This window comes from Tachypleus tridentatus, chromosome 4 (genome assembly GCF_004210375.1).
Source record: "Tachypleus tridentatus isolate NWPU-2018 chromosome 4, ASM421037v1, whole genome shotgun sequence".
NCBI classification, from domain to species: Eukaryota; Metazoa; Arthropoda; class Merostomata; order Xiphosura; family Limulidae; genus Tachypleus; species Tachypleus tridentatus.
The window spans coordinates 37,211,016-37,332,911 of NC_134828.1; the positions used below are offsets into that span (position 1 = coordinate 37,211,016).

The 121,896-nt window shown below is 33.9% G+C and overlaps 4 protein-coding genes and 2 long non-coding RNA genes across 19 annotated transcripts; 4 read left to right on the forward strand and 2 right to left on the reverse strand.

Moving 5' to 3' along the window:
* Positions 1-10,671: 10,671 nt before the first annotated feature.
* Positions 10,672-15,519, forward strand: LOC143248309 (serine/threonine-protein kinase PAK 1-like). Its single transcript, XM_076496696.1, has 5 exons — positions 10,672-10,715; positions 11,641-11,733; positions 13,512-13,611; positions 14,687-14,882; positions 15,382-15,519. The coding sequence occupies exons 2-4, from the start codon at positions 11,647-11,649 to the stop codon at positions 14,773-14,775; spliced, it is 276 nt and encodes a 91-aa protein (XP_076352811.1). The 5' UTR covers positions 10,672-10,715; positions 11,641-11,646; the 3' UTR covers positions 14,776-14,882; positions 15,382-15,519.
* A 1,427-nt stretch (positions 15,520-16,946) lies between these two features.
* Positions 16,947-23,135, forward strand: LOC143248857 (uncharacterized). Its single transcript, XR_013027227.1, has 3 exons — positions 16,947-17,186; positions 22,627-22,689; positions 22,874-23,135. It is a non-coding gene; the product is annotated as an uncharacterized LOC143248857 (long non-coding RNA).
* Positions 23,136-44,627: 21,492 nt separating this feature from the next.
* LOC143248858 (uncharacterized) lies at positions 44,628-81,817 on the forward strand. Of its 5 annotated transcripts, none has more exons than XM_076497707.1 (9): positions 44,628-44,808; positions 45,252-45,464; positions 52,546-52,717; positions 53,844-54,012; positions 56,208-56,497; positions 74,529-74,639; positions 75,417-75,511; positions 78,607-79,385; positions 80,908-81,007. In XM_076497707.1, exons 4-8 carry the CDS (start codon positions 53,979-53,981, stop codon positions 78,893-78,895), a joined length of 819 nt encoding a protein of 272 aa, XP_076353822.1. In that variant the 5' UTR covers positions 44,628-44,808; positions 45,252-45,464; positions 52,546-52,717; positions 53,844-53,978; the 3' UTR covers positions 78,896-79,385; positions 80,908-81,007. The 5 variants fall into 5 exon arrangements, with proteins under 5 accessions (XP_076353822.1, XP_076353819.1, XP_076353823.1 ...); XM_076497705.1 differs by lacking the exon at positions 52,546-52,717 and adding an exon at positions 81,685-81,817 and having other exon boundaries at positions 44,635-44,808; XM_076497704.1 differs by lacking the exon at positions 52,546-52,717 and having other exon boundaries at positions 44,633-44,808; positions 45,220-45,464.
* Positions 64,731-69,622, reverse strand: LOC143248862 (serine/threonine-protein kinase PAK 3-like). Its single transcript, XM_076497710.1, has 2 exons — positions 68,799-69,622; positions 64,731-65,015 (listed from the first exon to the last, which is right to left on the reverse strand). Exons 1-2 carry the CDS (start codon positions 68,975-68,977, stop codon positions 65,012-65,014), a joined length of 183 nt encoding a protein of 60 aa, XP_076353825.1. The 5' UTR covers positions 68,978-69,622; the 3' UTR covers positions 64,731-65,011.
* Positions 79,681-114,500, reverse strand: LOC143248859 (uncharacterized). 10 transcript variants are annotated; one of them, XR_013027236.1, is made up of 6 exons: positions 114,063-114,500; positions 104,951-105,032; positions 100,731-100,954; positions 96,686-96,870; positions 95,882-95,929; positions 94,125-95,632 (listed from the first exon to the last, which is right to left on the reverse strand). It is a non-coding gene; the product is annotated as an uncharacterized LOC143248859 (long non-coding RNA). The 10 variants fall into 10 exon arrangements; XR_013027235.1 differs by lacking the exon at positions 104,951-105,032 and adding an exon at positions 112,605-112,704; XR_013027234.1 differs by lacking the exon at positions 104,951-105,032 and adding an exon at positions 112,600-112,704.
* On the forward strand, positions 81,707-106,386 carry LOC143248101 (serine/threonine-protein kinase PAK 2-like). The gene is made up of 7 exons (XM_076496537.1): positions 81,707-81,816; positions 94,794-94,938; positions 95,839-96,140; positions 101,818-102,004; positions 102,955-103,047; positions 104,657-104,756; positions 105,916-106,386. The coding sequence occupies exons 1-7, from the start codon at positions 81,707-81,709 to the stop codon at positions 105,987-105,989; spliced, it is 1,011 nt and encodes a 336-aa protein (XP_076352652.1). The 3' UTR covers positions 105,990-106,386.
* Positions 114,501-121,896: the final 7,396 nt, after the last annotated feature.

Sequence of the window (121,896 nt, forward strand, 5' to 3'; positions counted from 1 at the left end):
TTCATGTTTATTTCATTATTGAAGATTTAAGTCGTGGAAAGTGTTACACACTTATAAGAAATGGTAGCGACGAGATAAGTATTTTGTGAATTTGGATCCTCTGATTGCTTGTTTAAATTCTCGCAAAACAATTCTTGGGGCAGAGCGTGACCAGGTAGTTGAGGCATTCGACTCGTAATCCGCGGGTTCGAATCCCCATTATACCAAACATGCTAGGGCGAGCTGCAAGCCGTCCATATTTCATCTGCAGATAGAAAGAGAGGAAGATAAGTAGTCTAAAGCATCCACAGTAACTTTTACCAAGGAATAGTGAGTTTTACCATCACAATATTTTTCTGTCACAGATGTTCGACGATGTGCCTCGATCCTATAACACATAGATTGTGAGTCTTTGCTGAGACAGTGAGTCCACATAAAACTTGACAGCATTTTTTTTGCTTGGAATTGAGCCCAAATATATACAATGGGCTGTCTGTGCTTTGCCCATCACGAATATCGAAACTGTTTTTAACGGTTTGAGTCAGACATACCACTGTGCCATAGGGAAGCATCTGAGAGCGAATTTGGATAAAATGCTTGAAGGAGACAAGAAAATGTAAAGAAAACTCATTATAATTTCAGAAATGCTTTATTTTCATTTTATTTACGCTTGCCAGTAAGTTAAAGAGAAGGCATAATTCACGATATAATCGAACATAAAATTTAGGTTCTAAATTAAAAAAAAAAATTAAATCACACTATATATTTAAATGTTTAATAATTAGCTCAAAGAGCTGTAGAAGAAATTATTATTTTGAAATGGTAATTAAATTATCTCTCTAGAGTTCTATTGCTTGTATAATTATATAACTGCACTTTTCAGGGTAGTTAATTCGAATAAACTGAAAATCATTTCTTTAGATGTCAGTGTTGGTTATACAGAAATAAATAAATAAATACAAACTGACTGCTCTATCTGGGGAGAAAATAAAACATATATTTTAATATGGGACAATAAATGTCTTAATGATGTTGACAATAATAATCTTAGGGAAACAGATAGGTTCAAGAAACCGGTTTAATACACAAATATGATACCCTATAACATAAGCGTTTTCAATATGAGGACATTTCTTCTTCAAGTACAAAAGTACAAACTTAGATTATTAGCCCTGAATAATAAAATTAACTATTTAACAATTGTATAAACAGTTAAAATTATTTCACTATGTAAACGACCCACAGAAACTAGAAAAGTAATAAAAAATATCTACACAGAATGGAAACAGGGTCTGGAAGGTAAAGAACCAAATATTTTAGCTACTACACCACATGATAACCTCAGTCACTTTCGAGAACTTTAAAAAAAAAAGAAAATATTATGTTTGTTTTTTTTTTTTTACTTGTAATTTTATACAAGAAGAATATCATAAGCATAAGCCAAACATTTTTAAAAAATCAGCCGATTTAAACTTCCAACTTATACATCAACCAAAAGAATACTCGTGGAATAGCCCTATTTATCGAAACAATCTCAAAATAATAACTATCCCCATATTAACATACCCTGTACCACTGAGATCATTATTTTCAAACATACTGTTTGTACAATAACTAACTCATACTGAAACACTTTAGAAACTCAGTAACCTAGCATTTATAAATTACGACACTATGAAACAATAAAAGACTCGCTACAGGTTTTAAATATGAGATAAAATTCAGTAAACTTATGAAAGTTATTGCCAGTTTGTTTTTTTGAATTTCGCGCAAAGCTACTCGAGAGCTATCTGCCTACATCAGAAATTGCAGTCTAACATTCAACCTCAACTCAACAAATTTAGTGAATACTGCCAAAAATATGGAATTAAAACAAACACAACAAGAGACACAGTTAATTTTGATGTTTTCAAAATCAACGAAACATCAGAAAGTACATACCCAGATTTACATGAACGGAGAGCTTCTCCAGACTGCTACATCTGCAAAATGTTAGGACTAACACATGATTCTAAACTTACCTGGATAAAACAATGTAAATAACATAAAAACTAAATTTGGCGAAGAATAAACTATGCTAGAAGTCTAACTGGTAAAATTATGGAACAGCACCTGAAAACATCATTAAAGTATATACAAAACATGTATAAGACCAGAACTAGATTTTGCAGCTCATGCATGGATAAACGTAAGTAAAACAACTGCAAACCAAACTACAAACATTACAGAATACATTAATAACAAAAGCATATAGAGTACCCAAAACCACTTCCTCAAGGTTCATGCACAAATACTTTTATACATAAACAATACCACATGGACTTCTGGATAGTACAATAAAATATTTCGATAAAAATTCGAAACAAAAAAAAGAGCTGTTATGCGAACTAGACGAATTGTGCATATATGATGAAGAGAGTCTTAAACACCTCTCCCCGATAAACTTATACATTAGATCATTAAGCTAAAATTAAGTTGAAAAATAATAATAAATAAAAATAGAGAAAGAAAAAATAAAATGAAAAGAAAAATATATGAAGTAATTAAAAAATAAAACTTAAGAAAAAAAGCTAGTGCTAAAATAAAACAGGCCACCTATGTTCTAGACTTATAAAAATACAAAACTGAAAAAAACAACATACGTGGACATTGCCCTGTAAAGGGCCTGACTTATGATTATCATTCTGTCCCTCTGTATTTACTTTAAATATATTAATAAGTCCACTAAAACAATGTAAGGGAAGGAGGAAGAGGTCTTGTGTACCTGACCTTCCTGGGTATACAAATTTATATACCCAAACAACTAGAGAGAGAGGGCTATCTACGCATTATTGCCAGTTAGCAAGGACTGTGTAAATGTAAAGAAATGAAGAATAATATTGCAAATGTATTACATTTGTACACTTCAGAATAAATTAATAAATGTTAGTTATTATATTTATACTCACATCAGTATCAGTATAAAAAATATACTAAAGTACTTATATCAAACACAAATTACAAAGCCGCTGATAGCAAATCAACGCTATCTTCATATCGTATTTTTCCCTTTAAGCCTCTCGGTAAGATGCGTGAAAACACTTTAAACGTTAACGACTTTAACCCAACATTAAACAAATCAATAACAACATACATTTTAGCGTAAATATTTCATCCAAATATCTCGTGCGATATTGACGCCTGCTAGTCAAAATCGCTATGACTTAGCATAACAACAAAAATACATACTATAATTCTTTATTTAAAATTAGGCATAAAAGCACACAGTGAGCTATATGTGTTCTGCCGACCACAAGGATTGAAAGACGGTGATTAACAATATGAGGCCATTGACATACTGGAGGGTTATGTACTAGAAATTGAAATAGCAGTGTATAAATTATAATGTTATAAAGCTTTGTTACTTTTAATCATACTCTGATTAAATCTGATATTGTTGTATTAACAAAAAGTATAGGACAGTTTCTAGGAACTACCAATCGTCATGGAGTAATAAAGCTTTTCCTACGTTTATAATACATCAACTAATTTCCAAATATCCCTCCCAAATTACCGTACTAGAATTATTTTTTACACGTATGTAAAAGGCATTGCTTTCGATGCTTGCTTAATTTGAAATTATATTTTGTTGAAAATATTAAATACAACCTTTCAGAAAAAGCTCATACGAAATAAGATGTTAGTCACTATTTTCTTTAGAACATTTATTTAATGAATATTTTTACACGAGTTTTTTTTATTCAAGTTTTAAAACTTTCTTTGCTGTCTTCAACTAAATAAGTTTGGTATAGTAGCACATATGGTTGTTCTTGCCATTAAAATAGAAAATTGCAGCAATATCCACCCCTCATAACAACAATTGACTCGTCTCGTTGCTATGAAACCAGTTCGAACTGCGTAAAACGGTCAAAGAGATTCAAAAAAACGTTCTGATAAAATGGATTTGCTTGCTTATGATATTTACGTTAGTCGTATAATTTTGATTTACTCTCCGTGGGTGGAAAAATTGCTACCACTCGAAAAAGTATTCCTACTTTTCGTATGTGGTATGTCAATAATGTTAACTACGATGTATTTAAGACTAATAAGATCAAATTTGTCGAAAGCCATCAAGCTTTTGCGATTTTCACTCTTCGTCATTATATCACTAATTATTGCTTCACTTGTCTTCCAAGTTCTGTTCTTAACATACATACAGAAAATAACCCACGAAAGAAATAACCATGGGTGGAAATTGAAAAGCTTTCTTATCTCAATCATGAACACCAAATATCTTGGTTATGGGTAAGTCATGAGATTCGATGACACCAGATTTTATCGTTTTATAAGTAAAAAATTTACTTGATTATTTCGTGTTAACAAAATTTGCGAAACATATCGGTCTAAAACAAAGATGATATCGTGTCTTTTTATTGGACTGAATGCGTCATCAATAAGTTGTCTCTTTAAACATGTTGTGGAATAATTAATGAATCAAATGAAGTCAAGTGTGTTAATTTTCATAGTTACCGTATATTTACAGAAATGTAATTGCAGTTGTTGGTCGTACGGTTTTTTGCAAAGATTTGTATCTATATTATCGATATGTATTTAAGACTAATGTTACATAAATTACAGTAGAACTACTTAACATTCTAAATTTACTTTCTATTATCAGTTATCCTGATTTTAGGAGATGTAACCAAGGTTGCTCAGTGGAAGGTTCATATTTACACAACCTAAGGAACCTTATAATCTACTTTGCGGTGTTTATTGCATTCGTAGGTCTTGGCTTATGCCATCTAATCCTTCGGGTATTAAAGGTGAGATTTTAACTCAAACACTCTAATGTATTATGTTTACTGAGAATCCCTTAGGCGATTAAACAAAACGATAGCAAAAACTTTCATTTGTACGAAATCAGACGATTATCTATTGCATTATTTATTGATGATTAAACATAAATGTCAATATTACTTGTCTGGGCTTTCTTATTTTATTGTCATAAAATGATTTATATTGCACCAACGTAATAAAACAAGAGGTGCTAGAATAAAAACACGAGAGGTTGATTCTTTGTCTGAATACGATATTCAACTTTGTAGGTAACTTTAATGGTGTAATTAATAACATTCTATACAAAAGTCGAGAGATAATAATTAATCTTTGTTGACAAAAGCATGTTCGTGTGATATTTTAGTAGTTGTTTTATAATACTTTATATTATTTACTTTCTGTTATGCGTATTGGTGTATAAAGACATTATTACGAGTAGTAAACAACTTTACAACTCCAAATCAATTTGTTTGAGCTTAAGTACAAAACTACAGGGTGGCCCGTAAGTCCTACACCCATGTAATTTTACATCTAATAAAATTATCAGTGGGCTCCCATTAAGATCATGGGCTTTGGGGCTGAGCCTTCTCTAACCTCTACCTAAATACGCATTTGATTACGTCAGAGTTGCAAAATTAATAACTACGTATCTTTACCAGTACGTAATATCTGTTGAAAAGGGAAGTCAAGAACTACTCACCACTTGGGAAAGATGTCATCATAATTAAGAAGACTGTGTCCACCAAATCTAATAACAAGGAAGTGACAGATGAAGAAACCATGGACAAGTTTAGAACTGCTGTTTCTTTGAAGGAGCCAAATAAAGACAGCAATGACAAGGAAGTGACAGATGAAGAAACCATGGAGAAGTTTAGAACTGCTGTTTCTTTGAAAGAGCAAATAAAGACAGCAATAAGATGTCAACCAAGGTAAATGAAAAAAGAATGACAGACGAGGAAATTATGACAGTGTTGAGAAGTATTGTTTCTGAGGGAGATCCCAATGAGAAATATACAAAGATGAAACAAATTGGCCAAGGGTGAGTTTGAAAGTCTTGTGTTCAAAAGAATGGTATAGTGGCTTAGAGGTAAATTTGTACTCAGTACTAAAATATTATAGACAAAAACTTCATTTGTTGGAACGTAGAACTAATTAATTAGAATGTATTATTTTACATTAATTATATCACTTCATCAGTCAGTTTTCTGTTTTTATAAGAAAATATGTTCCTTTTTGTTTAATTTTTGTTATACGTTCAGTAGCATTTAAAAATCTTTCCCTTATAGCTCCGCAGTTGTGACCATATCTTTGGGGTGAGTTATCAGCTTTGCATACTAATCCTTGATTTGGCCACTTGTGTTTTTTTATTGAATAGGTTTAGGATTCTCTCGACATTCCTCTGTTCTCAGGATACGTTTTCATTATTATATGGATGACTGGTTACTGATAGCTCATTTTCAACAGGAGTTTGCCTTTGATATTCTTAACGTTCTCCAGATGATAAGTCGAGTGGGCTGATTAATCATACCAGAGACGTCTTCCTTCAACATTCCTAATATCTGCCCCATTTGGGTGTTTTCAATGCCCATCTTAGTAAGGCCTAATGTTCTACTCACCGACTTCATTCAATGGACGCTTCATTTCACTGCATTCTTACTGGTCTCTCCATCTATTTTGCAGTTGTGGCCTGCCCCGACTGCTCTAATCCTTGTTATTGAGTTGATATTTGAGCTTTTCACAATTAGTAATCTTGCACAGGAACCTTTGCAGTCATCTATTGTTCTTCCTTCTACGATAAACAACGAACTGTTTTTGTAAATGGACAAAATCCACATAGTCAAGTTTATTCCAGTTTATCGTCTTCATTCGAATTTACTTGTTACATTCATGAATAGAAGGAAATGGTCGATCAACAGGGAGGCTTCGAGGTGTTGGTTTATAGCTGAGAAGTCTTATCATATCAACACTTTGGAAGCTTCTGGATTTAGGATAATTTACTCCATCTGATCAGACATCGTTTGTCATAAGTCAATCAACAGTTTTGCAGTGGTTGCGTATCCGAATCATCAAAGTGTCACCCTTTCTCAATATGTTTTATTTTGTTGGACTTTAGTTTCTTGGCCAACACGCAAGATATCCATATCACTGTGAGTCACGTTCTCGGAGTTTCAATCTAGCCGCAGATCATCTTTCTTGTCCAGACAAAAACTATCCAATGAAGTGGTCTCTTGGTCCTCTTGTTTTCTGGTGGCTTCAACTGCAGTGAAATACTCCTTATACTGATGTCCTTACCACATCCCTCAACCACCAACTACTTCTATTTTCACCTCCAGTCTCTTATCCTCTCGCCATGACTATTTGTGCTTCAGTTATAACTGGACCAACAAATATTTATCATATTTATCATCACATGCAAGTTTTTCATTGGATAATTTTTCATCCATACCACTCAATCTTCTCTTCTTCTCATTTCAGCCGTGATTTCCTTGACTTATCCAGCTTCCTCTTTCTCCGTCTATCTTCCTTCTTTTGTAACTCAATCATCAGTGCCTCATCTTGCTCTTCTTGTCCTTCATCTTCATCCTTCGTTTTTACCTGGTCCTTTGTAAGAATTTTTAAGCTTGTTAGAATATGCAGTTTTATTTCTGGAATGTTACATTTGCCCCTCCTCCATGGAATGTTAGTTAACTAAATGGAATGTTTTGTGACATTGGTCTCCGGGCCAGGAGTTTTCAGCCGATTGGACCATTGTTCATTGTATTTCTAAGATTATTACTTGGATTTTTTATTTGGAATACTCTATGGCCTTTGGTTTTCTGTTATCGGTTGGGTTTGTCCCACATTTTTCATTTTCTTTCAGTATCATAGGGTATTTACCTCTCACTCCATATTGATAAGTTTATTTCAGATTTGTCGTCCTCTGTGGTTTTTCTTAACTGATATTTTAATGTGGTTCTCCAATGCCTCAATCAGCCCCATTCAAACCACTTTCTACGTGTTCTTTGTTCCAACTTTTCTTAATATTTCTTTCATTATACCCTTAATCTTGACGTTGGTAGTCGGATTTATTTGCCAATGATATTTCATTTATTCTTTGTCATCTTACATATCTTCTTTTTTAGTTGAATTGCTCATTATTTTCCAAAACCTAAAAGACTAGGGAGAGTATATTCTACTTTTCTCTGATTGACCTTCCTTCCGTTTTTACTCTTATCCCATGTGTAAATCAGAAAGACTTTTTTTCTGTGCGTGCTCTTCAATGTTACATTGCCACATGGTTTCCATCTGTGATTTTCCTTCCTGCCTCTCTATCCCTTTGCAACCACACTCTGTTTGTGATATTTCTTTTTCTACATTTTACCGTCTATCTGCCTTTTTTTGCAACTGATATAGGGTTTTGGATATAGTTTGCTTGCTTATTCGTTTCTTTCGTTGTCCTCTCATAGTTTGTTCCAGATCTCTTTTTATCAAATTTGACACCTTACTTTTTCTCTGTCGTCTCATCTTTGTTATTCCCAAGAGGAACTTCTTCAGTCGGGCATTTAGACGATTACTAATACATTAATCTCCCACTATTTGCATGATATCAAATTTCTTCCTCTTTGGACTATCGTATTCCACACGCAGTCATTCTTCAAATTTCCATGTGACTTTGACTTGTTATTTTTTAATTCTTATTTAATTTTTTCAGGAACCTTATTTCCTTTTTCATGCTTATTCTTATTGTTTAGGTCTCATTTTATAGTGAATTGTACCCGACGAGTTTCTTTAACGTTTGAAATTCACACTGTTCAGCCATATTGACTTGCTTATTATGTTCCATGGCGATGCAGTGCATACTGCTGGATTGGTTTGGTTGTTTTGAATTTCGATTCCTTTTATACAGGGCTATCTGCGCTAGCCGTTCCTAATTTAGCAGTGTAAGACTATAGATGGGGAAGGCAGTTAGTCATCACCACCCACCGCCAACTCTTGGGCTACTCTTTTACCAATGAATAGTGGGATTAACTGTCACATTATAATGCCCCACAGCTGACAGAGTGAACATTTTTGGTGTGACGAGGGATTCGAGACTTTACGACCACCACAGCCATGCTGGGCCACGATACTGTTGGAAGATCACTTGAAGGTTTTCCTCACGATGGAATTTCTTTACAAATACGCTCGTCTCTGACCATACCACTTACGGCCTACATGGCTAAAGAACAATAGGATAGCTGTCCATCCCTACCATGTCTTGTATTGAGTAAGTCATCATGGTCTGCTTTTAAAATTTGGGTTTTTGTGGTCATCCATTGCACTGTTTTAGGTATTATTATTCCTTTAGACTCTCCACTGTGTTTTATGCGCCTCCCTTTTCTTCTAGTGGAGATTGGTAGTCACTACCTTCCATTTCCAAGCTGGTGGGGTGGTGGATTCTAGGGGCATACTTTTTAATGATTTAATGCCTTAAAATTCTACATAGAAATATCATTCACTGCAGAGTAGGGTGGTGGTGTTCTGCTGGTGTAGAAGGCATAATAACCTCTACATTAAAGCATACAAAACCAAAGTAAAGAAGTCAAATTTCAGTTGAACCCATAAATTTGGATCTCTCATCCTACCCAGACCTCGATGTCAGTTGCCAATGGTTGAGTTTTGAATTTAGAGTAAAACCAACCAACATAAGTCCTCATACGTGTACAGATGCCGATCTTTCACGCTCAATAAATACTCCATCTGTGTCGTGGGTCATAGTAGAGGTGCTGAGGAATGTTACAGTTCCTTATGTTCTGCTGTCATTGATGTATCTTATTCCGAGGATGTTGCTGCACCTGGGTTGGTTCTGGTCAGTTTGACTCTTGAGAGAGTTAATTTCTCTGTGGTAGACATTTTATGAAGACTGGATATTGGGTTCCCAGATTGATATATCATTTTGCATTCTTAAAATATGCTCTGTTCTGAAGTCGGGGTGGTTTGAGATCCTCTATGTCACTTAAACTTGAAGAAAGTATGATCATTATCCTCCCACAGTATGTATGTCGGCTCCCAGAAGTATAGGTTTCGGATATAATTCGCTTGCTTGGTGCTGTTTGTCACACTCTAGCCACTCTACACCCACTTGGATTATCTCCTTTGATTTACTACCATATCTATCACACCTTTCTTGGATGGTTGGAGAGTATACCTGGTTCAGACGTGGTACTGTCTCTCACATCAACATTTTGAATCTGACTCTTGTCTCCAGAAATGATCTTTGGATGATTTTGACGGATCCTTTTTTTCTCTCACACTGGATACTCTTGATAAACTGGCCACATGCATAGCAGAATGCGTCTGGAGAGTGCTTGCAGCTTCTTGATGCTAGCTTAGATAAAATCAGATAGGTCTATGTGTTCGCTTAGGCAGCTAGAACTAAACTGAAGTGGTTAGTGGTGAGCAACTGTATGTATATTTCCATGGAAAGTTCTAGAAAATTCCAAATGGTTTTTGTAAATTCTTGGAAGACATACCACATTCTAGAAAGTTCGAGAAAATTCTTTATTAGCTTCTTAGCACTGAATCTACATGGAATGTTCTGGAAAATGGGTAAATTTGAATATTTCATTACCCAGGTCACAAAAGTAAAGTTTGAAGAGAAAAATAGGTCTTTTTCATTTACATTAGGCATAAGCAATTGGGATATAACACTTTCTACCCAGGAACAAGAAAAAGTAAAAATTTTGTAATGTAGTGTACTTTCTCTTATTGTTTTAGTGGATCAGGAACTGTCTTTACTGCTGTAGCAACTGAGACTGGGTTGGAAGTTGCTGTTAAAAGATCAATGTAACGAAGCAACTTAGAAAAGACTTTATCATCACCGAACTTTTAATAATGAAGAAATATAAACATCAAACATAGTCAACTATTTGGATAGCTTTCTTGATGGTGATGAACTATGGGTAAGTGTTTTTTAATCTTACCTGTTATTATAGAGTGTAGGCTAACATACTGTTTTATTTAATTAATTGGTCATTCAAGCAACCCTACAAGTTTAAGAATATTTTTACATATCACCCTCAGAGGTCTGCTTTGTTTAAATTATAGTTATAAATAATACTTGATAGTTTTAGTGTGGGAGGTTGCAGCGACATTTGCTTCTGACACAATAACTTTCTATTTCCATCTCTGAGCTTCTATCAGTGTGTTATCTCTTACTAGCATTCTTAGTTTGTACTCTTGATTTATTCATCTTCCTTGTATGTTTCACATACTACAGTTTTACACGTGGTTATTGAAATTATTTTATTCAGGAAAGGTTAACTTGTTAAATTAGCATATTATACAATACCCTCAAATGCAGCATTATTTACAAAACTGTAAACATTGTTTGGTGTGTAATACAATAAATATTAAATTTTCAGTTTGCTCACACAAAATACAATCCAATTTAATATTTTATAAATGTTAGAATCAGATTACAGCTTTAGTTACCAATATATGAAAGAGCATATTTCATAAAATGTAAAAACATCTTTTGAGGTAGAAAAATAAAAGTTAGAATTGAAGAAGTAACAAAAGTCATTGAAAGAGTGGATCTTTGTTAATTCACGCTTCCTTAACACTTGAAATTGAGTTTATATTTTTTTTTTTGAACCACAAATCTTTCTAGACAATAAAAATCTCACACTTAAAAATGTTAAACAACTGATGTTACTTCAGTTCCTACTTCATGAACGATTGTTTGAAGAACTTTTCTGTTTTTATTAGATATATGATTACTGACAGAATCTTAAAATAGGAAAAATAAATTATTTTGTCTCATTGTTAGGTATAATTTTATTAACAAATAAAATGTAAGTGAAATTTTAAACTTTATTTATTTAGATAATAATGGAATATTTAGGAGTTGGCAGTATGGCTAGTGTTCTTTCCAAAACCCATCTTTATGAAAATGAAACAGCAGCAGTATGTAAAGAAGTAAGTTATATTGATTGTTGTTAGTAACTATTAAGAGGTTTTATAGATCTGATGATTGTAATTTATTTTAACGTTTGTTCAACAGTCATCGTACTTTCTTGCCAAAACTCTGTATACTTGAGAGATGACAAATTTTAAATAACATTTCAGAGAGTAATTATGAAGCTCCATCTAGTGTAAACTCTCTATAGTTCTTTCTAGAGTTACAGAAAGTTTCATTTCCAGTGTATTATATAGAGCACATCTTCAACAAGTGTACAAAAATTATTATTAATTTACTATTGGGAAATTTCAACTGCACTAAATATCACAAGAAACTTATATCTGTGGTATTAAATGCATAGCACCTTTTTAATCTTCTATCACACCAGCTGTTAATTTCAAAATAGAGTAACATTAAGAAAGAAGTGATAGTTAAAAAAAAATAGATACTGTGTAAACTTACAAAGTGGTTCGGTATGAAAATGGGTTACAAATTTACAATTATAGAATTGATTTTGTCCAAAATCACAAAACTAATTAAAGTTATCAAGAGTACACATTTAAAAACTACTGCAGGCAACAGTCTAGTCTTTCAAGATTACATGGAAACATGAAAAATCTACTATGTATGTCGTGCAAGCAATATTATGCTAAACATTGTTTATCTATAATAATAAAATGGTGTGTATCTTTGTGTATGTGTGGCAACCATAGTCTCCAAAAGGAAAGAACCTTGAAATGTGAAATTTTGCACCCTTACTAAGTGGATCTTGATGGTGTGCATCTCTGTGTTAGTACTTATACACCTGTGTATGCATTTTCTTGATGTGGAAAGGAAAGGTAGCAAAAAACCATGTAGAAAAGAAGTGGTACCTTGTATAACAACTTCACGTGTATAAAATGGTCAATATATTTTGGTAAAGATGTTTTCCAATAATGAGTTTTATGTCATGTTGCTGAGCAAGAAAACTATATAGGTTGTAGTTTTATAGTGAAATAGGCTCAGAATATCTACAATCACATACTCATGTAGCAGAGGTGGTCTGAGACCCTTTGGGGGGGGGGGGGGGCATGCCATCTCATTATGAGATGGGGCTCATACCATCCCACCAGTAATCAGAGTCATATGTAACCTATAAATTTCATACAAGGAAGCCCATGTGCCTTGGCACAATAGCCAGTCCACCTCCGTCACACGGAACATATCAACCTTAAAACATGACAGTTGCTGGGTACATTCGTTTGTTAAACATCTAATATATAGAGAAGCCAATGTGTTTTGGTAATCGTACTTACTTTTGTCATGTTGCTTAGCAACAAAAGTATCGCTTAATATTGTACTGTAAATATAAAATAAAATATATAAATAACAAAAATGGAAAATATTAAAAACTTCATTTTTCATTAAAAACATTGGTGACATAACAGCAAATACCTTAATTCAGAAATGATTTAATTTTAAAATTACCGAGGGTAGTCACTCAAGGTTTGGGTGTCAACCTACAGAGCCAACACTTCACTCATGGCCAGCTTGATGTTGGATGTTAGTGTTAGTAAGAATCTTTACCTGTTAACAACAGATGTTAAAACAACTAATATATCAACCTAATAACATGATGAAAGTACTTCTGGAAGTTATTAATGTGCAGAAACTTTGATATTTTTGTGTTGTTGTCTCCAGCTATCACAGTATATACATACATATATAAAATATTGAATACAATAAGCATACTGAATTAAAATTACACTTCTCTCTTAAAATATTTAACTTTGAAATAAATTCATATTTCATTTAGATACTCCAGGCAATACAGTTCCTTCATCAACACAATATAGTCCACAGAGATATCAAAAGCCACAACATTTTACTGGGAAAGGACTGGACCATAAAACTAGGTAAGTGTTTAAACATATAATGCCTTAGTGAACACAAGCATTTTAAGTATTTTAGCTTGTTTGTAACAGTTTCACGTTAACATAGATTACTTGACAATGTATATATATTATAATGCTGAAACATCACGTGATATCAGTGGGTTGCTTGATTATATAAAAAGTAACTTATTAATCAACATAAATTGCATACCTGTAAGTACAAATGTTTCCAGTTCTCACGTTCAGTACAAAATATGTACATTTTATAACTTGATACATCTTCTGAATGATTTCTAAGAGAATATATCCATGTTTTTATTTTATTATTTTAAATAGTTGCTGTTATATTTCATAGTTTCAATATTACACTTTGGTTTTTTATTTTTTTTGTTTTTACTTCAATATCAAATTTGAAAAATATTATTAAGAAATAACTCCCAACTAAAAATTGACTTTTTCTAACTGTATAAATCACTGAATACTTTTAAATCTTAATTCAATTTTTTTCTGTAAACTTAAAACATATAATGAAATAAATCCAGCTGTGTAACACAGCTACCTATTGTGCTGTTAATCAATAGGATTGTAACTTGACATAAAAGGAAGATTTTATGTGTACTTACTAGCAACAATACAATCTATGTCAAATGAACTATTAGCCCACATTGTTGCAAGAAATTATCATAAATTATTTTCTGATTTGATACCTAAACGTTTATAAATATATGATCCATATGAATAAAGAAAAGGAAATCTGTGGCAAATCGATTGCAAAAATGGAAATAATTTCATTTTCAGACTGTATTTTTAAGTGTTGGATTTAGGTATTTGGTAATTATAAAATTAACTAAATTGTATATTTAGTTGGATTTGACATTATTTAAGGGGATTTATATCTACTTTTCGCATGCTGACAAGTTTTATTTGTGCATTTGGATGATTAAATATTTCTATTTTACAGTCAAAATTTACGATAAGAGCAGAAGAAACCTAAATTAGAGTTAAGCTAGTTTTTTAAGGCTGACTACCAGTTATTTATGTTTTCTTTTTTTTCTCTCAAATGGTAACTTAATGTTTGTTTCTTTCCATCACATAGCTGATTTTGGAACAAGTGCTCAGCTCTCCCAGAACAAAAGAAGCGAACATCATTGGTTGGAACTCGTCACTGGATGGCTCCAGAATTAGTAAAACAGATAGAGTATGGACCTGAGGTTGACATTTGGTCCCTTGGCATAACAGCCATTGAAATGGTCAATGGTCTACCTCCTTATCATCAAGAAAGTGGTGACATGGTAAATGTTGGTACATTTACAACCACTACCCAAATTCTTAAAAGCTACATATTTGTACTTTAAAACCCAATTGTATGCTTTGTCAAGAATGTCTTTCACCAACTACGGAGAATAGCTATAAGAAAAAACAAAACAAAATAACACTGTTCATATTATTCAAACATGAAGATGTATTGAAGATAGTGATGACAGCAACAATGAACATTTGACAAGACTGTATACAGTAACAAACAGTTAATTATTGAATGTTGTGGAATGTACATGTTATATTATTATCTTTCAACTTCTTAAACTATATTTTCTGCAGTAGTATGACTACCATTTTGTTACCCCCTAAAAATAAACACTAAAACACTAGATAATTCACCCACATTATTTAACTACTATAAAGGTATACCTTTAGTGATATTTAGACATTATTAGGAAGGATTATCCAAAAATTTGTACATACTGTTAAGTTAGGTTATTGATTTAGTCATCAAGTCACACTCTTTTCCAGGTATTTGATTTAATATCAAAAAATGGAAGACCGAACATTGAAAATAAAGACAACCTGTCTCCAGTGTTTCAAGACTTCCTGGACAGGTGTCTAGAAGTGGACATCAATAAACGATACACTGCATCTGAACTCTTAGAGGTGTGGTATAAATTACTGTTATTTTACGAGGCTATGTTTGTTTGAGTTGAACCTATTATCCTCATAACACACACCAAAAAAAAGCAGTTTCATTAAATGTAGGAATTCATTGTTATTACTGGCTGTTCATCTTATGTTGTGAAAACTTCAGCTTACTATGGCACCATCTCATAGAGATAAATTTGATGGAGAGATCAACTAGTATCACATAAAGCTCTTATGCAAACTATCTGCTCTACTGACAATTCTTGGACATTTTGGTCTGTGGAATGACAAGATAACATTGTATATGTGTTATTACTGTTTTTATCAAGATTTATTTGTGGTTTGCTATTTAATTTATTCCTTCTAGTATATACTGGTACAAAATGCTAGCTTCTTTGTACACAGTTAATACATTGCATGCAGTACCATGACATTTATTTCAGGCCCTGAATTTTATCACTATATTCATTCAAACAGAACCCTTATGACATGTTCAAGGTACAAGTGTAGGGAATTCTAAAATAATAATAAGTAACACTATCCTGGCTCATTTAATTGTTAAAAGTGATCAGTGAATCACCACCATCACTACAGTCAGTAATAACATGGAAGAATTAGTCCCATAAAATAGAAAGAATGACAAAATATTCTTTTGTCCTAACACTTTCACACAGTACTGTATAAAAGACTAATTAACCAAACTGTATGTGATGTAGAATATGCACTTTTGTTAAACAAATGTTTTTCTTATTTTTCACACAGCATCCATTCATGGAAGTTGCTGATCAGTGAAGACAGCACAGGCAACAACAGTAATAACTATGTATATATTAAGAGCTCAAAAACCAGATATCCCAATATACATGTTGAAATATGGTGGCTATGAAGACTGGCATCATTCTAGGACAAGAACAGTAGCAAGAACAGTAGCAAGTTGAGTGGCATGATTTCCTATAATTCAGTTTCATAGATTTTGAAAATAATATTCATTTTCTCTACCGAATGTGTAGCTTTGTGCTTAATTCCAAACAAACAAACTAAATTATGGAAATTATTTTATTAATTAGTAAATTTAAACCATATTAAATGTTTCATAGTTTAAAACACAATGAATTTGAAACATAGATAAACCTTTTGCATGAAAAATCTTGGAATATGCTTTCATTGTTAAGGAACTTACCAAAGAGTGCCTTATTGTGGAAACCCAAGAGTGTCCTTTAATATCCGAAGATTTGTGTGTTTTATGTAATATTTATAAGTTAACAATAATAAATCAATTTAGAATACATAAAAATATATTTTTCATACATATATGCACATTATTTCAAGTTGCTCTCTACTATTTGTTTTCTATTCATTCCATATATCTGATGATTCTTTTGGGAAATATATTAACAAAGCAGCTCTTACAGAAAACTTATAAATACTATAACATATTTATCTATAATTTTCTTGTTTTATCAACTTTTTGATGTGTAGGATTTGGTTAAATATATAAGTTATAAATTATTCATTTCTTTAAGTTTCATGCCCTCCTGGAGAGTTCAGAAGTAAACAACAAGAAGAACGTGTCCCCTGTCCCAAGGACCGTCACAGTGGTTATTTTGGATCCTGCAAATGTTCGGCTTGTCCAGAAAGACGATTTACAAACCCTGGACCCTCTTTACGGGATGTATGTAAATGTAAGTTTTATCAGATACTTACCATGAACACTATGAACAACTTTATCTCAGTTAGATTTAGAAACTATATTGCTGCAAGTGCTCAACTCTCAAATAGCTTTAGAACTTCTAGTCAGTATCATTAACAAGTAATGTTATTTTTGTAGTTTAATATTATACACTTCTCTTACAGCAGAGTAAAGATATGAACTTTATACCAAGTTCAGGCAATTTACCTGTTTCTATTATTTAGACAAATTATTTTGCTATAATTTTATTCTTTGGTATCCATAATTTTTTTTGAAACAGAGGTTTCACTGGTTTTTTGTTTAGATGTTCGTTATCAGTTACCTTTAAGGTTTTATCTTCTCTTATTTTTTTGTTGGTCTTATTGTCACTTCTGTTATTTTTATTATCACCGTTTGTTCTCCGACCTTCCTGTTTGTTGTTTAAAAATACATTTGTCTTATCTAGCGACCTGAATTATACTTCTCACAATACAGAATGTAAAATACAGCAGAGTGTTGTTGTATTTGCAAGTTATGGCCATCTTATATCTGAATGTATACAAAAACGTTTCAAAATAAAAATATTCTTGTGTTATGGTTGACAACGACATAAAAGTGTCTTTTAAAAGTTTTGTTAAAGTTTTAATTTACTGGAGGACAGTATATTTTATACTTTTAACGACCATGAACTCCAGAAAAAATAAATAACAATCTGCTTAAAATTTCGTTTCTACCGTTCTTTTTTTCAGGAAATATCATTCAAGAGAAGAATATTCAATAACATGTGAAACATACATTTATTTATTGAAACAAGCCTCATTTGACAATTATTAAAATAATTTATTAGCATACGAATTAAATGAATTCAAATGTTTGTGATAAAAATTACATTTATCTCTAGATGTCACCTCCTCCCCCAACTCCCCCCTTAATCAAGGGATCGCGGATTCGAATCCCAGTCACATCAAACATTCTTGTTCTTTTAGCCATAATGGGGTTACAAAGTGACGGTCAATCCCACTATTCGTTGGTAAAAGAGTTGCCCAAGAGTTGGCGGTGGGTGGTGATGACTAGCTGCCTTCCCTCTAGTCGTACACTGCTAAATTAGGGATGGCTGCGCAGATAGCCCGAGTATAGCCTTGCGCGAAATTTAAAACAAAGAAATCTGACTTTTAGCATTATGCCTCTCAAAACATTTGACATCCTAAATAATGACCCTCTCTTAACGGCTTCACAGGAAAATAAGTAATATCCTTTTTCAGGGATATAATCGCCTGAAAACAGGTGCGGTAATTCAAAGCTCAAAGAGTGCCCAGAATGGTAATTGTTATGAAACATGTCTTCTCAGGCGGAATTAAAGCATATGCACACATTTTGTGTTATAGCATATGGTTCCCAGATGAATTGACAAGGAGGAAACACACGAGATCAGTCCCTCCCATATTTTAAATTTACTGGTACTTCCCCGAAATTCTTGCTAGGTTTATTAACATAGTTATTATAGTGCCTATCACTCGTAATCACACTGAATTAGAATTTTAAAATTCTGATATTAAATTATATACTTTTCACTCATTCTTTCAGTAAACTGATGTGCAAATTACAACTTTTGAATACAAAATTTGTATTCAAACAAAATAGGTTTGATCCATGTTGTTTGTATGTTAGTTTAATGAATTTATTTATTGTACAAAATAATTTGTTTTCATTGTGAAAACTAGAAGTTTTGATGAGGTGCAGAGTTCGCTCCTCAGTGGATTTATACACTGAAAACCCCGTATGTACAGAGCACAGCTAGCTTGTTATCTAACTTTGTACATAACTATAGAGAAACAAACGGAGGGAACGCTTATTTTTTATCAATATCCAAAGGAATTTCTATCTAGTTTTAGGTAGCCAGTGTTTCTTAACTTTATCATTGTAGTCTTATAATCGAAATGACAATAAACCAGTTTTGGGTTGACAACATTTAAAGTCAGTTAACACTTAACATTAAATAACTATGTTCATGGAGTTATTGTTTTAATGAAAGTCTCCTCGATGGGACAGCGGTAAGTCTATGGATTTACAACGCTGAGATCAGGAGTTCGATTGCCCTCGGTGGACACAGGAAATAGCCCGATGTGGTTTTGTTATAAAAAAACTATGTGTGTTTGATCATTCGAAAAACTTGTCATTCTCTACAGTTAATTAGAAAGTTAAGTTCTTGTTTTCTACTCTAAGTAAGTTGTCAAATCTATTAGACAAAAGTGAAAGAAGATTATCTCATACTTTCAGTTTGTGGTCCTTACATATAGTTTTCAGATTTTCATGTATTACACGTGGACTGATATTAATAAGTACAATAAGTACAGTTCTATGTAATAATTTGTCTAAACATTTTCAAGATATCTCTTATTGTAGCTGTATTAATATCAGTCCACGTGTAATAAATGAAAATCTGATAACTTTGCATTGGGACCTTAAACTCTAAGTGTGAGGTAATCTTTCACTTTTGTCCAACAGATTTGATAGCTTACTTAGAGTAGAAAGCGAGAACTGAACTTTCTATTTGCGGTCATAAACAGTGCTTGTACTGACTTAGCTAATTCCAATCTACTGTTTTCTATCGTAAAAGCTAACTACAGTCAATTATCCTGAATTGTGTCATTGAAAACTAACATCTCAGCTCTTGTTTTATATATTTTAATTTGTTTTTCTCTGATATGTATTGATATATTTGCGATACTTACCAATGATCTGAATACTTTTCTCATCATGGTATTCAGTTGGTTTTGTTAAATAATTCATATTATTCATTTGTTCACCTACAAAGTAAATAATTTCTCTCGAGATTTATCTCTGCTGATCGAACTGTTGTTACTGCACCAAATAAGAATTTTAAAACATTCCCATCTACGTTAATTAAACTGTGTTTTTATCGATTTCGTTCACAAAACGATACGTTATCTTATATATAATTTAATTCTAATGATAATTGAACTGTCTTATCTTGATATGATATTTTTTAACAACCGTCTAATACTAGCTGCGTTACGCTTAGTATTCTCAGAATATTTTATAAATTAAAAAATATTGTATATTAAAATTATCATCTTCAAATTATAATACATCGAACAAGATTTATTGATGTTTATTAATATAGATATAAAAGTGTTTCTTTATGTTGGTTTAACGTGTGTTTGCCCTTGTATTACAAGGAATTATTTGGTTTATCGTCTAATGATGTTGGATTCTCTGTTTGGAATTTAAAACTTACGTGTTGTATATTTATTTGAGTTTCAGTGTTCAATTTAAAAAGTGAGATTCTATTTTTTTGTGTTACATGAAAGTTGTTTTGAGTTTTGGGCTTGTTTCTCCGACATAAAATACGTGGAAGTTGCCATAGTGTATTTTATAAGTGACAGTATTGTATTTGCTTTATTTTAAAAAGAATTTAGGTATTTTGTTTATTGTATTTAGGGTTATTGACTAGGTGAGTATCGCGTTGTTGATTGAGGTTTCTCTATATCACCGTTATTTCAAATCTCCTTCGTAATCGCTTTATAACCTACAAACGTCGAATTATATATGAGTTTTGTAATAAAAAGGTTTAAATTACCCATTTATTATCAAAATTTATTAGCTTCAAGTGGATTCCTCAGAAATATAAATGCATAAAATAGATTATTACAATGAATTATTACTTTAGAGATAACATGAAATCAGTTTCTCTTAATTTTCATGAGAGGAAGTGTTAATGTTGAAGAATGGTATGAATAAGTATTGGTAAACATGTTGACATATTATTATTATTATAAATGTTACTATCAATGTTACACATTCTAAAGATAAACCCCAGGACCCTTTGTTTGTCCATATACTGGTCCAACTACTCCAGTAATGGGTGATATTGCCCAACTCCAAGGTGCTAAGTGGGTCGACATATTATTTGAAGATGTTGATATTGACAGCTGTAATATACTCTTGGATGATGCATCACATTCCATCAGTTGATGCTAAAGATGTCCTAAAAAGACCTATTTCAGGGCAGTGATGAAGACGAACTCGTAATCTTATCGGTACTCGTATTGTAAACATACACTATCAATGACAGGCTGCCACTGATGTTTATAACAGTAATACTTTACAGTTTATAGGGATTAGTAAGCCATACCAAAACAGTTTTGAAAAAGCAACCTGACAAATAATGTGACTCAATCTCATATAAAATAGCGGTAGAACAGAATTTATCAGAACTACTTTATGACACAGATTAACATTTCGTAAATGGTGTGATGCAACCGAAAATTGTTTGTTTTTAGGAAAGGTATGGAACAGATCTTTCCAATGTAAATATTTATATGCTCGAATCATTAAAAGATATTCAAATGAGAATATAAATTTTTTGAAACAAAGATATTTATTGTACTTGAGAGCATCGAAAAAATAATTTTGGTTCATCAGAACAATTTGGAAATAGACCTGCAACAAGCCATACGAACACAAATGTAAAAGATAAAAACCGCCTAAGTGTTCCAAGCTACAGTACGTAAAAAAAAATATCTCAGTATAGGAACGAGATAAACCGGTGAGCAATTAAATAGATATGCATGTTTTTGTACACAGACATACCATTCAAGTCACTGATGTAGTAACTATGGATTTCTATGTGATCACAGACTAGATGGATTATGGAAAACCTGTATAGAGAAGTGGTGAGGCTCCAAAGTTATTTTGATATAATGAACTCAACTTCTGTATACTGAAGAAAAATCTTATGAACTGTAAAGACACAAATCATATCTACAAAGTGTTTTAATAACGTATTATGAATAAACAATATTTAAAATTTACAGCGAAAGGTGTTATATCCCAATATTATTTATCTTGATAAATCTACAAAAAATGAAGTATTTGCTTTTATATTAACTTCAAATGAAAAATTTACTCGGAATGCATTTCATGCAACTTCTGCATTATATGGATATTATTTGATATTTTGTTGTTTGTAAGACACAATCATATACTGATCATTTTACCAACATAATATTCCCAAAAGAACCTGTACTTTCATAACTGATATAAACATAAACAGTGACAACAGTTTTACGTTTATCTGTTAGAAATAAGAATTTTGCAAGGGAAACACCAACAGAAATCAAATGTACCTATAGATATAACGTAATATATAAAAAGATCGTGTGTAATTTCATAAACTTCCAAGTTTGTGTGATTAGTTTCATTAGTTAACTTAATTATGAAGAACATAAAGAAACAAAAGTCTACTGTTAGGAAACTGTTTTGACACGTTTTATTTTTCTCACTAAAAGTAACATTTATGTTGTTATTTTTCAGAGTGAGTCATAATTAATATTATAACTAGTGCGTCGTGCTCATTGTGAAAACCTTAAAATTCAAACGGTGACACAAAACGTGCTAAAAAAATATTAACTCTCTGTTGTTTTCCCCAGTGTATGTTCCAGCTGAGAACCTCAACTGTACTCGAGGATACCGAAGAGATGCTGACGGGTGTTGTAAGTATATATGTCACTCAATTACTTTAAACTGTTCATATTAAACACAAATAGATGAAAGACTTTTATAAATATTGAATTTTAGTTCAGCAAATACGTTTTTTGATACTAAAGACTTTGTTAGAACAATAAAAATTAACACTGGGTAAATAAATGCTTACCTATGTACTTTTAACGCTTTCAGACCCATTTCCTCCTGGTCACTATGACAATGGATTCCAAACTTACTGCCTGCCGTGCCCAGGAGGGACTTACATGACATCTTTTGCTGCTAACACCTGAAGAAACATAAGGATAATAAATGTACTACTTTAAAAATTGTATTTCACAAACTAAAATAAAATGTATATAATTGTATTGTTTTGTTTGGCGCAGAGTAACACAATGGATTATATCTGTTATAAGCGTCCTCTAGCCAGAAATAAAGAAATTAAATGCACATAGAAGGCCTTGTAATTTCTAATTTACTGAGTTAATCAATATACAACAAATCGACTGAATTCATAATTTTTTAGTTCTACTGGTTCCACAAAGTACATCTTTATTTTCTGTGCATCTTATTACAACAAAACTAAGTTATATTGATGCATAGAAACAATTTGTTTGATTCAGAGCAAAACCATATTTGTTACTGATATGTCAATCGCGAGGAATCAAATTCCGAGCTGTTGCACTTTAAGTCTGTAAACTTACTGTTGTCCCACCAGATTATCGCAAAAAAATGTTGTTTTTATTAATAAAAGTAGGTTTGAGTGCAGGTTTACGACTGCTCTTAAGCCATAAATATTTAACTAAGTTCCATCAGCTTTTAAAAGAATGTTTCTGATCTATATAATTTGGTGACATTTGGTCAATTATTTACGCTGAAATAGTAGGACTTGAAATAAATATGGACTTCATCGGTAATAAACTGTATAAAAACATATCAGTAATCTGAAGGTTAATTATCTTTGTACGTCTTATCGCTTACTTCCTTAATACATGTGTTATTTCTTATTGAAAACAAACTATACTGCTCATAAAACGCCAATATAAGAAGAGTTCCAAGCAACTGTTATGATATTTTTTCAATGTCATAAATAGTGTAATATATCTTTATTAATATATCACGGTACTAGTATTACTTAGTGATGATTTTAAATTAAGTTTATGAATATTTATGTAATTTGACACGATTATAAAAAAAATTTAAACAGAACTTATGTGAATGTAGTGAAGCAAGCACGTGCTTCTCAGGTGGAACCGTAATCATGGCTGGGTGATCAGAGCAGTTGAGAGAAACGATGAATTCTCATGTTACTGTTCTGTGATATTAGCCATTTTCTATTTATAACTATACCTTACTTTGAGTGGGTAAAACATACAGCTTTCTTCTTAATTCTAACTGAAGTTCGCCTTAGAGAAGTTAACTTTCATTTTAAAACAATACACACCTCACTTCAGATATTTCAATATTGCGGTTTTAGGAGGATTTTGTGACAGTTTCACACTCTCCAAATCATCGATGCATGTGCTATTTACACGCAATTTTAGTTTGAACACAAATTTCACATATCATATTTAGTGGGAGTATTCGCGTACAGATGGCAGCAGCAGAGGCTATTTTTCGTTTTGTTTTTTCAGGAGTGAAGTTCAGTAAACCTACACAATGGGCTGTGTGTGTTCTGCCCCTCACAGGTATTGAAACCCAGTTTCTTTGCAATTGTAAGTATGCAGACATACTGCTGTACTTCTGGGGGTCGTTCAGAAAGTTCCAGAAGGAGTTTTTGTTATTATTGTAGCACGAAGGTTTACAATGCACTTTCTGTAATCTGCACTCTCAAGAAATTGAAACCCAGATATTTACACTGTAAATTCGTAAAGTAAGCGCTAACTGAAAGGTGAACATTGAAAGGAGAGCTAAGATTTATAGCAGATGTTCTGAATAATTTAGTTAATTAATCCATATATAGGTGTTAAGATATTTTGCTATTCTGGTTTAATATTTAAAAAAAAAAAATACATTGTTTAACTCAAATATATGACTGCAAATTAGAAACACAGTAATGTAGAAAAGACTTAATTAACATAAAAATACTTAATATGATAAAATACAACCATTTGTTCGTTTTTAGTCATGAGTACTAAACATATACTCTCTGCTTAGTGAATTTTGTGGAAAACTACTAGAGGGTTATTGCATTAGTTGTCCTTAATTTTATAGTGATAAATTATAGAGGACGGTAGGTGGTTAACACTATCCGTCACCAACTCTTAAGTTTCTCTTTATCATCAAATACCAAGATTAATCATCAGATTTCTACACTCCAGTGGCTGACAAAACGAAAGTTTTCGGGAACTGGGTTCGTTCCTACGACAGGTAGATAGGCTATGTCTCAAACGTTACTTTTATGACAAAAACATGAAACACGTTTAAAAATCTGTAACGCATCTCTCATCGAAACAAAGTATATCATGTAAAAGCAACAATCAATTCAGATTAACATGATTGTTTCAATATTTAGAAAAATACTTCTTACTTCCCTGGTCACTCTCTTAACAATGTTGCGTTACTTAAGATAGATGTAATTTTCAGATGAAGAAAATGACGAATAAACAAAACAGGCGCTTTGCAGGAGAACCACAAGAATATTACTCCAAATAAATTGTTTGTTTGTTTTGGAATTTCGCACAAAGCTACTCGTGAGCTATCTGTGCTAGCCGTCCCTAATTTAGCAGTGTAAGACTAGAGGGAAAGCAGCTAGTCATCACCACCCACCGCCAACTCTTGGGCTACTCTTTTACCAACGAATAGTGGGATTGACTGTCACATTATAACGCCCCCACGGCTGGGAGGGCGAGCATGTTTAGCGCGAACCCGCGACCCTCGGATTACGAGTCGCGCGCCTTACTCGCTTGGCCATGCCAGGCCCACACATAGAGCTATCTGCTCAGCCCACTGAGGGGAATCGAACTCCTGATTTTAGCATTGTAAATCCGGATATATACCGCTGTACTAGCGGGGGGCACCACTGTGTGCAGTCTCCAAATAAATAAAATGGACACTTTGCAGGGGAACCATAAGTAATGTCACTCCTGTTACGTATTATAATTTATCTCGGATTTATTATGTTACGTATTAATATTTCAAACAGTCGGAAATTTTAGTTTAGAAGTTAATTAAATGTTAATAAGGATCAAAATTATGATATTTGCCAACAATATTAATATATGTAATTTTATTTGTTAATACAAATATATTTTACTATACAAACAATAATACACTTTATAATAACAGTGATTACTAATTGTTGTTACAAACGATGGTTTATATACAAGTTTTACAAACTTACAGACAATATCCAGTCTAAAACTGAATATTTTTATTGAAGATCTAATACACGCCGATCCAATTAATTAGCTTGTTAGCTTGGTTAACCTCATAGCGCTTATAAGTTTGTTTTTTACCGACGAGATATTTAATATCCTCGTAGAAATGAAAACGTCCGAATTTAGTTTAGTAAAGTTAAAAGGTTTCTAACGTTCTAAATCTGTAAAGTTCCTGGTCAAATTCTGTAGATTTCCAATTAATAAGCGTTAATCACAATTATAGCGTCCGAGGCTGACCTGTAGCTGACCAATAATATTCTGTTACCGTTTTTAGGCAAGCTGCTTTTATACGAATCACGCGAGATTCTAGAACTTACAACAATGATCGAACACGCTAGCATGTTCGTAAAACAAATATCTTTTACAAATTTAGAGAACTGGTAGGACTTGCGCAATACACATTCAACTATATACGTCACACTCATCAAACTGAAGAAATGTATGTATTAAAATAAACGTGTAACGCTAAATCCACTACCTTCCAAATAAGCAAAACAAGCGCTTTGCAGGGGAATCATAAGTAATGTCAATCCGAAAAATTAAATTTGCGTCCTACAGAGGAGCCATAAGTGGTAATGTCACTCGAAATAAATAAAACAGGCACTATACAGGGGATCCATAAGTAATTACACTTTAAATAAATAAAATAGGTGCTTTGCAGAGAAAACTTGAGTAATATCACTGTAAATTACATGGAAGTCGATTCTATATCTTATCTGACAAGAACTTCAAAATTTTATATGTAGTCTCAAAATTTCACTTTTCTCAGCTTGTTTATATTTTATTTAATATTGTTTGGTACCTGTAAGGATACATCTTACGAAGAAAGGTATCACTGGAAGTAGGATCCACACAGCTGTAGAAACACATTTAACAAATTTAATATTTATTTATAATTCTGAGACTAGAACGAGAGCGAAAAGCATTAGAAACAGATATGAGTACTCAAGCCCACAGAGTCGCACATCTGAAAGTACTAGTTATGAGAAGGTAGAAGCTTCTAATGAGAACATATTTCTTGACTGACATGACATTCCGAAACTAGCCTTCAAATAGATTTAGCCCCAAAGCTATTAAATGAGTTAGTACTAAATTTATTAGCTTAGTGTACAGAAACAAAGTGATGATGTAGTTTTTCTTTTCAGATTTTTTTTTTTTTTTTGCATTATTATTTATACGAGAGGTACATGGTCAGATGACAACAAAACGTATTCATACTGGGACTTCATAGAAATGTTGAATTCCAAACATACAACTCGAATAACATCTTTCACATCAAACATTTCTTTTTGAAATGTTATTATTAACTGTTACGTATTACTAGGTCATTCTTTCCTTAAATCTCTTTATTTTTACTTGTTTTGTTTCTTTTATATATCACTTGACTTGTGAGAAAAAATACTTATATCTTGAATAATCCGGCAGATTTAGACCGTAAAAAAATAAAAATCCGTATCAGAAAATATTCTTGAACCATAAAAGCTAAGAAAAAGAACAAAAGCATTACAAGCTACAGTGGAGCGCCGTTAAGCTGCGGTATTTGGGGGGGTCAACCTGCTTAACCGCGGCTTAAACCTTTGTGACTGAAAAGCCGAAGTCGCCAACAGCTCCGCCGAGGAGCCTCATCCAGGCCATTGCGTGATCATTACATCGGATTATCGAATTAAAAATAATACTTAAATTATTGATAACTTTTTTCACGGATTTACCGCGGATTAACTTTAATGTATGGAGAGGTGTGATTCGGTAACAATGGCGGCCTCCATAAAGCTGACATAGAGAGCGGATAAGGTAGATTAACGGTCGATTTCTATTGTAATATATTTTATTTATTTCCCAAATTAAAGCAAATACTTTTTAAATATCCCCTTGAAGTTATAAATCCAGGATTAAATTCCTAAGCCGCGTTTTTACACGTTCTTAAATTAGCGGTGAGCCGCGATAATCCTCGCTTGCAAGACTTGCTACAGCGGCTTAAGCGATTTTGCGGTTTACTGGTCCGCGGCTTAATGGCGCTCCACTGTATATAAACAACAACAGAAACTCCCAACCTGATGAGTCCCAAAACTTTCACTGTAAATTTAGTCACACATTCACGACTCATTTTATCCGTTTTTTTACAAAATGTGAAAAAAAGTTGACATTTACTTTTCATCAACTAAGTAATTATTTAGCTTCATTGTTTCTGCTGTAGAAAAGACGTGAATTTGGTCACTCAGATAATGTTGTTGTTGTTTTTTAGCTTTTATAGCATTGTTAGGTCACTATTATTTTTGACAATATTTTTTCCTTTTCATTAATATACAGTAAAGTATAGATAATATGACCAAAGATTTAGAGATAAATACAAATAATCCTAAATAGTAGTCGTTACACTGTAGTTTTTATACAGTTAATAAAACAATGCAATCGTAAATGACTGACTGAACTACACAGAATCGTTTTTTTAGAACTGTTAGATGAAACTAAAAAAAGTATTTGAAATTTGTTATACTTTAATTATTTATTTGTATAAAAACTTCTTTAGACTTTTTGACAACTCGAAATATTACACTGAACTGAGCTACATAGTAGCATTATCAGACATTTAATTTCTAATAACATTTAAATTATTGGAGATAATAATTTTTTTTAATCATGCTGGTACAGACTAGGTAAGACTAATGACTTGTAATATTTGATTTTGACTGCATTGGTTACAAAAAAGTGTTATTTTTCATCGGTGGCTTTAAATTAGTTTTCAGTGACGCAGCAGTCATATTTGTATTGAAAAAGTCTACTTCAAAGATCAACATCTGAAGTACACTGTATACGTAACTGAATGTAACGTGCTAAAACAAGGAAGGCATGTTGAAACACAAAGATCAACATCTGAAGTACACTGTATACGTAACTGAAAGTAACGTGCTAAAACAAGGAAGGCATGTTGAAACACAAAGATCAACATCTGAAGTACACTGTATACGTAACTGAATGTAACGTGCTAAAACAAGGAAGGCATGTTGAAACACAAAGATCAACATCTGAAGTACACTGTATACGTAACTGAATGTAACGTGCTAAAACAAGGAAGGCATGTTGAAACACAAAGATCAACACATTACAATATATTACGTGCTTCATCTTTCTAAATGTGGACTTCAAGTCGTGAATGATGAATTTGTTAAGACAAGAGGAAATTGGAATTTCGAGATGCAATTATTCATTGCGTTGAAACGTGTTTTATCGTTGGGCAAATTTTACCTAGTACAGGAAGTTTTCAGCTTCTACAGTAGCCTAAACTTTCATGAACTTTCTAGAATTTACCAATCACTATTCATGTAAAAAGAAGAAAAACACCCTCTAATGGACAAAAATTAAACTATTAAAAATAAAGTTATAATTTACAGTAATTGATTAGTTGTTATCGTACTTTTTGTTTTCGTGATTTTGCTTGTAAAGTAAGGAAATAAGTGTCATAAGTCACTTGTTGCTTTGTTGTTCTAGTACAAGTAACCATCTGTTCCTTTTATTATTATAATCACTCTTGGACTTCAGTAAAGAGAGAGTTCAGTAAGAAAAGCACTTGTTGTTCTTTAACTTACCGTGAGAAGGGGAGGGTCGAAATATCTAGTTTCATTTTTCGATCTCAGTTCAGGCTTAGCTGTTGGACGTGTTTTAACGTTGACTACTGTCTTGGCTTTTCTCCAGTCACAATCATATCAATGCAGATTTATTAGCTAATCTTACTGGTTTAGAGATCTTTATTGTATTTATTTGTTCTTTGAACGTGTTTTAAACCAACCAATTGAAATTTCCAGAGGATCAAACTGTTCTATAAAACTTTTTCTTGTGATTGAAAGATTAGTCTGTGTATTTGAACTTTTCATACTTTTAAATGCAAGGGAGCTTACAATAAAAAGTAAAGGAACTACGTTAGTAAAATGGTAATAGGTGTGAGGGGGACAATCGCACCGCCTTGCATCCATATATGTATAAAACGTATCTAAATGATGTAAAAACAGTCTCTGGTACAATCAAACAGCACCATTTTTGTGAAGATTTTAAACATTCTGAAGAAACATGTCTGCTAGTGCTGTATTGCTTTGGCATTTCTTTCCTTTTCTGGTGCTCTAGTTTTCGAAATAAAAAATAATACATTTTATTTATAACTTCTCTATAGTCGGTTCCTATTCCAGTTGAGAAAAGATGGTGTTTGGCATCAAAACTGGCAAATTGGACACAAAATCATTATAAAACAAATATGGATAAGAATCACGTGGTATGCCAGAGAGCTAAGATATCACCCAGTAATCGATGCTGCCCCCTATTCCGAAGGCGGGGATATACATTTAGTTTCTAAGAGAAACAAGTTTTTTTTGGGGGGTTACTAGAGTTTTTTCCTCAAGAGGGATAAGCGTTGATTTCGTTGTGTATGAAACATTTTCGTCGGAAAAACGTTTGCTTGTAAGAAGTGTGAAGCCAGCCAGTAAAGACAGCGAGCTAGCTTAACACTCCTACGAAAATTGGGGCCTAATAGGCCCGAGAGCAACTTGAAAGGTTATTAATATTAGGCTAATAATTTTGTATTTAAATGAAATTGCCATTAACTGACCCTATCCCTTTATATTTTAAGCAGCAATAATATTTTGACTTTTCAGACATTTGCGAAATAATATTTTTAAAAAAGTTTTAAAATATCCACTAAGGGTATTTTGGGGCCTATTAGGCCCCAGATCAAAAAACATAAAAATGACTTTATTTATTTCCTGAATAATTCTAGAACAGGCCTGGGCAACCGAAAAAAGCAAATTATAGTAAAAATATATTAATTTTACAACTTCTTTTCAAAAGATGGATATTTAGGATAATAACTCTACTCCAACAATAATTTTAGACGGTCCTGATTATTGCCTAGTTTGCCCACGCCTGTTTTAGAACATTCTAGAAACTTTACAGAAGTATTTAGAATAATCTAGAATATTCTTGAAGCTTCTAGAATATTCTAGAAGAATCCACAAATCCTATATATATAGGAGCTGAAATCTTCAAACCGTGTCAAAAATGATATCTCTTGATGAAGCTGTACATTTACTGACAAAACCATCCGACGATGAAAGTGAACATGATAATGTCGAAGACTACTCTGAAAGTTGTGATGATGATCCTTCTGAAGCCGAAAATGATGAACAAATCGCGCCGTACCCTTCTGAAAGCGAAGAAAGTAATCAAGAAGATCTTACTACGATGCCAGTGAACGAACTTTTGTCCAAAGATAAGAATTTTCATTATTCAACAACACCTTCAAGGATCAACAGGAGAACCGCAGCTCTCAATATATTCAATGGGAACCCAGGCATTACAAGGCAAGCTGCTCCAAGAGTCTCTACACCATTCGAAACATTCAAAATTTTCATTTCTGATAATATGATGGAACAGATCATACACTCAACAAACACCGTCATGAAAGAACCAATTTGTGAAGAAGACCTCTGGAAATGGATCGCAGCTAATCTTTTCCTTGGAATAAGCAAATCCAAAAATGCATCGACAGACGAAATGTTTTCAACCGAATTCGGTTTGCCATTTTTGCGAAAACTGATTACACAAGACAAATTCAAAAAAATGTGCTCAAAAATCAGATTTGACATCCACTCTCAAGGAAATAGAAAATCAAAGATGCCGCCATCTCTGGAGTCTGGAATTTTTCATTGAAAATTGCAAAAACAGTTACAACCCAAGCGAATACCTGACAGTGGATGAACAACAATGTAACTTCAAAGGAAGAGTTGGCTTCAGAACATACATTCCGACAAAGCCAGGCAAATACGGAATAAAGATTTGGTGCCTAACAGATGCAAAGACAAGTTACCTCCTCAACGCTCAAATTTATACTGGAAAGGTTGGAAATACGACAGAAACAAATCAAGGAGAAAGAATAGTCAGAGAACTGAGTCAGCCATTTCTTGGAAAAGGAAGGACAATAACGACAGATAATTTCTTCACAACAATGACACTTGCCAAGTACCTACGAACAAAAAGAACAGGACTTGTTGGAACCATACGGAAATCAAGAACCTTCCTGCCTCCTGAAATAAATGCAAAATCTAGAGAGTTATCACCAAAGTTTTTCTACCATGACGACATCACTCTTCTCAGGCACTCAGACAAACCAGGAAAATATGTGCTACTACTGAGTTCTCAGCATCAGTCTGGTGAAGTAGAAGAGAATGGAAAGCCCGAAATCGTCAATCTTTACAATGCAACGAAGGCAGGTGTCGACACTCTCGATCAACTGGTGAGATATTATACAACAAAGAGGCGATCAAAGCGCTGGTCAGTCTGCATATTCTATAACATTCTAGATCTTGCTGCGTACAATGCTTTCGTTCTATACTCGACAAAACATCCAGAATTTCTTCGTCAACATAAATCAAGAACCATAAGAGAATTTATACGGCAATTGGTGCTTGAAATCAAAGAAATTTACTGCAAAGATAATGACAAAACAACCTCATGTGAACCGCCTGCAAAGAGGGCAAAAAGAGGACGATGCTATTTGTGCGGCAAATCAAAAGATAGACAGTCGAAAATTGTTTGCTCAAATTGTAAAAAAAATGTTTGTCAGAGCCATTCTAAAGTTGTTTGTAATTAATGTTGCTAAATCACTGTGTTTCTATTGGAAAAATATATGGGGCCTGATAGGCCCCAAAATCACTTTAGTGGATGTAAATATTTTTTTCGTAGGAGTGTTAAGCGAAGTGTAAGAGTATCAGAATTAATTTGCTCGTCATGGACCTGAACCGTTGATAAAATATTCAGTTCCAGACCAGATATAAGACTGTATATTGTTCGCGAGTTTGTAAAATATTTATAGCAACTATTGATAATAACTGTTTGTATACATTGTATTGTTGTTAAATGTTAAAATATATTTGTGACAAGAAAGAAAATTGTGTGTTTCACTTTTGTTTGCAAATATCATAAATTTGATATGCATGAATACCTCGCACAATGTGGTTAATGCGTTGGAAAAAGAACTACTGCATTGATTGATTAGGCACTGAACGGGGAATAGTTTCAATAGGAAAAATAATGATACGTGGCGATCATAGAAATTAATTGATAAACTTTATTCTGAAAAATTAAAACAATGATAATTTTATTTTGAGAAAATGAAAACTATAAACATTCACTGATTAAAGAAAAATCTATCTAATCTAAGTTATACCATTTTTTTTTGTGGAGTTCTCGGTAACATCGAATGGGATTTTTCAACGCTTATCTGGCATTAATACTGTGCTCTATGTCTGGATCATTATTCATAATTAAGTCTGAAGCAGTCTCCATTGCTCTAAACATTTTGTCAAGTTTATGTAAGGGAAATTATTTTTCCCGCTCTTCACTAGCACCTTGGTTACATTGTGGACATTTCTTCTTCCTGCCCGATCTTGGTATAAATTAAGGAGTGTATCATTGTCAAGAGCTTGAGAATGTGTGTAAATGCACTCTCGAACATTAGCAACTTCCAAAGACTCGAATCCTAGATTGTGTCCAATTTCGACGACGTCTTCAGAAACATCCCTAATTTCGGACTCAAAGCCGCAGGAATCGCTTGCGCAATGAGGCAGGACGTGCTTCCGCACTGCTCTCAGGTTGCTGTCGCTAACTTCGAACCACGTTCATATTCTCGATAGCACTTCTGATGATGTAATTTTTTCAGAATTCAGTCGAAGGTAGCGCAGCTTCTGTAGTTGTAGTCTTTATTGCTTGAGAAAAGTTCGCTTCAAATAATAAACTTTAAACGTTGCACCTTGATTCATAAATTGCAGTAGAGATGTTGTATTGAAGAAAATGAATTTTGGCATTTTCATTAAAGTCACAAAGTCCCGTTGGTTGGCTTTAAAGTCTGAGTTGTTTTCTTTTGCAGTAATGTTCAATTGCAGGACAAAAATAACTTTCTAACCTGTCTTCAAACAAAGGTTTCGTGACCCATGTTTTTTTATTTGATCGCCAAACAACTGCGAGAGTCTTCTTTGCACAGCTGATGAGTGTTCGGGGGGTTTCCGCACGATACACAAGCACAGGTTTTAATTTAAAATCGTCAGATCCATTTCCGCCTAACAAGTGTCAAACTGTTTTTTGACGCCTTTTAACGTGACAGAGTTTTTCATTTTCTTATAGAAAAATTCAAGAAGGCTTTTTTTTTCCCAAAATAAACCCATTTCATCAACATTAAAAATTAGATTATCTTTGTACCGACCTTTTTTAATAATTTCTATAGATTCATTAGGAAATTTTTCAGCAGCATCTTTGTCTACACTTGAACTTACGCCTGCAATACGAACATTATGAATACCAGAGCGTTTTTTAAAACGAAAGAACCAATCATGGCTTGCCGAAAATGTTTCAATAGCTCCCCATTCTTCATCGTTTTCTTTTAAGGCGTTTACAAGACTCGTAGCTTTCGTTTGAATTTCCATTTGACGTAAAGGAATTCGCTTCTGATTGCAATCTTCTATCCATATTGATAGCAGACGTTCCATATTCACCATTAGAGAGCTCCTTCTCTTTACGATTGTTTTCGAAGCAAAACAGATGGTAGCTATTCCATACTGTTTGTACTGGTTCTTTCATTTTACAGTCTTATAGATGATTCATTTATTCCTTTGTCTCGTGCGAGTTATGTTTCTTTGGCTCGGTGTCATCACACATTCTTTTCTCACGCATAATAAAGGGATCTCTGTAAAAGGATAAATCCATGCTTAAGAATAAAAAGCTTAACTTAAACTGCCGCTGGATGTAAGTGATGCTCAGATTTATATTGTATAGTATATAAATGCGCATGCGCATTTTATAGGCTTGCAGAAAGATCTAGAATAAACAAGTGACACAAATTTATAGAAATCTTTTCATAAGAGACCCCGCTAATACAGCGGCATGTCTTCGGAAATACAACGCTGAAATCAAACGTTCGATTCCCTGCGGTGGGCTTAGCAGATAGCCCGATGTGGCTTTGTTATAAGAAAACACACACTCTTTCTAGAAATATTCATTAAAATGTTAGCCATAATAAAAAGAACCCAAAGACTTATACGTATATAAATATAGTCCCACTACAGTGAATCCCGTACTGATTAAGCTGCACTGTGCGAGGTATTGCCGTACATTAAATTAAATAAATTTGAAAATGTAAAATAATGTAGGGGTAGCAGGGACAAACAGAACACAACAAGTATATCCTTAAAGACGTTATGATGTGACAGCCATTCCTACTATTTGTTGGCTAAGAGTTGCTGGTGTGTAAAGTTTTCAAGCTGAATTTTATCTTACTCTATCACTTCACTTGCGCAGGCAGCTTTCACGTAACGTTTCGTGAAATTCAACAAACAAACTTTATTTGAATCTCCTTTAATATTCAAGAACATTTCAAAGGCGAAGGGAAATACATAACAAGATATTTATGAAATTGAACATTTATAGAAACATAAATCTACGTTTCGAAAACCTAAGTGTTACAGTTACAAAAATTACATTTAACAAAGGATCTCATTCATGTACTACCTTGTAATTGATTTATACGTTAGTTTTGGGTGCTATTCTTCTCAGTTTTTGGCAGTTTAACTGAGAAATGAACAACTTAAACAGCTAGAAGCAAAAGTATCTTAACATCAAATAAAGATAAGTTTGATTGTTTTTTAATCTCGCGCAAAGCTACACGAGGGCTATCTGCGCTGGCCGTCCCTAATTTAGCAGTGTAAAACTAAAGGAAAGGCAACTATTCATCACCACCTTCCGCTAACTCTAAGGTTACTCTTTTACCACCGAATAGTGGGACTGACCGTCACATGATAACGAGGATTTGAACCCGCGACTTTCGGATGATGAGTTAAGTGTCTTAACTACCTGGCTATGCTGGGCCAGAGGGGGAAAGTGGAATTTACATAATATATATTATAAATCTTAGGCCTATTTGTTTCAGGGTATCAATTTTCTTGCAACATTACAACAAAACTATGATAGTATTTTACCTGGCAGCCATGAACAGCGTAATGAACATAATACCGTTATTAGTACGAAAGATCTATTGAAATCTTATTAGTTTTGAAGAACAAAATGTTTGATACAGCTAATTGTAGTCATTAATCTCTCTATGACACTATGGAATGCAGTATTTTTCACATAAGTTACATATTTGAATAATCTTTAACTGATGCGACCCCCCACCCCCATGGCTCAGCGGTATGTCTGCGGATTTACAACGCTAGAAACCGGGTTTCAATACCCGTGGTAAGCAGAGTACAGATAGCTTATTGTTTAGCTTTGTGTTTAATTCAAAACAATAGCTTTAACTGATATTTTAATTTAAATATTGTTACAATGTTAATGCATTTATAACTACTCAATTATAATTGAAAAATTATAAAATAACATATATACATGTTAAAAGACTATAGAATAGCCAGTTATTTACAATGAAAAAAATTGATAAAAATGCTGACTCGGCCAAACGTTTTAATATAACATAGGCAATTTAATTATGTATTTTTTCATGGAACATAAAAGACCTAAAACAAATAAATACATAAGTTATATGAGGCAGTTTTAAAACTCTCGATTTCGCTCACCATGAAAATATTTCGAAAACAAAAACCTCCCAATTATACGGAATTTGAAACTTGAAGAACATATAAATTTTGTTGTTACACGAAAGAAAAAAAAAGTAATTTAGTTTATTTAACTTCATATTCAAGAAAGACATAATTTAGAATAAAAATATTTCTTAAATTTCATAATTAAACAGTACTACAGGTTAAAAATATGAAGATATTATAGAACTTTATTCAACGGTTTGCCTATTTATAACAGATAATGTAACCTATGTCTATCAGGAACGACATTTAAAGAAGACAAGCCTAAAGAGGACTTTTCTTTATTTTTCATTTGCCATATCAATACCTGTTAAGCCACGAATTAACTTTACGAAATATTATTAAACATAATGGTAACTCTTATTTATTATCATGTACAGTAATACAGTTCTTGAGCAAAATTCTGAGTTCAAAAATATTACATACACGAATGTTCTTGGTTTGTTTCGTGAAGCTGTTCTGAAAACCACTGTTTAAAGAAAATAAGTTTTGGCATATATAACATTTATGTTTTTTACAACTCTCGAGGCCATCTACTTGCAATTCTATGTTTTCAAAAATGGAAGAAATCCAGTATTGCCAAGATTTTGATATATATCAAATTTAATGGTGACATTTATTTTAATGCCAATGCTGATTATAACATCTAAGAGATACGTTACTTTCCTTGATGTTAGGAATTTATAAAATGCTTATAAAGATAATTTCCATCTTTGAATATTATCGCCACCTAAGTTACTTTAATACCCACCTCGATCTGAACCAAACGTTAGCCTAATATTACTCATTAGTCTATTCTCTTCTATATTTCAGGTTATTATTATACGATCGGAAATGAACGTTTTGTTTAATGAATATTTATAAATGCAAGTTACATCGATATTAAAATTATCAACGGAAGATTCATTAAATCATTGATGTGTAACTACACCTTACATTATTCCTTATTTGAAACATTATTACATACTTAGAATAAACAAGTATTCACGATATTTTGTAGACACTAGTTGAACTACTATTAGAGAACAAGTTTCATAGCAAGTTAAAGTTTAGCTTCTCGAATATATATATTCCTTGGAACTCAGCACATGAAACAAAACTAAAACTCAACATACTAAGAAACCAAATAAACACAGCCATGAAACTATGCTCACCAGATAAAATTAACGATGAATTAGACAAAATAAAACAATACTTCATCAACATCAATAAGTTTCCTCCACAAACCGTAGAAAACATTATACGCACACATCTAGACAGAAAGCAAAATCAACTAACAAAATTAAATATATCTCACGAATTAAAAAAATCACGAAACCATATACTGCTGCATACCATATATTTCCGACATCAGCGGAAAAATAACCAACATTTGGCAAATAAAGTTAATTCCGGTTAATACCAAATTTATTCAAAAACCAGGCACAAAACTAAGGTCCATACTATGTAAAAATTACATTGACAAACCATACCAACATTATTTATAAAATACAATGTGATAACTGCCGCGACTTCTATATTGAAAAAAACAAGTAAAAAAATGGAAATCAGATTCAAAGAACACAAAAAGTCACCTTCACACATTTTCGAACACTGCAAATCAAATAAACACAACATAACCATAAAAAACACCCAAATACTAAATAAAGAAACAAACATAAACAAACGCAAAATTAAAGGAGCCTTACTTGTACAATAACTCAAGCCCAAAATAAACCAATACAAAGGAACACCTTTATACCTATATTAAAAATAATGTAATAAATAATAATACTAAAATAAATAATATAAAATTATATAATCAAACATCTAAGTACGCTCTCTACATTCCGACACTCAATTACACAACCTCCTTCAAACATGTGGTCTGAAACATGATTTGACTGTTGCATTTGATAATTTACCTACTGACACAACTCCTGAAGTTGTTGATTTGTCACTACAATTTGTTGATTAAACTTTCACTGGCCTGCGGCATTTGTCAATCCGGTCTGTTGGTTTATCAATTTCTTCAAGAAACGCCTTGAACTGGCGATGATTAAGTGCATGACCCCGAATGAAGTTCACTGCAGAAATGATTGGTTTCAGTATGCAAGAAATATCTAAGTCTTTTCTACAGAGTGCTTGCTGATGTATGATGCAGTGTATGAACAGAGCGCTTGGGAGTTGAAGATCTTCCAACTGTTTCCTGATCAGCCCCATCAGACCCTTCTTTACTCCAGCCACGTTTTTTCCTTCATCAACTGTTACACTTATAAGTTGATTCCACTGAAGGTTATAGTCTTGCAAAGTTTTATGCACTTCCATGAAAATGTCTTCTCCATTTGTTCTTCCGTGCGTGCTGCAAACTGATGCCAGCTCTTCCGTGATCTGAAAGTCCAAATTAACTCCACGAATGAACACGAGACGTGCTCGAGAGATCAGTAGACTCATCCTGTGCCAGAGACTACCATAAGAAGTTCCTAGCTTTTTGGCGTATCTGTAATGCGATGTTCTCTCCAAGTTCTTCTGCTCTTCGTACAACTGAAGTTGCTGAAAGGCTGATACTTAAAAAGAAATTGGCTTTTTCAGGACACAGCTCATTTGCTACTTCCATCATACACTCTTTTATGAAGTTGCCGTCAGTAACAGGTTTTCCTCGCTCTGCCATCCGTTGCACTATTTTGTAACTTGTATGAGTGACAGATATATTTTCAGTAAACTTTCTCGTGAAGAGATTCTTTCGAGATTCAAAAACACGTTTCATAGATTCAAAAACACGTTTCATAGATTCAAATTTCTCAGAAAGGAGCTTTCCTGAAAATTTCAAATATGTTGATAGATGTTTTGTTTCATAGTGACGCCGAAGATTGTACTCTTTCAAAACGGCAACACTTTCGGTACATATCACACAAGTAGCTTTCTGGTTTTTTGTTTCCACAAAGAAGTACTTTTCTCCCCATTCTTCATTAAAAGCACGACACTCAAAGTCCACTTTTCTTCTTTTAAAAGCAGCCATAACGATGGGTGAAAAAAAACAGAATCTGAAAATGAAAAACAGAACGCTGTGAGAAAAGTATTGTACGAGTTACGAAAAGCGCATAACCCGACTAATAAGAGAAATGAGCTTGCTGAAGCGGTAACACTCGGCTGCTGAATTTACAAGACGAGTCGATAGGACAAGGGTTAGGTCTGTTCTTGTTTTCGAAATCCTAGGGCTTTCATAGATACGTGCCTCGATATGAATAAACGGGCAGCAAGGACGAATGAAGAATTTTCCTATTGGTTAAAAATGCGCGTGACAGCCTTGATTCTTTTTAACATAACGTCTTGTGTTTGCCAGTTTAAAGCGAACATCGGTGTGATTTATTTTGTTATGACAGTCGGACATTTTTGTTTCCAAGAGGCTAGCTGCTGGCGGGCCGAACAAAATGACCTTGAGGACCATATCTGGTCCGCGAGCCGTAGTTTAGTGACCCCTGATTTAAAGAAATGATCTATAATTTTGTTTTTTGAATTTCGCTCAAAGCTAAATGAGGGCTATCTGCGCTAGCCGTCCCTAATTTAGCAGTATGAGACTAGATGGAAGGAAGCTAGTCACCACCACCAATCGCCAACTCTTGGGTTACTGTTTTACCAACAAATAGTGGAATTGACTGTTACACTACAACGCCTTCACGTCTGAAAGGGAAAACATGTTTGGTGTAACAGGAAGGTAATAAGTATCTCAAAAATAAATTAACTTGGTAGAAAAAATAAAATCGCCCTAAACGTACAGAAACAAAACACAATTTATTTTTTTTACGAATGCAAATTTCATCAACCTTTACAAAAATAAAATACTTAAGCTAAAGAAAATATTAACCAAAATGTTGCGTAAATTTAAATTCGAGGGTTTACATCTTAAATATCTGATGATGTATTTGTTCGTCCTTAAAGTGAAATTAAATAAACAAATAATCTTGAAATTCTTTAAAATTCTATTACAGTTTTTCTACTTTGTGGCCATAAAGTATCTTCCCTTTCCAACAAATAAACATCCATTGGCAATCTGCAGGCTTACAACGCTATAATTCGGGTTTCGATACCCATGATCTGTACAGCACAGAGAACCTATTGGGTATCTTCGTGCTTAACCAATACAAAATCTTACTGATGCCAATGAATCATTAGTTTAATGCTGTTTAATTACCCTGAGCTTGTAAAATCCGTTATTTTAAACACCGCCGTATACAATAAATCATTGTACTGTAAAAATGTTTACTTCCAAAGATTAGCTCCCCAATCGCACAGCGTTACGTCTGCGGACTTACACTGCTGGAAAAATGGTTTCGATAGCTCTTATGGGCAGAGCACAGATCACCTATTGCATAGCTTTGTGTTTAACTACAAACAAACAAAGAAACTCAAATATTAAGCATAAGAACAAGCCAGTTCCAAATACTTTGGATGTTTGAGATGTGCTTAACTTTTTTTTAAATGTTATTACAGACAAAGTCTACTTACTTTCCCATTCAGAAGAACCCTAATTAACATGAATAATTATTAATAAACGATTAACCCTTCATTTGTTCAATAATAAAATAAGAAAAAAATACGTGAATACAACACTAATAATCTTTAATAAGATAATCACTAATCTTCTCTTTATTTAACAAAAACATTATGTAGGAACCAGTGATACACTAAAAAGCACTAAGTAGGTGTGCAAAACGGTTATTAGCGAAATTTTCAATAAAAAAACAACAGTCTCAAATCACCCCAGATAAACAAAGTTATTGTTCGCTCTTTAGACAGTTTCACAAAAGGAGTGATATTTTGAGCTGGTATCATTGGTACTGAGCTTGTGGGTCAATTTAGAGTACCTGATGATGTAAAAGTGACTTCTGAATCCTATGTTGCATACCAAAACCTTGGTATGGGACCAAGTCTATGGGATTCAAAAGAAAAGCCATTTTTATGAGATATAATGCCCCATCTCATGCTGCTCATGGTGCATTGAGTTACCTTTCCAAATTAGGCTTGAAAACTAACTAACTTACTGAATGGCCAGCTTCCTCTCTAGATTAAAACCCCATAGAGAACTTGTAACATATCATGAAACTTACGATTTATGCTGGTGTAAGAAAGTTTACATCAAAGGATGATCTCTGAAATGTTGTACTATCATCTGCAAGGGATGATGAAACAAAAGACATTTAAAAACTGACCAACTCTGTCGATGATAGGATCATCAAATTCGTGTCATAAAATGGTTTTATACCATCCAATAAATGAGGTATCCTCTTCTGATTCTTATGTATTAAGCGGTTTGTGGGTTTTCTTTGGTTAACATAGATTAATTGTATCAGTTTTATTTATTATTACCTCTAATGGCTGTTATTTTGTGCTGCAGAGTCAGTCATTTGCCAGGAACTTGCTTAATTATTTTCCACTGTATAACTCATGGCATTTTAGAAAACCTTGTTTGTTAGTAGATTTTGATGAGAATTGCACAGCTTGTGTATAACAATATGGAAGTTAATCTACATAAATTTAACCTAGATCATAAATATACTTTTCAAAATATTCGTATGAACAAACCTTGCATAATGATTTGGCACGCATTTTACTGAACTGTGTGATCATACCTCTCCACATATTATAAAACTTCTTTTATCGGTTTAATAGAAGTTATTTCGTTCGTATTTTTGAAATTCAGTGTGTAACTATTGGCGACTTGCTCGTCCTCAAAGGTAGCCACTTTCACCACGTGGTAACCTTCAAAATATGTACCGAAACAAAGACTAATTTAACTCAACATAATTATTCAACATAATGACTCAGCAGTATATTTAAAGTTACTAAGTTGTTTCACGGATATTTTATTACACATTTTTATTTTCTCTCATATACTGTCTTTTGCTGCCCATTTATGCAGTTCATCTCTTAACTAACACGTTACACAATTTCCCTTCAATAAGAAGCCCCCCCCCTCCAGTGGCACATTGGTATGTCTGTGGACTCCCACCGCTAGAAACTTGGTTTCGATACCAGTGATGGGCAGAGCACAAATAGCCCATTGTGTAGCTGTGTACTTAATTCCAAATAATCAATTAGAAGTCTCTTTTCTTGGCCGAAAAGGGGAGGAAACTTTCTGCTGGTTCGCCATTCATTTTGAAAGACTGGAGTGAGATAACGTTGCAGAAAGAGGATATTTATACTTCTCAAAATCCAACCTAACAGATGAATCCTGACACTGAACGTAAAGCTTCTTGGGCAATAATTTGTAAGAGCCTAAAGAGAGATCTGCAATGTTATTCTTTACACGACTCTGATTTTAAGTCATAGTGTGAGATATAACATTTGCATTTAACTTTGTTTCTTACAATAATTTTTCCAATGCTTCGATTGTATTTGGCGTTCAAGTCGTAAAGTTTAGGATTTTTAATAAGTTAGCACGAAAATGAACTTTTATTTCATGAACTCTATAATTTATCGTTAAATAAGGCGACGGGTTGCTAGGTGATAGTGCACAATTATAGAGTGCAATATTAATTTTCGATATAAACCTCTTAAACGCATAATGATTTAAATTATTCACTTACAAATCTCCTTTTGCCAAGTGCGAGCCATTTCTTGTGGCGTTGGCGAAGAGGTACTGAAACATGTAGTCACTTTTAATGCTGCCATCGCCAAATAAATTTATTTACTTTTAAAAGTTGTTTTTACTTTTCAAAAACATTGTAATCTGCAAGTCAAATTTTGTAATTCACAAAAAAGTATTGAAAATTGTATATTTAATAGAAAAAGTAAAACGTATGCATATCTATCTCCCCGGCTGGAAATAGACGGTCTCTCGCGCGACAGGCGGGAATACTCACCACTATACTTTATCCTGATTACAAATAAGATAAAAATAGTGATAGTAACGTTATCAATACGTATGCTTAATACTGTGTATGTACATAACAGAAAGTTAATGTTTGTTACTTTTATCAACGCTTACTCTTAAATTATGTTTTTATTATTATCATATCATCAACTATAGCAACCAATTTTCTATCGTACAAATATTTAGTGATTAACTGAAATTAACAAAAAATTATCGTACAATTACTTTACGTGAAAATATTGACGACGGAAAATAATTTCCTTTTGTCTGTGATGGACCTGCTTTGCAGCGCTACCTATTATTAACTCATGTCGCAATCTGTTATTAAACACCAAAATAATACATTTCAGTTACTAGAAAATGAAGGAAAGTCAAATGAAATTATTATTAAAATGCAACTTGAAACTATTAATTTTTCAAAAGAGTTTAAAAAATAGCGCTCAAGTCTAGAGACGGTCTATGTCAAGCTACTTTAAAAAAGTTGGAACTAAATTGTACAGTATTATATATTCTAACGTCTTGATGATCCTAGCCTTAACATTCTTGTTGCAACGACTGAAACAAAGTTTATGAAGTATATTCAACTCAAATTAAAGCATGGGCTTACAGAGCTGAATTCCAGGGCTTCATACTAATTAGGGGGCCTCAAGCTATGACTATAGATGTATTGCATGAAGAAGTTCTGTCTCGAGGGGACCTGTGAGTATTTTGTCTAAATGTTTCCGATTAATAAATATCTTTTGATTTAAGTGATTACGCATCCTTTCATTTACTTGAGTTAAATGAAAAAAAAGTCATAATGAGCTACAACCATTTGGATAGAAACTCGATTATTAGTGTTTTGAGCCCTCAAGCTTACCGTTGAGTCATCAAGCGCAAACGTTGTCTTAATTGTTGCCATGAGTTGGGTACCTGGTGGTATGGATCATATGTGATTTGAACCTGCTAAAATCTTGTCAAACAGGTTTCTACACTTTTGTTTATCCTTGATTTTGTAAGTACAGTTGGCTAAAGTGACATACTTTACATGAGTGTAGGTAGATGATGCAGCACTGGTAACTACTTTTCATGAGTGTAGGTAGATGATGCAGCACTGGTAACTACTTTTCATGAGTGTAGGTAGATGCTGCAGCACTGGTAGCGCTACATAAACGAGGTTTCAAAACAAATGTTTCATCCTTCTGTTTCATATCATGTACTCATAGTAGAGGAGACATTATTACCGGATCTTCTTTGTAGAAAAGTGACGATATAGGAGCGATTTCTGTATGTCTATCAGTTTCGTATTTTATTTTGTTTATTTAAGTTTGTCATTTATTGATTTTGAATAAATTACTCTTTTTTTTTTTTTCGATAAGTTAACTCAATATTTAGAAAACAGTTCTTGGAGTTACTTATAACAAATATGCAATATTTCCAACTCTGAAATTCAAAGCACGTGAAATTTCGTTAATACGTATTTGAATATACATATCCTCAAAAAATTGGTGATCCTTTTATTGATGTAATAATAACGAAAGAAAATAGGAAAATAGATTTAAATTTCCATGGCGTACATATTAAACAAAAATTTATTCTGCTGTACATTTAGGTTTTTTACTGGATATTTTATTGTGGTTTGGGGCAAAGTTGTTGTTTTTCAGTTTGAACTGTAACTAGCCGTTATTTTCTTCTAAGTACCAGCTTGACGGAATATTTTGATGTCTTAGCTTTCTGTGCTATTGTTGCTTGCAAGTGCTTCTCTAACACGTTGGCCATGTCAAGCTGGAAGTGCCAGTGGTCAACAAACCTCAGATCAAACAACAGATATCACAACTTCAGACTTCTGGAGGCACATCGACCTGAAGTCTCAAGAAATACCAGAAGAAATTAAACGAAAGGTCGCAGACGTTGATGTCAAAGAAACCAGTATCACAGTCGATGTAAGTTACTTTAGTGGTATTAATTTGTCTATATCCTTTTAGCGTGAGGCTACTAACTCATGCGGATTCACTTACAACTAAGATAATAGATATTATTATAAAACCTCTACTAAACACTTAGATCGACCAGAATCTTAGTTTTCAGCGTATGCTGACAGCTATTTTGTTATTGTATTCTCAAGATACTGCTATAGGTATTAAAACGTAATTAAAATAAAGTACAGAACAACGTTTTGACCTGTTAACCAGAATATGACTTAAGAAGGTCGAAACGTTCTTCAGTATTTTATTTTAATTAAAGTTTTAATACCCACACCAGCTATCTTGAGATACATTTTTACTCCATGGGTTGTTGTTAGTGATCAGTATCAAAACATAATCCTTACTTCAAATTAATTCGTTTACAAATGGACAACAAAAAGCCTAGATATTCCTACATATTTGCTCTATTGATGACAAATTTAAGTAAAAAATGAAACTTATTTGATAATGGAGTTGTGACAGTTTATAACGTATATGAACGTTCACATTATTTGCCTGTATACGTACTTAGTTTCTACTATTAGCTTTACACGCCAGGTTATCTACTGTTCTAGTAATGATGTCAGAGAAGTGACAAGATGACTATTAATCTTTACTTGATAAAGTACATTTTCTTTTGCTACACATAAGTTAACCAACTACATCATATACTTAACTGAAGCTGCGATAAGTTCCAAGTTCTTTCACATGATTTAGCTCAAATTATGTTCCAAACAGATGTTCCGACACCACAACTTGTAATCATAACCAGTTTTTAACCACATTGTTATAAAAATTTAGATTTTTTGCAATTTAAGCAGTTTAGATTAGCACCATCTTGATTCCTGTATAAGCAAAGATGTCAATAGGTTTGACAATTATCAACTTACTGGCTGTAATGGTTTCTTAACAAGTATAGCTATAGGCTTTTACTAACGGAAACAAGTTTTGTTTTTGTGTAAAAGTTTAACAAGTTGTAATCAGTCAGTGAAATTCAAGTAATTTATTCAGCATTACAGATTTATTTCCTTTAGATAAATTATTTAAACCCTAGTATTACCGATATACACTATTGTGCAAAATTGTAAGGGCAAAATCAAGGATGAGGTTATAGGTTTCTGTCAAAGAACATTGGAAGGTAAATCACAGGTGAAACACCAAAATGTTATTAATCTTCATATTTAGTACAACGGAAACTCGGTGGAAGTGTTGAGTACAGTAAACATAGTTTAACAGAAACTCAGTGGAAGTGTTGAGTTCAGTAAACACAGTACAACAGAAACTCAGTGGAAGTGTTGAGTTCAGTAAACACAGTACAACAGAAACTCGGTGGGAGTGTTGAGTTCAGTAAACACAGTACAACAGAAACTCGGTGGGAGTGTTGAGTTCAGTAAACACAGTACAACAGAAACTCAGTGGAAGTGTTGAGTTCAGTAAACACAGTACAACAGAAACTCAGTGGAAGTGTTGAGTTCAGTAAACACAGTACAACAGAAACTCGGTGGGAGTGTTGAGTTCAGTAAACACAGTACAACAGAAACTCGGTGGGAGTGTTGAGTTCAGTAAACAGCTAATATTTTGTGTCCCCCTTTTGGTTTAATAATTGCAGATAGTCTTTCAACCATCGTTGCAACACATCTAATAAAAGTCTTTTGGGAATTTACTTCAAATGTCTGTAATACACTTCCATAAAGTTTATTTAGAAGTAATTTTTGACATGTCAAGTGTTTGATCCATCATGTTCCAGATCTACTTAAGCTGGTTGAGATTGGGACTCTATGGGGGGCCATTGTATCTTTAAAATGACTCCAGCAGTTTCTTTCTTAATGTTTGAAAGAGGGTAGTTATATTCTAGGTAGTAGAATTCATAACCAATAATACACAAACCACTGGATATACCATGCCGGATCAGTATCTGTTGGTATCTGTACTGGTTCATTATTCCATTTATTTTGCAAATATCTCCTGTTGCATTAAGAGAAAAACACCTCCATACCATTACATTGACTCCACCTATATTTCATGGTTGGTGCTATGTACTGAGGTAAGTATCTATCACCTTCCCTCCGTCGGACGCGTTAGCGCGATAGCTATCTGCGCTAGCCATCCCTAATTTAGCAAAAATAGAGGGAAGGCACTACCATCCACCGCCAACTCTTGGGCTACTCTTTTATCAACGAATAGTGTGATTGACCGTCACATTATAACGCTTTCATGGTTGAAACGGCGAGCATGTTTGGTGTGACGGGGATTCGAACCCGCGACCCTCAGCTTACGAATCGAGTGTCTTACCCACCTGGTGATGGCGGGCCTGTTAGATACATGTACCTTAATCAAAAATAAGTGATATTGAGAAAAAAAGAAGATATAATGCGACTATTTTCACAAATGTATATTGAATTCTCTATTTGTTTCATATATAAAATATTTGAAGTCTTGCGTATTTTACAAATCGAATACTTGAGTTCGCTATGTGCTTTATATATAAAACCAGTAATTTCATCCTGTTATAAAGTTCTTTATACTGAATGTTGTAATAATAATGTAGATGTAGCAATATGATGTAATGTGTAGAACCTACCTGTATGGAGACACCTAAACAGTCTGTAATGTTAATGTTAACTTAACACTGTTTCAAAACTGACTTTCAAATGATATTTTTTATAATGGAATTGTGAGGAGGCTTAAGGACTGTTTGATAATTTTGACTGATGGTAAAGATAGTTTGTACTGTTTATTATTTTATATCATATTAAACAACATGACTGGTAATATTGCAACTTCCCAGGTAGGAAATACAAACAGGTAGTCATTTACAAAACTGTCACAGTTTCAAACAGTTGTACATAATTTTTGGGACTTTCTCACGGAATCATGTTCATGTGATACTTAGCTACAGATAAGCCTTAAAATCGTGCATACAGAACTATCTAAGTGAAGAATAAATCGAACACGGATGGTAGAGTAAAGCAAGTAAACCAAAGTTTAATTTAAAACAATAAAATTGTTTGTTCAACACTAACACAGTATTCTGTTACCTAGGAGCATCTGGCGTTCGACTCACGAACTACTACTGATTGTGGGTTTGAATCTCGCCATCAAACATGTTCGATCTTTTAGCCGTGGAATCGTTTTAATGTGACGATCAATTTTACTTTTCTTGTGGGTAATGTTAACTAAATTCTTTCCTATGCATTTATCAGAAGCTTATGTATTTCCTGTTTGAATAGGCTGTATTCCAAGAAATTATAGGAGAAGGATTAACTCACGTTTACGGACAACAAAAAATTTCGTGAACTGCAAGGACAATTAGAGTAAAAATTTAAGGATATACCTGAATACATTCATGATGTTAAGAAAACATAAATAAATAAAATAAAAAATTTGAAGCCCTGTAGCTTAAATGATTTCAAAACGTGGAATTTTGTTCATCAGGGATCTTCAAATAAAGATATATTCGAATAAACTGGAAACAGTTTTATTTAGTAACGAATAAAACTTTATTATAAATGCACACCGTTTTGACCTGATTATTTCATTATCAGGTACAAGTAGTTGACAGTGACACAGTAATACACACACTAAAGAATAAAGAGATCACATGACTGGAGATTGCTTCACAACATGGTATAGGTATCTTAGTATCCTGGGTGTTGGTTTTTGGGCGGGGTTGTTTTGTTCAATTAAGATAGCTTCCTTCACTCTTTGTTTATCGTTATTTGGTTCTTTGTTTAAAATTACACTGTTTTTTGTGGATATACTGTGGATTTTTGAGTTACAATGGTGGAAAACATGAGAGAGTTTTTCATTATTATGTTCAGTGAATCTGATTTATAATTTTCTGTCGATTTCTCTGATGTAACATTCTGGATAGGTTTGGTCTGTTTTGGATTTCGCTCAAAGCTACACGAGCGTTATCTGCGCTCGCCGTCCCTAATTTTGCAGTGTTTGACTAGAGGGAACGCAACTAGTTATCACCAACCACCGCCAACTCTTGGGCTACTGTTTTACCAACGAATAGTGGGATTGACCACAAATTATAATGTCCTCACAGTGGAAAGGGCGAGCATGTTTGGCGTAACGGGGATTCAAACCCGCGACCCTCGGATTACGAATCGAGTGCCTTAACCACTTGGCCATGCCGGGTCGGAAAACGTTTGTTTCTTGTCATAAAACTTAGATATATTATATATGGAAGGATGCAATTTATTAATATTTCAGTCATAACACCTGCAAACTGTAACCATTCTCCTATTTCTACATTCAGTCAAATTAATTAAAATTATATAGAGCCAAATAAATATCATAAAGCTACAGAAGATTAAACGAACGTAGTGACAGTCACAGGGACTTTATCAGTTGTGCTTTCTTTTTACATATTACCTAAAGTTTATTCAGGCTTGAGAAAATTATTCAATAACTCATATTTTTATATATAGCTATACAATCTTCTTAAATTTTCCTCATTTGGATATTTCAAGAGATCTGTCATTACGTTCTCACCATTCGTACTTCTAATAGCAAAATGATATTACAGTGCAATTTTAATTTTTGCATATGATTTCAAATTATTTTGATTGTTCTTAAGCATAGAGATATACAAAGGGCTATTTATACAATGCCCATCACGGATTTCGAATACGGCTTTTAGCCAGTAGACTTGCAGACTCACTGCTGTGATCACCGAAGAAGGAGGTTCTTTGGAAAGTACCTCTCATACTGCACCTTGCACAAACTGTGAAAGTTCTTGTAACAGGTTTCAGAGATTTGATGTGGCAATCTTTTTGTTTTTTTATTTGGGAGTAAAGCAGGCCTATTAAGAACGGTTTTTACATTGTTAATAACAAGAACAGTCCACTGTGGAGGCGTTCTGCCATCTTTAGACTTCTATCATTTCCAGACAACTCATCTTCATAGTCCTAACCTCTGCTTAAGTATTCTCTTCAGTTGAATTTCTACACGTTATTTGTCATTAGAAGAAAACTAGACCTCATTTCAAGATTTATTGTACATCAACGATATTTTTATAAAGCCAAACATTGTTGATTATCATTTGCATTGAATACAAATCTTCCTATATTTGTATCTCTTTGTGGTTCCTGAACCGATATTCTATTGTCCTGATTCCAAACTTCTACAGTTTTACAATGCAACATTTCTTTATCTTGTAACTAAAGATTGGTACTTTCTCTTGACAAAACGGATGGAGAGTCAGTGACATCCCTCAAATCAAAAGTGTATTTTGTAGTTTTAATTAAAAACCCACATTCGTAACAACAAAGCTATAGGAGTTTCAAAAACATCTCCAGTTTTCGACAACAATAGGAAATATGCTGAAAAAGTGAAAGATGTTGATTCCATGTTTTCTGTTCTTGTGGAATTATTTACTACTAGAATGTCACATATATAAATATTTTCTAAAGTTACGTTATTCTCATTGGAAATTACGTTTTATGTGTTTCCCACGTCCCAAACAAAAATCACCAATAAGCTGACATACCAGTGTTTTTTCCTATTATTTTAGTGCAGCCTATTTGAATAATCTGTCATATTTATATTCTTTTCCATAATGTACCGAGGGCATTAACAATTATGTTTCAGTTGGTACTTCTAGGACTTAAATAAAACTATGTTTCAGTTGGTACTCCCAGAACTTCAACAGCTATGTTTCAGTTAGTTAACCAGCAGAACTCATCCATCACACAATTTGTCGTTTCTTTACAAGGAAACTCGCTGAAAGGTTACAGGAGCAACAGGCCTAAGGAATGTTTCTGTGAGGAGAGACACACAGGATGATTGAAATAAATCGAGGCTTTAGTGTCATATAAACTGAAATGGAAATTTCGACTGTTCCACTGTACGAAGGTAGCCATTTTTATAATGTAGAAAACTGTATGCAGTGTCTTTTAGTTTTTGTTTAGTAGGAAGAGGCCTATTAATCCACAAGGACCTTGCTACGGGACAGTGAGGCAGGTCCATGTTGGAGAAATTAGAATTCAATGAGTGAGTGCGTCATCAAATAACTGGCCTGCACTTCGGGGGGCCCGATGGAGAGAGGTCCAAGCTGCAAAAGAGACAGGAGAAGACGTAGATTTATTAACACGTGTATCCTTGGAGGGCAGAAGACTCTTCACATGATGAGAGAAAGTCTTTATAAGAGAATTAGACAGATTTGTCTGTACCTCCGCTGTACCAGTAGAGTGGAGTACAGCAGCATACATCAGAGGTGGAAGAGGAAACAACAGTTTGTGTTTCTGGATAAGAAATGTTGTTTATGGTCTTCAAAAAATACACCTCCTTTTTTTCCTTTGCTAATTCAGGGCAAGGACGAAAACATGGAGAATGGGAACCATTAAAATTAGAGCAATGTGGGTCCGATTGACACTCATAGCTGTTGTGGCCTTAACCTCCAGAACGAGCACGTGTCAAAGAATTACAACAAGATTTCTTGGAATCTCTGAACCTTTAGCATTGGAAACATGTGACAGATAATTTGCTTTGATAGTGGCAGGCAGAAATAGCAATTTAAACGGCAACATCAGAACGTTTGTAATCCAAATTGTTCCATTTTTACAAATGGAGAGAGGTCGAACAGCCAAAACACCTTGGCTGAAGAAATAAGCGAGGATCTCCGATTCAGGGATGTTAAGTAAATTTTTCTTCATGATCACTCCTCTTGAGGAATTCAGATTAGCATGAAAGTAACCTTGAAAGGCATATTCCCAATGGACTTCGATTTCATGAGGAGTGTGTTATCTTGTGTTTAAGATATGTAAAAGGGAGCCATTTGTCCTTATGATTGATCGTTTACTAATGAATTTTATTTTATTTTGATGTTCATTATTTTTATTATCCATGAGGAATACAGAATGATTCATTACCCATTGACCCCACTTTCCATGGAGTCCAACAAGAGGACGAGCTACATTACCCAACTAGGACAGTGTCGCTATGCCATGGTTTTGTGAGTGTTATACCCAAACACTAGCATCAGACATACTGCCCATAATACCCGTTGAGAACGTTCAACACCAGTACTTAGTTTACCTCTGCCCAACAGGATCACATGACTGACTTTAGGGGAAAGCATCACAAGTTCACCCAGCAACAGGACTTTACCGGCAAAGTGGTGTGTTTCGGTGCCTCCGACGCCTCTCAACCTATAGAATCCTTTTCTTCCCTTCAAGGTCCTACAACGTTCCCTCGTCATGTAAAGGAATCCACATCGAGAGGTAACCATTTTAAAACCAATATTTTAAAAACAAGAGTACCAATACATACACAATATATTATAATGGTTTTATCTTCAACCTGAATAACCATCAACTTCTATATTTATTTATAGCTTTACAACATGTCTGAATTATTAGGAAGAATTATATTATGTTCATATTCCAAATCCACCAAGTAGTAAGTGGATGTAGATTATGTTCCATATGAAATATTTGAAGTAAGTGGCTGTATAGCCTGTTATTCCTAATGGAATGTTTCTGCTAAGTGGACGTAGGTGTTGTTCCCCCCAAATGGAATATTTCTGGTAAATGGAATGTAGATGCTGTTGCCGCAAATGCACTATTTGTGGTAAGTAGATGTAGATCCTGATACTATGATGTTATAGATTGTGCTCGGTAACATACGCTCATTGGCAAGTCAAAATAAATTATAGATCTTTACATTTTGCACTTTTTTTATGACTCGGTGACACAGCGGTACCTCTGCGGACTCACAGCGTCAAAAACCTTTGGTCTTCATTTCAAACAAATAAACTCTTTAATAAAATAATTTGAAACACAACATTTATTTATTTTTATTGTGTGAATTGAAAACTGAATTAAACCTGAGATTCTAAGTGAGTATTGTTTTGTGTATGAATATATTATGTAGACTCATCATTCATTACTACGTGGATAGGTACGTGTAATAAATTTCGTGAAATATGAATTTCTTTTGTTACTTAGAAATTACAACTTTACTTGTCAATTTGTATAAACCTGTTGTTACTTAGAAACTACTTGTCAATATGTATAAATTAATACGTTATTCACACAGTTATTTTTATTTCGGGTTCAAGTTGAACCTGAAAATGTTTTTAAAAGTAACACTTTGCCTCAAGTTTCACATTTGTTAGAACCACTAAAACATTATTAGAAATTATAAACCACCGTATATAATATATACATAGTATGTAATTTATATAGATAGATGGGTTATATTTAAAATGAAACAGAAGTTGGTAATCGTATCAATTTGACGTTTTGTTACGATTTTCTGAAAAAGAAAAAACGAAACGTGTTTGTGGTTAATATTCCAATATTGTTTCATTTTTTGTAATCATGTTTATTTCATAACTGTAACCAGAATGTCAAAGTTTTCTACCGTGAAGCTTTACATAAGGACACTTCCAATTTCCACATCTCCATCCTTCTACTGAACGGAGCAGCGTTTTCTTCCAAAACCTGGCTGGACCTGGGCACAATACAAGTGCTGGCTGCAATGGGCTACCGGACTGTGGCAATGGATGTACCTGGTGGGCTTTCTGTTCATTGCCGACTTAACATTACGACATTTAGAGGAAGGTGTCAGTTCATTGCCGACTTAACATTACGACATTTAGAGGGAGGTGTCAGTTCATTGCCGACTTAACATTACGACATTTAGAGGGAGGTGTCAGTTCATTGCCGACTTAACATTACGACATTTAGAGGGAGGTGTCAGTTCATTGCCGACTTAACATTACGACATTTAGAGGGAGGTGTCAGTTCATTGCCGACTTAACATTACGACATTTAGAGGAGGTGTCAGTTCATTGCCGACTTAACATTACGACATTTAGAGGAGGTGTCAGTTCATTGCCGACTTAACATTACGACATTTAGAGGGAGGTGTCAGTTCATTGCCGACTTAACATTACGACATTTAGAGGAGGTGTCAGTTCATTGCCGACTTAACATTACGACATTTAGAGGGAGGTGTCAGTTCATTGCCGACTTAACATTACGACATTTAGAGGGAGGTGTCAGTTCATTGCCGACTTAACATTACGACATTTAGAGGGAGGTGTCAGTTCATTGCCGACTTAACATTACGACATTTAGAGGGAGGTGTCAGTTCATTGCCGACTTAACATTACGACATTTAGAGGGAGGTGTCAGTTCATTGCCGACTTAACATTACGACATTTAGAGGGAGGTGTCAGTTCATTGCCGACTTAACATTACGACATTTAGAGGGAGGTGTCAGTTCATTGCCGACTTAACATTACGACATTTAGAGGGAGGTGTCAGTTCATTGCCGACTTAACATTACGACATTTAGAGGGAGGTGTCAGTTCATTGCCGACTTAACATTACGACATTTAGAGGGAGGTGTCAGTTCATTGCCGACTTAACATTACGACATTTAGAGGAGGTGTCAGTTCATTGCCGACTTAACATTACGACATTTAGAGGGAGGTGTCAGTTCATTGCCGACTTAACATTACGACATTTAGAGGGAGGTGTCAGTTCATTGCCGACTTAACATTACGACATTTAGAGGAGGTGTCAGTTCATTGCCGACTTAACATTACGACATTTAGAGGGAGGTGTCAGTTCATTGCCGACTTAACATTACGACATTTAGAGGGAGGTGTCAGTTCATTGCCGACTTAACATTACGACATTTAGAGGGAGGTGTCAGTTCATTGCCGACTTAACATTACGACATTTAGAGGGAGGTGTCAGTTCATTGCCGACTTAACATTACGACATTTAGAGGAGGTGTCAGTTCATTGCCGACTTAACATTACGACATTTAGAGGGAGGTGTCAGTTCATTGCCGACTTAACATTACGACATTTAGAGGGAGGTGTCAGTTCATTGCCGACTTAACATTACGACATTTAGAGGGAGGTGTCAGTTCATTGCCGACTTAACATTACGACATTTAGAGGAGGTGTCAGTTCATTGCCGACTTAACATTACGACATTTAGAGGGAGGTGTCAGTTCATTGCCGACTTAACATTACGACATTTAGAGGGAGGTGTCAGTTCATTGCCGACTTAACATTACGACATTTAGAGGGAGGTGTCAGTTCATTGCCGACTTAACATTACGACATTTTGATATAGACTCCAGTCCATCACTGAATGAAGAGAGAGGTAGTCAAGACCTTTATCATAAATTAAATTCTTTGTTTGTTTTTTTAAATTTCACACAAAGCTACACGAGGGCCATCTACGCTAGCCGTCCCTAACTTAGCAGTGTAAGACCAGAGAAAATGTAAACAATTAACATCACCAACCGCCAACTCTTGGTCTACTCCTTTACCAATAAATATTGGATTTACGACTGAATGGGCAAGCATTTTAGGTGTGACGGGGATTTAAACTCGCGACCCTCAGATGCGAGTCAAGCGCCTCAACCACTTAGCTATTTTGGACCCTGACCAGTTGTGAATAGTTTCAAACACAGTTGTGTATTTCTTGTGTAGTGATATAGGCTATCATGTTAAGTATGTAATTAACTAGCATGTTTTATTCTTAGGAATTGAACGTCTTTAAACGAACATGTTTAATAATCTATCAATTGTGTAAATCTACAATTGTATTTCTTATTTTCGACATAAATGTGTTATGCAAAAGTTTAATCCTGGTGACCTTTAACCTGCAGTCTACGCGGTGCGATCTTTCTTTGTGTATATATTATTTACTGCACATTTATGTTTGAATATTTGTGTAACAGGTTTCGGTAACAGTGAGAGGGCACGCATCTCTGACCGCGGCGAGTTCATTAACGACGTAGTTAAAGCCTTGAACTTGATACGTCCTGTAGTGGTCAGTCCTAGTATGAGTGGAGCTTTTGCTCTTCCGTACCTAGTAAAACATTCAACGGACATGGGTGGATATGTTCCAGTTGCAAGCATTCTTGAAAGACAACCTTGTGGTAATGGTCAGTCAAAAGAAATGTCCCTTGACAGTGTATGTGAAAGCCTAAAGGACTACTTTTCACCTCATGACCTAAGTTGTCTTAAGGTAAGCAATTTAAATGTCAACATGAAACGAAACATATAACTGATAAAGTGTGTGGGGTAGAAACCTTCTCAAACGTAAGATACCTGATAAGCACATTTCACTAAATTTAAGAAACATTTCATCAACGTACTTTTGATCTTGAAATTTTCAGTAAAATAGTTACCTAAATTAACCCACAATTACTGAACTTACACTCGCGATTTAGATATAACTGAATATGTTTACTTGTTCATGTGCATTTCATCATTTATCGAGTCTTGTGTTCAGTTGAGTTACGTACACGAAGTAAACTTTACTATTTATTCTCCTAAAATAATTATAAACATCAGTGGCAGCCTGTCATTGATACTGTATGATTACAATACGAGTACCGATAAGATTACGAGTTCGTCTTCATCACTGCCCTGAAATAGCTCTTTTTAGGACATCTTTAGCATCAACTGATGGAATGTGATGCATCATCCAAGAGTATATTGCAGCTGTCAATATCAACATCTTCAAATAATATGTCGACCCACTTAGCACCTTGGAGTTGGGCAATATCACCCATTACTGGAGTAGTTGGACCAGTATATGGACAAACAAAGGGTCCTGGGGTTTATCTTTAGAATTTGTAACATTGATGGTAACATTTATAATAATAATATGTCGACATGTTTACCAATACTTATTCATACCATTCTTCAACATCAACACTTCTTCTCATGAAAATTAAGAGAAACTGATTTCATGTTATCTCTAAAGTAATAATTCATTGTAAGTACTTTTAACATTATTGTAATAATCTCTTTTATGCATTTATATTTCTGAGAAATCCACTTGAAGCTAATAAATTTTGCAGAATTCCACAATGGGTAATTTAAACCTTTTTATTACAAAACTCGTATATAATTCGACGTTTGTAGGTTATAAAGCGATTACGAAGGAGATTTGAAATATCGGTGATATAGAGAAACCTCAATCAACAACGCGATACTCACCTAGTCAATAACCCCAAATACAATAAACAAAATACCTAAATTCTTTTAAAAATAAAGCAAATACGATACTGTCACTTATAAAATACACTATGGCAACTTCCACGTATTTTACGTCGGAGAAACAAGCCCGAAACTCAAAACAACTTTCATATAACACAAAAAAAAAAAATAGAATCTCACGTTTTTAAATTCAACACTGAAACTCAAATATATATACTACAGGTAACATTTAAATTCCAAACAGAGAATCCAACATCATTAGACGATAAACTAAATATTTCCTTGTAATACAAAAGCAAACACATGTTAAACCAACATAAAGAAACACTTTTATATCTATATTAATAAACATCAATAAATTTGAAGATGATACTTTTAATTTAAAATGTTTTATAATATATAAAATATTCTGAGTACCAAAAGTGACGCAGCTAGTAATAGAAGGTTGTTAAAAACTATCATATCAAGATAAGACAGTTCAATTATCATTAGAATTAAATGATGTATAAGATAACGTATCGTTTTTTGAACGAAATCGATAAAAACGCAGTTTAATTAACGTAGATGGGAGTATTTTAAAATTCTTATTTGGTGCAGTAACAACAGTTCGATCAGCAGAGATAAATCTCGAGAGAAATTATTTACTTTGTAGGTGAACAAATGAATAATATGAATTATTTAACAAAACCAACTGAATACCATGATTAGAAAAGTATTCAGATCATTGGTAAGTATCGCAAATATATCAATACATATCAGAGAAAAACAAAATAAAATGTATAAAACAAAAGCTGAGATGTTAGTTTTCAATGACACAATTCAGGAAAATTGACTGTAGTTAGCTTTTACGATGGAAAACAGTAGATCCGAATTAGCTAAGTCAGTACAAGCACTGTTTATAACCGCAAATAGAAAGTTAAGTTATCGCTTTCTACTCTAAGTAAGCTATCAAATCTGTTGGACAAAACCACATCGGGCTATTTGCTGTGTCCACCGAGGGCAATCGAGCTCCTAATTTGAGCGTTGTAAATCCATAGACTTACCGCTGTCCCATCGGGAGACTTTCATTAAAACAATAACTCCATGAACATAGTTATTTAATGTTAAGTGTTAACTGACTTTAAATGTTGTCAACCCAAAACTGGTTTATTGTCATTTCGATTATAAGACTACAATGATAAAGTTAAGAAACACTGGCTACCTAAAACTAGATAGAACTTCCTTTGGATATTGATAAAAAAAATAAGCGTTCCCTCCGTTTGTTTCTCTATAGTTATGTACAAAGTTAGATAACAAGCTAGCTGTGCTCTGTACATACGGGGTTTTCAGTGTATAAATCCACTGAGGAGCGAACTCTTCACCTCATCAAAACTTCTAGTTTTCACAATGAAAACAAATTATTTCGTACAATAAATAAATTCATTAAACTAACATAAAAAATAACATGTATCAAACCTATCAAATTTTGTATTCATAAAGTTTTAACTTGCACATCAGTTTACCCAAAGAATGAGTGAAAAGTATATAATTTAATATCAGAATTTTAAAATTCTAATTCAGTGTGATTACGAGTGATAGGCACTATAATAACTATGTTAATGTCTGGAAAATATTGTTAATAAACCTAGCAAGAATTTCGGGGAAGTACCAGTAAATTTAAAATATGGGGGGAACTGATCTCGTGTGTTTCCTCCTTGTCAATTCATCTGGGAACCATATGCTATAACACAATGTGTGCATATGCTTTAATTCGGCCTGAGAAAACATGTTTCATAACAATTACCATTCTGGGCACTCTTTTGAGCTTTGCAATTATCGCCCCTGTTTTCAGGCGATTATATCCCTGAAAAATGATATTATTTATTTTCCCTATGAAGCCGTTAAGAAAGTGTCCTTATTCAGAAGGTCAAATGTTTTGGGAGGCCTAATGCTAAAAGTCAGGTTTGTTTGTTTTGAATTTCACGCAAAGCTACACTCAGGCTATCTGCGCTAGTCATCCCTAATTTAGCAGTGTACGACTAGAGGGAAGGCAGCTAGTCATAACGACCCACCGCCAACTCTTGCGCTACTTTTTTACTAACAAATAGTTGGATTGACCGTCACTTTGTAACCCCATCATGGCTGAAAGCACGAGAATGTTTGGTGTGGCTGGGATTCGAACCCGGAAACCCTTGATTAGGAATCGAGTGACTTAATCACCTGGTCATGCCAGGCCTAAAAGTTAGGAACTGTGTCCTTATGTGCAAACCTGTAAACATGTGTAAATGTGAATCGAGTTGGGGAAGGAGGTGACATCTAGAGATAAATGTAATTTTTATCACGAACATTTGAATTCATTTAATTCTTATGCTAATAAATTATTTTAATAATTGTCAAATGAGGCTTGTTTTAATAAATAAATGTATGTGTCACATGTTATTAAATATTCTTCTTTAGAATGATATTTCCTGAAAAAAAGAACGGTAGAAACGAAATGTTAAGCAGATTATTAATTATTTTTACTGGAGTTTATGGTCGTTAAAAGTATACAATATACTGCAGTCTGTACTCCAGTAAATGTGGCCCGCAATGGCAAAGCGTGTTAAGGCATGCGACTCGTAATCTGAGGGTGGCGAGTTCGCATCCTCGTCGCGCCACACATGCTCGCCCTTTCTGCTGTGGGGGCGTTATAATGTCACAGCCAATCCCACTATTTGTTGGTAAAAAAACTAGCCCAAGGCCACCCAAGAGTTGGTGGGTGGTGATGACTAGCTGTCTTCCCTCTAGTCTTACACTGCTAAATTAGATATAGATATATGTGTGTATGTGAAAAATATATTTTTTATGTATTCTAAATTGATTTATTATTGTTAACTTATAAATATTACATAAAACACACAAATCTTCGGATATTAAAGGACACTCTTGGGTTTCCACAATAAGGCACTCTTTGATAAGTTCCTTAACAATAAAAGCATATTCCAAGATTTTTCATGCAAAAGGTTTATCTATGTTTCAAATTCATTGTGTTTTAAACTATGAAACATTTAATATGGTTTAAATTTACTAATTAATAAAATAATTTCCATAATTTAGTTTGTTTGTTTGGAATAAGCACAAAGCTACACATTCGGTAGAGAAAATGAATATTATTTTCAAAATCTATGAAACTGAATTATAGAAAATCATGCCACTCAACTTGCTACTGTTCTTGGAGAGATCTAACAAACACAATCTGTTAATTTTCTTGTCCTAGAATGATGCCAGTCTTCATGGCCAACATATTTCAACATGCGTTTTGGGATATTTGGTTTATGAGCTGTTGATGTATATCTAGTTATCACTGTTGCTGACCAGTGAAAACAATACAGGCCACTACAGTGATAAACAGATATACATTAACAGCTCAAAAACCACATACAGTTTGTTTAATTAGTCTCTTTATACAAGGTTGTGTGAAAGTGTTAGGACAAAAGAATATTTTGTCATTCTTCCCATTGTATGGGACTAATTCTTCCATGTCATTACTGACTGTAGTGATGGTGGTGATTCACTGATCACTTTTAACAATTAAATGAGCCAGGATAGTGTTACTTATTATTTTTAGAATTCCCTACACTTGTACCTTGAACATGTCATAAGGGTTCTGTTTGAATGAATATAGTGATAAAATTCAGGGCTTGAAATAAATGTCATGGTACTGCATGCAATGCATTAACTGTGTACAAAGAAGCTAGCATTTTGTACCAGTATATACTAGAAGGAATAAATTTAATAGCAAACCACAAATAAATCTTGATAAAAACAGTAATAACACATATACAATGTTATCTTGTCATTCCACAGACCAAAAGGAGGAGAGAATTGTCAGTAGAGCAGATAGTTTGCATAAAAACTTTGATACTAGTTGGTTTCTCCATCAAATTTATCTGTAGTGGTCCCAGAAGGCTGACTGCCACTGGTCTCAAGCACGACATAAATGCCAAATGATAGAAAAGCACGACATAAATGCCAAATGATAGAAAAGCACGACATAAATGCCAAATGATAGAAAAGCACGACATAAATGCCAAATGATAGAAAAGCACGACATAAATGCCAAATGATAGAAAAGCACGACATAAATGCCAAATGATAGAAAAGCACGACATAAATGCCAAATGATAGAAAAGCACGACATAAATGCCAAATGATAGAAAAGCACGACATAAATGCCAAATGATAGAAAAGCACGACATAAATGCCAAATGATAGAAAAGCACGACATAAATGCCAAATGATAGAAAAGCACGACATAAATGCCAAATGATAGAAAAAGCACGACATAAATGCCAAATGATAGAAAAGCACGACATAAATGCCAAATGATAGAAAAGCACGACATAAATGCCAAATGATAGAAAAGCACGACATAAATGCCAAATGATAGAAAAGCACGACATAAATGCCAAATGATAGAAAAGCACGACATAAATGCAAATGATAGAAAAGCACGACATAAATGCCAAATGATAGAAAAAGCACGACATAAATGCCAAATGATAGAAAAGCACGACATAAATGCCAAATGATAGAAAAGCACGACATAAATGCCAAATGATAGAAAAGCACGACATAAATGCCAAATGATAGAAAAGCACGACATAAATGCCAAATGATAGAAAAGCACGACATAAATGCCAAATGATAGAAAAGCACGACATAAATGCCAAATGATAGAAAAGCACGACATAAATGCCAAATGATAGAAAAGCACGACATAAATGCCAAATGATAGAAAAGCACGACATAAATGCCAAATGATAGAAAAGCACGACATAAATGCCAAATGATAGAAAAGCACGACATAAATGCCAAATGATAGAAAAAGCACGACATAAATGCCAAATGATAGAAAAGCACGACATAAATGCCAAATGATAGAAAAGCACGACATAAATGCCAAATGATAGAAAAGCACGACATAAATGCCAAATGATAGAAAAGCACGACATAAATGCCAAATGATAGAAAAGCACGACATAAATGCCAAATGATAGAAAAGCACGACATAAATGCCAAATGATAGAAAAGCACGACATAAATGCCAAATGATAGAAAGTGCGACATAAATGCCAAATGATAGAAAAGCTACGACATAAATGCCAAATGATAGAAAAGCACGACATAAATGCCAAATGATAGAAAAACACGACATAAATGCCAAATGATAGAAAAGCACGACATAAATGCCAAATGATAGAAAAGCACGACATAAATGCCAAATGATAGAAAAGCACGACATAAATGCCAAATGATAGAAAAGCACGACATAAATGCCAAATGATAGAAAAGCACGACATAAATGCCAAATGATAGAAAAGCACGACATAAATGCCAAATGATAGAAAAGCACGACATAAATGCCAAATGATAGAAAAGCACGACATAAATGCCAAATGATAGAAAAGCACGACATAAATGCCAAATGATAGAAAAGCACGACATAAATGCCAAATGATAGAAAAGCACGACATAAATGCCAAATGATAGAAAAGCACGACATAAATGCCAAATGATAGAAAAGCACGACATAAATGCCAAATGATAGAAAAGCACGACATAAATGCCAAATGATAGAAAAGCACGACATAAATGCCAAATGATAGAAAAGCACGACATAAATGCCAAATGATAGAAAAGCACGACATAAATGCCAAATGATAGAAAAGTGTCCAGATCTACAGTATCAAGAAGATTCGATGATAATGGAATATTTGATTGTATAGCAGTTAAAAACCTTTACCTTGTTCTCCAAATATTGTCAAGAAACTGTACTGCTAATAATTGGAAAGAAGTGATATGGATGGATCAGTCCTTGTTTGAAATAGTTAGCTCAAAATGCACATTGTACATCCCATGGAAGAAAGGCGAAAGTTACTTCAATGCATAGCACCTGTGATAGAGCAGGGGAGAGACATTGTGATGGTTTGGGGGTGTCACCTCAGCAGGAGATTTTTGCAAACTGTATGAAATAATGACCCCAAACAGTCATCCAACCTATGCAGAAATTAATTAGCTGAGAGATACGCTGCTGAAGTCATTCAAATGATACAGTGGTTCCCACAGAGCACCGATTTCAATCAGATTGAGCAGATCTAGGACTAGATAGACATACAACTTGCCAAATCAAAAGTTAGTTCCAATGTAACTATATGGGAGTGTATTCGACATATTTCAAGTAAAATCCCAAAGAAAAGTGTGATTAAACGTCTTTCAACAATGCCTGAAAGACTTTCCATGGTTATTAAAGCAAAAGGGGGACACAGCAAATATTCACTGTTTGCTGAACTCAAACATCCTCACTAAATTTCTCTTGTACTAAATGTGAATAATAATAAAAAATATTGATGTTTTACCTGTGATTTACCTTCAACTGTTCTTTGAAAGTTGCCTGAAATCTGATTTTTGACTTTGTTCGAACACATTTGCACAGTACCATAAGATGGACTTAAATCAAACTAATCATTTTTACAGAGTAAATATTGATATCTTATGGAATTATGAATATTACAAAATAAATATCACACTATGAGATGTGCTAGAGTAAGCTGAAGTTTTCACAAGATGAACAGTTTGTAATAACAATGAATTCCTACATTTAATGAAACTGCTTTTTTGATGTATGTTATGAGGATAATAGGTTCAACTCAAACAAACATAGCCTCGTAAAATAACAGTAATTTATACCACACCTCTGAGAGTTCAGATGCAGTGTATCGTTTATTGATGTCCACTTCTAGACACCCATCCAGGAAGTCCAACACTAGAAACAGGTTATCCTTGTTCTCAATGTTTAGTTTTCCATATTTTTGATATTAAATCAAATACCTGAAAAAGAGTGCGACTTGATGACTAAATCAATAACCTAACTTAACAGTATGTACAAATCTTTGGATAATCCTTCCTAATAATGTCTAAATATCACTAAAGGTATACCTTTATAGTAGTTAAATACCTTGGGTGAATTATCTTGTGTGTTAGTGTTTATTTTTAGGGGGTAACAAAATGGTAGTCATACTACTGCAGAAAATATAGTTTAAGAAGTTGAAAGATAATAATATAACATGTACATTCCACAACATTCAATAATTAACTGTTTGTTACTGTATACAGTCTTGTCAAATGTTCATTGTTGCTGTCATCACTATCTTCAATACATCTTCACGTTTGAATAATGTGAACAGTGTTGTTTTTGTTTTTATTATAGGTATTCTCCATAGTTGGTGAGATATTCTTGACAAAGCATAAGATTGGGTTTTAAAGTACAAATATGTAGCTTTTAAGAATTTGGGTACTGGTTGTAAATGTACCAACATTTACCATGTCACCATTTTCTTGATGATAAGGAGGTAGACCATTGACCATTTCAATGGCTGTTATGCCAAGGGACCAAATGTCAACCTCAGGTCCATACTCTATCCTTCTTACTAATTCTGGAGCCATCCAGCGACGAGTTCCAACCAATGATGTTCGCTTATTTTGTTCTGGGGAGAGCTGAGCACTTGTTCCAAAATCAGCTATGTGATGGAAAGAAACAAACATTAAGTTACCATGTGAGAGAAAAATAAAACATAAATAACTGGTAGTCAGCCTTAAAAAAACTAGCTTAAGTCTAATTTAGGTTTCTTCTGCTCTTATTGTAAATTTTGACTGAAAAATAGAAATATGTAATCATCCAAATGCACAAATAAAACTTGCCAGCATAAAAAGAGTTGATAGAAATCCCCTATTTATATATATGTTTCTTGCTTAGTTACAGAACAAATAGTACTTAATGATGTATTTTTGAAATTGCTGGCCTTAAAAAATGTCAAATTTAACTAAATATACAATTTGTTTTATAATTACCAAATACATAAATCCAACACTTAAAAATACAGTCTGAGAGTGAAATTATTTCTTTTTTTGCAATCGATTTGCCACAGATTTCCTTTTCTTTATTCATATGGATCATATATTTATAAACGTTTAGCTTTAAATCAGAAAATAATTTATGATAATTTCTTGCAGCAATGTGGGCTAGTAAAAGAGTAGCCCAAGAGTTGGCGGTGGGTGGTGATGACTAGCTGCCTTCCTTCTAGTCTAACACTGCTAAATTAGGGACGGCTCGCGCAGATAGCTTTCGTGTAGCTTTACGCGAAATTCAGAACAACGAAACCAATCCAGCAGTATGCACTGCATAGCCATGGAACATAATAAGCAAGTCAATATGGCTGAACAGTGTGGATTTCAAACGTTAAAGAAACTCTCGTCGGGTACAATTCACTATAAAATGAGACCTAAACAATAAGAATTAGCATGAAAAAGGAAATAAGGTTCCTGAAAAAATTAAATAAGAATTAAAAAATAACAAGTCAAAGTCACATGGAAATTTGAAGAATGACTGCATGTGGAATACGATAGTCCAAAGAGGAAGAAGTTTGATATCATGCAAATAGTGGGAGATTAATGTATTAGTAATTTTCTACATGCCCGACTGAAGAAGTTCCTCTTGGGAATAACAAAGATGAGACGACAGAGAAAAAGTAAGGTGTCAAATATGATAAAAAGAGATCTGAAACAAACTATGAGAGGACAACGAAAGAAGGGAATAAGCAAGCAAACTATATCCAAAACCCTATATCAGTTGCAAAAGAAGGCAGATAGACGGTAAAATGTAGAATGAGAAATATCACAAACAGAGTGTGGTTGCAAAGGGATAGAGAGGCAGGAAGGAAAATCATAGATGTAAACCATGTGGCAATGTAACATTGAAGAGCACGCACAGGAAAAAAAAGTCTTTCTGATTTACACATAGGACAAGAGTAAAAAACGGAAGGAAGGTAAATCAGAGAAAAGTAGAATATACTCTCCCTAGTCTTTTAGGGTTTGGAAAATAAAGAGCAATTCAACTAAAAAAAAAAGATATGTAGGATGACAAAGAATAAATGAAATATCATTGGCAAATAAATCAGACTACCAACGTCCAAGATTAAGGGGATAATGAAAGAAATATTAAGAAAAAGTTGGAACAAGGAACACGTAGAAAGTGGTTTGAATGGGGGCTGATTGAGGCATTGGAGAACCACATTAAAATATCAGTTAAGAAAAAACCACAGAGGACGACAAATCTGAAATAAACTTATCAATATGGAGTGAGAGGTAAATACCCTATGATACTGAAAGAAAATGAAAAATGTGGGACAAACCCAACCGATAACAGAAAACCAAAGGCCATAGAGTATTCCAAATAAAAAATCCAAGTAATAATCTTAGAAATACAATGAACAATGGTCCAATCAGCTGAAAACTCCTGGCCCGGAGACCAATGTCACAAAACATTCCATTTATGTTACTAAAATTCCATGGAGGAGGGGCAAATGTAACATTCCAGAAATAAAACTGCATATTCTAATAAGCTTAAAAATTCTCACAAAAGACCACGTACAGACGAAGGATGAAGATGGAGGACAGGAAGAGCAAGATGAGGCACTGATGACTGAGTTGCAAAAGAAGTCAGATAGACGGAGAAAGAGGAAGTTGGATAAGTCGGAGAAATCACGACTGAAGAGGCCAATAATTAGCAATGAGAAGAGACTGAGATTAAGTGTTATGGAAGAAAAAATTATCCAATGAAAAAGTTGCATGTGATGATAAATATATAGGTTGTTGGTCCAGTCATAACTGAAGCACTGATAGTCATGACGAGAGGATAAGAGACTGGATGCGAAAATAGAAGTAGTTGGTGGTTGAGGGATGTGGTAAGGACTTCAGTGTAAGGAGTATCTCACTGTTGTTGAAGCCACCAGAAAACAAGAGGACCAAGAGACCACGTCATTGGATAGTTTTTTGTCTGAACAAGAAAGATGATCTGCGGCTAGATTGAAACACCGAGAACGTGACTCACAGTGATATAGATATCCTGTGTGTTGGCCAAGAAACTAAGGTCCAACAAAAAAATCGTATTGAGAAAGGGTGCCACTTTGGTGATTCGGATACGCAACCACTGCGAAACTGTTGATTGAATCATGACAAACGATGTCTGATCAGATGGAGTAAATGATCCTAAATCCAGAAGCTCCAAAGTGTTGATATGATAAGACTTCTCAGTTACAAACCAACACCCCAAAGCCTCCCTGTTGATCGACCATTTCCCTCTATTCATGAATGTAACAAGTAAATTCGAATGAAGACGATAAACTGGAATATACTTGCCTATGTGTAGATTTTGTCCATTTACTAAAACAGTTCGTTGTTTATCTTAGGAGGAAGAGTAATAGATGCCTGCAAAGGTTCCTGTGCAAGATTACTAATTGTGAAGAGCTCAAATATCAACTCAATCACAGGGGATTAGAGCAGTCAGGGCAGACCACAATCCCAAAAGCGACAGCACCTAGTCAACTGTAATAGATGGAGGGATTTGTTTTGGAATTTCGCACAAAGCTACTCGAGGGCTATCTGTGCTAGCCGTCCCTAAATTAGCAGTGTAAGACTAGAGGGAAGGCAGCTAGTCATCACCACCCACCGCCAACTCTTGAGCTACTCTTTTACCAACGAATAGTGGGATTGACCGTCACATTATACACCCCCACGGCTGAGAGAGCGAGCATATTTAGCGCGACGCGGGCGTGAACCCGCGACCCTCGGATTACGAGTCGCATGCCTTACGCGCTTGGCCATGCCAGGCCGTAGATGGAGAGACCAGTAAGAATGCAGTGAACTGAAACATCCATTGAATGAAATCGGTGAGTAGAAAATTAGGCCTTACTAAGTTTGGCATTGAAAAACACCCAAATGGGGAAAATATTAGGAACGTTGAAGGAAGACGTCTCTGGTGTGATTAAACAGCCCACCCGACTTATCATCTGGAGAACGTTAAGAGTATAAAAAGCAAACTCCTGTTCAGAATGAGCTATCAGTAACCAGTCATCCATATAATAATGAAAACGTATCCTGAGAACAGAGGAATATCGAGAGAATCCTAAACCTATTCAATAAAAAACACAAGTGGTCATATCAAGGATTAGTATGCAAAGCTGATAACTCACCCCAAAGATATGGTCACAACTGCGGAGCTATAAGGGAAAGATTTTTAAATGCTACTGAACGTATAACAAAAATTAAACAAAAAGCAACATATTTTCTTATAAAAACAGAAAACTGACTGATGAAGTGATATAATTAATGTAAAATAATACATTCTAATTAATTAGTTCTACGTTCCAAAAATGAAGTTTTTATCTATAATATTTTAGTACTGAGTACAAATTTACCTCTAAACCACTATACCATTCTTTTGAACACAAGACTTTCAAACTCACCCTTGGCCAATTTGTTTCATCTTTGTATATTTCTCATTTGGATCTCCCTCAGAAACAATACTTCTCAACACTGTCATAATTTCCTCGTCTGTCATTCTTTTTTCATTTACCTTGGTTGACATCTTATTGCTGTCTTTATTTGGCTCCTTCAGAGAAACAGTAGTTCTTAACTTCTCCATGTTTTCTTTATCTGTCACTTCCTTGTCATTAGATTTTGTGGACACAGTCTTCTTAATTATGATGACATCTTTCCCATCCAGTCCAAGTGGTGAGTAGTTCTTGACTTCCTCTTTTTCAACAGATATTACGTACTGGTAAAGATACGTAGTTATTAATTTTGCAACTCTGACGTAATCAAAAGGGTATTTAGGTAGAGGTTAGAGGGCTCAGCTCCAAAGCCCATGATCGTAATGGGAGCCCACTGATAATTTTATTCTATGTAAAATTACATGGGTGTAAAATCCACAGAAATTAATAGCTTCTGGGATTACACAAACTTAAATCTGCCTCTGGAAATATTAATTCTAAGCCAATGATATATTTGCAGGGAAACTGTGAATTCAGTGTACTGTCACCAGTAAAGTCATCAAAGAGATGCTTTTGAATTATATAAACCCAAGACTGTGGAAAACTACAATAACCTAGACTGCCATGTGTAAAACCCAGTGAAATAACCCAAAAGTGATATTGAACACTATGGTCTGAAATTTATAATTTAAAGCAACTGAAGCTTTGTGCTGTCACTTACTGTTTGTATTACAGTAGAACACTCCTGAACAAGCTGTAACTGTTTGTATTACAGTAGAACACTCCTGAACAAGCTGTAACTGTTTGTATTACAGTAGAACACTCCTGAATAAGCTGTAACTGTTTGTATTACAGTAGAACACTCCTGAACAAGCTGTAACTGTTTGTATTACAGTAGAACACTCCTGAACAAGCTGTAACTGTTTGTATTACAGTAGAACACTCCTGAACAAGCTGTAACTGTTTGTATTACAGTAGAACACTCCTGAACAAGCTGTAACTGTTTGTATTACAGTAGAACACTCCTGAACAAGCTGTAACTGTTTGTATTACAGTAGAACACTCCTGAACAAGCTGTAACTGTTTGTATTACAGTAGAACACTCCTGAACAAGCTGTAACTGTTTGTATTACAGTAGAACACTCCTGAACAAGCTGTAAAGAGAAATGTGGAGGGTCTAACTAAAGAAAAATAACAAATTTGGAGGCTCTCATTAGCACTGCGGGCTTATGCTGCTAAAAATCAGGTTTCAATACCCGTGTTGGGCTGAGCACAGATAGTTTTTTCTGTACAGGGTGGCCCGTAAGTCCCTACCCATCCATATATTGTGTCTGAACAACGTTATAATACTAATGATGACTTGAAGGCAGCTGTTACCGCGGCATTTGGAACAATAACAATAATTAAAACCAAGCTACTAACAATCCAACACACGCTCCTCACAACAGGATACAGAGTTTCAAGAACTACATCATCTCAATTCATACATAAATATTCGAACATACCAACCATACCAGATAGACTCCTACATAGTAAAATAACGTACTTTGTTAAGAATTGGATGAAAAATGAATTACTATGCGAACTAGACAGGTACCTCATACATGATGAAGTTTGTCCTAAACATCTCTCCCCAGTTAATTTATATTTTAAATATAAAAATAATATAAATTGATTTTTATAAAGTGCTATCAACAAACTTGACATTCTGCTGATAGAATAAAATAATCACTATATATGTACCACAATACATGTACATTGCCCTGTAAAGGATCAAAATAATATTCAGTTCAAATTCCAATACTGCAAGACGACATATTTACGGAGAGGAGGAAGAGGTCAAAGAGACACGGTCACGTCACAGTCACGACCAGTGCTTGATGCCGAGCAAGAAAGACGTGTGTTTTCCCTCCTGCCTTGCTCGCATGACGTTCTCGTTTCCTGGACCCGCTGTGCCAATCACGCCTCCTGTTCCGCCGGTAATCGTCGACGGTCTACCACCCCACCTTTTGCCTCAACAAATAGATATGTTTATCGCCCAAGCTAAGCCTGGCGCTTCCATAGACCCATCTAGAACACGGATCCTTCGCCGAGGAGGTATTCTACTCCAGCCGTCAACTCCTGCTGACTTTTCATACTTTTACGAACCGTGGAAAACTCAAATTAACATCAGATGCTCTACGACAAAAAGCCCAACAAGCCTTTTCTCTGTTTTCCTGAGAGAAATACACCCTTCCATACACCCTAGCGAAATCAAAAACGCCATCGAAAGCCAGATAAAGTCTGAGATATACGCCGTGCATCGTATCTTCTCAAAATCCACCAAACAACCAACCAGCTTCATGAAAATAGTAACCACCACCAAACATGTTGCCGATGCCATTCTACATAACGGTTACTATTATCATATTTTTTATTTTAATACTGAACGCCCCCGACGTCGCTCAACCAATCCAAGAACACCCAAACAACCAGAATATGTTTCGCAACCTATTGCATCAACTAATCCGCCTTTCGACCGCCCACAACTCAACCGTACTGAGCCCGAGAAGAGAAACAACAAATCTTGCCAGAACACACCTCTCATTCCAAGTTCCAGTCCCTCTAACCAAATATAAACCTCGCGACTTGCAACTAAAGACGTTTCAGTTCAAACAGAATCCAAGTCTACAAACACCAAGACGTCACAAACTTAGATTAAAGGAAGACATAAATCTGTCCAGACCACTGTAGAACAGCCAAGTCAATGAGCATCACCTGAGATTTTATGTGCATCTCAACGATTAAATATATTTCAAGAACTAAGGTGCAAGTTTCACCCAGAATTAACTATTTCGCCAGTGCCACCTTAATCCAAGTTTCGCCTCTCATCGTGCGTTTTTGTTTTGTTTTTGTTTTTTTTTCATTATTAACCAAGACTTTCTCTCCGCACAGCTATTCTCGGGCACGATCTGGGTAGGTTATCCGGCGCCCAGGTCGTGAAAGTGGGTTTTCTCGGGATACTCCCGTTTCCCCCCACACCTAAATCTTAGGCATTGGATCTATAGATCCCTGCTGGGGCACTTTGATCCATCGATCCATGCCTTTTTTATGTTGTCTCTCCTCGTCTCTTTTTTGGAAGGGTTTTGCTTTGTTGTCTGCCACGCCTACCAGACTAGCATTTACACGAATAAAATCACACCCATCAATCTGTCTATCCTTTATATCCATTCAGTTATTTTCTAGTGTGGGGTTGAAGGAGGACTGTTTGGTCTTCTAGCACCCAAGGGGATTAATGGTTCGCAAGAAATATTAATCTTATACCTAAACATCTGCCGTAATTGTGTGTGTGTGAGGTCAAAGAGAACCTGACCCTCCAGGGTATGAACATATCATACCCAAACACCGAGGCCTGGCATGGCCATGCGCGTAAGGCGTGCGATTCGTAATCCGAGGGTCGCGGGTTCGCGCCCGCGTCGCGCGAAACATGCTCGCCCTCCCAACCGTGGGGGCGTTATAAAGTGACGGTCAATCCCACTATTCGTTGGTAAAAAGAGTAGCCCAAGAGTTGGCGGTGGGTGGTGATGACTAGCTGCCTTCCCTCTAGTCTTACACTGCTAAATTAGGGACGGCTAGCACAGATAGTCCTCGAGTAGCTTTGTGCGAAATTCCCAAACAAACAAACCCAAACACCGAGAGAGAGAGATTTAATACCATGTATTTGAAGTGAAGTAAATCAATAAGTAATTATTGAAAAAACAAAATTGTAAATTTTATTATTGTATTTATAATTCTCTTTAGTAGAAAAAAGGTAAAATATTCTGTTCTTCAGTGCTCTTTTTTGTTCTTTTTATAAGCAATTAGCAGGCATAATAATTGTACAATGCTAAATTAAGCCTGAAAGCTAATGACGATTTGGAGCATGACTGAGTAAGTTATTTTAGGGGTTTACACTTTATCATAGTTACTTTTTAGAATTAAGTTTTATAGTTGAAGAAGTACGATATTAATTGATCTATGTATTTAAACAAGGCATGTTAGCAAGTACTATTAATTCGGCTGCAGTGTTTGATAAAAGCCCGTGTTTAACCTTTTTAGGGTTACGGACCCATTTGAGTTTGAGAATCTGACTCGAAGGCTGCAAATCCTGTCCCAGAAATATTTACATATATACAAACACACAAAATAACGGAAGAAAAAAATCGGTTTTTGTGCCCCCCAGTTTACTGACTCCTCCATAAAGCCCTTCCATGAGCCACCAGTTAACTGTTATGAACCTTCGATTTAAACTATGGTTAGACAAAGATGGAGGCTGTGATATTAGTAAAATTATGAAAGCATAATTTCAGGAAAACATACAGAAATGGCATAAAATATGAAAGTGTTTTAACATCTAAGAATAATTGTCATTACTGCAGTGTTAGAAGTATTAGAAATAAAATTGATGGATTCAAAATAGTTGTAGAAACAGGATTTTGATATTATGGGTATCCTGGGACTTTGTCGGATTTCAACAATTTTTATGATAATTTTGTTTGAAATAGCATGTTATGGATTATTTACTATAGATAGAGTATTGAGAAAAGGGGATGAATAACTGTATGCAAGGAGTAAGTTTCATCTGGTTGAGTTGGAACATATTAAGAAAATAGCACTGGGTTTGAGTGAGTGTTGGTGGATTTAAAGGGAAAAGTCTTTTTTTTTTTAACTACAATTTGTTGTAGACCACCAACTCAGAATATGGAATTTCCTGAGAAACTGTATAATGAAGTCAAAGTGGTAGTTGAAAATGATGTTATGGGATATTTTAATTTCAAGGATGTTAATTGGAAATATTTTGCAGTTTGACAGTGAGAGGGATAGGTTTTTAAAGATTGTTCAGAATACTTTTATACACCAACTACTGATGGAAACTACAAGAGAAAAACTATATTAGATTTAATATTAACATGTGATGTGAATATGATAAAGTTGAGGTTGGTGAGCACTTAAGTACAAGTGACCATTGCATTATTATGTTTGGGATTTTATTACATGTAGAATTTAAGAAGTGTGGTTTAGTAAAGGTTTAAGAGGTTGTGTGAGGGATAAACATAATGCATTCATGAAAATTAAAGTTATTGAAATTAGTAAAGACTTGCAGGACTATAAAAAATCAAGATGGTTAATGAGAAAGTTAAGAGGGCAGATAATTCATTTGTATGATGGTTGGTTCAAACAGTTGAATGATGAGGAATTCTTCAGAAATATGATGGGTAAGCAAAATGTCAAGACGAAGATTGGGCCTCTTAAAAGACTATAGTGAAGGGCTGAACTCCGAAAATTATGAGATATTGATCACATTACATTATATGAGTTCTTAATTTTTTATAAAGGTATATACAGGTATTATGCTTCAACCAGAGCACTAAATGTTTGGGAAAAATATTGATGTGAAAGATATTTTAAGTTCTTAAATTGTAAGAGAAAGTTTGGGAAACCTAAAAATTGTTAAATTCCTTGTCCTAGAAGTTTAAAGAAACTTAAATATTTTTATTTGTGAACTAATAGCCAACATTTGTTCATAGGTCATTGGCTCATGGAAGAGTATTGGATTAGAAGTTGGCTAATAGTAGTCCAATATTCAAAGAAGGTGATGAACATTGTCTAGACAATTGTAGGCTATTTAATCTTACATCAGTAATTGGAAAGGTTTTAAAAAGTCTGATTAAAGATGTATTGCAGAATCATTTGAAGAAGTTTGATGTAGTGTCAAAGAGCCAGATTGATTGCAATGAGGGAAAGTCTTTCATCATGATGAGAAACCTGTTTGAAGAAAAATGTATTCTCAAGATGGTTGGTATGTGTATTAAAACTTCAATTGAAATAAAGTACAGATAACTTAACAAGGGTGAAATTTTGTTGTGTACTTTATTTAAATTAAAGGGAAAGTCTTGTTTAAAAATCCTCTGATCTTTTTAGAGGATTTTACTGTAAGAGTTGATAAAAGAATTTTGAATTTGGTTTATCTTGACTTTCAGGAAGCATTTGATAAGTTACCTCATAAAAGATTTATTACAAAAATTAAACCTGTGGGTGTGAGGGAAATGTTATTAAATTGGAAACAAAACTGTCAGGAGTGTAGAAAGCAGAGAATAGTAATAAATAGAGTTAGGTATGACTGTGTGATAGTTACAAGTGATGTGCTTCTAGGCTATGTGCTGGGCCCTCTGCTGTTTATGCCTGGTATTAATGATATGGACTCTGGAATGACTAATAAAAGTTTATAGATAATTTTAATATTTTTGGGTTGGCAACCTGTATCAAAGATACTGCAGACTTACAAGGGGATTTAGATAATTTGATGAATTGAGTCAGTATATTACAGATAATGTTTAACTATTCAAAATTAAGGTGTTGCATGTAAATTTTCAAAATTCAAACTTAAAAACTGTGGTTGAACAAAAAGATATTGGTGTTGTGATCAGAAAATCACTGAAGTAATTTAAACAGTGTATTATAGCCAGCAGTAGGTCTGATAAGATTTTGGATAGCATCTATATAAATATTGAATATGTGACAAGAGATATAATTGTTTCACTGTATAAATCATTCATAAAACCTTATTTACAGAACTGTACACAGTTTTGGGCTCCATTCCTCAACAAAAATATTGAATTGTTCGAGAAGGTTCAGAGAAGAGCTGTCAGGATAATATGTTGGCTGGGGTACTGTCTCAGTTATTTTTTGGATGTGACATTTCATTAAGGTGTTTAACATTATTAGGGGTAGGAGTTTAATATAAAATATTTCTTTATTGATGTCAGTAAAGGATTATGGTAGTAAATATGATGATCAGTGTTGCGAGATCTGGTAATTTGTCTTGTCGTCCTTTTAAAATCAGTTTCAAACAATAAAAATGGATTGAATTGTTAAACTATTGTCTTCAAAGAGCTCTTTGTTTATGAGTATGAAGATTCAGCATCACAAAGTGGACATGTTCAGGTACAATCTGATTGTTACAAGGAGGTTGAAGATCATTTCCACTACAAGAACATTTTCCACACAATTACACCACTTCTAGTACATGCACTGTCAGAAAAACACATTCGAGACTAATATATCTTTCGTCATGTTTTTCATAATTTTATTCTTACATTAATATAAGACAGATAAAATGTTGCTCATCAGACCATGCCATCTGTTTCTCGTCATTCGTTGTGCAGAATTGTGTTTTAAGCATGATTTTATATTTTGTTTATTTACATAATATATTTACATTTGTTGTAATGTCATTAGGGTGATATGGTTGGACATAAAATCCTGGCTGTTGTTGAAGAATTTGGTAGTTGTGTACAGTCCACTTTAATTTATCTGCTTCTTCATTTGTCTTTCCTTGCAGCCATTGGTGGAAAATTTTGTCTCTTTCTTTTTTACTCTGCACAAACTCAGATGATATGTCTTTGTGAGAACCCAGTAAAATGAAAGGTTTCTGGGAATCATGCAGTGTTGAATGTAAAATTAGAAGGATTCTTGTTGCTATCTAGTTTCTTCAATTCTGACATTTTGGAACAAGTAATAACCAGCAATTCACATATGTTTTACAATTGTAGATAAATAGTGTTTCTCAAATGTATGTGTATATGTTTATGAAGTAGTGACTTGTGTATAAAGTTATTACAATTACATAAAGGTAATATTTTCCAACACACTAGAACTATATATCTTTTCCCCATTTTTAATGTATTTGTTAAAGAAGAATATACAAGATACGTAGAACCTGATTAATAGCTGTCTTAATACTTTTTACCCTGAAACAAATTCAAGTATATATGTTGCTTTTGACATGTGACTGTTTTTATCACAACTGATGTAATCAGACTTAACTATTCATTTACTATTTTGTTTGCACGTTTTTTTTTCTTCTTACTGAACTGAATCAACTTTACATTTATAATTATAGTGCTTATAACATTTAGAGGTTTCTCTAAACTTTAAAACAAAAAAGTTATGATTATAATACCATCCTGGTCTTAACAGTGTATTTTTTTGTATTTAGAAACGTGTGTTCAAAATTATAGCCACTTGTATGTTGACTTAAAGCTTCTAAAATTGTAAAAAAGGATTTTATTATACCTATTTTAACAGGTTATTTCAGCATTTAGTTCTGTTATGAATTCAAATGTATCATAATTTGGCTGTTATTAGTTACATAGATTGGATCTGTGTCAAGATTTTGAAGTATATTCATCAATCAAATTATGTTTTCCAAATTCTGGCATTAGATACATGACATTTGGAATGTGTACTACACAATTTAAAACTAGGCTTTTGGATAGTGTGGCAAGTTTAAGATCAGTTTCAAATTAGTTTTGATACATGACTAGAGATACAGGTGTGTAGGAACAAATGTTAGAAATATGTTTAAGTCTGTCATTTAGCTGAGTTTCTGGGTTAATTGAATCTAAATTGTGAAAGATTATGATTAAAATATTCATACTTAACACTGCAGATTAAGACAGTTTTTGTTTTCAAGAGCTGTAGGAAACATGCAGATGTATCGTAATCAGTTGAACCTCCAATTTTGGATGTGTCTTGAAAATCTTTATCTTGTAAGGTGGTAACCCTGAGAGCACACCATAAATATTTTGAACAGTATTTGTCTTCAACATAGATGCAACTCTGAAGAAACAATTACTTGCAAGTTCCCCAGTGTTTTAGGTTTTATGCAACCTAGTACATTATTTTGGGACCAACTATTGAGTTTATAGGAATCCATAGACCCACCATACTTCCAGTGCTTTATGGTCACTTAACACTGATGTATTTCATTTGATATTTTTCTCTTCTCCTTTCTCACATTAGGTCATACAAGAGTTTTAGCTCAAAAGATATGATATAGGACATTCTTATATCTATGATTAAAATTTTCATAACAAAATGAAATTCAGATAAATTCTTATCTTTATCACAGTCTTCTCCTATATGAAAGATTTGTACCTTTTACACAAGAAATGTCTGTCATACTCTGCTCTCTTGGAACTCAATTTTCTCATACATGCTTTCTCACTTGAACTGAGTGATTGCCATCATTTGATTATTGATCAATCAAGAACTACATTTATCAAATACATTAACAACCAGTTGTCTATGTTCTAGTAAGTAGTTGTACAGAAAAAAAAGTTTTGGTTGTGGGATCTAGTCAGTTGTTCAAAATGAATGAATAGGTTCATCTGGATAGGTGAAATAATTGGAAATGGTAATTTTGATTAGTTTCCTGATAACTGATATGATTGAAATTTCTATTACCTGAGTGTTGGAATAATGAAAAAACAGTAATAATTGGAAATGGTAATTTTGAGTTTCACTTGCTAATCAGTGTAGGAGCATGAGAGAGAGATCAACAAACACAAATAGGTCAGTAACTATGTAGTTCATCAGGAGACAAGTTAAAATGTTTTTGTAAAAGTATTTATTTAAAGACTATTTTCATATTATATTAACTTTATAAATTCTGTTGTAATTTGTTTTGTTAAATGTTATTTCTTTATACATTTTTGAGAAAAAACAAATACCTGCTCAAATTTTATCATTTTTCTTACAACATGAAAATGGAGATTTAAGATTGTTATTAGAAATAGTAGCTCATTGACAGTTTAGTTATATATTAATCTTGTTTTTATTGTGATTTCCATAAGGATAAAGTTTATGACAACTGCCAAAATTACTCTAGTTCTGAATGGCACATTTTAAATTAATTCTTTCTGTTAAAATGTTTGAAGTTATTTTTATCATAATTATTTAACCTATTTTCACCCTCTAGTGTCATGGAACTGGCAGGATACAAAAGGTCCCTCATGAAAACTATAAGAAAGAGACAAATGGAATTTCTAGGACACATCTGTAGGAAGAAAGGGATAGAGAAACAGATGCTATGTGGAAAAATAGAAGGGAGGAAATGCAGAGGGTGTCAAAGAACTAAATATATCGACAGCCTCAATAACTATGTCACCAAGAATTCAATGAGCAACATCAAGTTGATAAGGAGGATTCACAACAGAGAAGTCTGGCATGCCATGGTCGTCAATGTCTGCCGCAGATTTGACACATGAAGAAGAAGAAGAAGTGTCATAATAAATTATAAATTTAAATTTACCACATATTGAAGAAATTTATAATAATAATAATTTATAATAAATTATAAATTTAAATTTGCCACATAATAGGAAGAAAGTAGCACATGTGTAACATTTCAACTTTTACATCTTGTATGTTATGAACCTGTTAAGATTGCTTTGTCAGAATACATTTTAAAACAATTATATGGATGAAGCAGAAAAATCTTCGTTACAAATATGTTCATTTCTACATCTCTGTGGGTCAGTTATGTGTTTTAATTTACAGTTGCTGAAGATCTGGGAAAGTAAGCTGCAGCATCTCCAACTCTTTTAACATGTTAATAATTGTAGAGAAGAATTTCCCCACATTTTTATCATGGAAAGACTGAGTAGTAAAGACCAGGAATGTATGGAAACTGATGCTGGAGATATTACAAACATGAATGTGACAGTTCTGTCTAGTGATAAAGTATTCTGGCTTTAGGTAGGTTGTTTAATTGGAAAACACTCTTGAGATATGCTTTAGAAATTATTCTTTGATTGTATATATATTGAAGTAACTCAGTTGTTTCATTACAGTTAGTTTTCCTGGAGATATCTCTCCATTTTCACTGATATTTCCTGAATTTTCAGTGTTAATCCTGTCCATCCCTGAATATCTTATGTTTTAAAAATTTCTGTGATAATTAATTCAAAATTGCATCCAAAATAAAATTATAAATGTCATGATATGGTTTCAAGTTTATTTGTCTGAATAGAATAACTCATAAAATTCCAAATTACAAACTGTAAGTTTTTATTTGGCTTCCTCCATCAAATTTGAAATGTTTAATTATATTTCCTGCATTCACTGATACAATGTGTCAGTATAAAAACAAAGCTAAAAACCTGTAAACTATGATCCATTTACATTTCTATAATATCTACCTCTTACCTTGTATTAAGAAACTTGAAAACATTGTTGCTTCTTTTTAGTTATCAACACAAATGATTCAAAAACTATTTTCAAGTTCATTGCATAAAAGTGCAAAATTTTCTTTTTTGTCATTGATTTGTAATAAAGCTTCCTTCCTCCTTTATATGAAAAGTCTTAAAAATTCACTGCTACATTTTGGGCATATTAAGGCTTTCCTAGAAATTATGAAATTTTTAGTAGTTTTATATAATATGGAAAAGTATGTGGACTTCTCTGCATTATTATTATTTTGTTAAAATAATTGTTTTTGCAGTTTATGTTTTGTATACAAGAACTCATTCTGTTGTAACTTTGTACAAAGTGGATTAGGTGATGGTCCAGATCATGACAGAGTGTATTCCTTTCAAACACCATTTCATAAATTTGTAAAAGAAGGGAGAGATAAGTTTTATTTATAAAATAAACTACCATTTATTTACATTTGTATTGTATCTACCTCTGACCTTACATTTAAAGTATTTGTAACTCATAAAAGTCACAGTATTTAAAACACATGCTTTATACACTAGATAATGATGGAGTGTACTGAAACGGAAATTTAATTTCTTTGGTCAGTTTATGATTTACAGTACGATAGCAATCACATTTAAATATGTTATTTCACTGAATGGTTCTTTTTTAGCATAAATATGAAAGATAAATATTTAGGTGAAAAGTATCTGATGCTAGTAAACTAAAGAGAAATGTTATTATTTCAAGTTATATTGACTCTAATGCATATGGAGGCAATATATTTTGGCTTAATTTTCATGTACGTGTTAAAATGACGTGATTACTAATTTGCTGTGTGTTTGAGGGTTGGTGTTTTTATTGGGAATCCAAACTAAAGCATTTCTAATCTTCAATGGTGAAAATGAGGAGATAAAGTTTCTGGTCATTTACTATTATGAACCTATAATATGTTCTTTGTTGCACTTTGGGTCTATTAGCTGTATACCTTTGGAAAAACAAAAATAAGATTTTATAATTTTTTCATACACTATTAAACAATATTACTTTAGCATGTTTTTTGTTTCTCAAATTTCAATAGCTAAGTCAAAATGGTTTGTTTGCTGTTGAGTCTAAGGCTAAAAGAATGGACAATTTGTGTTCTGACAACTGTGGGCATCAAGACAGTGATATTTACTTGAGTAATGGCCATTTATCTTTAGGCTATCATAGGTTTTATAAAAATTAATATTGAGTGACAGACAATAACATAAGCTACAACTTTATTTTTTTCATATTTAAAAGTAACTTTGATATATTGGGTATATAGTCTTGAAGTGCAGAAAAGTCTTAATAAATAAAATTAAAGAATGACTTTAATATTGTTTTAATATTTTATGTGCTTGTGGTCTGAAAACAACAATCAATTTTGTTAGATCCTGTACCAGGAAAATAGAAAGGTAAAATCTTTGTAAAATAATAAGCTACTATATTTTAAAAACTGATGTTTTTTCCATAAAAGTAATAAAATATAGTTTTGATGTACAATATTCTTGTAGGTTTTTGGGTTATAGAAATATATATGAAAAACTTAGCAACATAATCTGATTTATTGTGATTTCAAAGAACAAGCTTAAGTGAATCATGTTAATAAGTGAATAGTGTTCTGTTAAGCATTCCTTATCAATCACATTAAAGTGCTATTACAGCTAAAACATTTGTTTATGACATAATGTTTCCCAGATTATGATGATTTTTGTTCAAAGTGCAGTTCGTTAACATTGACAGGTTTTGACATCTTAACAAATCATGTCTAATATTCCTTGAAATTATACACAAAACTTTTCTATCAAAATAAGAAATGTTATCTAAAACTTAGATTACAGGGAAGATAACAGAAGATGAAACTTCATTCTTTCAAGATTAAGCCTTCTTTAACTATGAAGAAGTCCCAGGAATTTGTGGAGGAGTCTGGAAAAGATATTTTGGTTTACTTGACAGAAGATAACTGGTTGGTATCTTATCATATTTTTATAATTCATGTACATTACAGGTTGTATGCAGGGTGTCATATCACTATTTTAAGATGCAAGTTTAATTAAACGACTGCAAATAATCATGAGATAACAGTGAAATAACTTGATTCACGTAAGAAGAGTTTGTGAACAATATTTAATTTATTAGTGTTTATTAGCCTTCGTGCAGAGATATGCAATGGGTTTCAGGCACTATCTACCTCAAGAAATGAAACCCCAGATTTTAGCATTGCAAGTCAGTAAACATATCACTAAGTAGTGGTGCAGTGTTAAATAAAGAAGTTGGGGAACATGTTTTAAAAGTGTTAGTATTATTTATATTTATCACATTTCCTATATATTAAAACACAAATTTCAGGAATATTAGCTATAATGGGATGGTTTTTTGAACACCCAATTAAAGGGTTCTGATCTAATGTAATATGGTGCCCAATGTTCAGAAATTCTCTATGTGCAGCAATTAAGTTTGAAAATGACAATCTAAAACATTTTCCATGGAGTTCTATTTTCTTTCCTTCAAAGCCTCGATTTTTATCTCCTGACCACTTATTGAATTCTAAGGTGTTTAGCTCAGAAATTATGTTTGGAATGGAATTAGAAATGCCTGACCTTGTTCCAGTTGGTTCATGAAAAGAATCTGTGAAACACTGTTATCTCATATTTTTTTATAATACTAGTTTTAGGTTACGATGACTGATTGAAACAACCTTGTTGCTATATGCCAGTTATTGATATAAACTTCATTTCCTTAATGGTATTCCAAGAATTTTGACTTTACATTGTTTGTAAAAAATAGTATGGTGCAGCAAATTAACTTGTCTGCATAAACTGTAGTAATATTTTCTGTGCATGGTTTTGGAAAGAAGAGGTAGTTTGAATACATTATATAAACACTGAAGGTGTAAACTGAGTATTACTTATCCACATGCATGTGCATCTTCTTAATGAAGTCAGCTAGCGAAAACCACCATAAAGAAGAAATTGTTCCTGATACTACAAATAAAAATCACAAGGAGAGAAAGAAACTCGTGTGCACATGCGCCTCTGTTTATGTTTTACTGTTATAGCTTCATGACAAAAGAATCTACGAACTTGAAATTTTGCATCCATATTAAGTGAACCCTAAGGTTTTGCATCAGTATATTATTACTTGTCTTCTTGAGTGTACATATCTTTTTGTGTTAAAAACTATATACAAAAGAAATATGACCATCATATCTCTAAGAAGAAAGTATCTAGAAACCTGAGAGTTATCACTAATACCAAGCAAACCCCGAGGGTCTGCATTTGAGTATTGTCAATTATCAACAAGAATTTGCACGTGCATGTGCATAACTTTTTAATGAGGCAAGCTCGTGAAAACGTACTTACAAAAGAAGTGATATTTTATATTAGAAATTATAGATATAAATCACAGCAAATAGATATGTGCCCATCTTTTAAACAGTAAAATCTAGCAAAAACAAAGAATCAAAAAGGAATGAAATAGTTCCTTACAGAACAACTTCTTATATGTGCAGCAAATATACTTGTCTGCATAAACTGTAGTAATATTTTCTGTGCATGGTTTTGAAAGGAAGAGGTAGTTTTAATACATTATATAAACACTGGTCAAATTTTGATTGATCTTTATCAATGTTACTACTGACTTGAAATGGTAACATTAATACATTTAACATTTTTAAACAGTTGAAACAGTTATGAACAAACTTACAACTCATCTAGTTCTCAACATGTGTCATTTTTTTCATTTCTTCATTTCCTTTTTATATTACTGAAAACTAAATTTGCTACTGTTGTAAGTATGGTAAAATAGAAAAGACAATGTTCAAAAGCTCTTGCACACTTTGACATCTATAATGCTAAACCCCAACCAATCAGGGAGGATAATTAACAAGTTTATTGAATCAGATCACACTTTCTGTAGAGAAATGTTGTAACTATTTTCTCCCATTTCTATACAATACTTTAGATAATCATTATATCACATACAATATACTATTGTCTTCAAAGCTGGGAAAATAACTATCAATAACATCAAAGTAGAGTGTTACTTAACAGTAATGTGATCAGTGGAAATTCATTGTTTTATTTTCACAAGGTTTCTACTTGAGCTGTTAACAGTAAAATAAACATAGGAAATATGTGTCAAAAGTTCAGAAGTGGAATACCTTGGGAGATTTACTGTGGAGTTTCATGGTCCATGATGAAAAAAATCCCAAGTGTTCTCTTAAGTTTTCAAGTTAGTTGCTTATAACATGATAACTACAGCAAATAAGTATGAAAAGTATAAACTCTGTCCATAAGTTATTTGGAATTATAACTAACAGAACTACACAATTTTATTTTCCAGTCATTTCTTTTACTATATTTTAATAACTACAACTTGAATGAAAGGGTTAATGAATCATTCTTCTGAAGGTGGACAAAATTTCATGAAGTTAGAAATTTCCAAGCTCTAATTTGTTTGAAATTGTGAAAGTTGGAAGGGAATGCATTCTGCTTACACAGAAATGTAGTTGAAAGCTGTTCCCACACTATTACATCACTGCTGTTAACTTATGAAGAGAACAGTTTTTAATTTAAAGGTGGGGGACATTATTTAAATTTGGGGGTAGTATTTAAATTAAAGTAACATTTTTTTATTCAGTAAACTTGAATATTACTTAGTCTAATAAATTGTGGCATAAGCTAAACAAAGGTTTCATAATTAATAATTTCAAACATGATAAATCACATAAACTAGGACTTAATTTAGAAAAATAATATATTAGTGGATTGCAATCTTTCTGGCAACACTGTTTAGGCCTATTTGACTAGCCTGTTGCTTTAGGCCTTCCATTTTACTTGCAGCAATGAAATCAATTACAAAACCAAAGTTTATTTATTACTTGTATAAAAAAGTTTTATAGACACAAGTGAAATAACACAAAATCACACTGATGATGATGATGTATAGCACATCAAGGCAGTAAACTAAACCTGATTATTTTGTTGCTTTAAATTAACACTACAGTCTCTATTAGTCGGCGAGTCAGCTGAAAGCTAACAAACATATAACATCAAAGTTTGGGATTCGATTCTTCACAGTGGATGCAGTAAAATCAGTGAACACATTTTATATTAATTTTACAGGGAGACAAAAATTAAACGAATTAAATGCCTTGTAAACCTGGCTAGAAAGACACAGTACATATCCCTGTCTTGTGTTAAATAATGATTTTAGTGAATAACTTTTTGTGTGAACTGGCTGACCTTGTTCTAAAGATGCTCCTACTAAAAGCAGAAGAAATTATGCAGTTTCTTCAATGAGATTAAAAACCTTAAATAACATGGTGGCCAATATTCCCCCTAGATACTTTGTGTCAACCCTTCTAAAAGTTGGAATAGGGTAACTGTCAAGACTGAAAATAATATCAGTTTAATTTTCAGTAATATTTTAAACTGTTAAAGTAAAACACGAGCATAAATGTTTAATATAATGGATAAGAAAAAACACAGAACCATAACAATAGTATACAACTTAAGGTAAATATTATTCTTTCTTATCACAAAAGTGTTATATCAAAGATAAAAGCACAAAGCTTAAACTGGCCAGAGAAACACACAACAACGTAAATACGATGGTAGCACCTATCATGAAAACAATTCAAAATGTTGCTTTAAAAGCAGACTAAAATATTAAAATTATTTTATTCTCCTTCCAACAGTTTAAAATTTAGTTTTCAACCACCTCAGTGAGTACCTTACAACCCTGAATAATGATATTTTTATGATACTGTTCTGAAAAGAGACAAAAAGAAAGATATATAGGATTATTAATTAACTTAAAGTATTTGATAAAATGAATTAATTTATATTATTATTTTCTGCTAGTTTATCACAATTATCAAACATATTTCTAACTTGTAGTATCTGAATATGATAAGCATTGGTTTGTTTATTTGCATGAGGACTACCTGAGGTTGACATCCCTAACTTTAAAGTAATAGAGTAGATAAAAGACAGAAAGTCAAAACCAGCCACCGCCAACTTTGGAGTGCTCTTCTTAGACCAAATTAAGTAAGTTGAACTCTTCGCTGATATCACTTGTACATGTACGTCTGCATAGAACGGGTAGCAATATTTTTTACGTTAACATCACCTTTCTTTCGAGTCCTTTAACTTGTTCTTTCGTAAACTCTTATTATTTTGGAATTTGATGATAACGTAACTTAAAAACAATTCTTCTGTAACTGTAGCAAACGTACTGAAATTTTTATATGATCGAATGTCACATTTACAGTGAAAGAAAAGTTCCAAATGTTTGTAGCAGTTGTTGACAAGCTAGAGTCACTACACTGAAAGTTATATCAAAAGTGGTAAAGAAACAAATTGTTATACTGTGATGTTTGTTTTGAACAAACCGTTTTCTGAGAAATTTGTAGCATCATTCTTAAGTTATCGTCTGAGGTAAATGTTTGCTTTTATTTTCTAAAAAAATAAGTAAACTTAACTTATAGACATTAATAGAGGATTGGCTATTTTTGTTCTCTTTCTTTTAGATCAAAGACATACTGAGCTCTCTGTAGTGTCCACTGTTGGGAATTGAACACCAGATATTTCTAAACTTTCTGCTGTTCCACCAGGGAACACAGGGGACTAACTAGTATATTTGTGTGGTACATGATTTCTTGCTTTTATTGAGTATATATTGCACCATATTTGAAGGTTATGTTAACTGGCGTATTAGCCATGTCAGCTATCACAAATATCAAATGTGTTATAAACGTCACTGTACTGAAAACTATTTCTACGTGTTATTAATTTTAATAAAGTGATATTTTGTCTCAGAATCTTTAAGGAGACTCGATAAGCAAAATGATTTATTTCCATATGTAATTAACCTATTACTGTGAACAATATACCAGATGGAATTGGTGCTTAAAGACTGGGTTGGTTTTGAACAATTTGTTTTAAAATGTGAACAACTATCCTGAATGTTAACAAACGCGGCAATACTTGTACCTTAAGGCTGCAAATACCACATTAAAATACAACACTATTCAAAATATCCAAATAACATTGCACAGTACTAATAGAGCTAGCTGTAAAATAAAAGCACAAATAAATTCACTGTTGCAATGTTCGTGTACCCACAGTATCCAACTTATACGCCTTTTGGTGGGTCATCGATAAGTTTACAGATTAAAAAGGCTTAAACCTAGGGTTTTACTTTCTGCAATGAAGAAAACGCATTTAGCAGCGATAAGTTGTTTTGTGCTTAAAAAACAATTTCCATCTTATGCTATTTCGTTCTTCATATATACGTTTTGCCATCTGTAGGGCAATGTGCAAAGACTGCATAAAGTTTTCGGTTCTAGTAATTTAGAGATTTTTTGTTTTGTAAAATTCTTACTTAACTACCAGAAGTATCCATGTTCTGGACGGAAGTTATGTAAATTTGTGATTACAGAAAGGTTATCGTAGGACATAAAATTTGTTTCTCCGATACGTAAGTAATTGTAAAAAATACCCATAGATTGATTGATTGATTTAGTGTTTTATGGCACAAAGCAGCTAGGCTATCTGCACCAAACATCTGGTAAAAAGGTAAAAATAAAGTAAATGTAGTAAAATACATAAAAGGAAATGAAGGTAAAACAAAACATCATTGAAAAACAGAGAAAGCATAAAACCAATGTTGACACCTAGTCTACAATGTTAAGAGAGAAAGCAGAGTAAGAGAAGTTGTAAAGGACTTTCTCTAGCAAAATGGTAATGATCATAACCCGCCAGGAAGACTAACAGGTAAGTTCAAGAACCACCATCAGTCACCTGAAGTTGGCCTTTCCAGTCCTGGTTCCGGGTTATGTGTCATAGCAGCCATTATCAAAATGTAAAATAATAGAAGGTTTAAATGACACATAGCAAAATCGTAATAATGAGTAGCCAAATGTCCAGTAAAAAGGTAAAAGTAAAGTAAATGGAGTAAAATTTGTAAAAGTAAATGAAGGTAAAAACAAAACAGCAATTAAAACAGAAAATGGCATAAAACCGATGTTGACATCCAGTCTACAAAGTTGTAAAGGACTTCCTGTAGCAGAATGGTAATGATCATAACCCACCAGGAAGGCTAACAGGTAAGTACAAGAACCACCGTCAGTTACCTGAAGTTGGTCTTTCCAGTCCTGGTTCCCGGGTTATGTGTCATTATGGCCAGTACTAAAAGGTAAAGTAATAAAAGTGTTAAATGACATGAAGCAAAAGTGTAATAACAACTCACCAGGATGACTAACTGGTAGTTCAAACGGATAGTTTAAACAGCAGCGTTAGTCACCTGAACTTGGCCTTTCCAGTCCTGGTTGTCGAGTTATTTAATGTTCTGGCCATTTTCCAATGTCAAATTGAGCTATAGAGAATGAAACTGTAAAAAAGGAACCACAATTAAAAAGGTGTAATGAATAAATATGCAACACTTAAATGAGATTAAAAAGATTAATGGTCATTAAAAAACTAAAAACTTTATCAAGGTGGACAGTGTCACCATCACCAATAACACTGTCCAATGTTACTGATAAACCCTGGGAAAAAACATGTTTAAAATATTGCCGTCGTTGAGAATTGTAACGATATTAGAGTGTTACACAAACTACACATTGGTGCATCAGTTCCAGATAAAAGAAAACAATGAGTTAAAAAACTGTGACCAATACGTAGTCTAGTTAGAACAACTTCCTCCTTCCGAACTTTACGGAAGCTAGATAGCCAAAGCCCAATATAGGGTTTTATTTGAAAAAGCTTGTTGTCACGTTGCTCACTCCAAGTGGACTGCCAGCTGGCACGGAGCCGAGCCTTGAATACAAGACCATAGTACGGAATAGGCACAGTGGTGATAGTGCCGGAGTAGATAGATTTAGCTGCTGTGTCAGCAAGCTCATTCCCGCATAGCTTGGTATCCAGAAAAACTGGATAGAAGTAGCAGTTAATGAGAAATGGGCCAGTCGGTTTTAAATATCAGCGAGAACAGGGTGTGAGCCAACGTGTAGCGATTCCAGGGACTGTATAGAACTAAGCGAATCGGTATAAATAGTGCAGTTGGAGTACTGCTCAGCTGCAATATGATCCAGGGCAAGAGATATGGCATACAGTTCAGCAGTGAACACAGAAGCTGTAGATTGGATTCTACGAGCAACTACCGAACCGCAGCAAACCATAGCAGAGCCCACTGAATTACCTGATTTGGAACCATCTATATAAATGTGAACGGAATGATTGTTTAAAAGATGTTCATTAAATAAAAGACGGTACTTCCAATCTGGAGTATCTGCCTTTTTCAGATGATTGAAAGGAAGGTCGCATGTGGGGGCTGTAATAAGCCATGGTGGGCTGACCTGTGGAATCTGCAGTGTTATCCAAGGACAGACCCAATTCATCCAATTGCGCCCAGATGCGAAGGCCAAACGGAGCAATGGCAGATCGTCTGTTCTGAAAAAGTACGGCCTACCGAAGAAGGAAAACACATCCCCAGGTGGGATGCTTTGTTAAGGAACGAAGTTTCGAAGAATATTGTAAAGATAGTTGCAAACGGGGAAGATGCAGAGAAGGTTCATGAGATTCAACGTATAAGCTTTGAACTGGAGAGGTACGGAAAGCCCCAGTACAGAGTCAAAGTCCTTGGTGATGAGTGGGGTCCAGCATCTTTAAGGCCGAGGGTCTGGCAGAGCCATAGACCATTGATCCATAGTCAAGTTTTGATCGAATAAGAGCACGACATACCTTTAACATTGAACATCGATCTGCTCCCCAACTGGTAGAAGAGAGGTCATGGAGGATGTTCAGTGCTCTTGTGCATTTGACCCAAAGCTACTTTAAGTGTAGTATAAAGGTCAGCTTACGGTCAAAGATAAGCCCCAAGAACTTGATCTCAGGGACCACTGGCAGCGAAACTTCACCGATATGAAGTTCAGGATCAGGGTGAATATCCCATTGGCGGCAAAAGTGCATGCATACAGTTTTAGAGAGAGAGAAATTAAAGCCGTTCGCCAGAGCCCACTTCCGTCCACTAAGGTCTGACAGAGACAGTTCATCAAAGCAATTGGACGGTAGTTTGAAGGAATCTTGGGATCTTTCCCTGGCTTAGAGAAAGGTAAAATAATAGCCTGGCGCCAGGCATTAGGAAAAACATTCTCCTGCCAGATCCGGTTAAAGACGATCAGAATGACATCAAGAGAAGCAGGAGATAGATGGTGCAGCATGTCATAACGAACATCATCAGATCCAACAGATGTACTGGCAGACTGATGAAGGGCCATTTTCAGTTCCACCAGTGTAAAGGGACAATTATAGTCAAAGAAACAGTTAGTTCAAAAGGAAAGAGGAGAATGCTCTGCCCGAGTCTTGATGGCCAAGAAGGTGGAGGAACAAGCAGAAGTGCCAGATACCCGACAAAAGCTTTCACCTAGAGTATCAGCGATGCTCCAGACATCAGCCACCTCCTAACCATCAGAGAGTAAGATCGAGAGGGGGACAGAATTGTAGTGCCCATTAACCTCTCAAACCTGTCCCATATGATCTTGGAACTGGTGGTAGAAGATATGCTAGTTGTGAACTTAATCCAAGATTCCTTCTGGCTTTGACGTCTTACCCACCTAGCATGTGCATGGGCCCGTTGCAAAGCAACGTGGTTTGAAAGTGTGAGATATCTACGAAAAGTATCCCAGGCCCGTTTTTGAGCCTTCCGTGCTAAGTGACAAGCAGGATTCCACCACGGACGAGGATATCATGGAAAACGTGTCGAGGTTTTAGGAATACACTGAGCAGCTACTTGTATAATACAGCCAGTTACCGCTGCCACACAGTCGTCTATTGGTGGCTGATTTACGATGGCAGGATCAAGTTCTGTGTGAGCAGTGAAAGTGGACCAGTCTGCCTGATCCAGCTTCCACCGGGGCACGCGGGTAGGTTGGCATCGACCACGGCCAGTCTCTCTCTAAAGTATACGAAAATGATCACTGCCTAGTGGATTACTGTCAACACTCCATGAAAAATGGGAGAATAATGAAGGGGAGCAAACCGAGAGATCAATAGCGGTAAAGGACTGACTAGCTGCATGAATATAAGTGGAAGAACCAGTACTGAAAAAAGAAAGATTGTGATCAGAGAGCATACACTCTACAGAGCGACCCCTTCCATCAATAACAGCACTTCCCTAGAAGGAATGATGTCCATTAAAGTCCCCCAGGATTAGAAATGGAGACAGCAACTGTTCAACGAGAGCATCAAGGTCTGATTGATCATATGTCTCTCCAGGGGACAGGTAGAGAGAACAAACAGTGATGGTATGACCCAAGGAAACACGGATGGCTACGGCCTCCAAGGGTGTGTTGAGTGACAAAGACAGGGTGGGCACATGCTGATCAACCAATAGTGCCACCCCTCCATCACACAGCCTGTCATTTCTGTGCAGAGAAAACCGCCGAATGGTGACTGTATCAGCAGGTTTGAGAAATGTTTCTTGTAAGGAAAGACAAACAGGATGGTAGGAAGCAATCAGTGTTTTGATATCATCCAGATTAGAACGTAAACCTCGACAGTTCCATTGTATCAAGGTGGCCATTTTTAATGACGGGTAGGTGAAGTGGCTGGAGAACCCTTCTGTTTACGACAACATCTTTTTTCCTTTCTGTCCTTTGTCGGAGGAGGTCTGTCAACCTCCATGGATCCTGCCCTGGGTCAAGTGGGCAGGTCTTTGTTATTGGAAAGGGATTCCAGTGACTGAGGACGCAAACGAATGATTGTTTTGCCTCTTGGGGTGGGAGAAAAAGATGTATCAGAAGAAATGCCTGTATTTGAAACTGAAGGATGTGGATCTTGAGGTTTGTTGGAATGTATGGGAGGAACAGAGATGGGTGTGGAAGTCAATTCATCAACCTATTTAACCATGGACGTCAAAAGGCTTTTCATTTGTTTTGAAAATGATTCTCTTGGAGGTACAGAGAGATCTGTCTGCACTCCCACTGTAATTGTGGAATGAAGTGCAGCAGCATATGTCCGAGATGGAGTTGTGGGCAGCAATTTCCGAGCCTCAGGATAACTAATGTTATGTATCGTTTTCAAACACTGCAACTCTTTTTCCTCCAACCATTTTGGGCAAGAGTGAAAGTAGGAGGGGTGAGAACCATTGCAGTTGACGCAATGTTGGTCCATGTCACATTCATAGGCATCGTGGTCCTTGCCCCCACAACGAGCACATGTCAGGGAACCACGACATGATGTCTTTGAGTGGCTGAATCTCTGACATTGGAAACATCGGAGAGGGCTTGGAATGTATGGCCGTACCCTGCAAACGAGATAACCTGCCTTGATGGTGGCAGGTGCACGGGATGAAGTAAATGTCAAAATGAGGGTATTTGTTGGCAGTGTAACTCCATCTTTGCGAGTGGAGATGCGCGTCACTGCAGAAACTCCTTGAGTGGAGAGACCAGCGAGAATCTCTGACTCGGGGACGTTTTTCAAATCCCTCTCAACAATAACTCCTCGTGATGAATTCAAAGTAGCATGAGGTGTAACCTCAACAGGTATATCCCCAATTGCCTTTGAATTCAAGAGGAGTTCACTGTGTTGGGATGTGGATATTTCAACCAATATGTCTCCAGATCGAAGCTTCTTTACTGACTTTGGAGAGCCAGCAAGTCCATCTAATCCCTTCTGAATAAAAAAGGGGGACAATTGCCCTCAAGGTTTTTCCGAAAGAGAATGAAGTATAAGAAAATGAGGTACATGTGTTACAAATGTTGAAGATTGCTGTTCAGAGTCTTCAAGACGTGGTCGCTTACCCATTGACTGTTTTTTTTACAATTTTATTTAAATTTTTTGAAGGAGGATCCATAGGAAAAAAGAAAAACTTCGGTACCCACTGACCCCACCCACCATGGAGCCCTACGAGGGGATGCACTACAAAGTCATGCAAGAACAATGCAGCAACGCCAGGGTTTCGTGAGCACTATACCCAAACACCAGCATCAGGCACAATGTCCACAACACCCGTTGAGAACTTCCAACACTGGTACTTGGTTGACTCTAGCCCAAGTGGACCAGCCGATTGACCCAAGGGGGGCCACCCAAAGACCGTCCATCTACAGGAATTCAAGGCCAAAGTGGTGTGTTGGGGATGGACCCCTAAACCACCAGGATCCTCTCCTCCCCTTCACGGGTCGCCACACACGGCAAACACGTGGGTGAATGTTTAAATCCAAGAGAAGGTAACCAGACAAAGCAGAACCTTCCCTGGGAGGTCCCCTCACCATGTACAGGAATTCACACCGAGGGGAATACCCATAGAAACCGCAAAACTGTTTGTATTTTTCTTCGCATAAACCCCATGAACGATTCATCCACAGAAGGTAAGGTAGTGGTAGAAAACACAAAAACGCCTATAAAAACCGGAAACACAAAATACAAACCTTAAAACTGTATGTACTCCCGCATGGAGCTAATGAACCATCATGTCAATTGTGTTGAAAATCCATCCACATCTTAATATTATGGTGAAAATATTGTAAAATGACCATTTGTTTCAATTAATTTGCACATGGGTGTACATTTATCAAACACAAATTACCAAACCACTGATAGCAAACAAACCTCATCCTCATATCGTATTTTTCCCTTTAAGCCTCTCAGGAAAATGCGTTAAAAACACTTTAAACATTGTTAAAGACTTTAACTCAACATTAAACAAATCAATAACAACATATTTTTAGTGTAAACATTCCATCCAAATATCTAGTGCAAGTTTAACGCCTGCTAATCAAAATCTCTATGACTTAGCATAACAACAAAAATGTATACTATAACTCTTTGTTTAGAATTAAGCATGAAGGCATACAATGAGCTATATGTATTCTGTCCACCATGAGGATTGAAAGCCGGTGTTTAGCAGTTTGAGTCCATTGACATACTGGAGGGTTGTGTACCAGAAATTGAAATAGCAGTGTATAAATTATAATGTTCTAAAGCTTTGTTAGTTTTAATCATACTCTGATTGAATCTGATATTGTTGTATTAACAAAAAGTATAGGACAGTTTCTAAGAACTACCAATAGTCATGGAGTAATAAAGCTTAATAATACATCAACTAATTTCCAAATATCCCTCCCAAATTACCGTACTAGAATTATTTTTTACACGTATGTAAAAGGCATTGCTTTCGATGCTTCCTTAATTTGAAATTATATTTTGTTGAAAATATTAAATACAACCCTCCAACAAAAGCTCATAAGAAATTAGATGTCAGTCACTATTTTCTTTAGAACATTTATTTAATGAATATTTTTACACAAGTTTTTTTATTCAACTTTTAAAACCTTCTTTGCTGCCTTCAACAATATAAGTTTGGTATAGCAGTACATATTGGTGTTCTTGCCATTAAAATAGAAAACTACAACAATAATCACTCTTCATAACAACAATTAACTATCAGTTGTTTTCCAAATTCTGTTCTTGACATACATACAGAAAATAACCCATGAAAAAAACAACCATGGGTGGAAATTGAAAAGCTTTCCGATCTCAATCATGAACACCAAATATCCTGGTTATGGGTAAATCATGAGATTCGATGACACCAGTTTTTATACTTTTATAAGTAAAAAATTAACTTGATTATTTCGTGTTAACAGAACTTGCAAAACATATCGGTCTAAAACAAAGATGATATTGTGTCTTTTTATTGGACTGAATGCGTCATTAATTAGCTGTATCTTTAAACATGTTGTGGAATGAATAATTAACGAAGTCTCTTGTGTTAATTTTTACAGTTACCGTATATTTACAGGAATGTAATTGCAGTTGTTGGTCGTACGGATTTTTGCAAAGATTGGTATCTATATTATCGATATGTATTTAAGACTAATGTTATATAAATTACAGTAGGACTACTTAACATTCTAAATTTACTTTCTATTATCAGTTATCCTGATTTTAAGAGATGTAACCAAGGTTGCTCAGTGGAAGGTTCATATTTACATTACCTGAGGAACCTTATAATCTACTTTACGGTGTTTATTGCATTCGTAGGTCTTGGGTTATGCCATCTGATCCTTCGGGTATTAAAGGTGAGATTTTAACTCAAACACTCTAATGTATTATATTTACTGAGAATCCCTTAGGCAATTAAACAACACAATAGCAAAAACTTTCATTTGTACGAAATCACACAATTATCTATTGTATTATTTATTGATGATTAAACACTAACTAAATGTCAGGATTACTAATCTAGGCTTTCTTATTTTTTATTGTCATTAAATGATTTATATTGCACCAACGTAATAAAACAAGAAGTGCTAGAATAAAAACATGAGAGGTTGATTCTTTGTCTGAATATGATATTTAATGGTGTAATTAATAACATTCTATAAAAAAGTCGAGAGATAATTAATCTTTGTTGACAAAAGCATGTTTGTGTGGTATATTAGTCGTTGTTTTATAATACATTATGTTATTTACTTTCTGTTATGTGTATACAAAAGACATTATTACGAGTAATAAACAACTTTATAATTCTAAATCAATTTCTTTGTACTTAAGTACAAAACTACACAAAAAACTATCTGTACTCGGCCCAACATGGTATTGAGACCTGATTTCCAGCAGCATAGTGTTCAATTTTACTTTTGGGTTATTTCACTGGGTTTTACCCATGGCAGCCTAGGTTATTGTACTTTTCCACAGTCTTGGGTTTATGTAATTCAAAAGCATCTCTTTGATTACTTTACTGGTGACAGGACATTGGGATTCACAGTTACTCTGCAAATATATCATTAGCTTAGTATTATTTCCCAGGGGCTATTAATTTCTGTGGATTTTACACCTATATAATTTTACATAGAATAAAATTATCAGTGGGCACCCATTACGATCATGGGCTTTGGAGCTGAGCCCTCTAACCTCTACCTAAATACCCTTTTGATTACGTCAGAGTTGCAAAATTAATAACTACGTATCTTTACCAGTACGTAATATCTGTTGAAAAAGAGGAAGTCAAGAACTACTCACCACTTGGGAAAGATGTCATCATAATTAAGAAGACTGTGTCCACCAAATCTAATGACAAGGAAGTGACAGATAAAGAAAACATGGACAAGTTTAGAACTACTGTTTCTTTGAAGAAGATAAATAAAGACAGTGATAAGATGTCAACCAAGCTAAATGAAAAAAAAGTGACAGACGAGGAAATCATGACAGTGTTGAGAAGTATTGTTTCTGAGGGAGATCCAAATGAGAAATATACAAAGATGAAACAAATTGGCCAAGGGTGAGTTTGAAAGTCTTCAAAAGAATGGTATAGTGGTTTAGAGGTAAATTTGTACTCAGTACTAAAATATTATAGATAAAAACTTCATTTTTGGAACGTAGAACTAATTAATTAGAATGTATTATTTTACATTAATTATATCACTTCATCAGTCAGTTTTCTGTTTTTATAAGAAAATATGTTGCTTTTTGTTTAATTTTTGTTATACGTTCAGTAGCATTTAAAAATCTTTCCCTTATAGCTCCGCAGTTGTGACCATATCTTTGAGGTGAGTTATCAGCTTTGCATACTAATCCTTGATTTGGCCACTTGTGATTTTTATTGAATAAGTTCTTAGGATACGTTTTCATTATTATATGGATGACTGGTTACTGATAGCTCATTCTGAACAGGAGTTTGCATTTTATACTCTTAACGTTCTCCAGAAGATAACTTGAGTGGGCTATTTAATCATACCAGAGACGTCTTCCTTCAACATTCCTAACATCTGACCCATTTGGGTGTTTTTCAATACCCATCTTAGTAAGGCCTAACTTTCTACTCACCGACTTCATTGAATGGACGTTTCACTTCACTGCATTCTTACTGGTCCCTCCCTCTATTACAGTTCACGAGGTGCTATTGCTTTTGGGTTGTGGTCTCTAATCTCCTGTGATTGAGTTGATATTTGAGCACTTCACAGTCAGTACTCTTGGAAAGGATCCTTTGCAGGCTTCTATTACCTTTCCTCCTACAATAAACAAGGAACTGTCTTAGTAAATGGACAAAATCCACACATAGGCAAGTATATTCCACTTTATCGTCTCCATTCGAATTTACATGTTACATTCATGAATAGAGGGAAATGGTCAATCAAAAGGGAGGCTTTGAGGTGTTGGTTTGTAGCTGACAAGTCTTATCATATCAACACTTTGGAGCTTCTGGGCTTAGGATCATTTACTCCATCTGACCAGACATCGTCTGTCACGATTCAATCAATAATTCCGCAGTGACTGCATATCCGAATCACCACAGTGGCACTCTTTCTCAATATGTTTTCTTATGTTGGATTTCATTTTCTTGACTAACATGCAGGATAGCCATATCTCTGTGAGTTATGTTATCGGTGTTTCAGTCCAGTCGCAATCATCTTTCTTGTCCAGACAAAAATTATCCAATGAAGTGGTCTCTTGATCCTCTTGTTTTCTGGTGGCTTCGACTACAGTGAGATACTCCTTACACTGATGTCTTTACTACATTCCTCAACCACAAACTACTTCTATTTTCGTCTCCAGTTTCTTATCCTGTCACCATGACTATCAGTGCTTTCAATTATAATTGGACCAACAAATATCTATATATTTATCATCACATGAAACTTTTTCATTGAATAATTCTTTTCATCCATACTACTCAATCTCAAGTTCTTCTGAATGCTCATTATTAGCCTTTGCAGCCATGGTTTCCCCGACTTATCTAGCTTCCTCTTCCTCTGTCTGTCTGCCTTCTTTTGCAACTCAGTCATCACTGCTTCATCTTGCTCTTCCTGTCCTCCATCTTCATTCTTGGATTTTACCTGATCCTTAGTGAGAAAATAAAGCTTGTTCAAATGTCCAATTTGTCCTTCCTCCATAGACTTTTAGCAACATAAATGGAATGTTTTCTGACATTGGTCTCTGGACCAGGAATTTTCACCTGATTGGACCACTGTTCATTGTATTTCTAAGACTTTTACTTGCATTTTTGATTTGGAATCCTCTGTGTCCTTGGTTTACTGTTATCGGTTGGCTTTGTCCCACATCTTTCATTTTTTCTAGTATCATATGGTATTTACTTCTACTACAATCTCCATATTGATATGTTCATTTCAGATTTGTCGCCCTCTGTGGCTTTTCTTAACTCATATTTTTAATGTGGTTTTCCATTGCCTCAATCAGCCCCTATTTAACCCACTTTCCACGTGTTCCTTGTTCCAACTTTTTCTTAATATTTCTTTCATTATCCCCTTAATCTTGATGTTGGTAGTCTGATTTATTTGCCAATGATATTTCATTTATTCTTTGTCATCCTACATATCTTCTTCTTTTGTTGAATTGCTCTTTATTTTCCAAAACCTAAAAGACTAGAGAAAGTATATTCTACTTTTCACTGATATACCTTCCTTCCGTTTTTTTACTTTTATCCTACGTGTAAATCAGAAAGACTTTTTTTGTGCGTGCTCTTCAATGTTATATTGCCACATGGTTTCCATCTGTGATTTTCCTTCCCGTCTCTCTATCCCTTTGCAACCATTCTCTGTTTGTGATATTTTTCTTTCTATACTTATCAACTGGGTTTTACCTTTAGTTTCAAATGGCTTATTCCCTTCTTTCGTTGTCCTCTTGTAGTTTGTTCCAGTTCTCTTTTTATCAAATTTGACACCTTACTTTTTCTCTGTCGTCTCATCTTTGTTATTCCCAAGAGGAACTTCTTCAGTAAGGCATGTAGATGATTTCTAATACATTAATCTCCCACTATTTGCATAGTATCGCATTTCTTCCTCTTTGGACTATCGTATTCCACATGTAGTCATTCTTCAAATTTCCATGTGACTTTGACTAGAGAGTTATTTTTATTTAATTTTTTCAGGAACCTTATTTTCTTTTTCATGCTAATTTTTATTCTTTAGGTCTAAAATTGTAGCTTATTGTACCTGACAAGAATTTCTTTAACGTTTAAAATCCACACAGTTCAGCAATATTGGCTTGCTTATTATGTTTCATGTTGGATTGGTTTGGCTTGTTTTGAATTTCGCACAAAGCTACATAAAGGATATCTGCGCTAGCCATCCCTAATTTAGCAGTGTACGACTAGATAGAGGGAAGGCAGCTAGTCATCACCACCCACCGCCAACTCTTGAGCTACTCTTTTACTAACGAATAGTGGGACGGACCATCACTTTATAACACCCACACAGCTGAAAGGGTGAGTATGTTTGGTGTGACGGCGATTCGAACCTGCGACCCTCGGATTAAGAGTCGAGTGCCTCGACCACATGGCCATGCTGGGCCACGATACTGTTGGAAAGATCACTTGAAGGTTTTCCTCACGATGGAATTTCTTTACAAATACGCTCATCTCTGACCGTACCACTCATGGCCTACATGGCTAAAGAACAATAGGATAGCTGTCCATCCCTACCATGTCTTGTATTGAGTAAGTCACCATGGTTTGCTTTTAAAATTTGGGTTTCTATGGTCATCCATTGCACTGTTTCAGGTATTATTATTCCTTTAGACTCTCCACTGTGTTTTTTGCACCTCCCTTTTCTTCTAGTGGAGATTGAGAGTCCTTACTACCTTCCATTTCCAAGCTGGTGGGGTGGTGGATTCTAAAGGCATACTTTTTAATGATTTAATGCCTTAAAATTCCATATAGAAATATCATTCACTGCAAAGTAGGGTGGTAGTGTTCTGCTGGTTTAGAAGGCATGATAACCTCTACATTAAAGCATACAAAAACCAAAGAAGTAAGACGTCATAATTTCAGTTGACCCCTTAAAGTGGTATCCCTCATCCTACCCACATTTCAGTGTTACCTGCCAATGGTTGAGTTTTGGATTTAGAATAAACCAACCAACATAAGTCCTCACACATGTATTACAGATGTCGCTCTTCTTCTCTCAAATTATACACTCCATCTGTGTCGTGGGTCATAGTGGAGGTACTCAGGAATGTTACAGTTCCTTCGATTCTGCTCTCCATCGATGTATCTTATTCCGAGGATGTTACTGTATCTGGGTTGGTTCTGGTCAGTTTCACTCTTGAGAGAGTTAATTTCTCTGTGGTAGACATTTTATGAAGACTGGATATTGGGTTTCGAGATTGATATATCATTTTACATACTTAAAATGTGCTCTGTCCTGAAGTTGTGGGTGGTTTAAGATCCTCTCAGTATTTTCAACTTGAGATGAAGACAGTATGATCATCATCTTTCCACAGCATTGATGTCGGCTCCCAGAAGCATGGGTTTTGGATATAGTTCACTTGCTTAATGCAGTCTGTCACACTATAGCCACTCTACACCCACCTGGATTATATCCTCTGATTTACTGCTCGTATCTACCACACATTTCTTGGATGAATGGAGAGTATACATGGTTCAGATGCAGCACTGTCTCCCACATCAGTACTTCGAATCTGACTTTTCTCTCCAGATATGATCTTTGGATGATTTTAACGGAAGTTTCTTTTCTTCTCTCACACTGGTTCCTCCATCTGTTCAATGTGGGATTCTAGCTATTCGTGATGTGCTAAAAAGACGCAAGTCCAAGAAGTCTTCATAAAACTGAAATAGAAACCCTTATAACCCGAGCACTTTCGAAAGGTGGACCTTTCTTCTTCAAGGATTCTAGCTATTTACATGATAGGATTTAATATACTGTGTCAGAAGTTGTAATTTTCCTAAAATGAAAATGTATTTCCGATAGGTTCTTACCTCATTCTGCACTTCCTACATTTCCTCTTCAGTAAAACCTGATAATTCCAAATTATAACAGAACTCAAAGTGATATCTGGTAGAATTAAACAGAAAAAGACAAGCGTAATGATAATACCTTGCACTTTCACTTACTTTAATGAGTAATTTGCAATGGAGGGGAAGCAGCTTTCTTTCTGGCAGAGTGGGTACACTGGGGCGATGGATGATGGAAGGTTCAGATACATGATGGCAGATGCATTCTTGCCAGCCCGACATTTGGTAGGGTCCACCATGCAGAAGTAGCAACTGCTTAAGTGGTAGGTGCCAAATTCTTTAAATAGTAAACATCATGGCTCTCTTTCCTCCTCTGTACCATCCTGCAAAAGAGCAAAATAAAATTATCATGAAGAATAAATTTATTTCATCCACAACTAATGTGTAAGATGTTCATGCAAAATACTTTCTTATTTTATCTATAATATTAGAAATTTAAAAAAATGAATTGAAAGATATTTACATTTTAAAAGGTATAAAATTTGCATATCATAAAATCTTACTATTCAAATGAGCAAAAACTGTCCGTCTTTCCTTCTAAAGTTTTTTTACAGTACTCACAGGTAAAATGAGGTGCCCAGCATTTGTCTTGATCTCCTCCAGGCATACCGAAATATGCCTTGTAGGCTTCACACATTTTGGCAGATGCTTTCACAGAGTGTTTTCACTCTTGTCTTGATAAACTGGCCACATACATAGCAGAATGCATCTGGAGAGTGTTCGCAGCTTCTTGATGCCATCTTTGATCAAATCAGATAGGTCTATGCATTCACTTACGCAGCTAGAACTAAACTGAAGTGGTTAGTGGTGAGCCTCTGTATATATATATATATATATATATATATATATATATATATACACAGAGGTAATATATATATATATATTACCATGGAAAGTTCTAGAAAATTCCAAAAGGGTTTTGTAAATTCTTGGAAGACATACCACATTCTAGAAAGTTCGAGAAAATTCTTTATTAGCTTCTTAGCACTGAATCTACATGGAATGTTCTGGAAAATGGGTAAATTTGAATATTTCATTACCCAGGTCACAAAAGTAAAGTTTGAAGAGAAAAATAGGTCTTTTTCATTTACATTAGGCATAAGCAATTGGGATATAACACTTTCTACCCAGGAACAAGAAAAAGTAAAAATTTTGTAATGTAGTGTACTTTCTCTTATTGTTTTAGTGGATCAGGAACTGTCTATACTGCTGTAGCAACTGAGACTGGGTTGGAAGTTGCTGTTAAAAAGATCAATGTAACGAAGCAACTTAGAAAAGACCTTATCATCACCGAACTTTTAATAATGAAGAAATATAAACATCCAAACATAGTCAACTATTTGGATAGCTTTCTTGATGGTGATGAACTATGGGTAAGTGTTGTTAGTGTTACGTACAAATTAATTCTCTTTTGTTTTTAATCTTACCTGTTATAGAGTGTAGGCTAACGTACTGTTTTTATTTAATTAATTGGTCAAATTCAAGCAACCCTACAAGTTTAAGAATATTTTTACATATCACTCTCAGAGGTATGCTTTGTTTAAATTATAGTTATAAATAATACTTGATAGTTTTAGTGTGGGAGGTTGCAGCCACATTTGCTTCTGACACAATAACTTTCTATTTCCATTCTGAGCTTCTATCAGTGTGTTATCTCTTACCAGCATTCTTTAGTTTGTACTTTGATTTATTCATCTTCCTTGTATGTTTCACACACAGTTTTACATGTGGTTATTGAAATTATTTTATTCAGGAAAGGTTGAGTTGTTAAATTATTAGCAGCTTATACAATACCTTCAAATATAGCATTATTTACAAAACTGTAAACATTGTTCAGTGTGTAATACAATAAATATTAAATTTTCAGTTTCTCACACAAAATACAATCCAATTTAATATTTTATAAACATTGGGAATCAGATTACAGCTTTAGTTACCAATATATGAAAGAGCATGTTTCATAAAATGTAAAACATCTTTTGAGGTAGAAAAATAAAAGTTAGAATTGAAGAAGTAACAAAAATGTAGAAAAGTGGTCTTTGTTAATTCACGCTTCCTTAACACTTGAAATTGAGTTTATATTTTTTTTTTCTGAACCACAAATCTTTCTAGACAATAAAAATCTCACACTTAAAAAATGTTAAACAACTGATGTTACATCAGTTCCTACTTCATGAACGATTGTTTGAAGAACTTTTCTGTTTTTATTAGATATATGATTACTGACAGAATCTTAAAATAGGAAAAATATATTATTTTGTCTCATTGTTAGGTATAATTTTATTAACAAATGTAAGTGAAATTTTAAACTTTATTTGTTTAGATAATAATGGAATATTTAGGAGTTGGCAGTATGGCTAGTGTTCTTTCCAAAACCCGTCTTCATGAAAATGAAACAGCAGCAGTATGTAAAGAAGTAAGTTATATTGATTGTTGTTAGTAACTATTAAGAGGTTTTATAGATCTGATGATTGTAATTTATTTTAACGTTTGTTCAACAGTCATCGTACTTCCTTGCCAAAACTCTGTATACTTGAGAGATGACAAATTTTAAATAACATTTCAGAGAGTAATTATGAAGCTCCATCTAGTGTAAACTCTCTATAGTTCTTTCTAGAGTTACAGAAAGTTTCATTTCCAGTGTATTACATGGAACACATTTTCAACAAGTGTACAAAAATTATTATTAATTTACTATTGGGAAATTTTAACTGCACTAAATATCACAAGAAACTTATATCTGTGGTATTAAATGCATAGCACCTTTTTAAACTTCTATCACACCAGCTGTTAATTTCAAAATTGAGTAACATTAAGAAATACATACTGTATAAACTTACAAAGTGGTTCGGCATGAAAATGGGTTAAACATTTACAATTATAGAATTGATTTTAGTGAAAATCACAAAACTAATTAAAATTATGAAAAACATTTAAAAACTCCTGCAGGCAACAACGTACACAGTAGATTTTTCATGTTTCCAAATAATCTTGAAAAGACAAGGTTGTTGCCCAGATGCATACCATCGAGGTATTAGTAGTTATACACCTGTCTATGTATCTTTATAATGTGGAAAGGTAGCAAAAAACCACGTATAAAAGAAGTGGCACCTTGTATAACAACTTCACGTATATAAAATAGTCAAAATATTTTGGTAAAGATATTTTCCAATAATGACTTCTGTGTCATATTGCTGAGCAAGAAAAGTACATAAGTTGTAGTTTTATGCTAAAATAGGCTCAGAATATCTACAATCACATAGTCATGTAGCAGAAGTGGTCTGAATCCTATTGGGGAGTCATGCCATTTCATTATGAGATGGTGTCCATACTATCCCACCAGCAATCAGAGTCATATGTGACCTGTGAATTTCATACAAGGAAGCCCATGTGCCTTGGCACAATGGCCAGTCCACCTCCTTCACACAGAACATATCGACCTAAAAACATGGCAGTTGCTAGGTACATTCGTTCGTATAATATCTAATATATAGAGAAGCCAATGTGTTTTGGTAATCGTACTTACTTTTGTCATGTTGCTTAGCAACAAAAGTATAGCTTAATATTGTACTGTAAATATGAAATAAAATATATAAATAACAAAAATGGAAAATATTAAAGAACTTCATTTTTCATTAAAAACATTGGTGACATAACAGCAAATACCTCAATTCAGAAATTATTTAAGTTTAAAATTACCCAGGGGTAGTCACTCATGGTTGTGGGTGTCAACCTACAAAGCCCACACTTTACTCATGTTCAGCTTTATGTTCGATGTTAGTGTTAGTAAGAACCTTTACTAACAACAGATGTTAAAACAACTAATATATCAACCTAATAACATGATGAAAGTACTTCTGGTAGTTATTAATGTGCAGAATCTTTGATATTTTTGTGTTGTTGTCTCCAACTATCACAATATATACATACATATATAAAATATTGAATACAATAAGCATACTGAATTAAAATTACACTTCTCTCTTAAAATATTTAACTTTGAAATAAATTCATATTTCATTTAGATACTCCAGGCAATACAGTTCCTTCATCAACACAATATAGTCCACAGAGATATCAAAAGCCACAACATTTTACTTGGAAAGGACTGGACCATAAAACTAGGTAAGTGTTTAAACATATAATGCCTTAGTGAACACAAGCATTTTTAAGTATTTTAGCTTGTTTGTAACAGTTTCATGTTGACATAGATTACTTGACAATGTATATATATTATGAAGATGTTGAAACATCACGTGATATCAGTGGGTTGCTTGATTATATAAAAAGTAACTTATTAATCAACATAAATTACATACCTGTATATACAAATGTTTCCATTTCTCACGTTCAGTACAAAATATGTACATTTTATAACTTGATACACCTTCTGAATGATTTCTAAGAGAATATATCCATGTTTTAATTTTATTATTTTAAATAGTTGCTGTTATATTTCATGGTTTGAATTTACACTCTGGTTCTTTATTTTTTTTGTTTTTACTTCAATATCAAATTTGAAAAATATTATTAAGAAATAACTCCCAACTAAAAATTGACTTTTTCTAACTGTATAAATCACTGAATACTTTTAAATCTTAATTCGATTTTTTTCTGTAAACTTAAAACATATAATGAAATAAATCCAGCTGTGTAACACAGCTACCTATTGTGCTGTTAATCAATAGGATTGTAACTTGACATAAAAGGAAGATTTTATGTGTACTTACTAGCAACAATACAATCTATGTCAAATGAACTATTAGCCCACATTGTTGCAAGAAATTATCATAAATTATTTTCTGATTTAAAGCTAAACGTTTATAAATATATGATTCATATGAATAAAGAAAAGGAAATCTGTGGCAAATCGATTGCAAAAAAAAGAAATAATTTCACTTTCAGACTGTATTTTTAAGTGTTGGATTTATGTATTTGGTAATTATAAAACAAATTGTATATTTAGTTGGATTTGACATTTTTAAGGCCAGCAACTTCAAACGATACATCATTATAAACTATTTGTTTTGTAACTAAGCATGAAACATATATATACATAGCAGATTTATATCAACTTTTTGTGTGCTGACAAGTTTTATTTGTGCATTTGGATGATTAAATATTTCTATTTTACAGTCAAAATTTACAATAAGAGCAGAAGAAACCTAAATTAGAGTTAAGCTAGTTTTGTAAGGCTGACTACCAGTTATTTATGTTTTCTTTTTCTCTCAAATGGTAACTTAATGTTTGTTTCTTTCCATCACATTGCTTATTTTGAAACAAGTGCTCAGCTCTCCCCAGAACAAAAGAAGCGAACATCATTGGTTGGAACTCGTCACTGGATGGCTCCAGAATTAGTAAGAAGGATAGAGTATGGACCTGAGGTTGACATTTGGTCCCTTGGCATAACAGCCATTGAAATGGTCAACCTCCTTATCGTCAAGAAAATAGTGACATGGTAAATGTTGGTAACCAGTAATTACAACCAGTACCCAAATTCTTAAAAGCTACATATTTGTACTTTAAAACCCAATTGTATGCTTTGTCAAGAATGTCTTTCACCAACTACGGAGAATAGCTATAATAAAAACAAAAACAACACTGTTCACATTATTCAAACGTGAAGATGTATTGAAGATAATGATGACAGCAACAATGAACATTTGACAAGACTGTATACAGTAACAAACAGTTAATTATTGAATGTTGTGGAATGTACATGTTATGTTATTATCTTTCAACTTCTTAAACTATATTTTCTGCAATAGTATGACTACCATTTTATTAACCCCCTATAAATAAACAATAACACACTAAATAATTCACCCACAGTATTTAACTACTATAAAGGTATACCTTTAATGATATTTAGACATTATTAGGAAGGATTATCCAAAGATTTGTACATACTGTTAAGTTAGGTTATTGATTTAGTCATCAAATCGCACTCTTTTTCAGATATTTGATTTAATCTCAAAAAATGGGAAACCAAGCACTGAGAATAAAAGTAATCCTTGACAGGTGTCTAGAAGTGGACATAAACGATACACTGCCTCTGAACTCTTAGAGGTGTGGTATAAATTTCTGTTATTTTACGAGGCTATGTTTGTTTGAGTTGAACCTATTATCCTCATAACATACACCAAAAAAACAGTATCATTAAATGTAGGAATTTGTTGTAATTACCTACTGTTCATCTTGTGAAAACTTCAAACTTACTATGGCACCATCTCATAGTGTGATATTTATTTTGTAATATTCATAATTCCATAAGATATCAACTTTTACTCTGCAAAAATGTTTAGTTTTATTTTATAGTACTGTGCAAATGTGTTAGGACAAAGTCAAAAATCAGATTTCAGGCTACTTTCAAAGAACAGTTGAAGGTAAATCACAGGTAAAACATCAATATTTTTATTATTATTCACATTTAGTACAAGAGAAATTTAGTGAGAATGTTTGAGTTCAGCAAACAGTGAATATTTGCTGTGTCCCCCTTTTGCTTTAATAACTATGGAAAGACGTTTAATCACAGTTTTCTTTGGGATTTTACTTGAAATGTGTCGAATACACTCCCGTATAATTACATTGGAAGTAACTTTTGATTTATCAAGTTTTATATCTATCAAGTCCTAGATCTGCTCAATTGGGTTGAAATCCAGACTCTGTGGGAACCACTGTATCATTTGAATGACTACAGCAGCATATCTCTCAGCTGAGAGTCTCAGCTAATTAATTTCTGCATAGGTGAATGATTGTTTGGGGTCATTATCTTCTTGGTAGTAGAATTCATTTCCAATAATTAGCAAAGCACTTGGTCTACCATGATGGATCAACATCTGGTGGTACTTGCATTGGCCCATTATTCCATATAGTTTGCAAGAACCTCCTATCACCCCAGCAGAAAAACACCCCCAAACCATCACAATGTCTTTCCCCTGCTCTATCACAGATGCTATGCATTGAAGTAAGTATCATTCGCCTAGCATGCACTTTGAACTAACTATTTCAAACTAGGACTCATCCATCCATATCACTTCTTTCCAATTATCAGCAGTACAGTTTCTTGACAATATTTGGAGAACAAAGTAAAGGTTTTTAACTGCTATACAATCAAATATTCCATTATCATCGAATCTTCTTGATACTGTAGATCTGGACACTTTTCTATCATTTGGCATTTATGTCGTGCTTGAGACCAGTGACAATCAGCCTTCTGGGACCACTAGAGATAAATTTGATGGAGAGACCAACTAGTATCACATAAAGCTTTTATGCAAACTCTCTGCTCTACTGACAATTCTTGGACTTTTTGGTCTGTGGAATGACAAGATAACATTGTATATGTGTTATTACTGTTTTTATCAAGATTTATTTGTGGATTGCTATTGAATTGATTCCTTCTAGTATATACTGGTACAATTTGCTAGCTTCTTTCTACATAGTTAAGACATTGCATGCAGTACACTTATTTCAGGCCCTAAATTTTATCACTATATTTATTCAGACAGAACCCTTATGACATGTCCAAGATACAAGTTTAGGGAATTCTAAAAATAATAAGTATCCTCACCCTGGCTCATTTAATTGTTAAAAGTGATCAGTGAATCACTACCATAGTTGTGAAATTTACAGTCAGTAATGACATGGATGAATTATCCCATAAAATGGAAAGAATGACAAAATATTCTTTTGTCCTAACACTTTCACACAGTACTGTATAAAAAGACTAATTAACCAAACTGTATGTGATGTAGAATATGCACTTTTGTTAAACAAATGTTTTTCTTATTTTTCACACAGCATCCATTCATGGAAGTAGCTGACCAGTGAAAACAATACATCCGCTACAGTGATAACTAGATATACATTAATAGCTCAAAAACCAAATATCCCAATATACATGTTGAAATATGTTGGCTATGAAGACTGGCATCATTCTAGGACAAGAAAACTAACAGTTTGCATTTGTTAGATTTCTTCAACAGAAGTATTATATTGGGTGCCACGATTTCCTATAATTTAGTTTCATAGATTTTTAAAATAACATCCATTTTCTCCACCACGTAAGAATGTTATGAATTAGGAAAAAATAAACCCCTGCTTAGATCAAATTATTATTATGTTTACCTCATTGAACATTTTTTTATCATAATGTTTATTGACAAAAATAAATAAAAGGAAAGTTGATGTCAAACAAATATACATTCAGATTCATCCTGATATTTTTGTGAAATCTACGTCTTTTAGTCTCAAAACTATGTGTTGTGGTCTTACATATTGCAAGTTCATCTCGCAGTCTGTAAGTTGCAGGTTTGAATCCTTGTCCAACCAGCTCAGATAGTCTTTGTGTAGCTTTGCCCAACAATTCAAAAATCAACAAACAAACAATCCAGGTCTAATACTAATAGAGGTGGTAAACGTTATTAAACAACCTAACAAACAAGCTGATTCTCTTTAGGTGAAGAAAGATATCAACCGTCAGCACACATGACATACTGCTAAGTAAGTAAAGGTGATTATATAGACCACATCAAGGTCCAGTTTAACTGTTTTTGTGCCAGTTGTTTACCTTCGATTTCATTACCAAAACTAACCAGTCTGACATTGTACACCCAGCCTGTTACAAGACATTAAACTTTTTATGCCTTCACTATGAGGCACTGAACTGAACTGAGTAACTGAAAATATCTAGGTATGCCATATCAGGAATGTCCATGACTGTGTCTCTGTTAACAAGACTAAGGAACCAGCATCTAAGTCTGTGGTCATTGTTGGAAGAATGAAATACGGGTTCGTTATAAACATTCCAAATTACAAACATTTTACCTTGTAGCGATGGTTCATCTAAATCATCAGTGAAAGCTGTAAACACAAAGTTTTCCTGTATACAATAAATGTCATCATGCTTACAAACAAGATGTCAGATTGTAAAACTAGCTCCACTTTCAGTCACGTCACCTCTTCAGGTGTTAGTGCGACTTCTTGAACATCAATATGGGTGTCACTGTGACTGAGGCGAAGCTGTTACTGATGTGAATTTCGTACAAATGGTATTATTATAGTAGCTTATAGTGCACATCCACTTCAACGAAACTATATCGAAATAAAAGTTGAATATATCTGTTACAGAATAAGACATACCAGTGGTATTGTGTTAATTGGTTTGATAAACTTCGGTCAAAGTTACACGAGGATCATCTCCGCTAGCCATCCCTAATTTAGCAGTAAAAGACTGGAGGAAAAACCGCTATTTATCACCATCCACTGCCAACTCTAAAGTTACGTTTTTAGTGATGAATAGCTGGATTCACCGTCACTTAATAAGGATTCAATGGACGAAAAGGCAAGCATGTTTGGTGGGATGGAGATTAGAACCCGCCACCCTCACATTGGGAGTCAAGAGCCTACTCATTTTGCCATGCAGGTCTAATATAATATTAATGAAGGTATACCAATGATGTATTGTTAGTGAAAGTTGTTGAAATTGTAAAATAACACATAACAATGATATAACTAAAAGTAATATCTATCATATAAAACAATAAGTGATAATTATTAACTGGAAATCAGTGTAATAGTTGATATAAAAAAAAACTTTAATAATTGTTCTGATGTTGATGTATGTTGCTTTGTTTCTTAATTCAACTAAGTTCAAGGATCACCTCCATCTTGAAAAGTCCTTCACCTGAACACATCTTCATAATCCATGTACATGATTAGTTTTCATGACCATTACATGCATTCTCAAATGTGGCAAAGTCTTAGTGGCATCAAATGATACACTAAATACCAAATAATGTTGAAATGTAGCTTTGTTCTTATTGTAACACTGGAACCTTATATTCAAGATGTTGATTTGGTTATTCAAAATTTTTTAATATAACATTCTGAACTCTGTCTATACTACTAACAAATATGAAATGTGATTGCATTAAATCATCACACGTGAAGAATTTCAATATTCCAATAAATGTACAAATGTTTTCTTGCTCACTTTCTGTTAATTAATAATTTAGTATTGAATGAATTAGGTAGGATTGAACATGTTATGATTTAAAAACTTGTTTGTTAGAATGTTTTAAACAAGCCTATCTAATAAAAGTAAAACTATACAAAGATATGATCAAATGTAAATTATTTGGTACTTTATACTTTTGGTACATGGTTGTATTTAAATTGATAAATGTAAAAACATTCCTCATATTGGTTAAGAACCATTATAAAGAAAATATGTCAGACAAACTGACTGTTTAAAGAATTCAGTCTTTAGTTGTTGTTTTTTTATAATATTTTTATACAGCATACCTATAGTTTTGATAAAATTTTATTGCAAAAACATATGCATGATTTCAAATATCCATATCAATAAATAATCTGAACATGTGAATAAAGTCTCTTTTAATCTCTTGTGAATAAAATGTTTCAACAATATCCTTACCATAATTGATGGCACATGGAATTGAATATTACAGTTACATCATTTAAATGTGTCATTATACCTGTAATCTGCCTTTACAGGTAAAACAAAAGGCTGTTGTAAGTTGATTGTGATTTTTTTTTTAAACTTAATATTTTCATACACCATAAATATATTTCCAATAGATATCTCTTCTCATATGATTGATTTTCCATTCACTTTGTGCCTACCACTAGTCCTAAAACTCCCACCAACCCCTACTTCTTCTGTTGCAGCTGCTTCCAAGAAAAGAAGTACCAGAAATGTGCAAGAAGGGTGGGAAGTGCGAGTCGAAGTCTCAGTGTAAAAAATTATTACAATATCTTATCTAAACTCATTTTGACTTGGTTGAGGAAAGAATGTATAATTTAACTGGATGAGCACACTTATGAAAGTGTTCAAATTCATCTCAATGGAGTATAACATCTCCACTTAGAGGAACACACATGAGAATGCAATACTCATGAACCAGGTACAGTCTTTGCCCATCTTGACAGTGTGTCTCACTAATGTTGGTGTTAAAAAGAGGATGTCATCCTTAATTGTAGATATGATAGTTGGTCTACCTTTCCCATGGTAATGTGTGATATCCTAGCCAATACAGTGCATCTAGACTAGTCTATTTCCTTTCCATACCAGTCCTCCTAGGAATCAATCTGTTGGAAAAGGTATGATGGGGATTTCTTAACCAACTAATATTATTTGGTTGGTCCAGTACCTTTTTAAAACCACTTCTACCATAAAATAACCAGCAGGAGATTGTACCCACCAGTTACAACGTGCTCTGGTATACCACAAAGGAAAAGCGATATATGGAAATTAAAAGGAAATAAGCTTCATAAATCCAGTGAAGGGTGACAGCGGGATATTAATTTGACACCGAGTCTGATTAATGAGTGATATTTAAAGGGGATATTTTCTGAAGAATGATAAGGACTGGAAATTAAGTTTAAGCTGGCTGTTATCAAAATGACAGAAACTGGTGTAGACTGGGTCATGAATAAAACCTTGGGAATGAAACATGCAGTAAAATAGGAAACTTGGGCCAATCTTGACAGAATTAATTTACCATCTAAGCAGAATGATGTGATACTGAGGACCAGACACATGCGACTTTTCTTACTGAGATGGGTGGCACATGTGTACAGAAGTTGAGTATTTCACTGATTGTATAACTGTCAGAACACTTTGGTATTGAAAGAATGCACTGTACAAAGGATCTTATAGTAATAAAGTAATGGAAACCAGGTTCCATTGATTCTGTCACACTCAGTAACAGATGTGACTCAAGGATATAAGGACTTCTATTATCTTATTTTATCAGGAGTTAAGATAATTGAAGATGTTCTGTTTCTACAACACATCAGATTAATGAGACGTTTAAATTTTAAAGTAAATAAACATGAAGAACTTACAACATTTACAAATAAAACAGTAGATATCATGTGAGTATTAGTGATAATACAGTCAGCTTTAAAAAATAATTATTGTACATTAATTCATAAATACCGTACAGAAGTTCCCCCGCTGGTACAGAGGTAAGTCGACGGATTTAGAACGCTAAACTCAGAGGTTCGATTCCCCTTGATGGACTGAACTGATACTCTGATGTAGCTTTGTTATATGAAAATACCCACATACATACAGAAACTGACGAATTATTGAGCAAACTAAACAATATCAAAAATGGCGTTTCAGTTTCAGACAAAGACAAATATTGACTAATTAGTGCATGTAGAAGTATTTTAAAACTTCTTTTTGAAACAGTAATGACAGATGACCTGACATAATCAAATAAGAGAGTAGATTAGTTTCTAAATAAATGATACGTTTAATAAGCGAGCAGGCTACTATAATGAACTCTTTGAATCAGACATTTGAACAACATGATGAAGAAATAAGATGATTATCAACAGCTTTAGTAAATATTACCAATGAACTAATTAATAATAAACTCAATTAAAGCAAAATTCACAAAACAAGACTGGAAATGTTAGTTTTTAATGCTAGAGCCCAAAATAATTTACAACAGCTAACATTTACAGTAAGATACTGTATGACAGAATTAGCTAAGTTAGTTCAAACTACAGGGTGGCCCAAAAGTCCCTATACTTCCATATATCTTATGTATCCAGTGTATCTGTGTGCTGCCCCTCATTCTCGCTGCATAATATTATGGGACGCTATGTTCTGTGAGACATTGTCCTCAACATAGCAGGGGTTGTTGTTCCAAATGTCTCTGTAACAGCTGCCTTCAACTCATCATTAGTATTATAACATTGTTTAAACACAACATATGCATGGGTAGGGACTTACGGGCTACCCTGCTACTGGCAGAAAACTGACTTGTCGTTTGATACCTCTAGATTAGAGAAAATACTACATGCAAGAGATACTGAAGAATGTTCATAGTAATACAAATGAAATGCTACAGATATAATTTTTAAACGATATAAAATTGTTCCATTGTCTTTAACGTTAAACTATTCATTTGCTTAACAGTAGATGATGAAACACCTTACCTAGCTATATCTAATGACCAGCATACTAATGTAGAATTAACTGAAGACACGTTAAAAAACATGAACGGTCCTATCAGAGTGAAAATCTCAAATTTTAGAATGTATTCAGTATTCATAGTAATATGTAGCTTTCTTATATATGGAAGTATTAAGGATAACATAGTACATTTATCTGAAAAGAAAGTATTCATACCAAAACCATTTTACTTTTTTACACACAAACCACGGGAACTTGGTTATTGAATGTAGCAAGTGAATTGACTTTATCTGTAGTTTACCCTAAATCTAACGCACAGCAATTCGATTACCAAACAAAACAGGTAAAACTAAATGACGTTGGTTATTTAAAGTCACTTATAAACTGTTCAGCACATGGATAAGAAATCACATTACCATCTAGTTTGAGAAGTAAAACTAAACACACTCTTGCCCAGTTAAATATGAAAGTACCTGAACTGTTGGCCTTTATTGAGAAAAGGAAAATCAGAAGCCAGTAACGAATTTGTGATGACGAGAAACCTACTTGAAGTTAAACTGTATCTCAGGACGACTGGTATGTATTTTAACACTTTTACTAATAAAGCAGAAAAGAATGGTTCGACGTTCCTGATATTGCAATAACGTTGCGAATTTAACTATTTGGAAAAGCGCAGCAACACATTAAAGACTTCCCAACAACGTCTGTCAGTACTAAATCAGATAAGTGGAAATTAATAAAAACCATACTTGTATAACAACGTCTAATAGTTTCGCTATTATGTGTACTGTTACATAGGGATAGAGGATGTCATCTTGATTGGTGGAAAATGTTAAAAATGGACAGGTTATTAAAATTCAGTGGAAAAGCAGAATGGAAATAAAAACACGTTGCGTTTCGAAACTACCGAAGTAATAGAACTAAACGATCCTGAATCCGAAAATTAAACGATTCCGAACTGGAAAAATAGGAAGTAGCATAATTACACATTAAATGACAATAAAATTTACTACCTTAATAACAAATCTACAACAGTAACAATTTTTTTAAATGAACACGATCTATTCGGAATGAAAATTATTAGCCTAAATTAAAGGAAATAGAAATTACCAATAAACCAATATAATTCAATTTAAACCGCATCGAAAACATTTATTGAGAAGAAGCGAAACTTGACGAACTGAAATGTCAAAGAATGGAAATGAGATTCAGAAATTATGGCAAACCAGCAGTAGAATTCTTCGTGTGTGAAAAGCCACAAAGAAACGGAACATTTTTTTATAGTTAAGTGTACTGTGTGTTATGAATACTTAGATTATGTGAACTTACTACAGCCCCTATTTTGAGAAGAATGCCATAGTGGACAACGAAGAGTTTCAAATATCGGGAGTATATACTATTAAGAAAATATCAGTTACGCTGTTGTTGACTGGATACTGGAAGACCCACACTGTCTGACCTCGTTTTCCGAGGACAGTCGGCACGTGCCTGTATTTACTACAAGGGAAGAAGGGAAGCATTTTTCTATCAACATCACTACACCCAACTGCATACAAAAGGATGGGAGAAAACGCAGCTCCTTTCCCAAAACTTTGTGATGCCCTAATATAAACCTAATATAATATAATATTGTCCCACCTATAAAAATGTAGTAGATCCTGTAATACTAGATATTCATTACTTTACAATAAACACATGAATCGAACAAGTTAAACAATGGACTTGGGGGATGTTGCAAAATAATAGTTGTGAAATGCTTATGAAAGACGAGCCTTGAACAGAACCTGTTAAAAATAACTAATATTGTATGTATATCAGTGGCAATAGAGAAGATCCAGACTAACTGATTCAGTTAGACAGATGTGTAGGTTTAAACACTTGTGTTCAGGGATCTGAAATGTAATTTGATGTGACTTCGCTGGAATAATATGGTTATTCAGGACAGACAACAGAGGATGAGAAACTGTATACACAGGTAACCTTTTACATTATTTAACATCAAGTCCTCGGTTACCAATCACTAATGGAAGAAGAGTCAACTCTAACTGCTGAACCAGTTACTTTGAAGTCTAATCTCATAAGTTTGGATGTATTATGCTGCCATACAATATAAAAATTGATGACTCTGAACTAAAAGTGTCCCCCACTGGTACAGCAGTAAGTCTACAGATTTACAACACTAAAATAAGAGGTTCGATTCCCCTCGGTGGACTCAGCAGATGGCCTGATGTGGTTTTGCTATTAGAAAACACACACACCAAAAGTGCAGTTGTTTCTCAAGTCTGTTTCAAAGGTTTCAAGTTGTTTCAGGTTTTCCTGTTGTTCAGGTTCTTTCAGCAATTTCTCGAGATATAGAGACAGAGAATGTTAGTTTATCTATACTTGTAAAACTTACACTACAATAACTTAATGTAAGTTTTAATACTACTCTCCTTTCACTAATAATATTGCCAGGTAGAAATATGATGTATAATCCAGAAGTAATTAGTTATATAATTAATGGTGATAGGGTTAGAAACATTATGGAAATAATATAAGTTACTGAAACTGTAAACTTTTATGTAGTCAACGTTGTCATTTTTCATTGATTATAAGTCTTCGTATCTTAGGTTTATACGTTTTAATAAAATATATATCTTTTGATGTAGAGTTGTATTCGGTATAATTTATTCCTTGCTTTACTTGTACATTTCATCCAGTTGGTTGATTTTTGTATCCACTCATAACTACTTCTCCATTTTTAAATCTTGTATCTTGTCGCCCCATTAGACGTTGACTTAAAAAGTCAACGTCTTTTCTACGTTTCCAATATATAAATAGTTAATTTTCTGTTTTTAACATCAAGAATAGTGTAAGATTACATAGTGATGTGATTAATCGTGCAACAAGGAAATACATTAACTATGATTTTATAGTAAAAAATTATTATATTCGAAATGTTAAACTAAAAAGAAACAAAAGAAAAATAATATATAGAATACTTAGCAAAAACATTTTAATAAATGCAATTTATAAAATAATAAACAACATATATACCCGATGATAGCTCAGGTAATAGAGTAGTGGACGGTAGATGGTCCAAATCTGCTTTGTAGGCTTACCTCTTTGATTTCTTCACGATACAACAGTATATTTTTATTTGTTTATGCTTTGATAATTACTTACTAATATATTTCCTTATCGTTGTTAAAATGTTTTAAACAACATTTAGTTATGACTGATAAATAAAAAATATTTAGTTTCTTTCTAAAATAAGTAAACAGTTTTGTCTTGATAAGTAACATCTTTCTTTTAAGTAACAATAATTCATGGAAACGGCAAAAACCATGTAGGTTTATACACACTACAGAAATATCAGCCCTCCAGACACGTATAACTGATAGTTCCAGGCTGTCAGGCCTGCGGTCTTATCTGAGATTGCCTGTTAATTTTCTTACACTTGACATTCAAGTCATGTTATAAAGCATTAAAAGAAAAGTAAAGTTTTATCGCCTTTGTTGTGCCATCTAGTGGTATTACTACAAGCTCTTATTTTTATAGTATCTTCATAATTTTTAGATTCAACATAGTTATAAAAGTGTATTAATCGGATTAAATGTAAAATACGATTTAAAAGTAACATAATTATATTTAGTTTTGCTAACTGTGAATCCTGAAAGGTTAAATAGCACTTGACAAAGGGAATGTAATACCAGTCCTTGATACAATGTGGGATATGATGTACTGTGTATCAAACGAAATATGCCAAATACTGTAAACCTGGGTACAAGCATTGAAATAGCCCGGACACAAAACTCACGATGGTAGAAATATAGAACGTAAGCTTCCTCTCAATCCTATAAAAACAGGAAATAAAAGTTAAATAATCTGTATTAGGAAATTTAGATATCTCTTGAGCAAAGTAAAATGGATTTTTTAACAGTAATTTCGTTCTTATTTAGTAAGCTTAATGCAGTTACAAGCAATTTAGCAACTTTGTAGGCGTGGGAACAAAGAGTCCTCTGAACTTGATTGGTGCGACAGGGATTCAAACCCACAGTTTATAGGTTATGAATGCGGCGCCTTAACCACTTTTCCATGCCAGGCCCAACCTTGTGAAACAAAGGGGAGTCGCAATAAACAGAAAACAAGAACGAGGAATATCTATTTTAATGTAAATGCGAAAATTAAAAAGAAAAGGCAGCTAAAAGGAAACCAATAATGAAAGTATTTTAGAGTATAGCTATAAAATGAAAAGTAACTTAAACACATATAGAGTATTAAGTGTTATAGGTGTTATGTTTTATAGATATCAAATGTTATAGGTATCACGTTTGATAGATATAGAGTTCTAGATATATTTTGCATGTATCAAGAGTTGTAGATATTACATTTTCCTAAAAGAAGCATCAAAATAAACAGAGAGATTAAAAACACACTTTTCCTAGGGAGAATAAAATGCATGCTGTATCAAAATAAACTCATTACACTGCTCGTTAATACGTAAATAAAAAATTCGAATTTTCTACTAACCTAACTTTTTATCATATGTACATAAGTATGTGAGCCAAAAAATAAAATCATCTGAGTATGAAATAAATTAGAAACCATTAGAATCTCGAAACGGTTGGTGTAACCATGGAACTAAACATCCGATTTCCCTCACCCCCTCATGGTGTGATATCGTTATGAAGGACATATTATCTTCTCCTATTTTTGGAATGGTTAACAAATAAAGTATAGGGATGTTTTATGGGGCTTAAAAGTTTTCTAAATGTTTAAAAGTATTGAATTGAGTACTGAGTAATATGCTTCTCAACTCTCAAAGGAACCGTTGTGTATAAACAAGTTGTGTTCTCCCATAGATACCAAATAATACTGAAGTTAATGTCTGGTCAGTCATATAATAATACATCAGTTTTAAGCCTACAGTAATAAAACTTTATACATCTGTATCCCACTGTTTCATAAGTAATACGGAACGTCTGTAATATCAGTAGGAAAGAGTTAACAAACTATTTGTGTTATGTAACTTTAGTTTTCAAGTTAAACAGCTTCATACACAATATTAATGAAACAATATAAAACCGTTGATATATAAGGACACTCGCATTCAACTTGAGGTTCATTTACAATGAGAAAAAAATCATTGGTGCAGATAATATTTCAATACTAATAAATTACCTTATCCATGTTGGGATAAAATGGATCAGCAGTGTATAACTAATAACTGATTGACAGACAGTAATATATCACTTTTTATGGAAAGACAGATATTTTTATGTATAGTAGATCCATAAAATTTGAGAAAATTTGAAAAATAACGAATTCTAAGACATCGACTATTTTTAGCCGAAGTATAACGGCTCAAAATTGGTTCTAAGTTAGTTTGTTTTTTTCTAATACAAATTCATAGCGCATAAAACCAGTATATCTTGACCGATTTGAGATCTGATTACAGTTTCACACTCAAAAGTCAAACCCTTTCGATTGATGTATTTGACTATGCCCAGGGTCTCAAATATTAACTTACTTTAATTCTACATAAAATAATTTATATTTTAGCGTAGGCTGGGGAAGACCATGATGAGTATTAAAATAAAATTGGGAATATACGTGAGACTCGCTCTTGGTATTACTGGCAAACAAAAAAAAAACATCTATTAAAAATGAGAAAAATGTATCGTATGTTAATTTAACGTAATCTTATCTAAAATAATTTCAAGTGGTACAGCTATTGAGAGAATCCTCAATAGCTGCGCCACTCCATATTCGTATTTGCATCTGACAGCGTACTTATTGCCATGATGAGTTGTCCAACTGAAATACCATTCAAAGATATTAAACTTGAAGCATTTCTTCGGAAAAAAATGTCCTTTAGACTATTGCTTTTAACGTAAGATTTTGTTTGTTTTTGAATTTCGCGCAAAGCTACACGAGGGCTCTCTGCACTAACCGTCCCTAATTTAGCAGTGTAAGACTAGAGGAAAGGCAGCTAGTCCTCATCACCCACCGCCAACTCTTGAGCTGCTCTTTTACCAACGAATGGTGGGATTGGTCGTAACAATATAACGTTTCCACGGCTGAAAGGGCGTGCATGTTTGGTGCGACAGAGCTTCGAACCCGCGACCCTCAGATTACGAATCGAACACCTTAACCCACCTGGCCATGCCACTCACCACTCGAGAAAAGGTATGTCTTGCTCCTAAGCGAGCGCTCAACTATTTGAGATACATCAATCTTTTGAAACATTTTCTTGTGTAATAGTTAATTATCATATTGGGTATTTTTAAGCCATGGAGGTATATTAGAACTAGTTTAACAAATGATAAGAACATACGTCATTAGATGAACATCAGGCTAGATAACACCACGACAAGTTGTATTTCACGTACAAGTTTTCTATTGAATCGTTTCATGCTTCAATTAACACTATAAAAACTTTATAAAATATGTAAAGTAATAAAATATGTAATGTCCCTTTCTTCCCCCAAAATATAAGTTTATCTTAAAACAAAGTCATGAGTCTAACGATAAAAACGAATTAACATAAAATAAAAGAATATTTCAGTCACATAAAACCAACATTTCAAAGTTTGTAAGTAAATGTTATGATTCTAATGCAGCATATCTTCATCTTTATTACCATGTCTTTATTTGTGTAAAACGTTATTAAACAATGATTCTTCAATCTCTAAGTGCACCTGGCCGACCTGGGTGAGAGATTAAACAAAATAAGTAAGATTTCTTTAAGAAGGCTTTTGTATTAGATTACCACATTACGTTCACCCTACATGCTCTGTTAACATGTAATTGAAATTACATAGTTGTTATTGATTGGCAAAACGTAGTACGTTAATAATTAAATTACTTACTGTATGGTTATCTTGTAGAAGACTAAATGTGTTTATTTGTAACTTCAATGAATTATGATTAAATTTTCTAATAAGTGATAAGATATAATTATAAAAAAACTTGTTTTTTTATTCTTGTCATTAAATTCGTGTACAATATTTAAATTGTTTTGTGCAAGAACAAAAAATATAGAATACTGAACAAAGATGAAATGGGCAGCAACATCTTTGTTCAAAGTGATACTTGTAGAGGAAGACTTGGAGAACTGATCTGTAAAAGTAGTTCAGATCCTGAAGATGAAAAACAAAAGTCTTTAGTGATGTTCGTTTGTATTGAGCTATTGTTTTAAATACTTAAATAATAAGGTACAAAAATAAAATAAATTAATTAAAAATACTCATGTGAACCACACTTTTCTTAAGTTTATAGTAAAACACATTACAGTATATAGCCAGTTACATGCACTGAAAAATATTTTTCTTGATATTTGAAACAACAGGTGCTAAAAATTTTGCTTTCTTTTATAGATTTTATGTATGAAAATAAACATTATTGTAAGTTATAACTTGAACATTATTTTAAGTTTAACTTTGATTAATAGATATTTTTTTAGACTTTGAAATTATTCAGGGAAAGAATATGCACCTTAACCACATTTCAGATGTTCGTGTCAGTCCTGAGATTGTTACTGATCCAACATTCTTAGTTAATAGAATTCTTGAGGACTTTGTTACTTGAGTTGACACATTAGCCAGTAAAAAACATGTACTTCAGTATAATGAAATGGTATGTAACAAGTTTTATTAATAAGTGTGATTTAACCTTTTGATATGTTCTGTTAAACTGTTTCAACAGAAAAACTGGTACAGTCCATCTGTAGTCCTGGGTATTATGGATAGTATTTCTTATTTAACAACTTTATACTCCAATATCAGCAATTTCCAATTAGGATTTTCTCATAATATTTGGTTGAAATGCTTTTATTACAAGACCACAGCCTGAATTAAGTACAGCACAGACTTCATACAATGCGTGAAGTTATTTTGCTAAAGTTTACACAATCCACCAAGGATTACAGTCTGCAGCAATTTGGTTACAAATATTGGTAGAGGTTTATGGTTGTGAGTGCATAGTTTAAATTTATTTAAAATGCTGACTTGCATAGAGATCTGATGATTGTGCTAGTTGAGGAAAATGTGATGTAGTCACTTTGACCCAGTTTTGAAAGTGTTAGCACGATGGATTGTTAAGTTTTTGTCATGGAAGAGCCATTGTCCATCATATTGGAAATGCAGCCAGAATTTTGTTACACTGGATGTTGTGTGCTCTTTTAAAGAAATATATATTTTCCTGCCACAAAAATGTCCTCCCAATCATTAAATAATCTCTAACAACATTGTTGCAGTGATACAAACAGAATCTAATATCATTGTTGTTTTTATATTTTCACTCTGTTTTATAACATGGATGAAA

What these genes read in the sequence shown, in the direction of transcription:
- LOC143248309 (XM_076496696.1), top strand. Translation starts at nt 11,647, where the DNA reads ATGGAATATTTAGGAGTTGGCAGTATGGCTAGTGTTCTTTCCAAAACC. An exon ending in CAGCAGCAGTATGTAAAGAA is followed by an intron (nt 11,734 to 13,511) that starts GTAAGTTATATT and finishes TATTTCATTTAG; the next exon opens with ATACTCCAGGCAATACAGTT. An exon ending in GGACTGGACCATAAAACTAG is followed by an intron (nt 13,612 to 14,686) that starts GTAAGTGTTTAA and finishes TCCATCACATAG; the next exon opens with CTGATTTTGGAACAAGTGCT.
- LOC143248858 (XM_076497707.1), top strand. Translation starts at nt 53,979, where the DNA reads ATGGGCTACCGGACTGTGGCAATGGATGTACCTG. An exon ending in ATGACCTAAGTTGTCTTAAG is followed by an intron (nt 56,498 to 74,528) that starts GTAAGCAATTTA and finishes GATGTATTGCAG; the next exon opens with AATCATTTGAAGAAGTTTGA. An exon ending in AGGATAATATGTTGGCTGGG is followed by an intron (nt 75,512 to 78,606) that starts GTACTGTCTCAG and finishes TTCACCCTCTAG; the next exon opens with TGTCATGGAACTGGCAGGAT.
- LOC143248862 (XM_076497710.1), bottom strand. Translation starts at nt 68,977, where the DNA reads ATGGAGAAGTTAAGAACTACTGTTTCTCTGAAGGAGCCAAATAAAGAC.
- LOC143248101 (XM_076496537.1), top strand. Translation starts at nt 81,707, where the DNA reads ATGAAACTTCATTCTTTCAAGATTAAGCCTTCTTTAACTATGAAGAAG. An exon ending in TACTTGACAGAAGATAACTG is followed by an intron (nt 81,817 to 94,793) that starts GTTGGTATCTTA and finishes TTCTATTATCAG; the next exon opens with TTATCCTGATTTTAAGAGAT. An exon ending in ATGAAACAAATTGGCCAAGG is followed by an intron (nt 96,141 to 101,817) that starts GTGAGTTTGAAA and finishes TTATTGTTTTAG; the next exon opens with TGGATCAGGAACTGTCTATA.